At 47.3% G+C, this 103,663-nt stretch overlaps 2 protein-coding genes and 3 long non-coding RNA genes across 9 annotated transcripts; 2 read left to right on the forward strand and 3 right to left on the reverse strand.

Annotated features, from left to right (window-relative positions):
* Positions 1 to 1,459: 1,459 nt before the first annotated feature.
* LOC308556508 lies at positions 1,460 to 3,070 on the reverse strand. Its single transcript, XR_013998712.1, has 3 exons — positions 2,596 to 3,070; positions 2,359 to 2,493; positions 1,460 to 1,826 (listed from the first exon to the last, which is right to left on the reverse strand). It is a non-coding gene; the product is annotated as an uncharacterized lncRNA (long non-coding RNA).
* LOC308556509 lies at positions 2,397 to 4,459 on the forward strand. Its single transcript, XR_013998713.1, has 2 exons — positions 2,397 to 2,688; positions 3,798 to 4,459. It is a non-coding gene; the product is annotated as an uncharacterized lncRNA (long non-coding RNA).
* Positions 4,460 to 23,225: 18,766 nt separating this feature from the next.
* On the forward strand, positions 23,226 to 61,509 carry ZNF395 (zinc finger protein 395). The gene is made up of 10 exons (XM_081135674.1): positions 23,226 to 23,375; positions 47,717 to 47,963; positions 49,330 to 49,562; positions 50,396 to 50,505; positions 53,735 to 53,970; positions 54,412 to 54,512; positions 55,238 to 55,523; positions 56,849 to 56,941; positions 57,810 to 57,913; positions 58,211 to 61,509. Exons 2-10 carry the CDS (start codon positions 47,730 to 47,732, stop codon positions 58,320 to 58,322), a joined length of 1,509 nt encoding a protein of 502 aa, XP_080991800.1. The 5' UTR covers positions 23,226 to 23,375; positions 47,717 to 47,729; the 3' UTR covers positions 58,323 to 61,509.
* On the reverse strand, positions 53,407 to 55,666 carry LOC308556454. The gene is made up of 3 exons (XR_013998708.1): positions 55,452 to 55,666; positions 53,926 to 54,168; positions 53,407 to 53,754 (listed from the first exon to the last, which is right to left on the reverse strand). It is a non-coding gene; the product is annotated as an uncharacterized lncRNA (long non-coding RNA).
* A 1,550-nt stretch (positions 61,510 to 63,059) lies between the features above and the next one.
* PNOC (prepronociceptin) lies at positions 63,060 to 86,980 on the reverse strand. 5 transcript variants are annotated; one of them, XM_081135680.1, is made up of 4 exons: positions 84,899 to 85,035; positions 75,676 to 75,825; positions 66,790 to 67,238; positions 63,060 to 63,829 (listed from the first exon to the last, which is right to left on the reverse strand). In XM_081135680.1, exons 1-3 carry the CDS (start codon positions 84,959 to 84,961, stop codon positions 66,837 to 66,839), a joined length of 615 nt encoding a protein of 204 aa, XP_080991806.1. In that variant the 5' UTR covers positions 84,962 to 85,035; the 3' UTR covers positions 63,060 to 63,829; positions 66,790 to 66,836. The 5 variants fall into 5 exon arrangements, with proteins under 5 accessions (XP_080991806.1, XP_080991808.1, XP_080991807.1 ...); XM_081135682.1 differs by lacking the exon at positions 84,899 to 85,035 and adding an exon at positions 86,474 to 86,980 and having other exon boundaries at positions 63,412 to 63,829; XM_081135681.1 differs by lacking the exon at positions 84,899 to 85,035 and adding an exon at positions 86,474 to 86,639 and having other exon boundaries at positions 63,412 to 63,829; positions 66,848 to 67,238.
* Positions 86,981 to 103,663: the final 16,683 nt, after the last annotated feature.

Here is a 103,663-nt window from a genome sequence, read left to right on the forward strand (position 1 = left end):
ACAACTACCAGCACATGCGCCTGTGAGAAAACCAAGCTGTTGACGTGAATGTGATCTGCTGTCGCCAAGCCGTCGTTGTTATGTGTTTGCTGCTTGTTTGTTCAGTTTGTCATCTGCTAATGTTAGCAGATAAAAGTCTGGATCCTTACTACGGTGGAAAAACAAGTATGGTATGGGGGAAACCTTACAAGCTGAGGAAATTCTACCCATTAATTTTTCTTTTTTCTATGAATTGGGAAAAGGTGATGGCTATTTGATATGAGGACAGACCACCTTGGTTTAGCTCGCCGAACATCAGAGTTCCCAGGGAATACGGATTAAGCTCTGCTGTGGACCGTGGGAAGCTGGGAAGCCAGGCCCGAAGGGATAAATGTGTGCTCTTAGGCAGATTACTCTGGTAACTGTATACAGGATGGGTTGCTGAAGGCAGCAACCAAAAGACAGGAAGACCAATTAGTAGGTGACAGCAATCAACAGCAGTAATCCAGACTTCCGATGGAGTAATATAGGACTTTATAGGTTTAGGGGGATTTTATGTTATACAAATTCTTTTCACAGACACTCCTTAAAACGATTATGTGAGGTAGCAATTGTCATAAAAAACAAAACAAAAACATACAAGGTGGACGTTTAATTTAAAAGGTGGCTATGTGAGAGATATTTTTTAAAATAATAATTGACAGGACTTCGTGAGTAGTAGAGTGGTGGGGTAAGGGATAGGAGAGAGGAGAGAGGAATCAAAGATGATCCCAAAGTTTTGAACTTGGGTAACTATGAGGATGTTGCTGTTACTAACACAAGCCTAGAGGAAAAGCTAATTTGAAGGGGAGAGGGTGGGAAGGGTAACTTTTTGGGGGAAATAATTTCAAAAGTATAGAAAAGTTATACTGAAAGCAGCACAAAATAACTACCACATTCCCTTTGCCCAGAGACTTATTCATCCTACCCCTACCATCTCAATAACATCCTTTATAGGGAAAGGATCCAACAGGGGATCACACACTGTACTGGATCGTCATGTCTTTCAAATCTTCTTCAATCCAGAGACATTCCTCAATTTCCCTGTCCTTTCATGGCCTTGGCTTTTTTTTTTTTTTTTTAATACTCCAGGCTATTTTGTAGGCTGTTCCTCAATTTGGATTTGTCCAATGCCTCCTCATGATTAGACCCAGGTTATGCACCTTTAACTGGAATATCACAGAAGTGAGTATGTTCTCATTGTGTCGTCCATCAGATGGCATACATGTCAATTTATCTCATTACTTGGGTGTTAACTTCCATGATTTGATTAAAATAGTATCTGCCAGTTTTCTCCATGGTAGTTACCTGCCCCCCCCTCCCCCACCTAATTATTAAAATATTTTGTGAGTACATTGAAAGAGTGTTGGCAAGGCTGGCTTCACGACAATATCACCTGTGTAGCTGTACTGAGTCCTGCGCCTAGAAGGGACCCAGGTTTGGTTTACTTTTTGCTTAGTTCCCACAATGAAGGAAGGAAGAAAGGCAGGAAGGCAAGAAAGAAGGAAAGGACAAGTAGGCAGACATTCAATTTTTTTTTAAATCATTGATTTAAAAAAAAAAAAGTTTTTATTGATTTCAGAGAGAGGGAGGGAGAGGGAGAGAAAAACATCAACAATGAGAAAGAATCTTTGATCAGCTGCCTCCTGCACGCCTCCTGCTGGGGACTGAGCCCGCATCCTGGGCATGGGCCCTGACCAGAGTCGAACCACCACCTCCTAGTTCATGGATGGACCCTCAACCACTGAGCCACCCAGGCTGGGCCAGACATTCCATTTTGACTCGGTACATTTGAGTTGCCAAGACACCTAAGAGTTAGAAAAGCAAAACTAGGATTTGGGAGGAAAATCTGGGCTGGAGATAAAGGCTGGGGTGTAACATGCACAAAGGTGGTGACTAATCAGGAGGACAATTTCTCCAAGAAAATTAGAAAGAAAATGAGGAACTGAGGATCTAACCTTTGGGAAGACACAGAGACGGGGAGCAGAGAGAGAAAGGGAGGCCCAAGAACTTAAATAAATGCATCAGAGAGTAAGGGAAATCCAACGGTGCGATGAAACCAAAGGAAAGGGGGATTTTATAAGGAAAAGAGTAGTCAGCCATGTCAGAGCTGCAAAGAAGTTAAAGGAGATGGCTGACCAAGAAGAAGTCCCTGGTTCTAGTAACTAGCCACAATGAAGAGAGAGTTTGTTTGTTCTTTCAGGCATTCAACAAGCACTGGGGTTCGGTCACGGGCTTGAGGACAGAAAGGGTGCTGGCAGGGAGGGCTTCCTGTGTGTGCCGCCCACGCAGGCACACGGGGCCCCAGCTTAGAAGGGCCTCGTGCTGTGAGATTCTTACTGTTCGAGCACAGGTCCCGTCACTTTGCCCTGGACCCTGCCCACTGCGTAGCTGGTCCTGAGCTGCGCAGCGAGTGTAAACTAGTCTTTCCTTTGGGACTATCTGTTGGTGACAGTAAGAGGCCGGTGTCCTGTCCTGCAGGCAAAGTAGAGTTAAAATGTAACGTAGCCTCGGGCATGTGTGTTGGCAGCCGGCTGAGCGCGGTGGGAGGAGATTACCGAAACCCGCGGAGATTACCGAAGGGGCGGCCGGGTTCAAGGCCTCCGGTGAGTCAGATGTAGCCTCGGACTGGAGGAGAGTCGAGGCAGGAAGCCAGCCGAGGCAAAGAAGGTGGGGTGCAGGCCGAGGCCGAGCGAGCGCCAACAGAAACCCTGGTCTGGTGCCTGGAACTGAGCGTGTCTCCACGACCCCAAGGCCTTCCGGGGAGCCCCCGGACCGGCGGCGGGGCGCGCGCGGGCGGCGGGGCGCGCGCACGGAGCGGCCGCGCGGGTCGGGGCCCCCGGGCCCGCACGACTGTGGGACAAAGGGGCCGAACCGACCGCGGGGCGGGATCCCGGGCCCGACTTCTCGGTTCCGTCCCCTCCCCGGGGCAGGCGGCCGGGGAGAGAGGGCCTCCGCGACTCCCGCCAGCAGGCCGAGCCAGGGGCCGCCGTGGGCCCGCGCACGTCCGCGCCGCCCTCCCGGGCCCGCGCGCCCCGAGGCCGAGCCGGCGGGGCGGGGCCTCGCGCTGCCCGGGGCCGCGGCCGGGCCTTAGGTGCGGGGCCCGGGGAGGGGGGGCGGGGCGGGAGGCGCGCGAGGAGGGGCCCGGGGAGCCCGAGCGCGGCCGTTCCAGTTCCCCGCGCGCTGCAGGGGGCGTCCCGGGCCCAGCGGCGCGGGTCGGGCGAGTGGGAACTGCCCCGGCCCGCGCGGTGGGGGAGGAAGGCGCGGAACCCGGTCCGAGCCAGACGCCGCCCTCCCCGCCCGGCGCGCCGGGGCCTCTGCGACGGGCCCGCCGGCAGCTGCGCGCTCGGCTACGTGCCCGAAGGCCCTGTGCAGCCTTCGAAACTTTTAGGAGGGGCGCCTGGAGGAAATTAACTGGACTCAGAGCTTTGAGAAGGAAACTGAGGACGCGGGAGGTGGGTTTCAACCTCCGCCTGCCACCATGTAATCAAAGTGGTGGTGCTTACTGGCAGTTCCAGAAAAGTGTAAATATTTAGACAAAAAAAGCACCCATAATTCCACTACCCACAGGCAAACACTTCGCAACTGCAATAGTTCTGTTGCTATGTATATTTTTCTTTACATGAGTGACAATTCTGTGCATATCATCCAGTATCATGTTTTTTTGTGCTTAATGTCTTATAAACATTTCCCATTTCCTGGGATATATATAGTGTCCCCCTAAAATGTATACACACTCTTAACAGCTGATAACTCACTTAATTTTCACTCCTTTTCAGGTTTAACTGATTTGAAATAATGGGTGAAGCCAGACTAAGTTTTGAACGTAGAAAATGTATCCTAAAGTGCCACTAGACTTTTTATGGAGATGCATAGAAGATGAAGATTACAGTGCAAAACCGGCAACAGTCCACAAGTTGAGTGTGCACAAATACCCAATGAAATGATCCTCGATGTTTGCAGTTCCATTGCTCCAAGTTATCAGCAGTGCCTAGACCATTCTGGACACTTTTTCTTGTATTTTAAACTCTTGTGTACTGTGTCAAGACAATCATAGCACAGCCCTGATGGGATCAAAACACACAGCAGGAGCAACTACTTTTCCTTTGCTTACTTCTGTTTGGCTGCGCGTTTGTTATCTCCTGGTTTCACCACCTTCTATCCGTGATCTGGCCTTCGCCCCTACGCCTGTGAATTCACCTCGCTCCCGCTGCAGCACCTGGAATCTCCTGTTTTGCCCTCACCTTTGAAGTCAGTTACAGTACTCCCCCCTCACCTGCGGGGTGTATGTTCCAAGACATCCAGTGGGTGCCTGAAACCACGGATGGCACCAAACATTACATAGACTATGTTCCCCCCCATACATACCTAAAGTTTAACTTATAAATTAGGCATAGTAAGAGATTAACAGCAATGACTAATAAAGTAAAACGATTATGAATGGCTTTGGGGCTATTACTAAATAAGATAAGGATTACTTAAACACGAGCTTTTCGATGCTTCGACAGTCAATCTGATAACCGGGACAGCTACCAAGTTACTATGGGGAGGTTAGTATGTACAGGGTGGATGACACAAAGGGATGATTCATGTCCCAGGCGGGATGGCCCAGGACGGCACAAGATTTTATTATGCAACTCAGAACAGTGTGCAATTTAAAATTTATGAATTATTTCTGAAATTTTCCATGTAATATTTACAGACGTGGTCAGCTATGGGTAACTGAAACCACAGAAAGCAAAACAGCAGATAAGGGGGATTACTGTATGTTCGTTCATGTGTTTATCTTGCGTCTCCCATCTGGGCCCCAGACCTGGTGATGTTTTTGACGATCACTTTATTATTCTCAGAGTTGGCTTGTTGTTTATTTTTTCTTTCGTGTTTCCTTAAGACTATTACCCATCCTCTCAGTATCACTAAGTCACAAAATGATGGCATTTTCAAGCTGTAAAGAACTTATCCATTGTCTAGTTATTGTTTTACAAGGGAGGTACCCCGGTCACTCTGCTGGTTGAGTGGCCAAGGCTAGGGTGCAGGTGTCCAGTGCTTTTTCCTGCAGCACCTGATCACTGGCTGTTTCCCGGGCTCCAGGCCCTCCTGAGCTTGCATCCAGTAAGAGCAGGGAACCCACCAATGCCTGAGACTGAGCAGCAGCCTCTGTCTCTTTGCTGCTCAGGGTGGTTGCTTAGCCAATCCTGAATTCTTGGGCAATGAGGATTTTGCCTCCATTCACTCTGAAAAATATCCTGATAAACTTTTTTTCTGGGTCGGCTCTGGCTAACATCTGACTCTTGATAATATGACAGGGAGAAGAGCAGGTACAAAGGAGAACCGTTCAAAACTCCTACTATATCCCGCAGAAGAAACGAGCTTCCCTCTTCCTGGCCCAAGTCTTAAAGCTTCCTTAGAGCTGGCAAGAGCTTTCTTTTATTTTGTTTTTCAAATGATTTAAAATTTATTTTATGTTTTTATTTTTTAATCTTCACCCAAGTATATTTTTTCCATTGCTTTATAGAGAGCAGAAGGGAGGGGAGAGAGAGAGATCGATGTGAGAAAGACACATCAATTGGTTGCCGACAGCCTGCACTGAGATAGGTGTCCTTGGCTGGAATTGAACATGGGACCCTTCAGTCTTCGGACTGACGCTCTAACCACTGAGCCAAACCAGCAAGGGCTTAAAATTTATTTTAAAACATTACCACAAACACACACCATACTCACAGCTTTACAATTCATCGGGTTTTATACATAGTATTGTTTGTGTTATATTTTTATGTAATTTATATGTGGTTTTGATTCTGCAATTTGCTTTCCTCCCTTTAAAAAAGTATTATGTGTATAGAGAGAGATGCAGATATCAAAAGCATACAGTTTGATGAATTTCCCCAAACTGAACATACCCAGTTACTTGCATTCAAATCAAGAAACAACATTTCCATCACCCTAGAACCTCCTTGTATAGAGCTTTTTGTTATTTCTTCCCTCTTTTCAGAAATTTGCCTAATGTGAAAGGATTTTTATTTAAAGATGGCATATTCCCCAGCTTCCTAGAGTGCAGAATGTATATAACAGACGAAACATTTTCTTCCTCCCCACTCTTACGAGGCAGACTTAAAATCAAGTGCATTAAAAACTGGTTTCTTAGGAGGAAACTCGAGGTTGGATTCATAGTTACTTAAAGCTGGAAGAGACTTTGGGAAGAGGAGATTATGGCCACGGTGTTGTACCTCTCCAGTGGCAAATCTGGAACTGGAGCCCAAGCCTCCCAATCACCCACCATTATTCCTTGCTTTGTTCATGTTCTGTAAACATCCACAACAGAGAATGGAGAGGTACCGGGAAGATTTCCTGCAGAGACCTGAGCAATACAACTGTGAAATAGGGTACAAGTGGTTTCCCCTTTTCCATTCTACTGGGGAGAACTCTGCTGCCCTCTGGTTGCTTCCTGAATAGTCTCTGACAGGTTCCTTAACCCCATGGGTTCCCAAACTGTGTGCTGAGGCACCCAGGGGTGCTGCAGAAAGTCCACAGGGGCCCTTCAGGATATTTTAAAAATTCGAAGGAAACACAGCGATACTTGACATCTGTCACACACTGCATGTGCTATTAATTAGAGGACATCCACAATTTCAGCATTAGAACACATCACATTCCTTTTGATGATATCCTACCTTTAAGAAGTTGGGTTTTTGGTGGATGCTGTGTTAAAAGAAACTTGATGGGGAAAGGAAATGAGGGTGGTTGTGTGCAAGCTGATTCCAAGGTTTGAGAAGCTGTACCGTGCCCCACATGTGCACCAATTTCATTAGAAAGTGATTGTAGTTAAGAATAAAACAAAAATACCAGTCTTTTTCAATTTATGTGTATACTATTTTTGCTAACAACCATTATATTGTTAGGACATAAATACTAATTAAATTGTTTGGATCTAACTACTTGATAAGCGGGCTCATTAGGCCTAGGGTTTCTGTGAACCTTTGTCTTAGGCATAAGGTTAGGGGTGATCAGGTTCTTTGAGTTAATTCAGCATCTCTAGTACTGTTTGTCAACTGGAGATTGCTGGCAGGCCAGAGTTAAGAATGATTTTTATTTAGACAAGGAAACTAAACCTCAGAAAATAACTTGATGGAGGTTATCCAATCTGAGCAGATCCAGGTCGTATGGGGGCCTGAAGCTTACACAATTGTCGGAGCCCACTTTAAGAATAATAATGCACAATTAGAGATTCAAAACTGGGTAGAGGCTTGCCAGGGGCCTATGCACGTGAGGGGTTCTGAAGCCTAAGGTTCGTTAGCTTCGGGGCAAATCCTCATTGGCCACGTCCTCAGTGAACCAAATCCTCATCAGCAGTGGAAATGGAATTTGAGCCCAGCTTTGTCTGCCTCTAAGGACACAAAATGGGAATTTCCTTTCCTAACAACAGGAACAGAAAACCAGGGATGTGAAAGCACTCCTAGAAACCCGAGCCTCGCTGGGTCATGGGTCCGCCCCTAAGAAGGAACCTGAGTGGGAACACAATGCCTGTATCTTCTCGTTAGGGTTGTGACAGGTGACTGGAGGATAGGGCTTTGGTGGCAAAGCTCAGTTTGAATTCTAGCTCCACCACTTCTTAGCCCTGTGATCTAGGAAAGTTACTTACCATCTCTGAATGTTACTGGAGCAACAATGCCCACACTCCACAAGACAGGATTAAATGAGATATCACAGATGAAAGTGCTGGGTCTACAGCAGGCACACAGGCTCTGCTGATCTCTCTTTCTTTCCTCTGCTCCCACTCAGATATTATGGGTATTTGGAGACAAAATAAATATAGACAAACTGATTGGTAGAGGTTTCCTTCATGTGCGGGTAAGTAAATGCACATATATGGCAAGCAACTGTCTAAAAGAGATGCAAATCAGACCAAGTTGGCAGATACTTGCCTGGTATCTTGTCTTGGTTCAGTGACTAGCTCAGTGTCTATTTTCAGGGGTTCCCCATTGTCCACAGACTAAATTCAAAACTCCTTATCCTGGTATTTGAAATTTCCCCAAATCTGACCTTAAGTTAACCGTCTAACATTTTCTCCCACTATGATCCAACCAAACCCCTCTTCCTGCTGGACTGGTTTCCTCACTGACCCTTTAACATCCACCACAGCCTCAGCAGAAAGCCACTTCCCCTGCCAGGAATTCTTTCTCCTTTCCACAGTCCCGAGTCCTCCCCATCCTTCAGGACCAGTTCAAGTCCTCTCTTGGCAGTGAGCATGTTCTGAATGATCCCAGGCCCCGGGGGGGATTCCCATCTTCTCAACTCCTAGCACTAGTCCCATTTGTGTCATGCATTCGGGTCTTAACCACACACTGCCTTCTTTTGTTTTATAGCTCTTTGGGAGTTTGTTTTTCCTTTCAATTGCACTGTAAGTTCAGTGCGGTGTCATGAAAATAACATCAGACTGAAGGCAGGGACTTGGCTTCTGTTTCTAACTTTCTGTATAACACTAGGCAAATAGCTTCCTTTAATTCAGAAGTGAGGGGGGTGGGTGTGGAAACTCTAAGGTTCCTTTTCTTAAAATTAAGGCCCTCACCCGGCTGGGTGTGGCTCAGTGGTTGAGCATGGACCTGGGATCCAGGCGATCGGGGTTCGATTCCCGGTCAGGGCACATGTCCGGGTTGCAGGCTCTATCAATGCCTCTCATCATTGATGTTTCTGTCTCTCTCTCTCCCTCTCCTTTCCTCTCTCTCTCTGAAATCAATAAAGATATATTTAAAAAAAAAAAAAAATTAGGGCCCTCTTCACAAGTCCCAGCTCAGTGATATGCATACATAATTTCATTGGAAGAACATTCAAACATCTGTTGATTTACTTAGTCCCGAAGCACTGAGCTAGGTGCTAAAGGATAAATAAAGGTAAACAAAAACACAGGGCTTACTCTCAAGGAACCTACAAGGGAAGACCAGATGCACATAATCACTTGTGGGATTTATTGAGTGGGGTCAGGAGCTACAAGATCAGGAGCTGGTGGATTATGTCTGGCATTCTGTCTGGTGGATGCCTTTGCCACTCCACTGTTTGGCCCCCCCGGGGGGGGGGGGGCTGACTTCATCCTCTGCATCCCGGGGGGGGGGGCGGCTGACTTCATCCTCTGCACCCCACCACTGCACACCTCACAAGGGCAGCACTCGGAGGCTCCCCGCCTCTGTTCTCTCGGTGCCACATCCTGTTCCCCTTGGCTTAGACTCAGCTGTACTTGCTCTCCGCTTGGGGGTGCCCCTGTCAGCCCCTACCCTGCCCTCTGCCGGCCCATTTACTATCTGCTGGCACCTGAAGTCAGTCCTCCAAAGCCGGGCCTGGCCTGGTAGATCCATCCGGCCGCAACAGAGAGCGGGAGGCGTCAGGAAGGAGGAACGAACACTGAGAAACGCGGCGCAGCGGCTGAGCCCAGGGCGACTTCTTTGATGGCTTTATTGACACGTCCAGCGCTGTCCTGAGCACGCCCTAGACTGACTCGTTTAATCCTCGCAACGTCTCTAGGAGACAGTTACTATCGTCATCCTCGATTTACAAATAAGGAGCTGGAGGCAGAGAGAAGCTAATCACTCGCCCACGAGCGCCGGTCGGCGCGGGCAGGGCTGCCCCCCGGCCCGGCCCGGCCGGCCCCTCCCGCGGCCTGAGCGCCAGCTGCCCCTCTGCCGGACTCCGCAAAGGGTTCTCCCCGGGGGAGGCCCCGAAAGGCGCCAGCTGCATAACCGAGGCTGGGGCTCGGGTTTCGGGGTAGCCCGTCTGACCCCGAATTGCAGGAAAGGGCCTGTGGAGAGAAGGCCCTGGCAACGGGAGGTCCGAGTTCCGCTCTTGGCCCCGAGCTAGGAAATCTTTTCACCTTCCTGAACCCCCTTTAGAGTAAGAGAGAGGTGAAGGGGGCTGGGCTCGGTGAGCCCCGGGGAACCGCCGGCATTCCCGTGACGAGGGGCCGGCAGCGGCGCGGGCAGACCGCACAATACGGGTCTGTGTGCGCCGAGGACACGTCCGCGGGTGAGGCAGGAAGGGGTGTGTTCCCGCGGCGGGGGCTCGGGGCTGTGCAGGGCCGGGGAGCCGGGCAGGAAACTTAAGAGGCTCCGCCGAGCGGGACTTGGAGAGCAGCTGCGGGCGGGCCCCGCGGCCCCGCTGTGCGCGGAGGCTGCGCGAGGAGGAGCCGCGGCAACGGCGACGAGCTCATCCGGAGGCCTAGCGCGGCGCTCGCCGGGCGCGGGGCCAGAGCCGGGCCCCAGCGGGCAGAAGGCGGGGCCGGGCGCGCAGGCCGCGGCCCGGGCGCGCTCCCAGGGGCCCGGGAGGCTAGGTCCGGGCCCGCCCTCCCGCCGGCCGGGCCCGCGCAGGCTCCGCCCACAACACTAGTCACGTGTGCTCCACGAACCCTCCCTCGGCGCGGACTTGGGGCGCGCGGGCGGGTGGGGAGCGGTGTCCCGAGGGAGAAGACTCCGGGGGCGGGCTGGGGAGTGGGCTCCGGGCCCGGGCACGGTCCGAGCAGGCGGATGCCTCGAGGGCTCAGGCGGGTGGCCCGGGCGGCGCTGGGCGGGGCCTGTCGTGAGGGGCGGGGCCTGTTGCTGGGGCTGGCGCAGGAAACGGGGCGAAGGGGCGGGCCCTTCAAGCTGCCTGTTCTGGTTGCTTGTTTACTCCTGGAGGGGGAGCTTTAACCCGGAGGGCGGGAGGGAGAGAGGGAAAACGCGGACTGGATTCCGGAGCTGCTGGAGCAGGAGTGGAGCGGAGGAGGGGTGAAGGAGGGGACTGCAGCGGAGGTGCCAAGGCCGCTGCGTTCCTGGAAGGATCCAGCTAAAGACGCCCTGGATAGTTGTTTTTGTGGGCTTTTTTCATGTATGTGTGTGTGTGTGTGTGTGTGTTACAAATTTCCTAGCCTGTTCAGCGCCCCCCGCGCGCGCGCGCGCACACACTAGTTGGTGCAGGGTGTGCATGAACGCAATCCTTTCGGCCTTGAAATTCCTTAATCCGAGAGTGGGCTCCCCGGAGGAGAGGGCTCTGCGTACGTGCTCACAGGGATCCCTGCCTTGTGAGGTGGTTGTCTGTGTGCCTGATGTCCTTCAGTGGGGCTCTGCCACTTTTCTTAATCCAGGAAGTGATTCATTACAGTATCGTCATATATTTTGTGTGCCTGCGTGTGGCTACAGTTACACAAATAATTTTAGTCAAGAGGCATTCCAGCTTTTTGAGTTTCATTTTCTAACTTGTATGGTAGATGGCAAAGCTCTTCCTAAAATGTAAAGTTTCATAAGTGTATCAGCATAAAAATAGAGGGCGTGGGTACTGTTGCAATGCCTTCTTCAACTAAGGCAATTTTTCGTTATCTGAAAAATCATCTGGTATCTAAAGAGATATTGTAACATAATTTAATATTGTACTAGTAACTACCATGTAACCATTTTATACATGGGGAATTGAGTCTCAAAAAGACACAGTGGCTTGTCAGAAGTCACAAAGCTAGTCAAAGGGCACAGGATCACAAGTGCCCACAGTATAGTAGACATGTAATTTTCTCTGTCCATTCATTCCTCTGGGACACCAGTCCTCCATTCCCTGTGGTTTAATGTAGGTTCAGAACCATAGAATCCCATCCCTCTGACAGCAGTGATCCGAAAGGGTGGGCATTTTAACTAAAAAAATTCAATTAGAGTCTTTTCCTGGAACTAATATATGAATACAAGAGAGAAAAGTTTGTTTTCTGCTGGTGTTGCTAAATTGGGATATCCTTCCTAGTTGGTAGCTGCCAGCAATAGTCTTTCCAAGTATATGAAGCAAGCTCATTTTGGGGGATTGTGGGGCGCTCTTCTGAAGTAGGAAAGAATGGGACCAATAAGAAGGAGCAAACAGAAATGACAGATTTGGAGCACAAATGCTGACATCTTTGTTTAAACCTGGGGTCTGGCTGTGTCTGTGGCCAGGACAAACTCCTCGATTTCCCAGTTAAGTGAGCCAACAAATTTATTTTTTTGCTTAAGCCAGCATGAATTGAGTTCCTGTCACTTGTCTTCAAAGAGAGGCCTGACTAATAAGTTTGGCACCATGTTATTTATTTATCCCTCAGAAAATAATGGAAGTTGGGTGCTGGCCACAACTATCACTTCTTAAGTGTTCTAGTTCCCATGAGTCATACCAAGTGTGAGTCTCACGGATCTGGGTAGACAGAAGAAAATGTAATTCTTCCTCGATATTGTATGACACACAGGCCACAATTCAACAAACCCAAACTAGAAGTTGGATAGATAACATTTCACCTTGGGATATTGTGACAATCTGAATCATGAAGAGGCTAAGTGAGGTTTTTCAGATGAGATTATTAGTAGGTTTTTAGCGAAATGGTAAAGAAAGAGGGGCCGATAACAGTTCTCATCGTTGGTTAAAGCTGAAGAATGGAAAAGTGAATGGTCAGTTTTACAGAAGCAATTAGAAGGGCAGGACGTTGAACTGCAAGGAGCAGGGGTATTTGGAGTCACAGAGTTTTAGAGACAGAGAGCATCCCTGACAGATCATTCTTTCTCCTGAACAATTCTGGTGATGGACAGCTAGGTAGGTCATCAAACAAAAGGTGGTCAGTGGTCCAAGGAGAGCGGGGGAGGGGGGATACGATCCTTCACCTCCTTTGTCAGCTATCTAAGAATCTAGAGATAAAGTTGTAGAGGCCCTGTGTGTGTTCCTTGGGAAATCACCAGGGAGACTGGAACTGGTTTGATACTGTTGCCATGAGAAGAAGAAAAAAAAATGTAATGTATACAGTGCCAATCCTTTGCTACTCCGACTTCCAGGAGGAAGGTTCATGGCTGGCTCAGTCAGCTGCCAGGTCTTTGACAAAGTTAAGAGACATAGTCAGGAGCAGGGAGAACCAGGTAAAAGACAGTGGAAGAGAGGGGTAGGAGAAAGGGGAAAAACAGCTGCTGGTGGGAAATAAGATTTTGGGGGCAGAAACATAAAAAGAGGATTTGGGGGAGCTTTATTGTGTGTGGTGAGATGAAATTCCTCTTCGGTGTCCTTCTAAAGGGAATGTCAACAAAGACTTCCATTATTTTAAAGGCTCTTTTGAATTGAATTCGTTTTTCTCCTGGCTGTGTCACCCAGGTTTCACAGGTTGGCCCCTCAGCATTTTGTATCCCCTCCAGCAGCCTGACCGCAGCATCCCACCTCCTGCACCTTTTCCCAACACACAGAAGAAATCACAGTGACAACGATAACCTCCGTTTATCAAGTGGTGGGTGTGAGCGTGTTGGCCACCGGGCCGGCCAGTGCACGGTAGCAATGACTTTCCAGCCATTTTTGGCTCTTCGTATACCTGTCGAAGAAACCTGGCAGGTTACTGGCCAGTGAATTTTATTTTATTATTATTATTTAATATATCTTTATTTATTGCAGATAGAGGGAAGGAGAGGGAGAGAGAGAGACAGAAACATCAATGATGAGAGAGTCATTGATCGGCTGCAGCCCACAACCCGGGCATGTGCCCTAACCGGGAATCGAACCCCGATCGCCTGGATCCTAGGTCGATGCTCAACCGCTGAGCCAAGCCCGGCTAGGCCTGGCCAGTGAATTTTAAAGATTCTCTTCAGGGTGATTAGTTTGGCTTGGGAGGGAAGAAGAGGAATAGCAGAGGAATAGCAACCTAGAATGGTCGGGGAGTAGACAGAAATCTGGTTCCTGTAGCTGGCAGATCTCACTCCCACATTTGGGCGCTGAATTGACTGAAAACCCAGTTGCTAGCCATTTCTCTTGCTCTCAGGAGTCAATTAAAGCTTCTCAGAGGTGATCTGATAGGCGGTCAATTATACTGTCAGTTGCGAAAGTTTGGGTTTTGGTGATTCAGTAGTTTATAAGTGAGAAGATTGTGAGATTGGCTATGTCTAAAACAAGTACTGGAAAATCAGAGTGGTCTCAGGTGGAGAATACAAAAAGGTAATTGAACAGGATTTGATTAGTTCACGTGATTTCTACTTCAGTGTATTATAAGGATTATTAAGGCTGTATGTGGCCTAAAGGTGAATGAATTGTAAGTTAAGAGAATTGTATGGTGACTGGATATATTAACAAGGTAAAAGTATGGGTTTTGTGGGCAAGTGCTTGATTGGCTCTGTTTCAAAAATAAGTAAAGGCTCATTTTTCTCGTCTAAATTAATTTAGGCAGGTCTATGAAAAGAGGAGAAACTTTTTGTTAGTAAATGATTTAAACTTGAAAAAAATTAAATTTGAAGGAGAATCTAAAGTATCAGACTTAACTGAAATGCAAGAGGGAATTCAATAGTATATGTCAGCGATTTTCCACCTTTTTCATCTCATGGCACACATAAGCTAATTACTAAAATTTTGTGGCACACCAAAAAATATATTTTTTGCCGATCTGACAAAAAATAGGTGTACTTTTGATTCCTTCACAGTGGACAGCTACTGTGCTGGCTGTTGTCATTTTTTTTTTTAATTTGAGCATCTAAGAGAAAAGAGGTCAGTGCCCCTGACAGAACAGTCAGGTATTGCGTGTTTTAAAAATTCTTGCGGCACACCGGTTGAAAATCGCTGGTCTACTATTGATTGTCCCGCTGGGTAGTGATGGAGGCCAGCCTGTGATGGATGGAGGAAACTATGCTGACAGCAAAAACAATAAGATATCTGGCACAAAGAGGGAACAGGACCTGCTATTCGGTTCAGAAGAGCCAGAAATTGTCAAACAAAAACAAAAACGATTGGCGGCATTTAAAATGCTTTTAGAAACAGGCTTTTGTATTTGGGGTTTTGTTCGACTGGTTTACAGGTTTGTGGACTTTAAAAAAATCTTTTCATTTTGTGTGTCAAAAAGCCATTCAGTTGATCAACCCCAGTCCTGGGCAATGGTTAGTTGGCACATCACTGGTGTGGCCCCGTGGGCGTCGTGTTTCCCAGGGCTTTATGGTGCTGCGGTGCCCTGGGTACGGTACGTACAGTGGGTGCAGATCGACCTGTGCCCTTTGCTTCATTTGTCAAGAACAGTATCCCCACAGGATCGTTCCCTCTGCTCAGGAGCTCCCGTACAGGAGTTAGCCAGGGTGTGGGTCACCCTTGATGATCTGGGGGGGCGGGATTGTGGCAGGCACCCCTGCCTCGGGCAGGAGTTTGGCCCTGCAGGAGAATAAGGAGGAATGGCAGGATGCTTGTGTGGGCTAGCGAACAAAATGGAACACATAGAGGATGAAGCTGAACCGCTGGGCAAAAATGAAACTGCTAAGTTCACTGCAGAAAAGGCCAGCAGCCCCTTCCCTGGAGGGCTAGGGGATATCACTGCTATGGGAGGGAGAGCAAGAATGCAAGCTGTAAGAGCAAAGTCAAGTGACCAAAAACACAGCACAGAGAAGTAATAATTATGTGTTGATTGGAACCCAAGAAACTAAAATAGGGGTGTCATGGATGGGCATTCACAATGTACACTTTTCCACCAATTCTTTGCTTCTTACTGGTTGTTTTGCCTTCACTTGATTGCTCCCCCCCCTCTTTTTTTTTTTTAATTGATCTTTTAGAGAGAAACAGAGAGAGAGAAACATCGATGAGACTCAATCAGCTGCCTCCTGCATTGCCCCCTACTGGGGATGGAGCCTGCAACCCAGGCATGTGCCCTGAGCAGGAATCGAACCAGTGGCCTCTTGGTTCATGGGTCGATGCTCAACCACTGAACACCACCAGCTGGGTGCTATCTCTCTCTCTCTCTCTCTCTCTCTCTCTCGATAACCCCCAACCTGTTTTCTAATAACATTCATTATCTGGGAGGTGAAATAACTTCAGGCTCCCCATACCCCCGCCTGGGGGTACAACCCAGTCCTCTCTTCACTTTCACAGCCTAAGGATTCCTGCCCTGTTCCACATTACTCAACAATGCTTTTCTCTTAAACAGCTCTGTGTTCTCTCCCTTACGGGTGGGAAAAGCTGGCTGCTACAGCCCATTTTAAGGACTTTCTATGAGAAGACTATTATTTACAGAGATTATGATGTGGAAACCTAATGGAGAAGGGCTCCCAGCAAGACTGGGAGCAGCTCCCATCGTATTGGTTGAGTTGAGCTGAGCCGGTATTTTCCCCATGTGGTATTTTCTGTGCCTGGTATGCTTCAGAGTGAGAGTCAGGTCTAGATAGTCTTAAGCCTGTGCAGGAATTTTGTTCCCTGGCCTCCCACTCCTCTGGTCTCAGTTACTAGCCCCTCCCCTGGGGCACAATGTAGGGTGAAGCTGGAGTTGGTCCATCGTCAAAATGGTACTGTTCTGGATTTTGTCTCCCTGCCTTGAACGGTGAGATAAACATACTTTTAATCCCCATTTTTTATGCACTCACTAGAAAGCAGACAGGGTTGTTCCAGAGTGGATTTCCTGTGTCATAGAAATCACAGATGGATAAAAGGGAAAACCAGCTGTGCACAGAGAGCCTGCCTGGGCTTACACATTCTTTCATACCCAGAGTCATAGGGCTTTATGGTCTATGTTCCCAAAGCCAGCTCATGTTTTCCTCCTTTGAATATGTTCATATTCAGAGTTTCAGAGCTGGGAGGAAGTAGGCACGGACCTGGGTGTTTATGCACTGGGGTTATCTCTGGATATCTTCACACACGTGGGGGCTTGTTTGCTTGAAACTGTGGCTGTACAGATCGAAGCAAGCGACTCCAGGGATACCCTTAAGCTTTGAACAACCGACTTGCCACCTACCAGTCCTTTCTCGTCCATGAAATGCAAAGCCTTTCTCCAGGAAAGCCTTACAGGTTGAGTAGAGCTGTGAGAGATGCCATTTGCCCCAGGCAAATCTGCCAACGACTTTCTCTTAGAATTCCTGAACCTCGTGCCTTCTAGAGGGAAAGTGCTTAAAGTTGGTGCTGGGCCCGTTTTTGTCCACCAGGATACATTGTGATTTTTCTCAGTCAAAAGGAAAAGTATGCTACAAATGCAAACTTACGAGTCTCATCCTTTCCATTTGAAACGCGTAGCCTGTTTTGAGGTTGTACAGAAGCTGCGTTTAGAACTGTGTATCATGGAGGTTATGTGAGCCCCTAGTCTAAGCGGGTGAGACGCAGAGCAGCAAACAATTAGGCAGCTGGTATCTTTTTTTTTTTTAACCCTCATCAGAGGATTTTTCTCCCCCATTGATTTTTAGAGAGAATGGAAGGGAGGGAAAAAGGGGGGGGGGAGAGAGATCAATGTGAAAGAGACACAGCGATTGGTTGCCTCCCACATGCACCCTAATGGGCCAGGGATTGAACCTGCAACCCAGGTACGTGCCCGTGACTGGGAATTGAACCCATGACCCTCTGGTATACAGGCAAATACTCTAACCACTGAGCCATGCCAGCCAGGGCGGGGATAACTTTTTGGTAGTTTCACCAGGCCCTTGATTCGTGATTATTTCTTGAATGCTTACTATATGCTAGACTGCCTACTACTGTTCTAGAAAATATTGATACAGCAGTAAACAAAAATATAGATTCTCCTATCCTTGAACTTAATAGTCGAGTGGATGGAGACAGGTTGTCAGTGGTAATAAGTGCTAAGAAGAAAAATGAAGTAGGGGCAAGGGTGGTGCTATTTTAGATGAGTTAGTGAGGGAATGTCTTTCTTATAAGGATGCCTTCGAGCAGGGACCTGAGTCAAGCGATGGAGCTAATCATGTGGATATCTGGAAGAATATCATTCCAGTCCAAAGGAAGAGTTTGGAAAGGTTGAGTTGGAAGTTGGACCAAGGACTGGCAAGGGGGTCAATGTGGCGGGTGCTGGGTGAGCCAGGGAAGAGTGGTGGGCAGTGGGGCCAGAGAGTTGACCGGGGGCAAGACTGTAGGGCCTTGTAGTGAGGAAGGTGGGAAGTGACTGAAGATTTTGAGCAGAATAGTGATATGATGTGACTTAGGTTTTAAAAGGATCACTGGCTGCCATGGTGTTGAATAGAGTATCGGGGGCCAAGACAAAGCAGGGAGACCAGTTAGGAATCTGTTGTGGAAGTCCAGGTCAGAGATCGTGGTCCAACTAGGGAAGTGGTGCTGGGAAAGAAGCGACCTAACTGGATTCTGGATATATTTCATAGATAGAGCCAACAGGGTTTTCTGGTGGATTGGATGTAGAGTATAAGAAAAAGGAGCTAAGGACGACTCCAAGTTTTTGTTTGCCTGCCTGTGTGCTTGTTTTTTTAAGCAACTGGAAAACATGGAATTAGCATTTATCGAGGTAGGGAGAAGCATAGTTTGGAGGGAAATCAAAAGTCTGGTTTTGGACATGGTACATTTGAGATCTGATTAGACATTCAAGCAGAGATGTCAAGTAGGTAATTGGTGACAAGGCAGCCAGGTTGGGTATAAAGTCAGGCTCTGGTGGAACCTGAGGACTCAGTTCATTCCACAGGCCTCACTCTATTCTAAATAAATGCTTAAAAAGTCTTCACCAGCCCTAGAATCTGCTGAGCATACAAGGCATGCTATGAACCAGAGATTGCCTGAACCATGGATGGAATAGCCAGTCCCCTGGGTCCAACTAACAACTTATTATTAACTGATGTTTATCGAGTGCCAATTCCATGCCAGGCACTGTGCCAAATGTTGGGTATTTGATAGAAAATGAGACATGCTCCTTGTCTTCGTACAATGTTTAGTCTTGTAGGGGATTAGGACAGGAGAATGGCAATTTCAGTACAATACAGTGGAGGTGGGGTGCAGGGTGCTATTGGACGTAAAGGAGAGGCACCTAATCCAGTCCCAGAGGGCAGAGGAAGTGCCGTTGTAGTTGACTCCTGAAGAATGAGTCCAGGTGGCCAGGTAAAGAGGTGTGAGAGGGGGGTGGAGAGCATTCTAGGCAGAGAAAAGAGCATGTATCAAGCAAAGAAAGTCTGTGCAGGCATAAGACAAAAGTTCAGTTAGCATGTCTGGAGTGCAGAGTGAATTGGGTAGAGACAGAGAAGAGCAAGTAGTGGCTGGAGGAGTGATCAGGAGCCGCACCATGAAGGATCTTCATGAGCAATGCTGGGACTCTGTTATAAACGCTACCGGAAGCATTTGAGTCTTAAGCAGAGGAAAGGGGTTACTGTAAAGGGGATTGGCGAGAGTGGCAATCTCACACTCATACTGCACCTATAAATGTGTCTATATAATACGAGGTAGGGCCTGGGTTTGCTTTGCTTACCCTCAAGCTAATGGGAGATGATCTCCACGAAGCTAATTACTTTGATGGAAAAGAGACACAGGATGCCTACATTTTATTTTATTTTATTTTTTATTTTTAAAAAATATATCTTTATTGATTTCAGAGAGAGGAAAGGAGAGGGAGAGAGAGAGATAGAGACATCGATGATGAGAGAGTCATGGACCCGCTGCTTAGCCCGCAACCCGGGCATGTGCCCTGACCGGGAATCGAACCCTGATCGCCTGGATCCTAGGTCGAGGCTCAACTGCTGAGCCACGCCCGGCTGGGCAGATGCCTACATTTTAATAGGAGGTGGGGGTGGGGGGGGAAGCAAGGTGAAGCACAGATAGGACAGCTTCCAGGAAGGGTAACTTGTAGTTATGGGGGGTCGGGAGCCAAGAACGGAAACCAGCGTTATAGTCTTTCTAAGTCTCTCTTGCTTTGTGCAATGTGTGTGCTGTGCAGTGTGTGTTTACGACAGAGCCTGGATTCCGTGTGAAGGTGCCAAGTGCTGGGTGTGTGTTTGGGAATGGAAGTTTGTGGTGGGAAGTTCTCCCTGAGTCTGTTAATGTGCAGAACTCTGGAATGCACACTGTGCAAGTACATACCTGCAGCAAAAAGGGAGGTGCGTGCAATGTGTCCTGGGAGAGAGCATGTGCCTTTGACAGCCTGCATCACAAGACACAGTCTCAAACAGACAAGTTATGGGTTCTGTTCAAATCTAGAGGCTCTTTTGGTTCACTTTGCACACAGCAGGCACTCACATATTTGTTGAATGAATCATTGTCTCACTTTTATTAAGATTCAGTCTTTTCTGGAAATAGATAGGTTTGGTTATATGTTTGAACTAGACGTTTTAAGAAAAAATAAACTTACAGCCAGCCAGGCACCAACATCCATTTACGAAACCTAGCAGTTTAAATCCTGTAATGAGGTTTTTAGGCTAGCTCGAGTCCTAGCTCATGTAAAAAACTTTCACTATATAATTTTATTCCTCAAACATTTACTGAACACCTCAGTCACACAGGCAGTACTGGACTCTTGCTGGTGGAACTCATTGACCTCTCCTCTGAGCCACTTTAGCCCGGGTGCTGCAATTAAGCTTAATTATATGCTGTCTTGTATTGTTCCTTAATTGTTGCATGTGCATTAATCCATTTCCAACTAGGATGATTGTTCCTTGGGGGCAGAGACTGTATTATAAACCTCAGGACAGGCAAGGGACTTGGCAGAGAAGAGACAGAAGTGAGTAAACACCCACTACTTGAGGCAAAAGGAAAACAAGAACATAAAGCTATTTATGAACTGTAGTGATACATAATATAGAAGATACCTTAAGAAAAGGGGAGCATACATTGTTGTTGATTAACAAAAATATTCCTTTAATGATAAAATGTAAAATTCGAGTCTGCACTTTCATGTTAAGGGTAGGGTTTGTGTATTAACATAATTGCTATGAGCCTCAAAATGCCTTCATTCTTGATGTTCTTTTCAATGCAAAACAAGAATGTTTCCTTGAAGATGAGAGTTAAAAGGTAGAACCAGTCTTTAGTGAATTATTCGATAGCAGAATTATCCTATAGCTGGATTTCTCAAAAATGGCATGATTGATATCTTAGGTAATTCTTTGTTGTGTGTGTGTGTGTGTGGGGGGGGGCTGTCCTGTGCACTGCAGGACATTAAGCAGCATTGTGAGCCTATACTTATTAGATGCTAGTAGCACCCCCTCTTTTATAACATCAAAAATGTCTCCAGACAGGTTCCTCAAAACACTAAAAATTGAGCTACCTTATGACCCAACAATTCCACTTCTGGGTATATATCCGAAGAAATCCAAAACACTAATTTGAAAATAGACAAGTGGAGCCCGGCCGGGCGTGGCTCAGTGGTTAAGCATCGGCCTAGGATCCAGGGTTTGATTCCCGGTCAGGGCACATGCCCGGTTGCGGGCTTGATCAATGACTCTCTCCTCATTGATGTTTCTGTGTTTCTCTCTACCTCTCCTTTCCTCTCTCTGAAATCAATAAAGATATATTAAAAAGAAGAAAATAGACAAGTGGAGAAAGAAGATGTGGTGTACACACACACACACACACACACACACACACACACACACACACACACACGGGAATGTTACTCTGCCATGAAAAAGAATGACACCTTGCCACATGCAACAACGTGGATGGACCTAGAGGGTAATATGCTGAGTGAGATAAGTCAAACAGAGAAAGACAAATACCAATATGATTTCACTTATATGCGGAGTGTAGAGGACAAAATTAAATGAACAAACAAAACAGAAACAGACTCATAGACACAGATAATTGCCAGATGGGAGGGGGTTGCGGGGCGGGGTGAAGGGATAAAGAAGTGCAAATTGGTAGTTACAAACAGTCCAGGGGATGTAAAGTACAGTATAGGGAATATAGTCAATATTGTAATAATTAGATATGGTGCTAAGTGAGTACTAAAATTATGGGGAGGATCACTTAGTAAGTTATACAATTGTCTAATCACTATGCTGTACACTTGAAACTAATATAAAATAACATTGAATGTCAACTGTAATTGAAAAAATTTGGATATAAGAGGCAAATTGGATATATACAAGTTAAAATATTTCCAAAATAGTGAAAAAAATGTCTCCAGACATTGCCCTCAGCTGAGAGCCAATGTCCTATAGGAACTTTGGTTTTATTTAGATATTTTTCTTATTTAACCAATGGTTGGAAGTAGGAGAAGGGAAATAATGTTTATTGCTTCTTTTGTTCTGAGTTAGGAATTACACCTATGTGGTGGTGGTGTTTTAATTTTATCTTACAGATAAAGAAGTTGAGGTTCAGAGAGAGAAAAGAAACTGCTGAAGATCATAAAGCTTGCTCAGCAGTTAAATCAGGATTGCCCACCAGGCTTGTCTGACGGCAAAGCCTTTAGTCCTTACCAGCACACTCCCCACTGCCTCGGCAAGAAAAACAGCATACCTCCCAGTGAAGGCTAACTGCGCATTCAGGAAGTGCGCCCCAAGATATTTCAAAACCTTTTGGAGAAGGGACATTATTACCCTTCCAGTCATTACAGTTATTTAAATATGAATATACAGGCCCACACGTATAGATCCTTCATTACCGTTGTGCCTCTCTGGTCTTATCTCTGAAAAACATAGAGCAACACAATGGAAGAGCTTCAATTCTCCTTGTTACCAGTTATACAAAAGCCAGAGCCTAACGGTGCCAAAAGCAACCGGTCTTGTTTACATAAGGGCTGGAAGCTAATAGTTAACTTTACCCCAGTCCAGAAAAAGTAAATAACGCCTCACTTAACAACTACAAACGAGTACCGTCGCGTAAAATGTCACAAAATGGAGAAAACATTAAATAAAAAGAAAAATGGAAAGGTTGGCTCCAGCGCTCCCTCTCCCTCCCGCTTCGGATCGCGCTCCGGCGGGTCCGGGCTGCGCGGCCTGGGTCCCGCCGTCCCCGCCACCCCGCGGTCGCGGCGCCTGGGGCGCTCTGGCTCCTTTCCCGCCCCGGGGCAGGCGGCCCCTCTCGGAGAAGCCCGTCCCAGCGCCGGGCCTGGAAAAACAACAGCGAGAAACTTTGGCTCGGTTGGCGGTTCAGTGGAAAAAAAGGCACTCAAGTTTGGTTCGGGGCTGTAGCCGCCGGTTCCGATTTGGGGGTGGGGGTGGGGATGGGAGTGGGGGTGGGGGGTGGGTCACAGCTCGGTCAGGTTCAATGGCGCATGTGCGCGAGAAGTCGCTAGGTAACTTATTGAGCGCCCACTGTCTACGAGCGGCCCGGGGGGGTGCACCCGGGCGCGGGCGCGGGCGCGCGGGGCGCGGAGAGGCGCTCAGACCGCGTGCGCGCGCGGAGCCTGAGGCTGGGGGCGGGGAAAGGGGCGGGGGCGGGGGCAGGGCGGCGGGGGGTGTGTGTCCGGGACTCTCGCTCGTTCGCTCACTCGCTGGCGCGCTCCTCCACTCCCTTCCCGGGCGGGAATCCGGGCCGGGTTGCGGCGCGGCCGCGTACGTGAGCGCAGAGTCCCGGAGAGGGAGGGCAGGCGGGCCAGGTGGGCGCGAACGAAGCCTCGGCTGGCCGGCGACCGGAGCGGAGCGGCGGTGGGCCGCGCCGGGTGGGTGTGCGGGGCGGCGGCTGCGCCCGGAGGCGAGCGGAGCGGTGCCAGCGGAGCTCCCGGCCCGCGCGGCTGCTGGTGGCGGGGCGAGGTGAGCTGCGCGGGGACCGCGGGGCGCCGCAGCCCGGGGACGGGGGCGGCCTGGGAACTTCCCACGCTCCGCACGCCCTCGGGGGCCGGTCGGCGGCCTGAGGGCCCGGGAGGCCGGGGCGCGGGCAGTGGCGGGTCGGGGCGCGGGGACGCTGCGGCAGTGCGGGCGCTCGCTCGCTGGCTGGGTGGGTGGGGGTGGCCGCCCGCCTTCCCGTGTGCCGCCTTGTTTATCTCGCTCGCGAGGCACCCCCTCCCCAACTTTGAACGGCTGTCCAGAGTCGCCCCTCGGCCGGAGATCGACCTGCCCCTTCCCTGCCCCTTTCCGGCTGGGCCCGCAGCCCGGCCCTCCCGCGCCCCGCGCGTTCCTGCCCACTCCCCCGAGCGAGCGAGCGAGCGAGCGCTGGGCTCCGGGACGCGCGGCGCGACACACCCTCCGGCTCGGGGGCTGGCCCCCACCCTGCCTGTCCCCTTCTGTCCACCGCCACTTCCTTCCGCGCCGTTGAACTCTGCTCTCCTCCCGGGTGGCCCCTGCCCCTCCCAGGAGCTGGCACTGTGGGCATGGGGGGTGCCCGGTGGGGGCCTGCAAGGGGAGTTTGTCATGTGCAAACGATTTTCAAAGGCAGCATTTCCTTCCCCGCCTTGGAGTTCAGGGCGCAGCGCCGTCACGTTAGGATCGACTCAGAAACCTAAAGAAGCCCACCTGCCGGGCGGCGAGGGGGGGGGGGCGCCTCCGTGATTCCAGGCAGCCCTGGCCAATTCCTGTTGGCTCTGGAGCACTTCCACCAGGCGGGCATGGTGCCAGGCTGCCAGGTGAAAGGGCTGCCTATAGGCCACCACTACATTCTTTACAACCCCTCTTTCCAAAAAAAGTGTACGTGGTGTAGTTTGCCTGAGAGTGAGTGATCAACAGATACTGAAGGCCTCTTTGACACCTTCCTAAGGTGTTGTGTAAATAGAGGTTTGGGTCTCAAGGAACTTGAAACACAAGGAAACATAGCAATTAAGTTCAACTCCACAGGTACTTTTGAGAGGCTGCTGTGTTCTTAGCACCATGCCAGGCTCTCTGGGAGATAAGAGGCACACAAATCTGAGGCCTTGGAAAGCCTGTTGTCCAGGTGGAAGTGATTGCAGAGCTCAAGTTCAAATTAAACGTGTTATGGCTGCCTAAATTACTGTGAATGCTGGGGGTAGGGGGGATGTCAAAGGAAAGGTTCGAGTTAGGGAACGGATTTACAGTACTAAGTTCTGAAATAAGTTATGCACTGGAGAACTCACTGGCACAGGCCCAAAGGCAGGAGAGGAAGTAACAGGTGCGAGAGGTTGCAGAGGGACTACCAGCGGAGAAAGGGTCTCAGCGGTGATCGCAGTGAGGGAGGTTACAGAAGATGATGCCCTCCAGGGTTTATAATCCCACGGAAGGGACAGGAAGATCGGAGAACCCAAGGTAGGGCACTATTAAGTTAAAATGCAACATATAAAATAGGTGCTATTTGAGTTCAGAGAAGGGATCTGTGGGCAGGAATCACCAGGACTATATTCCTGGAGGACGAGACCCTTGAGATGGGCCATGAGGTGCGAATGAATATGGCTTTCCCAAGGCAAGGAGGTGGCCTTGGCCAGACCAGGGAACATTTCCTGAACAGCGGGAGATAGAGATGGAGAGGAACAATGGTTGAGATTGTGAAAGTCCTAGAAAGCCAGACTGAGGAATTGCACTTTACCCTGTGTGTACTGTGGACATATTAAAGTTTTTGAGCCAGGGAGTGACATAATGAAAGGGTATTTGGAAAGGTTTTTAAAAGCAATATTAGGAGACACATCAGCTAGGCAGTTACAGCTGTGGCGTGCCCAGGGTTTGGACTAGGCTAACTGGAAATGGAAAAAAAGGGTGAGTTTTAGAAACATTACTGTTGAAATAATTTTGTGACGGGCAGGGTGAAGGAAAGAGATGAATGGAAATTAATTCCTTGTGAAAATCGATTACACGCCAGGACCTTGGAGTTGCTATAGTTAGTAACTCGAGAAATGGAGAAATCGGAAATGTGTGTTTTGGAGAGAAGTAATTGACACTCAGGCTGCAGAGAAGTTTTGTGTTTGCCAAGACATCCAGGCATAGGTGTCCTGCAAGCAATCGTGACTCTGAGATTGGGGGTGGAACTAGGGTGTGTAGTGTGGGAAAGGCTGCCAAAGCTGGGAGAAGGAAGGCCCTCTGGAGATACATGTGGCATCTTCTTGGTCTTAGGGAGGCATTAGAGGATGCTAGTGAGAGTCTGAATTGGAAAACTGTTCTGTATTGCTATTCGAATGACATCACCTGGACCTAAACCTGCAGTTGGCAGAACAGCTCTGGGAAATTGAGGGTCCAAGGAGAATGGGCCGCTTATTCCTCTAACCATGAGGGTGATTGAAGGGGAGTAGAATGGAATTTGCTAAAGACATAAATTGTTGGGTTTTGAAACAAACTGAATTTGCTTCCCACTGAGAATTTCAGGCTAGTCCTGGTCTCCCATTCGTGGGTGGAGGTGGGGAGCAGCTATATGATCTAAAGGAGCAAGGAGGAAATTTTGGGCTTAGGGATATTGCCTTTCCCAGGGCCAGCCAGGCCAGTCCCAGCTGGAACCATTGCCAGTTCCCAGGAATCCAGCGACCTGCTGGCAAAGGTTTTTCCTGCGCTCTAAATTCTGCTTTCTTGTTGCAAGGGTGACTTAGGGTGATTTGCTGAACAAATTCCCCCAGCCTCAACTTGCAACATCTAAGGGCTGGTGAATTTGAAGGATGATTGCAGAAAGTTGCAGAATGAGTAGAGAATGTAATTGCAGTTCCTTAGCCCCTCTGTTTCTCTCAGATGCAGGATTGGTGAACTAGCAGGGGAAGGGGATTTGTATAGGAAGAGGTGTCCATCAGATATTTTTTTCTTTATAGGGAGTATATGACAGTTAAAAAAAGCAGAAAGGAGTAGTTGAGCTAATATACTCTTTATAGGGCAGTGTTTTCTGCACTGGTTTGACTGCGACCTGCATTAAGAAATAAGATTTACATCATGGCCTAGTCCATTCAGTCATGTATGTAAAAAGCTAATTCAAGTTCATAAAGTACTACTTTCCTCGGCTTGGTGCAGTCTCCTCTGATACTTTTATTTTCTATTCTGTTATTTTGCATTTAAAAATTCCTGTTGCCTCCCACTAAATTGGTTTAACCACGTTGTAATGGATCCTAACCCACAGTTTGAAAAATGCAGTTGCAGAGAATTTTCACATGTTGGAAGTATTTATTAAGCTGCTCATGTGCAGAGCTACCCTTACTAGTGCTGTAAGTGGAAGGAGGCGTGAGGAAGAGACAAAGTTGACAGGCTAGTTGGAGAGTTAAGGTATACCTATGATGAAGGAGCAGCGCAAAATGATTAAATGCCTCAATGAAAAAGAAGTACCCATGGAGTTCAGAGGAAGTGACTTGGAAAAACTGTTTGGAAGGAAGTCTGGGATGAAGCTTTTCAGGTGCCTCATGGTGCTGCACAGGTGGGAGGTATAGCTTGGGCAGTCTTGGAGTTGGGCATGTACATGGTGCTGTGTGTAAGAGTGTTGAACAAAGTAGGGGAGAAATCAGGTTGGCAAGGTGGGTTAGGATTAAAATGTAGTGTAGGGGTTATAAATAGGTGGCCCAAAGAACGTGTTCTGTCTTCAGACATGTTGTAATTTGGACTACCCAAAGGCTTTTAAAATGTGGGAGCAATCCAGGAAACCTCCGGATTCGGGATTGTCTTAAAGAATCAGACCAGGCAGGCTTCTGGAGCTGAGTGGTGGCTGCTCCCTGGATATGGGAGACAGGTCTCGTGGTCTCCAGTTGTCATAGTCCCAGTGCTCCCTGTTGCCTCAATTCAGTCTCTATATTCCCTGCTTAGTCCTGCAGGTCTTTGGGTTTTCGACCTGAGTCTTTAAGAGGATTCAGGTAGGGGCCTGACATTATGGAACCTCCTATATTTGTGTGCAAATGGTTTGTTTCACGGAAGTCCACAGCACTTTCTGGTTTGCTGTTGCCTGGGACTTTGCAATATTTTTTGATTGATTGGAATAGTACTAATTAGAGGGCTTTGTGGCATATTCTCTATAATGAAGCAAATTTCTAGTGACCCCAAGATCTCTCAAGCCTTCCCATTTTCCACTACTAGCTGCCATGGTTAGATCATGTCACGTACCCTCTAAGAACGACGTCGAGGTAATAACTTGGTGAGACGTGAGTCATGACTGCCAGATGCTGTATGACATTAGACTGTCAGGAGCTTTGGCTCTGTGAGTCAATAATAAAGAACTAGCAAGGAGAGGAGCTGTGTTACTTCTCTTATGTCCTTCTAGGATGGCGGCAGAGGGTCGGCCTCCAGGATCCTGAGATTCATAATAAATACAGAATAACTGGTCCAAGCCCAGGTGTTAATGCAAAAGACTCCTGGAAACCTAGGCTGCTTTTAGGACCAGCTGAAGTGAGTAAGTTCAGGTGTCTGTGGTCCTGAGACAGTGTGGTTTACCCTGGGAGTCCATAACCACTAGTTATGCTTCCCCAGGTGAGCTCCAGGTGAGAAGACTGAGCAAAAGCCACCCTGTTTTTCACAGGTTGCACAATCTGATTATTTTAAAACGTGGCTTTTGGAACATTAAAAAAAAGTTGAAACTGAAGTGCTCTTTGCTTAAAAATGTGTGGCCTGAGGATGCAAGGATGAACAGAAGTCTGCCGAATCAGATGACATGAAACCCATTTCCTGTTTTATGTGATGGGTCGGTTACTAGATCAGAGAAATGATGTAGCAGCTCTGGTACACTTTGGCTTTGTAGGAAAGTACTTAACAATTTCTTAAGATGTGATGGTCCATATTAAATAAGTGGTAGAATATGAGCTGGATAGTGTTAATTTATTTTGATGGTGTTATTAATAGGCAAAAACTGTTAATTAGTGGCAGTGAGTCAGCCTGGAAGGGGGTCTGAAAATGAGTGCCATAGGATTCTATTCTTGGCCTTGAGCTGTCCACCATTGTTGCAGTGTTGTGGATGAAGGTACAGAAGGTGTGTTTTGTCAGTCTGTTGGTGGCACAGAGGTGGGAAAGATTGCGTATTTAGTAGATAAATCAAGGTTCAGAATCATCCAGGATAAGGGCCGAAATTAAAAAAAGAAATTCAGTAAGAGATCCATGTAAAGTCTTGATTTAGTTTTTAAAATTTGAATTGTAACGTGTCAAGATGTTCATAGATCCTGGTCAGATAATCCCACTTCTAGAGATATAACTGAGACCGTATCCAAAATGTAGATGCTGTTTTATGCACACAGATTAGTCAGAGTTTTTTTCCTAAACGATCATGAAAAATTGGAAATAACTAAATAACCAATGGTATGAGTGAGCCGGAAGTAATCTATATGTGATTCATATGAATGTGTCTTTATAATAGACTATTATGGCCATTAAAATAATGGTTAGGAATAATTTTAAAATAACATGGACAAGTATTTCTGCTAAAAGTTAAGGAGCATCTGCAATATGTTTTCAAATCTTAAACAAAAGTACATAGAAAATGACTGGAAGGAAATGACTAACTTTAATACCGAAATATTTAATACCTGTTGCTTCTTGATGGATCAAGTTGAGTGACATTCTTTCTTTACATTTAAAATTTATTATTTGTATTTTTATAATGTGTGTGTATCACACTGGAAAAACACTGCCATTCTATCTCTCTATCTATCTATACACACATTTTCTTTTTTAGAGCAGTTTTAGATTCAAAACAAAATTGAGAGGAAGGTACAGATTTCCCATCAAACCTCCTGCCCCCACACATGCATAGATAGCCTCCCACATTATCATCATCCCTCACCAGAGTGGTACATTTGTTAACAACGGATGGACCAACATTGACACATCACTGTCACTCAAAGTTCATAGTTTACGTTAGGGTTCACTCTTGGTGTTGTATTTTCTGAATTTGGACAAATGAAATGTGTCCACCATTATAATATCATATAGAGTGTTTTCACTGCCCTAAAAACCTCTGTGCTCTGCCTGTTCATCCCTCCCTCACCCCAGCGCCCTGGCAGCCACTGATCTTTTTACTGTCTTGACAGTTTTGCCTTTTTCACAGTGTTATATAGTTGGGATTACAAAGTATGCAGCCTTTTCAGTTTGGCTTCTTTCACTTAGTAAAATGCATTTAAACTCCCTCCATTGCTTTTCATGGCTACATAGCTCTTTTCTTTTTTAGTGCTGAACAATATTCCATTGTCTGGATGTACCACAGTTTATTCTAAATTTACCTATTGAAGGACATCTTGGTTACTTCCAAGGTTTGTCAGTTGTTATGAATAAAGTTGCTGTAAACATCTGTGTGCAGGTTTTTGTGTGGACATAAGCTTTCAACTCCTTTGGGTAAATACCAGGGAGTGCTATTGCTGGACTATATGGTAAGAGTATGTTTTGTTTTGTAAGAAACCATCAAACTGTCTTCCAAAGTGGCTGCACCATTTTGCATTCCTACCAATAGTGAATGAGAGTTTCTGTTGCTCCACATCCACCCAGCATTTGGTGTTGTCAGTGCTCTGGATTTTGGTCATTCTAATGGGTGTATAGTGGTGTCTCGTTTTAATTTGCATTTCCCTAATGACATGTGATGACATCTTTTCATGTGCTTTTTTTTGTGTGTGTGCCGTTTATAGGTCTTCTTTGGTGAGGTGTCTGTTAAGGTCTTTGGCCAATTTTTTAATCAAATTGTTTTCTTGTTTTAAGAGTTCTTTGTATATTATGGATAGTAGCCCTCCATCAGCTGTATCTTTTGCACATATTTTCTCCTAGTCGGTGGTTTCTCTTTTCCCCCCTCTTAAACACTGCTATCTTAAAACATTTTATTGTTCAAGGACAGGGTGGGGAAAAGTGGATGGTTCATTCAGTGGCATATCTTGAGTACCTACCTGTTCTCTGTCACCTATGGGATGAGGCACTGGAGTCACAAAATAAGACGTAGTCCCTGATCTGAAATTGATAATCCAGTTGAAAAGGGCAGACACACAGGTGAACAGAAAAGCACAGTGTAACCCTGGTACTCCAGGCACGCTGAGGAGGGGCAGATCATGTGGGGGAAAAGTTTAGAGATTGTTCTATTGTTTGTGAGTTTAATGTGAGCCCTCAGTGGGAAAAGGCTTTAAAAATTGACTCCACTTCTCACCTGGATCAGGAATTCATCCATCCAATCACAGGACCTGGTTTTAATGACCTCTGCTGGTCCTGTGACATTTGGACCACTGTGGGCCATGATTTATAAGAGACATGAACCAGCAAGACTATCCACAGGAAGGCGACTAGGATGGTGTAGAATCTGGAATGACTGGAGTGTACTCCTTTGGTGGGGACACAATAGAGCTTTCAAATGTTTTCATGGTTATCAAGCGTAGGGAAGAGTAGACTTGTTCATATTTGCTCCTGGTGTTGGAATTTGACCAATGGATGGAACAATGGCTTTATCTTCTGTAGCTTCAGATTCCTCATCTGTAGAATGATTACACTGAAGTTGATGAGTTTTAAGCTTCCTTTTAACCCCAAAGACTAGGAGAACAGATTTCAGTTCAATATGAAACAGGATTTTCCAGCTGGCAGAGTTACCCAACAGTGGAAACGTTTGCCCGTGGGATAGTGAGCTTCCCATTGTTGGAGGTATTCAAGTTGGGTTGAATGCTGTTGAGTAAAAATACTGTAGAAGAGAAGGACGGGAATTGGGCTGACCTCCAAAGTCCTTCCCAACTCTTAGGGCCAGGACATTAGGTGACTTGCCACAGCTGAAAAATAATGTGGAATAGGGGCCCTACCTCTAGTTGCATAGTATCTGAGTCAATATCATCATGTCAGCTCTTTTAAAAATGTTTATAAGTGGGTCCCAACGTTTTCGAGAGACCCTTCTACGGTCACTTTAGAAAGGGTGAAGAAAACCATTCCTTGTTGGGTTAGGACTCAGTTAGTGACCACAGGGCTGCTGAACATTGAATTTGGTCTTTAGGAAAGCAAAACGATTGGGGCATGGGTGGAAATGGCAAATAATAATAAATAAAATAGATTGACGCATAAAAGACTAATGGGTGTATTGGCCAGTTCTAGTTGGTATAATAAATGAATCAACATGGGGCCCTTTAATTGAATGATGGGTCCTCTGCTTGGCTGTGGGGGACCTGGGAGTCCCCTTGACCATCTCCTTTCTGTTTCCAACACTGCAGATTTATATCACCATGTATAGCACTGTAAATACCATCCTGACGCCTGGGAAGAGACCCAGCCTTGTGATTGCTCTGTGACAAAGAGGACAGGGGATGGGTAAATTTAAAGAAACTTGAGTGGGATTTTCCCGGAATGCATATATATATATATATATATATATATATATATATATATATAGTTTATATCAGACAATAAGTTTGTGGTTTGAGTTAAACATTTTTCACTTTGCATTTTATTTATTTATAACTTACATGTAGAAAATTTGATTAGTTTAATTTTGCCTAAAGTTTACTTAAGTGTGTGGCCGATTTAGAAGCCACCCTAATTATTTAAAATTTTTAGATTTTCTTCCTGATATTTTTGGATTACTCTTTTTTACCATTGTGGGCACTGCCAGGACTAAATCACATAGCAAACCTTTCTTAGAGAGCTCGGCAAAGAGAATAGAGGTTTATCTCATCTTCTAAGAACATCACAAGATGATTTCTGTCCCCACGTGATCCAGACTCACATTTTGGCATTTGAAAAAAATCAGTATTTGGCAAGAAAAGTGCTCTCCACATCGAGTAAAGCAATTTTGGGGTGCACCACTTAGGGAATGGCAGTTTTAGGAGTATGTAAAACTATAGGCAGAACTTCATTATTTAGAACTAAAGTTGGAAACCTTTGTGCATTGGTGATAAGGGGTCCAGTTTTCCTTTATCTCAGTATCACTTGGGCCCCACACAGCGTTGGCACATCAGCTCTGCTTGTTGAATTGCTATGAATTGGTTCCCCGGGCCACTTAGAGTGGGTATGGGAAAAACTCAGGCTACCATATGCTTAAAAAATATTTTTAAAGCAAAATACAATGAGAAATAACAGTTCTCAGCCTTTTTTTGTCCTTTGAGTATTGGGAAGTCATAAAGCACTTTTAGTAAAAACAACCACATCCAGCGGCTGTTTTTCAAAGTGCAAGGGGAATGAGAAACTCCTGCTCCTCTATCTATTTTTCTTCTGTTGCCGAAAATGAATCGCTGTTGGTGTGCCGTTCTTAAATTCATGGGTCCTCTATCCATTTTAATCTTGTTATCTATTTTTATGGTGACTGTCACCATGGTACTCTCTGCTCTCTGCATAGCATAACAGAGATTTCGAATGTCTGATAGGGCAGCTCAAAGTTCTGCTGCAGCTGGCAGAGAAACAGTGTTTGAGTAGCTTTTTTTTTAAATTGAGGTATAATTTGCATACAGTGGAATGCTCAGATCTTCAGTGTGCTGGTTAATCAGTTTTGACAAATGCATTTCGAGACAGAACATTTCCATCACCCCAGAAATGTTCCTTGTGACTCTATCCAGATTATCCCCCCTCCCCTCAATCAGAAGGACTACACTTTTGATTTCTATCACCCTGGGTTAGTTTTGCCAGCTAGGTTCTTAATATTTGAATTTTATGTTTCTGAGGACTTTATACATAGCGCTTTGAAGAGGTGTGTGTGTGTGTTTAAAAATCAGTATCCTAGCCTGGCCAGGTGTGGCTCAGCATTTGAGTGTTGACCTAGGATCCAGGAGATCGTGGTTCTATTCCTGATTGGGCCACATGCGCGGGTTGTGGGCTCGATCCCCAGCGGGGGGCGTGCAGGAGGCAGCCGATCAGTGACTCTCTCGTCATTGATGTTTCTATCTCTCTCTCTCCCTTCCTCTCTCTGAAATCAGTAAAGACATATTTAAAAATAAATAAATACATAAATAAATAAAAATCAGTATCCTAGCCCTGGCCAGTGTGGCTCAGTGGTTAGAGAGTTGGCTCACTTGAGTTCGATTCCTGGTTAAGGATGCACCTGGGTTGCAGGTTCAATCCCCGGCCCTGGTTGGAGCTCGTGCAGGAGGCAGCCAATTGAAATGTGTCTCTCTTACATCAATGTTTCTGTCTCTCTTCCTCTCTTTCCACCCCCCTCTTCCTTCCACTCTCTGTAAAAATCAATGGAAAAAGTATCCTTGGGTGAGGATTGACAAACAAGCATACAAACGAACAAAATCAGTATCTATATGGTTAGGTAGTCCTGGTCAGTCAGGAATACTTGGGAGCCTGACTAATGGAGTAATCAGATTTTTCTCAGTGCCCACAGGATCCAGATTAATGTTAGGAATAAGTGTGATTGGGTGAGGGCTGCATTATTGGGGTGTGTGTGTGTGTGTGTGTGTTGTGTTGGAGAGCTGGAATCCTCAGCTAGAAGAACTGGAATGATTCCTAGGACATCCCCTTGGATTACCCAGAAGCCCCCTACACACTTTCTCTTTTTTTGCTGCCTCTTCCTTGAACTAGCATATAAATTTAACAATCCACAGAGTTACAGAGTTGGGCTTGTGATATTGAAACAAGATCTGTGTTGCAAAGCCCAGTGCTTTGCACTGCTGAGCTCTCAGCCTCTTGGGAAGCGTGTGCCCCCTCAGACATGTTACTGAAATGTATTGAACAGGGTCAGTTTCTTTCTTTCTTTTTTTAAATGAAGTGGTTAAATGAAATTTTATTACGCAAGGAGTAAATGAACACCTCCTTCAGAGGGGGGGAAAAAAAAGCAAACCTTCCAGAGCAAACAGAGTCTTCCTTGACAACCACTTCTAATCCAGTCCTTCCCCAGAGGTCAACCACTGTTACAGGTTTGTTGGTATTTTTCAAATGCTTTACATACTTGCATTTATACCTATAGAACTTTAAAAAAGTGAAGTGCATTGCACGGCACGTATTGTCCCTCCTGCCCCACCCCACAAGGGTACGTCTTGGTGATTGCTGCCTTTCCTTATGTAGGTCTTCTTGATTTTCTTTAACTCCTGAATGGCCTTTCTTAGAATCAGAGGGCTAAAACATTGTTCAGCCTTCCCCTAATTGTTGGACATTTAAAGTTATTTCTAAATCATCTACTGTTACAAATGTTAGAATAAACTTGGCTGCACTTGCCTCTTTGTAACTCAGGTGACACTCTAGGGTAGACACTGAGAAAGGGGAATTGCTGTGCAATAGGGCACTTTAATTTTAAATCCTAATGAAGGCACATGACAAGGTCAGTTCCTAGCTTAGACTTCATGTAGGCCAGGGCACACTTGAAGTGTGCTTAAACACGGAGTAATTGTTTTCTAAGGCTAGCACAGGATTTAGAGCTCTACTAGGTGTGTGCTCCCTGCACCCCATGAGTTGGGCCCTGTAGTTAATTCTGCCTGGTCCCCCCGAGGACTTTGGCCTGCATGTTGGTTGTGGTTGTGTACAGAGGAATTACAGGATGGATGAGCGACACATTGTGGACTGGATGGTAAATTCTAAACCTAGTTCATTCCCTAACTGGAAACCTTGAACACATCCGTGATTCTTCTCCGTGCCAGCTTTAGAATACAGAGTGCCATACCCTTAAACGCTCAAGCCCAGGGTGAGGCGTTTGGAAGCATTTTAGTGTTCTTAGAAAAAACATCTAGAACACTGTCATGTACTTGAACAGTTTCATTTTATGTGGAGAAGGATAGTGTGTGTCTCTGGATTTACACTTCTTGACATCGTCTCTAGATTTCTGAGAACTCATGGAAAACATGAACATTTGTCGTGTCGGGCCACACTCATGCCTTAGGACCCGGTGTAGCAAGGGAGGGCTTGGCTGTGTCCTTGAAGGGCACATGCTGCCGCCAGTGGGCACCCAGCTGGTGAGAGGCAGAACCCTTTTGCAGCCTTAATTATCTCCCATGCATTCGCCTTCAGATCCCTCACACAGATGTTAATGAAAATAGTTCTGGATCTGACCCCAGGGGAACCCCATTGTTGCATTCAAGCATTTGCCCCAACCCAGTAATGCACTTATATTGCCTTCTTTCGGGGTATAGAGGCATCTCCTCTTCTCGTCTCCTGCAAGTGTTACCAGGCGCTCCCTCTTCTGTCATTTCAGGATTTGGTGACAGAGTTAGCACCCCACCTTATCTCTCCCATTTGCTAGATTCTCACAGGGCTCTCCTGGCCTTGATCTTTCTGGCCCCCTTGGCATGCCCTCCCTCTCCCACAGCCCATTTAGGTGACTGTCTTCTGTTTTTACAACATCTTTATTGTTGGACAGCTACCAGTGTTCCCAGTGTGGATAATTCTCTGATTTTATAGGGGGTAGGTGGCGGTGTGTTTCTTTTTGTTTTTAGTACTTTTGCAGTGGTACTGGACAAAGTGATTTTCTGTTCGTTTGTTTGTTTGTTTTGGCCTTTGTGACCACGGTAGGATGACAGTCTGATCTACGGCGATGTAGATGTCCCTTTCCTGGATTGACTGTTGTCACAAAGCTCTTACATGATTTCCATTTTTTTTTTTCCCTTAAATGTACAGTTTGGCTCCTCATTACTCAGAGTTTGACACTGTTGTTTTTTTTTTGCTAACATTTATTGAGCACTCTGTGCCAGGCACAGTGCTTAGTACCCGAGGTGTACTTTTTCATTCTTTCCCAGGATCCTCTCTGAGGAATCAGCATCTCTAGGAAGAGGAGCTTGGTGACTTAAAAACCAAGGCACTATTAAAAAGGCTTGCATTGCCTCATCACACCCTCAAGTTATCCTGTGGTGGAGGAGCCACGGTCTTTCTCATTTTAGAGGTGAGGAAACTGAGGCACAGAGAGGTGAAATAATTTGCCCAAGGTCCCATGATTAGGAGGTTAGGGCTCATTTGCAGCCTGAGTGTTTCACCGTGCATTCTTTTTGGGATATTCGTAGAAGTGTTAAATAAGAATCATTATAGCCCTGATCCCAGGGCAGCCCCCAGCTTGATACCTTGCTTATTGCAATGCCCGTTTCATTTCCCTTCATGCCCAAACCACCAACACCACATTAACCTCTCAGTGACTCGAAGTTTTTACTAACAAGGAGCCTTTAAGAGGTCATCAGTCTAGCCTCTTACTCGATGCATAATTTTCCTGTAGAATATTGAAGAAAGAGCATAGCTTTTGGGATCAGACATATTTGAGTTCACACCTTAGTTCTGTTACTTTCTAGCTGTGTGGCCTTGGAAATATTACTCAACCTCTCTGAGTCTCAGTTTCCTCATCTGTAAAATGGAGAAGATGATGATGTTATTGTGAGGGATGACATGAGGTAAAAGCCTGTGAAGTGATTCCCCAGTGACCGGCACGTACGTTTTTAATTAGCGACAGGTGTTAGAACATTCCTGAAGGAACATCATTCTCTGGAAGGCTGCAGATTGCATCATCGGTTTCCTGGTTTTCTCTTGTCCACATACTTACTCTATTAACACTTCTAGTGAAGTACTATAGTTAGAGGTGATGTTGCTTGTCAGCATTCCTCTGCCTTTTTCCTTTGGAAGATTCTAGCCTTCTGCTGGCCCTGAGCTAAGTGCAGCCTTCCTGCTGGCCCGATGCGGGGGGAGGCCCCATGCGGAGCCAGCCTGCGCACCTGTCCTTGAGGCGGGCAGGGGCTCACCAGCACTGTGCAACATGGCCTGTGCGCCTTGGCCCACGGAGCACCCATTTCATCCCTTGCTTCTCTCAAAACACAGGAGCGGGGGCCATCTGGCCTCTGTGATTGAGCCGCATTTAATTTTGTCACTTTGGCTTAGAACAGCCTCGCCAGTGAGCATGCTGATCAGTGCTGCCACCCTGTCCATTTAAGCAGAAACATCCAAGAGCGGACACCCCAATATCTTGAGCTCAGTCTGGGGTAACCATTCATTCAGGCTATTTCCCTACCCCATGCTCCTCAGCCCCATAATTACTGGGGCTTGAAGATTCCTTAAATGGCCTCCTCCACAGAAAGGTACTTCCTTAGCGGGTTGTGCCTTGGGCAAGCCCCCATCCCCCACACGGCTCATTTTTCACTGTGTATTTAAAAGACCTTCCTTTATGGTGTCTATAGTCTCTTTACTTTGGCTGACTTTGTGTTTTCTCCGGAAAACGTGTCTGTCTCCCTCACCCTCCAGTCACTCAGCAGATTTTTAAAAAATTCATAACACATTTTATTTCGACTTCTTTAATACATGTAAAGCACTTCAAATTTTAACATGCACATTGATCTAACTTTATGAGCTCAATCCCGAAAACCCTCTTTCTATCAGGCTTCAGTGTCAGATTGCTGGATACTGTTGGCATTTTCCTGAAAGAAGCGAATTCTGATCCATTCATCTAATTATAAAGCACAAAAATCTGAATGTAGCTCTGGAGCATATTACGTGCTTTTGTAAACAAGTGCTGGATGTAGTATCCAGGTGGGGCTCAGTTAGGCCTAAAGTTCTTTAAGGGTCTGAAGCTTAGGCTCCTTAGTAGTTCTGTTCAGTTTACCGGCAAGAGCCTGGCACATGTGTTGAATAGCAGCAGATTTTAAAACACGCTGGTGTTTGTGTTCCGTGGTACCCCTTTCCTTGGGTTTCTGGTGAGTTGGTGCGAAATTGTTTCCTGTGTGGGTCTGCACTGGTGTGGCTGGGGCCGGATCCGGGACGCCTGGAACCAGGACCGGAACGTGTGCAGCGCTGGAGGTCAGTCCCAGAGGCTGGCCAGGCTCCGCCGCAGGGAGATTTGGCAACAGTCCTTGATCACCCTGGGCAGGGCACCAAGACAGATTTGGGCTCAGGGAAGACGAGCAGGATTGGGACTTGTCTGCTGAGAGTGAGATGAGGAGCCAGGTCATCTGGGAGATGGGCAGCAGCAGGTCCTGGCTCTGGGCTTGGTGTTGAGCAAGCTCAGCCCTGAGCCCTAGGGTTGGTTCCTTGTGGCCAGCGGGCCTCTAAGTGGAATGCGCTGGATTTCTCAGTTCCTTTATCTTGCTGCAGTTAGTTTTGTTGTGATTTCAATTGATCAGTGGCTCACCCATGGTCAGCATCTAGAGTCAGCAGTTGTACTACTCATTCTGGTCAAATGGCCTTTTACAATCTCAGTTCCCAGATGCCAGCTCGACAGTGGCTACTGAGCAGTCAGAGTGGCCTGTTGTGTTTAGTTCCCCAGCCCCCTCTAAAATTGGCAGGCCGGGGAAGGGAACACATCTTGCGTTCCTTCCAGATGCTGGGCACTGTTCTCATTTTTCACAGCTGAGGCAGGAGATTGAGGCTCTGAGCTGGTGGCTGTCGCAAGTCACACAGGTTGAGGTGACTGGCCGCCATGTGCACTTTCCTTGGAGAGGTGCCCTCTGCAGGGCCCGTGGCTTAGCTTCTGCACAGGCTGAGTGTCAGTACTTCAGTGGCATCCAGGCTTTCTTTCCTGTCAGCCGCAGTACTCCTGGGGGGTGGGAAGCATTCCCTCCCTTTGGTACTGGGGAGGATGCTCTGATTGTAGGAGAGCAGAAAGTTTCCCAGAAGGTGACGGGATGACAGAGTGAGGAGCTGCCCCCCCTCCTGAAACAGAAAACATGTACAGTTAATTAGGGAGTGAGAATAAAGGGGAAAGTTGGGTAAAAAGTTGATCTGCAGCCCTGGCTGGTGTGGCTAGTGTGGTTAGAGTGTCAGCCCACCACCAAAGGGTTTTAGGTTTGATCCCCAGCCCTGGTCGGGGTGCATGCAGGAGGCAACCAATCAGTGTCTCTCTCTCTCTCACATCCATGTTTCTGTCTCTTTCTCTCTCTCTCTTTCCCTCTTCCCCCCTCCTCCCCTTCTTCCCTTCTACTCTCTCTAAAAAAAATCAATGGAAAAAATATCCTTGGGTGAAGATTAACAACAGAAAAAAGTTGATCTGCAGAAGCCTGGTTACCTCCCTTCTGGCCAGACAGACCTATTCCCATTGGCCCATCCACCATCCTGGTCTGGAACAAATTCTGGTATGCAGCTCTTGTTTCAGGTTTTTAAATATTATCAGCCACTAGAATGTTCTGTCATCCCAACAGCACATGTTTCTTATCTTGTGCCTTATAATTTCCAAGATTACAGCTTATTTACTATCAGCTTACATCCTTGGATTCCTGACGGGTCTCTGGGCACCTCGAGCCCTTCCCCTACCTGTTTATCTTTCCTGGCTGGCTGTCTCTAGTTGAGCGTAGTTTCTCAGTTTTACTCTTGGATCTCACCCTCCTGGCCTGTCCCTCAGACCCGGTGACAGCTTTTTTAAGTACCTGCAGCTCTGAGTACTCTGATTGCCCACCACAGGAGAGGCTCGCTGTCTTTCTGTTACCTATTGATTCCAGCAGGCAAGTCACCAGGTGGTTCTCACGCTCCCTACAAGCCCTGCTGCCTGTTTGTTCAGTGCCATAGGGGAATGCCATTATTCATTCAAATGACTGTTGAGTTCCAAATACCTTTTCTATAGTAACCACTTAAATGAAAAAAGCATATAAAGTCGAGCGTGCATGTTTCTGCCTTCTCAGAGGAGTGAGAACATAGGAACCCTTTTCCTTGTGTCCTAGGATTGGCAAAATCTTCCCTTTTTGGCGGGCATACCACTCGGGGCCTTATGCTAATGGGTCCTGGGTTGTTAGGCTTTTAAAATGCTCATCTCCATGGTTTATATTTTTGGGGTAGTTCTTCTGTAGCCAGCTTTTGCTTTTCTTTCCTGTAACCTCCTCGAGATCCCTTCTTCCCAGTGAAACACACACTTCCTTCCTTACAGCGTTGTGAAGGTGAGATAAGGCAACGTAAAGGATTAGATGGTGTGAGCTCGAGTCCTCCGTCCTGAGCCCCGTCCTGAGCCCCATCCTGCTGCTGGGTGTCCACTTGTTGGGAAGAGAGAACTGGCCCAGGGAGCAGCCAGGAAAGCAGGACGCGCCACTGCTCGCTGGCTTTGGCAAATAAGGGACCCCGTGAGGAACGTCAGCTTTCTGAGCTGTAAAATGGAGATTATATTGTCAGTCCACGTTTCCTTGAGTTGCTGGGAGGTCAGGAAAAGAAAGGAAGCTCCCAAATGTGCATATGAAAGTGGATGTAAACCCAAGTGCCGTCAGGCGTTTATTCACGGGTGGTTTGAGTTAATGCGCGGGTCTTTCATACGCTCACTCTGAGATCTGCTGGAGCAAACTGTTCATTCCGAGGCTTGTTCTTGCAGAGATACTCGGCTCCTGGTTCCCTCCTTCCTGCAGGCTCTGGGTAAAATGCCGAGTCAGCAATCACCCGGCTCCCCTCCTCCTTCTGGAACGCTCGCATAGTTTTGCACAGCGCAGATCAGGTTTAGCCACAGCGCACGCACGTCCCCACACGTACACGTGCATGTGCACGCTCCCTCCCCCCGCGCGTGTACAGAGCAGCACCAGACAACCTCTCTGCCTCCCACGAACACATCTGTAAGCCTGGTTTTACTTACGCCTGCTCCCTGATATAGTGTTTTCAGCCTGTTTTTAAGACAACACTGCTGTCTTAGAACTTGGTTTGAGCACTAAAACTCTGCCCTTGCTTTCAATGCCTGTCTTCATTTTAGGGCCAGAAGCAGGTATTAATTCGTAGAACACATTATTTTTGAATCTGGGGCTCTCCTCACCCGTGGGGATATCATCTCCTTGAAATCATCCATCTGGTAAGATAAGCAAGATACAGCCTCCGCCCTCAACAGGCTTGCAGTCTAAGGAAGATACAGTCCCAGTAGCTCTAGCAGAAATGGTTACGGTTTCCTGAGCCCTAGCTGTGCACCGAGCGCTGTGCTCACTGTGCTCAGCATTGTCTCACGTAACGCGGAGCAGTGTGAGCTTGACCAGGTGAGGAACAACGGGCATGGCGGTTTTGAAGCAGATGGGGAGCTAGGTGTGAAGGAAGGGGAAGTGTGCTTGTTCCTGGGTAAAACTGTGAAAAACCCTTTCTTCCTGCCGGCAGTGCAAACAGGTCTCTCTCACTTGATTGAATGACTGTTGTGTAGTCGAACCACGACGAAAGTATTTGTTGATTAGGGTCATTTATTATTTGCTGGAGAAAATTCGGTGTAACCAATCGATGACCTATTTCTGTAGCCCATCTGCTGGATTATGAAAATAGCACTGCTATTTGGGGCCCTTATTTTTTCCTTCCATTATTCTGTTACATCTATTTCTCACAGTAGTGGGAAGGCTCGATGTTCTCTTATAGGGGATGCTGTGACCAGGATTCTAGCCCCTGAATGGGGGGATGGCAACCTTTAAGGTTCCGGTCAACCCTGATACTTTATGGGTAGTCTAAATTATTACACATTGATGCAGTGTAATCCATTTTCTCAAAACCTTCAGAAAAAGACAAGAATTTAAATGCTCTGAAAATCCAAATGGTCATTCCCTGAATTGCTGATTTAGAAATGTTGGTATTGAATCAATCACTAACATGTTCAGTGCTGTGTATCTTAAGCTTGTATTGTGCAAATATAAAATGCACACCACAGCTCTGGCCAGCGTGGCTCATTGGTTGAGCATCAACCTATGAACCGGGAGATCACAGTCTGATTCCTGGTCAGGGCACGTGCCCGGATTGCTGGCTTGATCCCTGGTAGGGGGCGTGCAGGAGGCAGCTGATCAGTGACTGTCATCATTGATGTTTCTATCTCTCCCTCTCCCTTCCTCTCTATGAAACCAATAAAAAACATATATAAAGAAATTTAAAAAGTAAATAAAATCCACACCACACATTTTAAAAATGGTATAACAGGGCCTGCTACATAACTTGAGTGATATAAAAGTTTTAGCTCAGGCCCCTGGCTACTCTTGGAGGGTTTTCTATCCAAAGCCAAACTGGGCAGAGTCCTCTGGGAAGAAAAGGTCAGTATATGCTCAGTGATGTGAATATATTTTTTACTTTTTCTGGAGAAGGCAGACCAGAAGGAGAAAAAAAAAGAGAACCACCAGGCAGCATTTGGGTCCAGGCAGCATTTGGGTGGTGATGCCAGGGTATGACACCTTGTTTCTGCCAAGTTCAAATGGTGACCTGCACTCTTAAGAGGCCCATAAACATATGTGCATATAATTGTAATTTTGCTTCACATGCTCTTTGCATCATCTCTCAACAGAGATGGCCCCTCGCTAGGAGGTGCAGGAAAATAATTGGGAATCCTGTTCTCCATTGAGTTGTTTAGTAAAAGAAGAGATGTTTGTTGCTACATTTTAACTTTTGAATGAGCTTAGAACATCACCCCAGAAAATAATTTAAAACTTTACAGATTTAAAAGAAAAAAACAACTTTCTGATAAAAGCTTAAGGATGATATGCAGAATATTAGCCAAAGAACTAAAAACTCAAACCGACATTCTGTGCAGTGGTTACCCAGTGGAGATCATGAAGTAGAAAGCTGAGGTTTAGTAGAGAACCTGAAACTGTCTGCAGAGGGTTGCCTCACCTTGATCCATAAATTGTTCATTAGAGAGCTTGTAGCAGGCACCCAAGATTTAGCAAATGGCAGTCTTGCTCCAAACTTAACTTTCCTTAACTAAAAAAAAAAAAAAAAAAGGAAAGAAACCCAACTTATTACTCACGTAATGAATCATTTTGACTTATGACTTATGTCCTAGACGTGCCACTAGGTGATGTCATGACTTGCTGTAGTGCCCATGGGTGGTAGGAGAGAACAACCATTGTGCGTGAGCGCGTGTGCACACACACGTTCGTGTGCTGAGACATGTGGTTGTCCGGCAACAGTCACATGTCAAATAGCAGTTTGCAACTCAGAACCACAGAGAAGGTTTGTTTTCCTCTTCTGTCTGTTCCAGTTATTTAACTGAGGGCAGATGTCCTCATTAAGGGCTATTAGCACATCAGAGTATGTTTGCTGAGCCTGGAAAGGGGCTAACCCCTTTTGGACATTGACCAAAATACATATTCTAGTATAGCCAACCCCTCCTATTGGTGACAATGGAAGGGGTGAGAAGCACAAGAGGGCCCAGGATCCCCTTAAAACTGTAGATCAGCAGGAAGTCCTTTTTAGCACCAGTTTGTTTCAATCAGGGAATTCCGTAAGTGAAGAATGTAACATTATAAAGTGGGATTTGGCTACATGTCAAAATATTGTTATTGTTACCCCAAAAAGGATGTTTCTTAATTTCTCTGCTGTACCAGAACCATATGGCAAATTAGGGGATGACTGGTTTATATGCAACTTTGATCGCTCCCAAGAAGGAAACTGGTGGAGAGATCAGGGAAGAGAGGCTCTGGTTAGATGGATAGAAGCTTGCTAGGAGGGAGGGTGGGACTCTTAATCCCAGGTGTAAAGTAGCAGGCGAGCCTGAAAAGTCACTCTGAGGTCCAGAGTTAACCTGGATCCTCCACCCCCCAGCACGGCTGACTTCCTTCCATAGGTGCTCTAATCCACTTCTGAGGCCCTGAAGGACACTTGTTATCTGTAGAGCCACGTCCATAATGTGATGAGTGTGCTGATAAATACCGGCGAGGCAGTGAATCCCACTTGGTGATGCCGCCCAGCCGACATTTAGTCTAGATTTGGCTTTTTCCCTTCCATTCTGTCAGTCACTAGTGTAAACCTGGCTCAAATCTTTTAACTTTTGAGGCTGATTGCATTATCTCTCTGCTCCCTCTCAGAGGGCAATATGTGTATAAAGGTCTTCCCAAACCACTAAATGATTAACAGTGACTTGGACTGTTTAACAAGGTCAGACGAAAGCATTGACCTCTATTTTGTAGGCAAGAGGCTAGGATGCCAGTGGAGGAGAGATTTTCAAGGAAAGACATTGTACAAGGAAACCGAAATAGAGACGTTCAGGGTCAGAGCTGGGGTTTTTTCTATCAAGGTTCACTGACAAAGGAAAAAACCCCAAAACACCATGTAGATAAAAAGCAACTTAATGGAGTGTTTTATTTTGAGAGATCCCATACCTCCTGGAATAATGGCAGGATTATGACCTTTGACCAGCCCCCGGGGCTATTGGTTCCTAGTTGTGGAGCCTCAGCAACCTAAACTCTCCATGGCTCAGTTTCCTCATCAGAAATAAAAGACCATATGTTTATCTCAGAGTGTTCTGAAGATTAAATTAGATACAGTTTGTGAAAGCTAGTGCCAAGTAGGCACTCAACAAAGGCAGTTTCCCTTCCTCCTTTCTCTTCTGCTTTTAAAAATTAAGTTTTTTTGCGAACTATAAATGAATAAAACAAAGCACATTTCAGTGTGGAATTTGGAGAGAGGCCAGAAAAGAGAGCAAACATACGCGGGAACAAACCCCAAGTGGGCAGGCTCACCAACTCTGCAAATCCAGCAGGCTTTGGAAGGTGTGGGTTCACAAACCGAAGAAAAAGTATTTTTTAAATCAAAAAGAAAAGAAAAAGCTTATAAAAACATTGTCAGAGTCTGTTAGCTGAATATTTCAGGCTCCATCTGGAGACTGGAAGCCCAGGAATTTTGGAAATACTACTTTTTCTTAATTTTCAGAGGTAGAAACCTCAAACTTCCTGCTGTGGAAGGTGGGGGGTGGCCACTGGTTTTTTTGGTCAGGAAAAGGGTGGTTTCTTTTCTCTGGATAAATGCTGCCATCTGATGTCTCTAAGTGGCACTGCGGCCTCACCTCCCGCTCTTGGTTGCTCAGTGGAATTAAACGGAGAGTCAGAGGTTCTTGTTCCTGGCTTGAAGCTTCAGGGATGACAGCAGGCAAATGGATGGTAAAAACCGAGTTAGTTGGATACACATTTTTTTTTTTTTGTAGTGGTCAAGAATTTACTTCTTACATTTGTCTTCCTATTTATTGTTAGAGTAAAGCTTTCCAAAATAGTGCTGTTACCGGATGTGAAGTCACCAGACACCTGAACGGCAGCTCTGTCGGGTGCTGTGACTCCCACCTTTTTCTTACCTTGTCTTTGCTTCCTAGGGAGTTCATGGTGGAGATACCATGTTCTCTGCTTCCAACCCTCGAAGCTCTGAGTAAAAGACTTGTAAAAACCCTTTTCTGTCACACTCTGCAGGTTGTGAAGAGCTTCTACAGCAGGGGTGGAGAACCTTTTTTCTGCGAAAGGCCATTTGGATATTTATAACAGCATTCGCAGGCTGAACAAAACTATCAGCTTAAAAATTAGCTATGAAAACAGCTCCTAGATTTATTGAATTTCGAGTCCCGCCTGCTGTTGCCTTGGCAGGGCCAGACCAAATGATTTCAGCCCTCGGGCTGGACGTTCCCCACCCCTGTCCTACAGGAATGTTCTCGTGTGCTCTCCCAAGGAAGGTGTTGGCGCCGGGGAGCATCAGTGTTGTGGTTTATTTATTTTTAAAATTTTTTATAAGAATTTATTTACGCTACAGTGATGACAATTGCTGGGGAGCAACATGTAAAATGTTCCCAGCTTTGTGATTCACAGAAGTGGAAAGAGGTGGAGTGGGGACTGACCCAGGGGCCTGAGGGCAGATCTGTGTTTCGCTTGACTCTCAGGAGGGAGGCTGTGGTTCAGGAGGGATTTCTCAAGAATAAGCTTGTTGACTGATTCAGATCACCGAGGGACCTGGAAGATTAGGGTTTTTGTTTTCTGGAATGGCATAGGAGCCTGAAGGTCACAGAGTGGCCCAGGGGACCCCTGCTGGCCCCACCCAGCCCTGGTGCTCAGTGGGTGCCATTGCTGTTGGAACCCCTCCTCTCTGGCAGGAGCACTTTGACTAGTGAAGCGTTAAACCAGGGTTTCTAGTTTTGATCTCCACCCTGGCTCTTCCCTTCCATACAACGTAGAAGGAGGTGTTACCCCTTCCCTGCTTTCTGGCGTGTGGGTGATGGTACAGTGACAACCTCAGAGCGTGCAGAAATGACACGCGCCGTTTTCGGAACAGCTGCTGGTCACCGTGGCATGAAGACCTTGGATGGTCGTCCTTGTTCGTGTCGGGGCCGGGGTCCTCGTTTCCATCACCCTGAATGCGTTAGCAGCCGACGGCGCTTGCGGTTGGAGGCAGCTTGTGGGCAACACCCAGGCAGGGAGGGTTCCTGGAGCTGGAGTCGGGACACCTGATCTTGTTCAGGCTCCGGCACCAACTTGATCCCAGTGAACAAGTCAGTTAAGCTCTACGCGTTCATTTTCTCAGGTGTAAAAGGAGGCGGGGAGAGTTAGCGTGGCTCGTTTCTGTGGCTTTTGGTAGCTTTGAAGCCAGCTAATCTTGGGCATCTGCGCGTACCTGACAAACGTCCTCACGCTTTGACTTAGCGGTAGTCACGTGCTGCGTAACAGCACTTAGGTCCTGACGGCCGCACGGATGACGGTGGCCCCGTAAGATTTTAATGGAGCTGAGCAGTCCCCGTCCCCTAGAGGCGGGGCAGCTGTCGTCGCGTCGCAGTGCAGTGTATTACTTGTGCGTGTGACGCTGGTGCGAACAAGCCCACTGCTCTTTCAGCCGTGTAAAAGTGTAGCAATACGTAACACTTGACAGTGATAATAAGTGATTGTTCCTGATTTATGTGTTTACTATACTCTTTACTCGTAAACAAAGTTGGCTGTAAAACCGCGTTGTGCTGGCAGAGCCTCGTGTTTACCACATCCCCGGACGGCATCGTCTTCTCGCGTGCTGTTTTCTACAATACACGTGCTGTTCGGGCCTTTGGCCTGGGAGCAACAGGCCATCCCGTGGAGCCGGGGTGTGCGGTAGGCCATCCCATCTGGGTTGGTGCAAGTGCACTCCGATGTTTTCACAATGACAGACTCACCTTACAGTGCATTTCTCAGGACGAATCTCATCGTTAAGTGGTGCACAACTGGACTGTATCGTATATCAGAACTTGACCTGGTGTGTGTGCTGAGGCTGAGCTCAGATGACACTACCTGTGGGCAGAGCAGTGCAAACAGCGGTATGGTACTGGTCACAGCCCCGGGTATAATAACAAAGGATTGGTTAAATTAGTAATGATGCATCGGCCTGAGAAAATACCGCGTGGCTTCTCCAAGGGTTTTTGTAGAATAACATTTACTGATACAGTAACATCTACACAAGATGCTAAGTGAACATTCACTTTATCAAACCACGATCCCATTTTTTGTAGAAATTAAAGCATGGAATGCTATTTGGGAAAAGCGGGTACCTCTGGGAGGCTGCTTGAGTGATTTGTGTTTTTGTGTGCTTATCGGAATTTTCTGAATGTCCTATGAGGAATGGGTGTTACTTTTATAAAAAGATAAATATTGTAAAAGTTACTATAAAGTGTTTCATCCATTTTAAATAGACACTGACATCTGCTGCTGCATGTAGGATACTTTACTAAAAGCTTCCTGATTCTTCCAGATAAAGGCTGAAGGATTCTGTGTCCCCCTTTGCCTCCCCAGGAAAGATAGCAGCATGGCTAGTGTGCTGTCCCGGCGCCTTGGGAAAAGGTCCCTTCTGGGAGCCCGGGTGTTGGGGCCTCCCGGGACTGCCCCACCTTCAGAGCCTCAGGCGGAGCTGCTGGAGGGGATGGCTCCCCAGCCCTTCTTCACCCCTAAGGACACTTCCTGTCAAGAGCAGCCCAAGGAAGTCCTCAAGGCTCCCAGCACCTCAGGCCTCCAGCAGGTGGCCTTTCAGCCGGGGCAGAAGGTAAGTTGATCCCTGAGTGGACAGGTGCCTGATCTTCCCAGGCTTGGGGCCAGCAGGCTTGTGGTGCCCCGAGTGACAGGCTGAAAACTCCCTGGGCATCAGTTTGTATGTGTACAGACCTTTAACTTGAACCCTGTGAGCCCTTGGGGAGCAAGCTTCCTGAGAGAATGAATTGCCAGCCGCAGACCCAGGGCTCCTTGATGACAGTGCTGTCTTGGAGAAAAGACTGGTGAGACCTGACATCTGACATACTGGGCATGAGCCTACTCAAAACCTCAGTTTCAAACATGGCCAGAGCTCAGTTTTGCTTAACCTGTCTCAGTTTGCAACTTTACAAAACAAAGGAAAGAACCTCAGGCTTATGAGAGACAGGGTAAGGTGGTTTTTAATTACTTTTAGAATTTTTCAAGAGAGGAAGATGTTTGTTTAGTCAGAATACCATTTGGATTTTCTTTCCAGTGTTTTCTTCCCTTGTGTCAGGGCCCACCTATGACGTGTACCTGATGTTATCTCTAGATCCAGATGCAAGAGCTTCTCTTTCATTGCCTTCTCCAGGGCCCATAAAGTAGACTTCCTTCTGCTTCCCTGCTGAGGCTTCTGTTTCCCACGCCTTGCTTCCCCAGCTGCTAGGCAGCCCTTGACAGAGGTCAGCCTACCTCTCCATCTCTACCATCTTGCCCCTAGGTAGACTCAGAAGTCCCTGAAGGGTAAAATGCAGGGTGAATAATTCAAGGGCAGTAGTTGTGAACTGCAGATAGATAGGACTTCAAAGGCAAGGCAGAGCAGGGAATTGGGAGGGTGGACACAGATTCCAAATTCATTTGATTGGAGAATTTGCCTGTTTACATTTAAGTAATTATTGATAGGTAAGGACTTACTATTGCTATTTTGTTAATTATTTTCTATTTTGTAGATCTTTTGCTCCTTCCTCTCTTGCTGTCTTCCTTTGTGGTTTGTTGATTTTTTTTAGTAGTCATGCTTTGATTCCTTTCTCTTTATCTTTTGTGTATCAACTAGAGGGTTTTTTGTGTGTGGTTCCCACAAGGATTACAGAAAATAGTCTATTTTAAGATGATAACAACTTAGCTTCAATTGCATACAGATTCCAAGTTCAGAAGAAAAAAAAAAATCTCAGAAACTGACATGTTCACTTTCTCCATCTAATTATAAGGATTGGTTTTGGGAAGAACCAATCCACTGGGTGCTCAGGGGGAAAGCAGGTACCTGCGAGCATCTTGCATGAATTAAAGATGAGTCAGAGAATTCAGTTTGTGTTAAATGGATCCTGGCTCCTAGAATTTGGGGTATGTGTGGTAAGAACTACCAAGTGCTGACCACTGGTTGCTTTTTTTCTGCCCCCCTCCAGGTTTATGTGTGGTATGGGGGTCAAGAGTGCACAGGACTGGTGGAGCAGCATAGTTGGGCAGAGGACAAGGTGACTGTCTGGCTGTTGGATCAGAAGTTACAAATCTGCTGCAAAGCGGAGGAGGTGTGGCTGGCCGAGCTGCAGGGCCCCATTCCCCAGGTGCCACTTCCAGAGCAGGGAACCCAGGCACAAGCCTACAGGCCTGTCTCCAGGAACATTGATGTCCCAAAAAGGTTTGTGTGGGAGAATCTGGGCTCTGAAAATCATGTGGGTGGTGAGGTGTGGGGTTGTGGCGTGTTTCGTGATGGGGGAGGAATGTGGAAGTCCTGGGTGTCTACCTGTCAAGATATTAGACAAGTGGGACACAAAGAGAGGAGAGGGCATCCTTGAGAAAAACCCAGAATGGTATCTTTTCTGTTATATTTTGGTTTGGCTAAGGGCTGTTTTTCCTCTCTTCATGCTTAAACTAAAATTAGTTCTTAGTTTTTTATGATAAGAGACAGAAAAAATGGCTTAGATCAGGAACAGTAAACTTGTTCTGAATGGGCCAGATGGTAAGTAACGTAGGCTTCGTGGGCCAAGCAGCCCCTCTCCCAGGGACTCAGCTCTGCTGCGCAGTGTGAGAGCAGCCACGGACAGTAAGGAAACAAACGGGCAAGGCTGCGCTCCAATAAGACTTACGGACACTCAGATTTCAATTTTGTATAATTTTCATGTGTCCTATGTCAAGAAATAATATTCTTTGGATTTTTAAAACCACTTAAAAATTATAAAACCATTCTTTGCTTGGGAGCCATAGAAAGCAGGCCGCAGGCCACGTTTGGTCCACAGCCCCCAGCTTGCCGACCCTGGCTTACCTATTTGAAACCATTAGGGGTTGATGGAAATTATAAATGTAATCCAGAATGAGTATTTTTCGTGAATGAAGAGAGACCTTCACGCTCGACTTAATGTACACACTGGCTGATGGGAGTGGGGATGCGGAGGGGGTGGTCCAGAGTGTGACATGACCGTGTGGCCAGCAGTCTCAGGAAGTAACCTTTGTCACTCACCCTCTTGAATCCAGAAAGTCCGACGCGGTGGAAATGGACGAGATGATGGCGGCCATGGTGCTGACGTCCCTGTCCTGCAGCCCGGTCGTGCAGAGTCCTCCTGGGGCCGAAGCCAGCTTCTCTGGTGAGGAAGGGGTTCCGTGTGGGTTCTGGGTGCGGCAGAGGCTCATCACTGATGTCCTCTGCTTTGAGCAGCTAATTGCCGACGCACTGGCCTGGCGGCAGGATTTGGAGTGCCTCCTGGCTCGCATCCCAGACTGGCTGAGCGGCGTTGAGTTAGATGCTTCCATTCTTTTTTCTCAGTTTCCTCCTCTGGGAAGCAGTTTCCTGGTGCATTGTGAAGATGATTGAGCACGGGGCTGAGCCACACTGGCCACTTGAGTAAGTTCTTCTATGGGAGTAAGTGAGTGAGGCACTTTGGTGGGGCCTGAAGCGGGCCAGTAGAGGAATATTTGGTTCACAGAGGTAGAAACGGACTGAATGGTCCCCTAGTGGCCGCAGAAGATTCATGCCCCTGTTCCAAGTGCCTAATTCAGCCTTGCAAATTAGTGTGCGCCTACAGGCCAAGTACCTGGAATAAACAAGCTGAAATCTAAAATAAATTCAATTGCTTAATACAACCTGATAGTATAACTTCACAGCAAATTGACAAATTAAAGGGAAATTCTTCTAGCGCAACCCCCAAAATACATGATCAGTAATATGGGAGGAAGAAGGGTTGCTGGATATGAGTAGTTTGACAAGACTGGTGGTGAAATTGAAGCGTTTCTTTTTGAAATTCGCTATAGGGCTGGCCTGACTTACTCCCAGGGAATAACTTTTTTGTTGATGAGATCTAACTGAATTGCAGGTTACTTAAAGCTTAAAGGAAAATATGGAGTCAGAAGGAAAGTGGCCTTTACATGTATCCCTTATAAGTAATCTTTCTAGATGGAAAGTAAATTTAAAGGAGTGATGATGCACATTTACTTACTTCACCCAAAGCCCGTCATCAATGACGAGTCTGCTAGTCACGTGTCTGATTGCACCTTGCGGGGAAGCCTGGCATTGCGCACATGCTCTGTCATCACTTGGGAGCTACACAAGCAAAATGGGGAAGTAAGGAGTCAATTTTAAGTCCTCAGGAAATTCTACAAATGTAGGAGATCCAGGAGGTTGGTCAATAGGAGGGAGATCCAGAAAGGGAAAGGAAATCATTGACTTCAATTCCCATCAGGTTTTGTGTGTATATGTGTGTGTAGATACATATGTACATGTTTACACACACACCAACGCCAACACATACACATCTAACTGGTAATATACCATGATCCTGATACCTGAAGTCCCTTTTGGACAAAAAATTTTAATAGCTTATTAAAGATTTTTTCCCATGATATTTCTGATCTTATGGTTGCAATCAGTGGAAAAATAAGGCTTCCTTGGCAGCTAAGGATGTTGAAGTGTTTTGCCAGGTCAGGTGTATGTAATAACCAAGACCTTGCTCTAGTCATGGATACTATTTGTACAGAACCACCGTTCCCTTTGATGTCTGCATTGTTAGAATGGTTCTGCACGTGCTTGTGTGTGTGGAGACCAGAGGGGATTATAAATATTTCTTAGGAGGTTCACTGTATGCTCTCTCATTGCTCCGTATTTGCTGAGGAGCACTCTGTTTTCATGGTATAGAATACCTAGTACCTGCCCTAGAACGTCGTATGATCTAAGGTAGAGTAATTTATGTTTGTCTTATAATTTATAGATTAACTTATGGAATTAACTTTTTGCTCTTAAAAATTTCTTCCTCCGTGTGCCTACCTGCCAGTTCCAGCGTTTGAGCCATTTGAATGGAAGGTTGCTGTGTTGTGGGGTTTCCCTGAGTTTGACCTCCCTCCTCTCCGGAGTCCTGATCGTGTTAAATGTAACATTCGGCTTCCTTACCCTTCTCTCCCTGAGTGGGTGTGTGCGAGCTCTTGACCTGTTGGGCTGCTGGGGCTCCTGAGCTGTTCCCTGAAGGGCTACCCTATTTTGTAAGCCTCATGCGTAGACGTCGTCGTAAGCTCCTGGTTTCCAGGAAGTCATAGCTTTGAGACTTGACAGTGATCCTTAGGGAGGGAAGAGTTCCTCTGCCCCGCGCTGTGTGGGTGGGCTTCTCCCAGCAGGTGAGGTTTCATTAAGGAGAGCCCCCGGTGGCAGTGTGGAGCGCGGCGAGTCTGCCGCAGGCGTCGACAGTAACTGAGAAGCAGTTTGGAACATGCAGCAGGGTGAGGGAAAAGCAGTGGGATTTGTATCCTGGCCACAAAGGATGTGCTAGTCGATCTCAGATCTCAGAACCCAGGTGACTAAGGAGGCTCCGTGGAACCCCCACCCATGCTGAGAGTTGGGGTGGTTGGGGACATGGCCACCACACCTGCACATGGCACCCGCCCCCCCTTCTCTTGCTGTTTCCGGGTGTAAGAATTTCAGATTCTCCTGTACTGTAAAGGAATCGGGACTTATGGCCTAGGCATGGAAGAGTCTGGCTGGGTGGCCCTAAGGCAGCTTAAAGACAGGCGATTTAAAACTGAACACTTCACGTCTCGCTGTGATCTTCCTCCTGTTCAGACCCTGCGGGGAGCAGGCGGCACCCAGGGCCATGTCGGGCGCCTGTGCCCCAGGCGTCTGGTAGCAGCCTGAGTTGCTCGCAGAGCTTATCTTTCCTTCTCTAAGTGGGTTACTGGTGGGTAGAAGCCGAGCCGCCTGGGCGGCCGCTGCCTCTGGCCAACGTCACCTGCCCCAGTAGCTGGCTGCATGGCTGCTTCTTACAGGCGTGTTTTCACGGACTTGCTCGGGTTTTTTAAATGACCAGTGGGCGTTTTTCAAGAACGCCTGGAGAGCAAGCTCTTACCTCGGCCTTTCCGCCCTGCTCCGCTGTGAGGAGGACGCCCTCGTGTTCCCGGGCGCTCGTGCCGTCCACCGCCTCGCCCACCCTTTTAGGATGAGAGGCAGAGCGGCGAACCCTCCCCCTCCCCCTCCCCAGTCTCCCCTGCTTTGTTTTAAAAACCTGTAAAGTGAGAAACACGTTTCAATTAGGTTCTCTTTCTGTTAATAATACACGGAACGAATTAGTGAGCGTGGGCCAGGGCTGACCAGCGTGGCCGTGGCCGGCGCGGTCCGGCTGGGCTCCCCGGAGGAGTCGCTGCGGGAGCCGACCCGCTCTCGTTTCGTCAAAGCTCAGAAAGGGGAGGTCTGGGGCTTTCCCGCTGACGAGCAGCCAGGCGGGGCCGGGGCCGGGGCGCGGGCTCTGAACGGGAACGCGTGGTCCCCGACCTGGGCTGGCCGCGCCACGAGCTCTGGCCGGGCGGCCCTGAGCATCCCGTCTTCCCTCCGGCCAGCTCCCCGCGCGGCCTGCGACCTGTGGAAGGAGAGCGGCGACGTGTCCGACAGCGGCAGCAGCACCACCAGCGGGCACTGGAGCGCGGGCAGTGGGGTCTCCACCCCCTCGCCCCCCCACCCCCAGGCCAGCCCCAGGTACCTGGGGGACGCCTGCGGCTCGCCCCAGGCCGACCACGGGTTTGAAACTGACCCGGACGCCTTCCTGTTGGACGAACCAGCTCCCCGTAAGAGAAAGGTAACGTGGGGGTGGAGCGTGGGCCCGCCCGCGGGGCTGATGTCCACGTGGGGCCCCCGGGTCCGGCTGTTCTCAGCTCCGTCCCGTCTCGGTTTCCTTTGCTGCTCTGCTCCCTCGTGACGTTCCCGGGAACGCTCCTCAGTGCCCATTTCTTCCATCTCTGCTCCAGTTCCCGCTTCCTCTGTTGCACTCCTGAGGCTTGTGCACACAAGGCATGTGGAGGGTCTGACCCACGGTGCCAAGCGGCTGCTGGCTGCCGGGCGCTGCCAGCCACCAGGCCCGTCTCCTGGGTCCAGGCTCTCCGGCCCTGCCTGCCCGTTTCTTTGGCCCGAGAGAGCCTCTCGTTGGGTTTTGTTGGAAGGAGGAGGTCCCCGCAAGGTGAGGGTGAGAGGGGGTGAGGGAGAGAAGTGTGTGCCAATGGTCTTGTCTTCCTTCCCCTAGAACTCCGTGAAGGTGATGTACAAGTGCCTGTGGCCAAACTGTGGCAAAGTCCTGCGCTCAATCGTGGGCATCAAACGACACGTGAAAGCCCTCCACCTGGGGTAGGTATGAAGCCCAGGGCCTCTCTGCCTAGGGTACCGTTCAGGTCTCCCCCCTGGGGATCCCCCAAGACCTCCAGCCCAGAATGCTTCCGAGGAAATGACTTGCCGAGAGCGCCACCTGGTGCCTGTCCCTGGCCCCTTGTGCCCAGCAGAATAGCTTATTGGAGAGAGAGCTTTGTTGGGAAGGAAGGATGCTTCTATCTTGGTGAATGTTGATCTTTTCATGGGAAGGGAGCACCATCTGTCTTACGGGTGCGTCATCTTGCCTCACTGTAAGATGCGAGATGTTTTAGTTCTGGATAGAAATAGAGTGATTTGGTGGGACCCCATTGCGAGGCCTGCACCTGCTTTCCCTCAGGGACCTGGGGCTCTGATAACACTGCCACCCGAGGGTCGGGGCTGCTCTTGGCAGAGGGACTGTTTCACAGCCCTTTCCCTGGAGGAGAGAACAGGACCAAAAGTAGGTGGAGCCCAGGCAGGGCTCTGAGTCAGATGACTCATGCAGGAGGAGAGGTTCGTACACACTGTGTGAGAGGAGCAGCCTTAGGGGCCAGGAGAAATAGTCCCATTGATGTGCAAGCACGTCCTGCCCGTGACGCTGCATTGAGTGTCCTCTTGGGCTCCTTCCCTGACATGCTGGGTGGCCCTCCTTGCACCTCTTTTTCCCCTGTGTTTGAGCTGAGGCAGCTCGTCCCTGACCACCACCGTGTCTCCCTCCCACACAGGGACACTGTGGACTCTGACCAGTTCAAGCGGGAGGAGGATTTCTACTACACAGAAGTGCAGATGAAGGAGGAAGCTGCTGCTGCTGCTGCTGGCACCCCTGCCACCGACTCAGCCCCCACCCCCAGTGTGACCAGCCCACCCCTTGCCATTCTTCCACCACCTCCTCCCAAAGGCCAGACCTCAGGCCCAGAACACCCTGGTCTGGAGTCTTACCTGCCCTCTGGTGCTCTCAGCAAGTCAGCTCCCGGCTCCTTCTGGCACATTCAGGCCGACCATGCATACCAGGTATGGGCTGGGGCACGCTGGGAGCTCAGCCTTGTGTCCGTGAGGACGTTCAGTGTCTGACCTGTCACCGGCAGCCTGATCACAGGCCACTGACCATTCTGATTAAGGCTGAGCCCTTTAGCTTAATGGGCCATCTCTAACTTCTACAAAGAAGAAAAGGAAAATAAATCACACTCGATAAATGTGGGAATTCCCCGAGGTCTTCATCGGTGGCTGTCATGAGTGATTACTAGAAATCTGGTTGAATCCCTGAGCAACCAGGTTGATGGATTTGGACTGGAGAATTGTTATACTGATGGCTATCAGAGGGGATGGAGTCATGTAGTTGGGCTTCCCAGATCACATCCCTGGTCCCTAGAATTGTATTACATTAACAAACAATCCAGCACCCATTTTTAAAAATCCTATTATGTGTCAAGCAGTGGGCTAAGCTTTTCAGATAAAATGAGACATTGTCCCTGACCTTGTGAAATGCACTGTTTAGCTGGAGAGAGAAATGCATATGTAACTGCTATTGATTATAATTGTCAGTGTACCTTACCAGAGGCACAAGACATTGTGGGTACAGGAAGGACCAAGCTATTAAGCCCGTGTGGTTGGGAAAGTTGTCGGGGGGGGGGGAACATTTAGGATGGTCTTCACTGCACGTAGTAGATATTCAGTAAATGCACAGCTTACCATGTGCCAGTTTTTCTTAAAATGCTTTTTGCCCATAGCTTGGTTTTATCAGACTCCAGGCTGATTTGCAAGTTAGTAATTAAAAAGCAGTGCTTTCAGTCAGAAAACCTTTACAAAATGAGCCAATTCTCCTCATTAGAATGAGTGGTCACTTAGTTATTTCATGTTTGGGCAACTTCAGGTGGCCCTTCAGTCAGCTGGCTGCCCCTGGAGACTGTGGCTGGTGTTTTTTATAAATAAAACTAAATCTGGACATCCAGGAGAGTGTTGCTAATTCCAAGTGGTTGCTGGGGACCCCATATTCTTAGTGCAGTGATCCCACCATGCTCAGGAGGCTTTTGGACATCTTTGGGGAAATGGCTGTAGCTTGTTCTTGGTAGGTGATCCAGTCAGGAAGTTAATCCACTGTGATGAAGTCATGAGACTAGCATGTATACTAGCTCTGAGAGGGGATCCTAAAAAAGATTGGCATCTGGGACTAAGGAGAACTCCCAAGAGTTGGGTACTCTGCTATTTCTCTTGTGAGGAGCATTCTGGTGTATCCCAGTGTTTCCAGCCAGTGACCTCCTGCACATCGTGAAATCCTAGGGAGGATGGGTAGACTCTGAAAGCCAGGACCTCGGCTGATGCTGTCTTGTCTCTGGCAGGCCCTGCCATCCTTTCAGATACCCGTCTCACCACACATCTACACCAGTATTAGCTGGGCCGCCGCCCCCTCCACGGCCTCCTCCCTCTCTCCGGTGAGTGTGCCCATGTTCGAGCCTGTCAGCACTTCGGGGCCCTGGAACAAGCTAAGGGCCCTTCCACACATACCCGGTGCTGGAGGCTATCTCCCTGCGCTTGTCTTCAGCGCCCAAACTTCTTGAAGACCGCCCCCTCACCTGGCACTCTCCAGCTGGCCACACAGCCCCTCTTAGGAGGTGGAAGGAGCGTGCTTGCAGAGGAGCACCCAGATCATGCAAAATTTATTGCCAAGAAAGTCATGAGGCGAGGCAAGGGTCAGTGCCCTATTTAGCTCTGAGTGTCTGTGGATGCTTGTTAAGAAGGGGGAGAATGTGGGAAACCTGGAGAGGAAGAAGGTGGGCAAGAAAGAAGGTAGGAGCTTGTGGGAGGTTGTGCAGGGTGGGTCAGAAATCTCGAGGCCACTGTGGACCGCTGCTTAGGTTGCTTGCCTCTGAACTAAAATGCATTGAAAGTTACTTGAACTACACATACTGGGTGCTAGTCCTAAATGTCTCCTATAGGAAGGTATCACACATTGGGAAGGCTGAGTGCCCTGCCCGAAGGTGGTGTTGAGGCGATGCAAGCCCTTCTTTTGTGTCACACATGGTGACTGCATCTCAGTCTGCAGGGAGCAGTCCCTGAAGTGGCCAGGTCAAGTGACTTCCCTGCCTGTGGCCCCTGCGCTCTCATGAGCGTGACTTAAAGGCTTGCTCCTTACTCTCTAGCCTCCCCTCTCTACCTGGCCCCTGTTCACCTCTACCTGGACTATCCTTCCAGAAAAGTCCCCCTGGCCTCCTGGCATAAGGAGGGGCTCCGCAGGTGTGGCTGCCTGCCCCTTAGGATGGTTCTCTCACCTGTCCTTACGGCCCTTCTCCCTGTGCCCAGGTCCGGAGCAGGTCGCTAAGCTTCAGCGAGCCGCAGCAGCCACCACCTGCCATGAAATCTCACCTGATTGTCACTTCTCCACCCCGGTCCCAGAGCAGCGCCAGGTGAGACTGAGTCTGTTCCCGTTGCCTCCCTCTGGCTTCTGTCCCCATTATCTCCACTTCTAGTATGGACTCCGAGTCCACCTGACCCTGGTCTCCAGGGTTAGTCCTGGGAACCGGGCAGGGGCGGGGGTGAGCCCAGCTGGAGGACACACTGGGTGCTGGGGAGACTCTCTGTCCTCTGGCCCTATTGGCTCCCACCCCTTCTAACCTCTGCTTGTTTGCTCAGCCTCACACTTGGCCACTCTCCAGGTCTAACCACCAGTTCGTGACTGTACTCTCATTACTCTCTTTTGGCAGGAAGGCCCGCGGGGAGGCCAAGAAGTGCCGCAAAGTGTATGGCATTGAGCACCGGGACCAGTGGTGCACCGCCTGCCGCTGGAAGAAGGCCTGCCAGCGCTTCCTGGACTGAACCCGTCCAACCGGCTCCTCCTCTTTGCTCCTGGCCCTGATGGCAGCCAGATGACAAAAGGCAGGCCTGTGAGCCCTCACAGACACCTACAGATAAAGAGTGGACACTGGGAGTTTGGGCTCTATTGGCTAAGGTTTAATACTTAAAACCTTTTTCCCTCCCTTGTGGGAACATTTTATTTTTTTTAAAAAAAGAAATGAACATATTTTTTCCCCTCAAATAGGAGAGAGCCAAAACTGACCAAGGGTATTCTGCAGCGAACTAGAGACCAAAGAATTAATTAGCCTCCCTTTCCCACATCCCCTCTCTCCAGGGGATTAGTTTGTTAGCATCAAGAAGGAACAGCTCATTCTGTTTCCTGCTGAGTTGGTGAATTCTTTGCTTTCTCAACTCGGCCAGAAGGGACTGTGAGCAAGATGAATTTACTTTTCTTTTTAAAAAGTTTCTGGCTGATGACTCAGAGAGCAGGACCTGCTGGATGGGGTGGGAAGAGTGAGGGGTACCTGGGCGCTTTTTTAATTTTTATTTTCGCAGCTAGCCCTTCTCCGCCTGAATCTGGGAGCGTGGAAAGCTTGTTCTCACCAGGCAGCTTCCATGGAAGTAAAAGGAAAACCTTTGCCTGGTGACAGCTCTTTGAATCTGAGTCCCCTCAACGTTGGGTGGCATCCCAACACATTGTATGGCTTCTTCTCAAAGCCCAGACTAATAGTTTTTTAAAGACTGTCCCCAGATAGCTGAGCCAAAAGGCTACTATGAATTCACTTTTTGAAATGTGGAGGTAAAACACTACCTTGATAATGCTTTCCTCTTTCCTTGAGGAAAAGTGAGAGGGTTTGAGTACCCGTGAAAGCTCTCTGCTGTGGTCAGAGTGATGGCAATGACAACTCTAAAACACTTTGTTTTCTTTTATGCTGTATTCAGAAGTCTTTATCTGATTAAAGTTCCCTTTTATTTGGGTGGTAGGTTCCTCTTTGTCTCTGGCTTCACCAGGGATTTCCCCATTTCCCTCCCCAGGCTGCAGCAGGGCTGGCAGGGAGGGAGAGAGAAGAGCGTAGATAGATAGGCAAGTGGCACCTTGCCCCCGCCCATGGAGGAGGAGTTGACAGGTGTCCCATTATAGGACGGGCTCACCTGCTCCTTTGGGAGCAATCTGATCTTTTTCCTGAGGTGACAAGTAGGACAGGGACAGGACTCTCTGATCAAGGCAGGAGGCTTCTGGAACTTTTACCAGTGTTGGTCCAGTCCGATGAGGAGGAGGGTCACTTTGTTATGGTGTGACCTTCCCAGATGCCTGCTGAGCACCTTCTCGCCTGAAGGCAGAATGGGGAAGTTTAGAGAGAGTGTGAGGAAGCAGAGTGAGGAGGACCTGGGGTTGGATTCGCAGCTCCTGGTGGTTCAGCCCCTGGTGTCTCTGGAGGCCTCAGGAATTGAGGGGAGCCTGGGCTGCATCGCTTAGGAGGTGGAGGAGATAGACGTGGGGAGTTCAGCACCGTGCCAGCCAGTGGTTGATTAAGACGGGGCGAGCTGAGCCCTGAGGGAAGGCACGTGTTTGCTTCGGAGTCTCACCTTTCTTCCCAGTGATTAATTGTGGGGGTTCCTTGGGGCCTGCTCGACTGGGACCACTGATGCCCAGCCGTCTTGGACCTATGTCCTCGATGTCAGGGGCTCAGGGAACCCCACCAAGCCACCCCTCTGGGGACAGAACAGCAGCATCCACCCCTTGGCTCTCATTGAGGGCGTCCTCTTGGCCCCAGGTGGAAATACCTGGCTATTTGAAGCTCCTCTGGCCACGTCAGGTGGGAAATGTGCATATGCCTTTGAATCCGAGACAGGTGGAGTGTTAGAAAACCTGCCGACCTGAGAATAGGGATGTGATTTTGTGAAGGGTGATGGGGACCTGAGTTTGGTGACAGAAGGAAAGACAGTTATGCACAGGTGTCTTTGGTGGTGATGGGGTATATTTTTATAACTTAGTGAAAAAAGGTATGTGGAATCTGTCCCTTGGTTAAAGCTCGAAACCAGGCCAGCGAGAGGTGGCCAGGGTTCTTCTTCTTGTCCATTCAGCCTCCCTGAGAATTAAAAGCCAATAGCAGGTTGTTGCTTGTCCTGACTACTCACTTCCCATGCTGTCCATTTTCAGGTCTGTCTTCTCGGGGAGGGGAGGGCGTGTTTGAGACGCGGGGACTCTGCCCAGCAGTATCTTCCCTTCACTCCTTAATCAGAGCTCTTGCTGAGTCTTGTCTTTAGAAAAGCTGTTCTCATTTCCCCCCTCAGTTTGGATCGTGTAGATATAACTGCATATAGATATTTTCTGTAAAGGAGGTAGCCTTTTCATGTCATTGGTACACAGGGCAGAGAAGGAAGAGAGAAAGAAGAAATGGATGAAATAATTGAAAAACTGAGGTGGTTTTTTATTTTATTTTATTTTATTCATGTTTTGTTTTGGTGCAGCTTTCCCTGTCTGCATTTGCTCCTGTCTTATTTTTGGCGGTGGTTGGCCTCCTCTGGCTTCCCTCTTCCCACATTTCCATCTCGTGGCTGTTGTGTTGGTTCTTGACATGTGGTCTGTCCTTGGGGTTACCCCATTTGTTTCCTCTTGGAGGGTGGGGGTGGTTTGTGAACTGATGCAGCGATCATGCCTGTTTTTTCATCTCTGTATCTCTCTCGCTACTTCCCAGCCCACCTGGGCAGCAGAATCTGAGAGAAGGTAAGATGCCATAGGTGCGCATTCAAAGCTAACAGGACCGATTGTCAAACGCAGTTATCTTGGGAAACTTTATTCCACTGACGTTGCCCTTATTCAAAATATTTCTTGGAATTACCTTGGGAGTCTGGGGCCTGCTCTGACCAGTCTTATTGATACTATATCTGCCCTCAGGCTTACTCAGTGCAGAGAGAGCCTGTGAATGTCTGTGGTCAAGTGAGGTCACAAGTGCAAAGCACAGGGACTGACTGGCGAGTAAAGTAACTTGGATTCAATTATGTGATGTTTGAGCTGGATGGGGAAGCCATCCTGCAGTTCCAGAGAGCGTTTTGAGCAATGTCCGTGTTGTGATGGGAAGCTTATAGCTTGACTCCTTGGAGGACATTATTAATTTGGATGTGGAAACTGATTTGTTTGAAGAAATCTGTCCTGTTACTTTCTGCTCCTTCCAGGTTCTGACTACCAGGGGCAAAAAAACAAAAAGAGAGAGAGAGAGATAAATCCCATTTGTGAATTTGTCTTACTGGCGCCTTTTCCCCCAGCTGTCTTCCAAGTATTACTTTTACTGTTAAAATTTTTTTTGTTTTTTTTTTAAAATGTGAAATGTAATGTTTTTACAGCAACAATATGAAATATATTTTATAAGGAATAAAATGGTACATTGTCTGATTTAATGTGTGCCTGTCCCTGTGCCCCCTCCCCTGCAAAGGATAAGACTATCATTGTCCTCGGTGTCAAACCAATGATAGCATTCATGCTGCAGGCAGAGCCTACACATTCATTTGCTTAGAATAACTGTAGGTAATGTGATCAGGGACCATGTGCTTCCATGGATTACCTCAATAACCCTATGAAGGAGTTCCTGTTATTATCCCCATTTTACAGATGAAGAGAGAAGTATAGAGGTTAAATAACCCTCCCAAGGTCATACACTGGGAAATCATGGTACTAGGATTGTAATCCAGGCAATATAACTATTTTCTATATTGCTTATATTGACATTGGGAAGCATGTTCTTGGCCATGTTCCTGAGTCTGTTTAGGAGAAAATAAGTCACACTCTTTATGGGACCAGTTCTGACCTAGGGAGCAACATGGGCCACCTCCTGAATGCATCCGTTTCATGTACTGTGATGGCCCAAATGGCCAGTTAAAGCTGGTCTAGGCGGGGAGGGTGTTGGGAGCAGAAAGCAACATTCCACCTTTGCAGCAGGAGACCACAAGGAACCAGTTCTAAGGACCCTGAACAGGGCCTGAGGGTGAGGGTGATGCCACTCTGAGAAGGCCTGGGAACTCGTCATGGTTGGTCAAGCCCAGAAGCCCCTGAAGCTGATGTGGGAGGTTGTCCTTTGGCCTTTTTTCTCACCTTGGGATAGAACGGAGGTAAGGTGCGTTTGCTCCTGTGTACCCCATCTCTAAGAAAGCCCAGATAGAATCTGCTGCTTTAATGCTGTTCGCCCAAGCCTCCCGAATCTGTACTCTGCCTTTGAGTTGGGCATTCTTCACTCGCGGCCCTGGTCCCTCCCAGGCTTACCTTGATGGCTGCACCTGCAGACCCCCTAACTTTCTGCTTCTGGGTGTCTGACCAACAGGAGACACCGGCTGGAGTTTGAGGGGCTGAAGGAGAGAGGAGTTGGGGTATTGCCGCTCCTGGCCCTTACTGTGCTGTGTGTGAATGGCGGCACGTCCCCGCTGAGAGCTCGGCTCAGTGGGTTTCAGTGACTTCCCCCTTACCCTGGCTCTCCACCTCAACAGAGCGCCTAACCCCCCCTTACACTGCAGAAATCGACTCTCCTCAGTTACTCTGGGTGCAAGACGTTTTTTGGCTAGACTCTGATCGTTATACACCTTAACATGTTTCATGTTAAATTGGAGAAAAAAATGACACCAGCAGGTTTGTTGAGGCTCTGCCCCTTGGTTAGAGCATGGTCCTGATGTGCCAAGGTTCCCGGTTTGACCCCTGGTCAGGGCACATACAAGAAATAACCAATGAATGCATAAATAAGTGGAACAACAAATTGATGTTTTTTTCTTGATCTCTCTCAAATTTAAAAATAAAAAAATAAAAATTTTAATGCAAATTTCTACTGAGTCAGAAACAACAGGGGTGGAGGTCAGGACCCAACAACTTGCCCTTTGGTGACGTTGCCATGCACAGGGAGTTTCTGAGAACCTCAGCCCCTCTGCCCCACCCGTCCATCCACCCAGTGGCATCTAGGACACAGCACAGGCCCGTGTTTATGCTCACGTATCTTGCTTGTCACACTTTACATAAAGCAGAGCCATGTACTTTCTGTCTCTGCCTCCCGAGAGAGGCAGCTCTGATGGTGTGTTTGGAGTCTGCGCTTCTCAGTGACTTCGCTTAAAAACAGCCAACCAACCTATTAACCGTTTGCTCAGAAGTTTAATGGAGAAATACCTGTTTAAAACAGTCGAAAAGAACAGCTCTTTTACAAACAAGTTATGGCAGTGACAAGTCAAAACCCCAGGCTTGCTGCCCTGTTCCTTTAACCCACCCATAGAAGAGAGAAGGGGTGGGTGAGGAGAGACGGGGCCATTTACATGTTAGCTGGAGGAATTACAAAAATACACTCTGATGTAGCAACTGGGTTGTCACGAAACATGCCATGGTAGGGGAGAGATGGAGGGGGCGGGAGGGAAGACAACCAGACGGAGGTTCTGCGCCCTGGGGGTGGAGACCTGGAGGCAAAGCCTGGCTCAGCGCTGTGGGAAGGAAGGAATCCGGATGCCCAGCCGGCAGGTCTGGGGATGGAGACATGCTGTTTTGGGGATCACCCGGACACCTGGGGAGACAGAAATGATAATAATGACAAACCAGACAGTGTTGCTGACTCTTCCATCCTGTTTGCCCTAGTGACCAAGAGATAGAAAGGAGGCAAAGAAAAGCTACCAGTCCAATAAACAGCCCCTAAAGCAGCAAGAGGGGTTCCCGAACTCTACACCTGTTTTTGCTGGCCCTCATATATATAATATATATAGATCTACTATATAGTAGACTATTATACCCCTGTATAGTCTATTGGCATGACTAACAGAATAAAGGGGAGGCCTGCGGGCTGGCACAGGATAGGTGCCCTGCCCGGAAACCGCTCTCTTATCCCTGGTATATGGAATCTATGTGTAGTAGTTTATTTCTTGAGGCTAAGTTATATGCTCACCTGTGGTTCTCTTACACTGCAAGTGCTCTTTAAGCCTGATTTCACTAATTCCTCACCACGAATGAATATGCTCACTTTCCACTGTCTATCAAGGCCTGGGCCAACAGAGAGGAGACAGTATAGGGACAGGGAAGGGGACGGTAGACACCCAGGCCAGTGGTGTCCTCATCAATGTTTGGGCCTAGTCCTGCACCATGATGTCCTTTCTTCCTAACGCATCATTACACTTTCTGAGTAGGGTTCTTCAGCCCATTCCAGCATCAGCCCCGTTTCCTCCAGCTCAGCAGTATAGATTGGCACTGGATATCCAAGGATTATGGATTGGTATTGGCAACTGGAGTCCCCCAAGCTGGAGAAGCCTCAAGTGTGGGTAGGACTGGTTGGGGTGTGTGCAAGTGAATAAAAACAAGGTTTAAGCTGCCTGTTATGGACTCGTAAATACACATCCATCTTGGAACTTGGTGACCATGAATGTGTGGAAAAAGAAAGAGATGATTGCAGGAGGAGGAGAGCAATCGGTAAAACCCAAATGAGCTGGTTGATGTTTCTCGCATTTCCATCAGGAAGTTTACATCTGAGCAGAGCAGCAGACAGAAGCTAGCTAGTTACCAGTTTTGTCTCAGTGCCTCTCGGTTGCAAACTTAATAGAAAGTGAGAAAAACCAATTGCCCAAGTAGGGGCTTGAATAGTTTTTTGTGTTTTTTTTTTAAATAAATTGATTCCTGCAAACGTGACTGATTTTAAACTGTCTTTAGGGAAAAAAAATGGTTGTAATTCAGAATTAGACATGAGCTTCAGTTCCCTTAAGAGCCACTTTATAGAAGAATGTCTTTGGGAGAATTCAACCCATGCTACTTCTGAAAGATTTATTGTTGAGTATGGTGCAGATGCGGCCTAGGAGGAAACAGAATGCTCGTTAATGACCCAGGAGCATGACTTCAAAAACATTCAGGTTAATTCAGGGCCTTTGCAGATGAGTCATTCTGCTAAAATAAACACAGCAGCCTTCTCACCACCTGATACATATGTCCATATTTGGCAGCGGACCTTTTGCAAACAAGCTGGCCTACCTGCAAAGAGCTACGTGGGCTGCCTCCCTGCTGAAGTGAGTGCCAAAGATGAACACATGTGTTAATATACTTTGAAGGAAGATTATTAACAATCTGGCTGCCTTTGCCAAATGGGATGCAAAATAAAACAGCACGTGCAGGCTTTTCCTTTTATGCCTCTGAGTCAGGGAAAAGCCCCACTTGGGTAATGTTTTGGAAATGCTTTGGGCCAACCGATTAGTTCCATTGGGGCAAATTTTTAGACTGTTTCAGAAGAAGTCTGAGACGCTACAGATGATCTGATGCCCGTCTGTAAATTAGGGCACATAGGCTTGATGGATTTTCGTAGATTTCCAGGAAATTGCACTGTGCTAGTTCTCTGTGCCACTCACCGTTACATGTAGGTTGGTGGGCTGAGGAAAGTGGAATTTGCAATGACTGGGCAATAAATCAGGGTCGTTGATGTTTATTATCTGATACGCCTTATAGGTACATGTATAAGCATAGCTGTGGGGGTAAGAACAGACCAGAAGGAAGAAAACAATAAGGGCAAGCGTGAAACCAACAAAAATAAACCAAACATGTCCCCGGAAAGAAGCGAGAAGTGAGGAAAGATGATCCCTTAGTCCCTGTTCTAAAAGCTACTGGGTGCGTTGGGCCAGATTCTCAAAGCTCTGGGGCGATGCCAGCAACAGCAAGGAGTTAGTCCATTCGGCCAGGTGGTAGGATGGACACCTGACGAGTGGAAGAAAAAGAGCAGAAAGTGTAGCTCCTGGTCCTAACAACAACTTCTTGACTGGGGAGAGTGGGAAAGTTTCCTGGTTTCCATGGAATCCAGTAACCTTGAGATATAGGCGGGGAGAGATGGAGACAGCTAAGCTGTTTTTGGAGGTGAAAGAGCAATATCACAGTCACAGAAATCAGACTCTTTGCCAGCTTCTAAGGGTCGGTGTAGCTACCGGTCTTAGAGAGAAAGTTTCTGAGGAAAGATGAGCTGAATGGTTGCCATGGCAACTGAATAGGTCCACTTAACTGTCCCCATAGTAACTAAGCTCCTGGAGAGTTATAGAGGAATTAGTTATCTTAACCTACTCCTGTTATCCCCATGGTAACCAGTCTCTAAATGGCAGTGGTCAGCCTTAAGAAGCAATCTTAAAAAAAAAAAAATCTTTGCTGCCTGGCTGGCATAGCTCAGTGGTTGAGCGTCAACCCATGAACCAGGTCATGGTTCAGTTCCCAGCCAGGGCACATGCCAGGGTTTCGGGCTTGATCCCCAATAGGAGACGTGCAGGAAGCAGCCGATCAACGACTCTTATCATTGATGTTTCTCTCTCTCTCCTCTCCTCTCTCTGAAATCAATAAAAACCTATTTAGAAAAATAAATCTTTGCTCCCTAGAGAAAGGGTGGGCAGGAGGCTGGGGGGCTGAATTTACCACCCAGGCCCCAGGGTGTGGGGGGGTGGGAGGGCTAAGGTGCTAAGACAGTTAGGTGTATGAGGTTTCTTCCTGTCCCCAGCTCATTCCTGCCCAACTCACTCATGGGTTGCAGTGGACGGTGCAGCTGGGAGGGGCTCTCCCTCCGGCTACACATTACCATTCCGGTTCAGGGTGCGCCGGCGCTGGCTGGACTGCATGCTCAGGACCAGGTACTGCCTCATAAACTCACTGAACCGCTTCTGGTTGGCCAGCTTCCGGGCCGACTTCCGGGCCCCGGTGAAGCCCCCAAACCTCTTCTGCAGCTGCTTCTGCTCCTTCTCTCCAGCCTCATCCGTGCCGGGCTCGGCCTCTTTCTGCTCTTGGAACAGGCTCCTGACACGGGGCATTCGTTTCAGATGCATCTCGGAGGCTCTTGGTTGGTAAAGAGCAGCTGCCAAGTGCTCTGGGTGAGCAGGGCCGAGCTGCCAGGAGCCCCTGGCCATGATCTTGGTGCATGGAGTCCAGAGGGGGCTGGACAAGACCTTCCCTTCACACTCCAGGATGCACACCTGCAAAGACAGATGGGGGAAAGGGAGACATCTATTAATCCAAGGCAATGAGGAGACAGAGTCCCTCTATCTTCTATATCTGTACCCATGCAAGTACTTCTAAAGCATCTACATGTAATTATTTAGGTTCATGGAGTTTCAAAGTTGGAAAGAGACAGTAAGCTACCTGGCCCAGCTCCATCATTTCACAGATGAAGAAACTTGGGGCTCAGAGATGTGAGGTTAACTTATCCCAGTGACACAGCAAGTCAACGCAGAATGCATGCCCTAAAACTGTATCCTGTTATAGCCTTAGTTGGGCTTTTGGAGCCAAACACAGCTCATGAGGGAAGAATTTTATTGTGTTCTTTTATCAGGCTTGGGAGAGATCAGATTGGCTTAAGAAATTAGAGATGCCAAAGCACGTTGTTAAATCTGCATGGTTATTTTAAGGTCAGTAGGAAAAGATCAATCCTGGCATTAATTTTTCACACCCCACACACTAGTCATCACTATCTGTGCATGATTTATAGAAAAGGAAGGTCAAAGCCCTTTGGGATGCAGGAGGCTAGGCAATCGGTTCCAGGTGGGGAAGAGGGGCCATCAGATATAATCCGGCAGACCTGTCTGTGCCCTGTAGTCTCTATCTGGGGAGCAAAAACAGTCACCCAGCTGTTCAGAGTGGCACAGATGCCTCTGTGGGTAAGGTTTCCAACCTGACCCCTACCCAAGGAATGAGATGTGTAGGCAGCTTAGATCACACACCTCTAAGGCTATTCCACCAAACCCTAAAAGCTTCTTCAATCCTACTTCTCCTGCATGTTTTTGCCATTCCTGACCCTCACCTCTTTCTGTCACCGCTTGATCTCTCAGTCTCTTCGTGTCTCTCTGAATAGCACCTTGTTCCCTAGTTGGCTCAGGTCTAGAACCCTGGGCATACCTTCAGTGTCTCTCTTCTCAGAAACCCCATCCCCCATCCAATCAGTGTATGTTTGCCCTCCTTCCCACCCCTCCTTCCTAAGGACCTCTTAGGGCGAGGTGGCGCCTAAGTGAGCTCTCCATCTCTGATCTTACTGCTCTGAACCATTTTCTAGCCCTTGCAGAATAATCTTCCTGAACAACAGGTCAAATCACATCATTACCTGCCCCATAACTGTCCAATATTTTGTCTTTGTCCATAAGTATAACTTCAAACTCCTGAGCCGAGCATTCGAGCCCCTTCCCCAGCCAGTCCTAGCCCAACTTTCAGTCTTATTTCTGATTCCTCCTCAACTCTCCTTCCCCCTTCAGGCATATGGGCCTATTCCTAGAGCCTCAAACATACTAAGGCTCCCCCAACCCCCACCATGCCTTTTCTCAATCTGTTCCCTCTGATGGAATGATCTCCTGCCACCTCCCTTTGGGGCCAGCCAGGCTCCAGTGCCACTCCTCTGAGATGCCTTCTTCTGGCTCCCTGGCCGGAAAGGCCCTTTCCTACCTCTGTGCTCCCACAGGACTTTGTGTTACTCTTGAGGAAATTTGAATGCCTAATATTATTGTGATGTCTTACAAGGCAGAATATGACAAGTTAGGGACCATCTCTTACTCATGTTTGAGTCCTTTACAGGAATCTTCTCCATCCAGTAAATAGTAGGGTTTCCCTAAAGGTTTGTTGCCCTGAGCTGAATTAATCAGGAAGCCACTTTATGTTTAGCTAAGTGTGGAAAGGGGAAAATTTTTTTTAAGAAAAGAACAGAACCCTGGCTGGTGTGCTCAGTGGTTAGTGTCAGCCCATGCACCAAAGGGTCGCGGGTTCGATTCCCAGTCAAGGACACGTACCTGGGTTGCAGGTTTGATCCCTGGCCCTGGTTGGGAGGCAGTCAATCAATGTGTTCTCTCAAGTTTATGTCTCTCTCTCTCTCTCTGTCCTTCCTTCCCTCCCACTCTATCTAAAATCAATGGAAAGATATCCTCGGGTGAGCATTAACAAAAAACAAAACAAAAACAAAGGAAAGGAAAGAAAAAAGAAAAGAAAAGAGAGAAAAGAAAAGAAGAGTCACTAGAAGGCCAGGAGTTGCAGGCTAGGGACCTCTTCACCTGGCTGTAAGCTGTGCTGTGGGGAGTCTGTGCGCATTCAGGTATCTAATGCCAGGAATACAAAGGGGAGCCCCTAGTGAGGATAAGTGGAGGGAATCGATAGGACAAAGGAGGGGATCTGCAGCTGAAGTCACCTAGTGGCCACACTGGGAAGTGGCCCCAAGTCTTGTACAGCAGCAAAGCATTGCTTAGAATGCTATCGCCAGGAGGGATCTTCAGCTGTACCTGGTCCAAAGGGTCCCACATCTGGGTGTGAATCCAAATCATTTACAGAATTTTTAAAAACACAGAATTTCAAAACCCAGTTAAATCCCTGAAGAACAGAACAAGGGCTTGCATTGATTTCTACAAAGCTCAGGTAATTCTGAAATTTGCCCAGGTTTGGAAACCACGGATGTAGTCCATGTTCACATGTTACAATAAGATTCAGTAATGCATCCAAAACTACACTGTTAGGTAAGAGTATAACCTGGGCGAGAACACAAATGTCTCGAGTCCCACCTCAGGACATTTCCCCCTCAACGATTCGTGTGTGCTTGCAATAGTCCGAGCCGATGGAAATGAATGGGGGGATAGGATCCTATGAGACCCAAAGGTAAAGTCCTGATGGGAAAATTGCTGGACCAGGGAGGAGAAAGAGACAGAATCCAGTGGGGGTGCCACCCTCCTTCACTGGTAAGGTGTCCAAGGAGCACCCTTTGCCAAGCCTGCGTGCTAGCCAGAGGTGGTGATGTTGGCACCTACTGATAGTCAAGCCGTGGTTTTTCGAGCAGGTCTTTTCCATTAGCTTTTCTTCAGAGAAGCTGGCAGAAGTAATGCGTGGTCAGTGCCAACTCCGCTGAGATACCTAGAGAAACCTCTTTTTCACACCAGTGTCACTGAGTATGAAAGAAGGGTAGGCGACTCCCATAGATGGGGAGGGTGGACTTTAGAACAACCGTAGCTGCAAACTTGATTGCTCTGGAAGGGTCGCTACTGGAGTTTGCTAGGATGCGAATCCTTAGCCTATACCCCTGGAGATTCTGCTTCAGGAAGCCAAGGGTGGGGCCCAGGAATTTGCATTTTTTGCAAGCACTCAGGTGATTCTGAGGCTGGACTATGAGAAATCCTTCCTTGGAACTTGCTCTGGGGAGGAAGAAGCCATCAGGGAACACGGTGCTCAGAGATTCCATCAGAGACAGGCTCACGTGGCTCTGTACGTAGCCTGCTCCCGAAACACTTTGAAGAAAACCGGGCAGAACCAATTTGTAACATGTGCTTTCAGATTATAATCCTCTTGGGTTATTAGTCTACGGCAGTGAGTCTCAACTAGGGGAGATTTTCCCCTTTCCCCCCACCCCAGGAACATTTGGCAATGTCTGGAGATATTTTTGGTGGTCACACAGGGGATGGGTAGGGGGGATACTATTGCTATCTGTGGGTGGAGTCCAGGGATGCTGCTAAACATCCTACAATGCACAGGACAGTCCTCCCCCCACAACAAATAATTACCCAGTCTAAACTGTCCTCAGTGGTGAGCCTGAGAAACTGTACTCTACAGAGTCAAAGGGAAGGCAGGAAAACATGCATAGCAGCACTTGGAAAGCCAGGAGGAGTGTAGAATTTTAGCATTGAAATGGACCTTGGGGCACACCCGGTCCAATCCTCGCAGAATAGTACCCCCGAAGTGCTTGCTGAATTGTCCTATACGTTCAATTTACAGGAACAGGTGGAAGTTGTTAAACCTAAAGGCTATTAGATCTTCTGCAAGTCCCTGGGGTTTCTAGGCCCAGATGGTAAGGAGATTGTGTGTCAATCAGAGGAAATGAAATTCTATGATCAAACCAGATGCATAGCCCCATACCAAGACTCATCATACTGTTAGATGAATTAGTTACTAGCAAAATCATCTCAACTCGTGATTTAGGAGGTTTTAGGCAAATGTGAGGAATCCAAATTCACAACAGCATTTGTAGCACCAGATGGGCATCGGAGCTTAATGCCGAACCGTCTGGTCTGAGGGACCCACCAGCCTCTTTCCAGAGATGGGTTAATAGCCTATTAAGTGAGCTGGCCGCATTTTCACAGCCCACACTGATGACATTGCTATATTAAGCCAGAGTGTGGGAGAGCATCTGGAAAGTCTCAGATTGATGCCAAATTGATCTGTAAAGCTGGGCTTGTGGGGAAACTGAGCAAAGGGCCACTTGGGTGTCTGGGATCACAGACTAGGGAACAGGTACACAAGGCCATTGGAAGGAAGGGAAGCAGCTCATTCAGGTTGTCAGGTCTCTGCCACTAAAAGAACCAAACCACTTCTGACCAAGAGACACCCAGGGGCTGTTTGCTTTAGGAGGTTCTGCTAGGATACCTGAGGGCCGGCTCTAGTGGCCAGCAGATGAGAAGTGCAGAAGAAAAACATGTAAGAATCTCCTACTACAAATCAACAACGAAGGGTTGTCATGTGATGAAGATAGAAAGCACTAACAGATGGCAGTTTCTTTTGCTCCTAGAGATTTAGGAAGTTTTAAACTTCCCCAGACCTCTCTTGAGGGTTACCTTGTTCTTTGTCTCTAAAACATGTAGTTTTTTTCTCTCCTTGAGCTGATATGGTAAAGCGCCGTTTGCAATTAGGTGAAAGTCCAGGACATTGCAGTGGGCTTTGTATGTGAGTCATTTACTGACCAAAATTATAGTCTGAGCAAAAGCCAGCCATACTTGGCCCATGGACTTGGGGTGAGAAATAAAGGCATTCTTGATGAAGTAAGGGGTCCAAAAGGCCCCAGGAATTGCTCAGGATTATGTAATTTGGTGGAGGGGTTGGGAAAGTGACTCTTGCTGAACCAGCTGAGACCCCCTCACCCCCCCCCCCATTATTCACAGAGAGGACATACCCAAGAGTTGCAAGATTTGAAAATGAGATGTGGTTGCCTACATTCTAGACATTTCATAAAATAAAATAAAAAATAGGTTAAAAGTAAATATAAACTAGAAACCAAACAGCCAGGCCTCCAGTTCCTCTGGGGGTCAGCAGGCACTGCAAAGGGTTTATCCCTCACTGTAAGGCTATAACTGGCCATTTTTGAACTTATTTCAAAGAAGTAACTCTGTGTCACGCACTGGGCCACGTGTGGGTTGCCCAGACCATCAGCAAAGGAAGCTCATACCTGATGGTGAGAGAGAGACTAGCAGATACAAGTAACTATCAGAGCACAAAGGAGGGAGGGGCCGGCTCTACTAGGGGCAGGTGCAGAATCAGCACAGTGCTCTCATAAGAGGCGAAACTTAATCAGGGTTTTAAAGTACAAGTAAAGAGCGGGGAGAGGCATGTGCAAGATGGGAGGGCAAGTTCCTGGAGTCGTGGGAAGGCCAGGAAAGGAAGGTGGGATTTCCGGGAAGTGCGGACTGTGATTGGAGCCCAGTAGAGACCAGATGAGGGGTGTCCCTTTGGGTGTTACCTGCGGCCTGGGGAGAGCTGAAGGCCTGGATATGGGGATGGCATCTCAGAGGCAGAGAGTCCATGGAGGTAAGAAGCAAGGGATCTCTGGGGTCACTATGTTTAGAGTGTGGGGAGAGGAACAGAAGCCCAACAGGAGGCAGAAAACAAGAGTCAGAACAGGGAAGAGCACCAGGTAAGTTCACCAAGAGGGGAGCCTGCCATTCGGCCTGGGGATTCGGTGCTTAGGAGCTGGTGACCCTGAGAGCAGCTGAGAGCCACTCAGTGGCAAGGGGGTCAAAGTCGTAATCTTTCAGAAAAGTGACAACAAAGAGGAGAAAAGAGCAGGTGGGGGGGGAGGGGGGAGGAGAACACCCAGTAGGGAAATCAGTGGTACCACAGAAGGAGGGAGAGACGGGCCGGAGTGCAGATGGGAGGCAGGTGGAAGGATGGAGGCAGGTCCTGAGACGGCCATGAGGGGACTGGAGAGAATTTGTACTTGCTGGCCGCCTTCTTCTTCTTCTACGGGGCAACCCCAGGTCATGGTGCCCAAGTGGGCGGGAAGGCACACTAGCATTTCACCGTCAGGTGTGACATTTGTTATAAGGAGATCACATAATCTGTCAGTGATTTTCCTTGTAAAAAATACCTTAGAGCAGACTCAGGGTTATCCTTATCGTTAAGTTCCTAATGCTTTCTTTTATTGTAAAATACACATAACACTAAATTTACTATTTAACCTTTTTTTTTTTTAAATCCACACCCAAGGATATTTTTTCTATTGCTTTTCAGAGAGAGTGGAAGGGAGGAAGGGAGAGAGAGGGAGATCGAGAGACACATTGATTGGTTGCCTCCCGCACCAGGGATGGAGCCTGCAACTGAGGTACGTGCCCTTGGCCGGAATCGAACCGGGGTCCCGTCAGTCCTCCCGCTGATGCTCTAACCACTGAGCCAAACCGGCTAGGGCCATTTTAAACATTTTTAAGTGTAGTTTCGCAGGGTTCGCAAGTACACTCTCAATGTTGTGTCACTGTCACCACCATCAAACTCCAGGACTTTTCTATTTTCCCAACCTGGAACTCTGTACCCATCAAACCCCTTCTCTCCATATTCCCCAACCCCTGCACCCACCATTCAACTTTACATCTCAATGAATTTGACCACTGACCACTATCAGTAGAATCCTACAGTATTTGTCCTTTTGTGTCTGGCTCTTTTCACTTAGCATAATATCTTCAAGGTTCATCCATGTTGTTATATATGCCAGAATGCCCTTCCTTTTTAAGGCTGAGTAATATTCCATTGTACATATGCATTATGTTGATTCATTCGTTGTTGATGGACACTTGGGTTGTTTCCACATTTTAGATATTGTGAATAATACTGCTATGGACATGGGTGTACAAATATCTTGAGTCCTAATGCTTTCTTTTTTTTTTTTTTTCCCTAATGCTTTCTTGAGTGGAAGGTAAAGGGTTGCAGTTAAAGCTAGTGACTCAGGAATTGTGCATAAGCTTAAGTCTGATCTAGGCTGCAACCTGAGAGCCTCAACAGTGTGGCAGTTATGAGATTATTGCTTATCAACTCCTTCACTGGTTTACAAGCAAACTAGTCGTCTACTCTGTTTACTGAGACCAAGGGAAAGTGTTGTTTTGGATGAACTTTTAAACATCTCTGGGCTGCACAGAGAAGACATGAGGGCTTTCTGTGCTCTAGCTAAATTTAGCTTTTCTCAGTTCCTTAAATGCTACTCCCCTCCCTCCTATTGGCATTTGCATACGCCCCCTCCCTTTGCACTCACGCCTCCTTTTACAACCTGGGGCCCATTCCCTGCCTCTTCACCCCCGCTCATCTTTAGGTCCCCTTAGATTCTTCAGTTCCTCCAAAAGCCCCCTTTGCCCCCCTAGACTAGGTTGGGGTCCACTGCTCTGTTACCCCAGCACCTAGTAATTACTCTCTTGTGGAGGGATTGTGGATTCTTTTCTCCCACTGCTTGCAAAGTCCATCCATCTGCTCCCCTTTGGGTCCCTGTCCCAGTCAGATGGATGAATGAGAGGGACGGGTAAACTTTGAGTGGGTTATCTGGGACTGCTTCTTGTGGTGCAGTAGTTACTACCGCTCAGAAAACAGGCTTGAAAACCACTGGGTGGGAAGCGCTGGGCGTCTGGGCCTTTTGGGCTGTGTCTGCTCATCACTGGTGCCTTAGCCCAGCTTGAATATTTGGTTCTATATTTGTACACTCGTCTTAAGGAACAATAGTTACTTTTGGTTGTTTTTAAAGGTTGAGGAGTTTGAAACATGGCATCTTTTGAAAGGAGTTCATTTAACTACAAAGAAAAAGATAATTGAATTATATTGGATTTGATAGGATGGGAATAACTAATTAGATCAAAACAAAAGCAATGGAGAAAGCAGCTTATTTAATAAAAGGAAATTTAATGTCAGATGTGCACTTCAAATTAAAAAAATTAAATATAAGAGAGCATTTTAGGTGTTTCTTTGTAGAATTATCTGTATTATTAACAATGGAGGGCAGCATACATGTTCAATGGAGGGAGGATTCTTAAACAAATTATACTGTGTTCACAGAGAGAAATAGCTTAATGTTAATAACACGGGAAAATTATCCTGGTATAATATAGCAAGTGAAAACACTAGGATTCTTTCTCTGACCGGTGGGATTAAATTCGATGTCAGTGCTCTTTTTGGAAACTTCTCTAATTTGCAAAATTCTCGAGACTGAGTATGCGCTATTTTAACGATGGAATAAAATGGCAGCCTGGGCAGGCCTTTATGTGAACGTGGCAAAGTGGAAAGGCGACAGGGTTTGCCTTCAGAAGATGCTCAAGTCCGTTCCTGTTCCCTGCTGACCACGCAGCACAGGGCAGGTCACAGACCTCTGCGCGAGGCCTCAGTTTCTCACGCTGGGTCTGCTCCGGGGGAGCCAGGGAGGAGAAGACAGCCTACCTCGAGGTTGAAGCTGTCCAGAGCTGGGCGGAGCTTCTCCCTGCAGGTCAGACAGTCCTTCTGACAGCTGCTGGACACGCTGGAGAAGAGGCTGAGCAGCAGGAGGTCACACAGCAGGATTTTCATGGTGCAGGAGCGGCAGGCAAGGTACTGAAACGCAGGGGAGGGAGAAGGGCAGTTAGAACAGCCGTTCGGTGGGGCCGGTAGCAGCTGGAGACCCTCACGCGGGGACTCAGGAAAGACACTCCTCAGAGGGGACAGTGCTGGGGCCTGAGGTTCACCTTCCAGGAGGGAGGGGATTGTCCAGGGCACAGGTGGCCGGTTCCTGTCAGCCAGGCCGGATGCTCATGCAGGGCTATTGTCAGGGCTCCTGGGAGAGCCGCCCTGGGATTCCTGCCCCTGGCTGACCTCAACATGCATGAGCACTTCCAGGGAGCTGAAGGCCTCACTCTGCAACTTCGCAGTGTGTGTGTGGCCCTAAGACCACCTCTCCAAGCCTCTGTGTTCATAGCTATCAAAGGGGAATATGGTCATGTGCCACATTAATGACAGTTTGGTCCACAATGGACCACATGGAGGACAGTGGTCCTATAAGATTATAATGGAGCTGAAAATTTTCTATCACCTAGCGACGTGGTCGTCACGATCATGTCACAATTCAGCACGTTACTCCTGCGTTTGTGATGCTGGTGTAAACAAACCTACTGCACAGTCGTATAAAAATAGAGCACATACAATTATGTACAGTGCATAATACGTGACAATGATAATAAAGTACTATGCTACTGATTTATGTATTTACTATACTATACTTTTTATCAGGGGTGGGGAACACCTGGCCCTCAGGCCATATAGGTCTGGCCCTGCCAAGGCAACAGCAGATGGGACTCGAAATTCAATAAACCGAGGAGCTTTTCTCATGGCTGATTTTTAAGTTGATAATTTTGTATGGCCCATGAATGATATTATAAATATCCAAATGGCCCTTGGCAGGAAAAAGGTTCCCCGCCCCTGTTTTAGCGTGGACGCTTTCTACTTATAAAAAAATGTTTGCTGTAAAACCGGATGCTGTGCTATCCCAGCAGCAGCCTCACGCGCCTCGTGTTCACCACATCGCTCGACTGCATCGTTTTCTCTTGTGCTGTTTTGTACAGTAACATACCGAATAGGCTCGTAAGCTCGGAGTACAGGCTATCCCGTAGAGCCTAAGTTTGCAGTAGGCTATGCCATCTGGGTTTGTGTAAGTGCACTCTGATGTCCACACAACCACGGAATCGCCCAACAATGCATTTCTCAGAGTATCTGTCATTCAGTGGTGACAAGATGAGAACTGTAAGGGAAGTTTTGCAAAGTGTGCGAGAGTGAGATGTGTAAAATAGGAGATTTACAAGTGACTCGTGTACTTCTCACCCTCTCCAGCCTTCCTGCCCGGCCAGGAATGCCCCACATCCCCAAATTCACTCTTTCCGGAGGCTTTCGCCAGGGGCCTTGTTGGTTTCTCCTGCAAACTGTGAGCCATCTCCCTGAGCACAGGGCCAACATAGTCATTCACCTTGGAGTAACACGTGGAGTTATTTATTAAAAAAAAGGATCACAGAAACTATTCTAAGATAATAGCTCCAATGATTGTTAGTTAGATCAGAAGTTTCTATTCTTTAGGTAGGATTGCCTGAAAGATGTTCAGTTTTCCCTTTTCCTCTTTAAATTTATCCTGCGATGAAGCCTCCTGAATCAAAAAGCTATTTCCTCGGACTGAACCACATTGGGCCCCTATAGAACCATCTTTACTTGGAGACTTAAATGGAAAGGGGAACGAGGGGACTTTCTGGAAATGTCGCAAATGTTCTTGAATGGAGTGTAGGTCACAGGGGTGTGCATTTGCCAAAACTCATTGAATTTAAATTTAATTCTGTGCATTTCACTGTACACTAATTTTACCTTAATAAAGAGTTCAGTGTAGAAAAACAAAAATAATTGCCTTTATTGCTTTTTCACCAAACTATGCTGAGAAAATGAACTAGACTTGCTACTCAAATGCAGTCTGCAGACCAGCAGGACCAGCAGCACCTGGGATCCTGTTAGAAACACAACATTTCAGGCCCCACCCCAGAACCACCGAATCTGGACCTGCATTTTTAGCAAGATTCTCAGGTGCTTCATACACACCCTAAAGTCTGAGAAGCACTGGAAGGACATGGATGTGAAATGGAGCAAGTCAACAGGAGGAGGGATCCTGCAGTTGAAGCCACCCAATTTCCACGTTGGGGGACCACCCCAGCTCTTCTTGTGCATCACGCAAGCATCTCATACCAAGAGGATATCGACTGAAAGATGCTCAGTCAATGGTTAAGTCAAAGAGTTGACACCTGCGATGGGTTTTGAATGACGAGTCAGTTTGCCAAGAGGACAAAGAACAGAGCATTTGAGAGACACAGGAAACAGTCTTTTCACAGGCACAGAGCAGTCAGGACGCAGCCTGTGAGGGGCTGGTGAGCAGGCTGGGGCACAGGGCCACCTGCCCCCGGGGAAGCACCTGCTCAGAGAAGCTCTGTCCGATGGAGCAGGGCCTTGTTTGCTATCCTAAAGGGTTTGAGCTTTACCCTGTAGATGATGGGATATCCTGGGCTAATGAATGCTGAGCACACACATCTGTACAAAGGAATATATCTCAAATGCAGTTTTTCTTCTCTGTCCCGAGGGTGAGTGCCTTAGTTGAGATTCATTGCCTTCGTTGTTGTGATAGCCTCCTAATTTGTGTGCCTAATGATCTGGCTCCTACCAAACCATCTTCAAATCTGATGACATTACTTGACACTTCAGATAATTCTCTAACTCCTGTTGGGGTTGGCACCACTCCTGTTACTCACCCTGTCTTCTCTAGTCCCAGTGAGTCACGTAGAGTTCCCGACTCTATCGGGTACTTAATGGCTTTGTGTCTTGGCGTTTTCTCTTCCTTCTACCCGGAATACATGTCTCCAACTCATACTTCATACGCACCTCCAGAGTCATCCCCTCCGGGAAGCCATCTCCACCCCCTGGTCTGTTGCTGCAGATCACGAAGCAGCACATCACAGTGGGAAGCAAGTGAGCCTCAGGGGCCTGTCAGACAGGCACGGCGGCCCTATGTGGCCGAGTTGTTGTGACTGACATTCTCCCATCAGCTTATCACTACAGACTATCTGGGTTCAGATCCCAAGTCTGCAACTCAACCTCTCATCTGTAAAAATGGGACAATAATAGTATCTATCTCCTATGACAACTAACGGGTTAATGTTTGTAAGCAGTTAAAATAGCACCTGGCATGTAACAAGTACGATATAAAAGCTTAGAAAATAAAGAGCCCAGCACACAGCCTTCTCTCTAGAATGCTCTCATCGTCTCTTGCAGGGCACTTACCACACTCTACTGTTAGCTTGGACATATTTCTCTCACTGACCTGGGACTTCCTGAAGGGCAAGGATCATGTTCCGTGGTTCTCTATTCCCAGCATTCAGACAGGGCCAGGGACTTAGGAGGTGCTCAAAAAAGTTTGATAAATGACAGTAAGTACCTCAGGAGCCCTCTTCCTTCTTCTTAGCAAAGGTAGAGTTGGGGAGTGTCTAGGAATCTGCCTCACTGGGGGCCCAGGGTGCTGATGGCCCAAGGGTCACCTCAGCATCTGTGTCACTGACAAAGTGTCTACTAGCATCTGCGTCACTGACAAAGTGTCTACTAGCTATTTGTTCAATCTGAAGGGTAGGAACTAGTTTAGCTCCAGAGCAATGCAACATGCCACCCTAAGCTGGAAGCCCATGCACGTTTTGGTAGAAGACTGGTCACAAATGGGCATGAGGCGTGGTTGGAATAGTGTTATATGCTGTTTGTAGGGGTCACAAGCTATGGAAGCCCATCACCACATCCCGGTTCTTTCAAAGAGAAAGTGTATCTTGAGTTCTAAACAGCCACCATATAAGCCAGTGTCTTAAACTGAGGACTGCTTGAATATGTCTTTGTACCTTGGCTCAGGGGTTAGAGCATTGGCCTGCGCACCGAAGGGCTGTGGATTTGATTTCTGGTCAAGGGCATGTACCTGGGTTGCAGGTTCGATTCCTGGCCTTGGTCGGGGTGGGTGTGGGAGGCAAACAATCAATGTGTCTCTTTCACATCGATGTTTCTCTCTCTCTCTCTCCCTCTCCCTTCCTTCCTCCCTTAGGCTCTCTCTAAAAATCAATGGAAAAAATATCCTTGGGTGAAGATTAACAACAACAAAAATGTGTGTTTGTTTAATTTGAGAATTGCCTTTACATTTTTTTATTCTACTAAATTTCGGTCTTTCTAGTCTGGAGATATTTTTGTGGAATGTGTCCAGAATGTTATGGCCGTGCTCTCTGTGACCACACGATGGCAGCACCCGTACGCCACAGAAGAAACAGGCTCGGAGAAAAGGGCCTGCTTCCTTTCTTAATACCGAGTTACAGTACCTGTCTGCATAGGCTGAGCTGATCAACTGTGACAGGTGTTAATGGAATGCTCTCCAGCTGAGGTTTCTCATGAACTGCGCCAGCTTGCCCATCCAGGAAATGTTTGGTGGGTTGACTGGTCTTTGTTACCTTAAATTCTGGGTCAGTGGGTTTTTAAGGGTGAGGTGCAGAAAGAAGATGAGCTCCGGGGACAGACATGTAGCATGCGTTCCACTTGGTAGCCTTCCTGCATGGAAAAGGCGGGCCTTCTGTGGCCTGGCGCTTGGGTAACCTTATGAAACCTACTTGGCCCTCCCTGCTCGTCCACCTCTCTCAGTCTCCAACCTCCCTAACCCCCTTCTGTGTCCCACCCTCACTTTTAACAAGTGACTCCAACTATTATTAAAAAGTCATCCATACTCAGTGCTATTCATTCTCTTCTAAAATTTAAAGAATTTTTAGCCCGGCTGGGCGTGGCTCAGCGGTTGAGCGTCGACCTAGGATCCAGGCGATCGGGGTTCGATTCCGGGTCAGGGCACATGCCCGGGTTGTGGGCTCGATCAATGACTGTCTCATCATTGATGTTTCTATCTCTCTCTCTCCCTCTCCTTTCCTCTCTCTGAAATCAATAAAGATATATTAAAAAAAAAAAGAATTTTTAAAATGGAGATGACCACACAGTCCTATCTCACAGGTGGTTTGTGATATCAAAATAAGATTGATATCAGTGAAAGCTCAAAATACATATAATTATCCTGAGAAAGGGGGCAACGTTTTGTACTTTTTGGTACTTCTCACAACACCTAGTACAAGTGTGTCCTAGGTTAAGTTAGATTTTGAACTTTATTGAAAATTCAACAGATATTTTTCACTTTTAAGAAGGCCTGACAACAGCTATGTGCTTTATTTTGGTAGCTTCCTATATATGTTAATGCCAATTAAATGAAGGTGAGTTAATTCATGAGTTATATTTATGTTTAATCTTTGCACTTTGTAACTGTGACTTTGGGCAAGTTATTTCTCCACTGAGAACTTCAGTCTTCTCAACTGCAAAGTGGGGGTAACGACAGGTTTTCATTTTTGTTGTTTTATTGTACAACAGTAACTATCAGTAAAAAAGTTTACCTAAGTATGTTTCAATTCTACATGGTATTTCACGTGGTAAACCAAGCTCAGCCTACACTTCTATGTGGTGATACTATTATATTTAGAGATCTGGACCTCTCATATTGAATAAAGAAATGTTTAATTACCTTGTAGTTCAGTAATGACACCTCATAAATTTAATTGTGCTTCACTGTTTATAAAGATAAAATACCACTGTGTTTTAGACTTAATCTATTTGCATGTAACCTTGCTTCCAAGGACAATATAATTAGTTGCTTATCTGTTTTGAGAATTATGTATGAAGCTTTAGCCAAAGATAAAAGTTAATTATGTTTTATGTTATGACCTATGGGAAAGGCTGTAATTTTGGTACTTTCAGAGGAAACGAAAAGACGGGCAGTCTCCCTGCCAGGGACATGTACGGCCCCATCCTCCTCATCAACCACATGGGTAGATATTGTTTTTTACAGGTTACAGAAGATTTTAATATTCATATACAGCCCTATAATCTAGGGCTAACATTGCCCTCTTTTTTGAGATGAACGTAAGTTTATAGAGGTTAAATAGCTTACTTAAGAGCATCTAGCTTATAAATAGCAGATCCAGGGCTTAAACTCAGGTTTTTTGACACTAAACAGTGTGTTCTGGGAAACCACGGGCCCCACACACTGGCTCTGCTTTGGAAAGGTTGGCAGATTCTGGTGGACTCTTGTTGGGATGGCCTCTGTTTACATTTGATAGTAGTCACATTACTGTCCCATTCAGAATACTATGGTCCAGATGTTGTGCTAATAGTTTCGTAGGCATCCATCCCATGGGTAAAGGGTATTGTCCCCATTGTACAGTTGAGAAGACTGAGGCTTGAGGAGGAGGAACAACAGCGCAGAGCTGACACTCAGACCACCTGACTCCCAGGCTCATGCTCTCACCAGACCTCTCACTGATCTCTGTAGCAATCTATCTGCCTTCGTGTGGCTGGATTCATTCTGAGGGCCTCCTTTTGTCCTGAACTCTGGGCTCCCCCTCTTTGTTGCTGCCTCCGCCCAGCTCACAGGGGAAGTTTTCATTGTCTCCCGCGCGCCCCGTCGCTTGGACCCATTGCAGACAGGACGCCTACACTTGGCTTGTTCACCGGCTATTGCCGAGGGAGGCCTCCTTAGTTTCCTTTCCTCTTCTAATACGTTTATGCTCAAAAAGGTCCCTCTTTTGCTCTGAAATCCCACTCGGGAAGAGGGGGTGGCAGAGAGAAGGTGGAGGGCAAAGCGAGTCCCCCACACTGCACAGGCCGAGCGTGCCCGGTGCTGGTGAGCAATGCGGAGCAGGAGCCCCGCGTGTGGGAACCAGCGTCCCGGGCCTGAGCCCCGGCTCCGTGGTAACAGTGACGACAGTGGGATCCTGAGCGAGGCCTTTTCTCTGGGCCTCATTTCCCCTTCTCCAAAAAGAGGCAGTTGGATTAGATGGTTAATATTTTTGATTCTCTAAGTGGCCGGGTATTTGTGCTCTCCTGGTGAGGGGAAGCAAGAAGGAAGGAGGGGAGAGGGAGAGAAGATGAGGGCTTCATGGGGAACAGCTCAGGGCTGGGGCCATAATGACAGCCCTGCCGGGGCTCAGGAGAGGGTCTGGAGGGGTCAACAACACATTTTCTACCAGGGGTGCTGCAATGTTGAAAAGTTATCACTCTTAACTTTGATCTTCGTAATTCTGGCCACAGTTCCACACATACTGTCAAAATAGTTAAAAATTTTAAAGCGTTTATTTACTTTAATACTGAAACCACTCAATGTTCTTTTCAAATAGATTAGAAAATACAGATACGCAAAAGAGCAATGGATCTAACCAATAATCTTCAAACTTCTTTAACTTTATACCACCAGCCATTAGTTTTTGAGCATGCATTCCCAATTTGTTTATTTATATACATTATAAAACCCATTAAAGTGCAAATTAAGAAAGATAACAACATAAAAAAATAAAGCCTCAGTGTCCTGAAGCCCAGTGGAGTGTCGGGCACCCTGCCCCTCCGGAGACCACTGGTTAACATCTAGCAACATTGACTGTGAGCTCTGAGAAGACTGAGGACGGTCTGACAGGTCTGTTTTCCAGAAGGCTCCCATCAGAAACACCACACACATTTTTCAGCTGGACGAGTGGGGAGTGGGGGTGGGGAAAGAGCACAGGACCCTGTGAGAAGAGAGGAGGTTGGCTCTGAGCCCTGGCTGTGTGGTGACTCACTGACATTTTCACTGAGACACAGGACTCTTGGGAGGCAAGCTCTACACTTCACCTGCCAAGCCAGGCCCTTCAGAGCTGGCAATACTGTGTTTCTGCGACACTGAGGCAGCTGCTGGTATTGGAAAAACCACAGGATCATGGAAAGTCAAGACTGATCCTGATCGCAGCCTATCTAGGGAGAGCCCAGAAAATTGGCTTGACCCCCAAATTGGTGTGCCCCAAATCTTGCAGCTAGTTTGTGGTTCGAAGGAAGCCTTCATGTTAGATTGTGGCAGCACCTATGGGCATTTAAATACGTGTTTAGAAAATCTAGTTTGCTTAATGAGTTAGTTCCCAGCAATTCAAGCTACTGCAACTGTTGTGCTGATGATTCCTGTTTTGGGGGAGGGGCCCATCCCCTCCCCAGACCTAGAGCTGGTAGATTTCAAAGGTTCCTTCTCCGGCTTTGGAAGCTATTGGGTTCTGGGGTGACATTTGCTAAACCACGCTGATGAAAGTGTGGAACACTCACCCTAAACCTCACAGCCCTACCGTGTGTGTGTGTGTGTGTGTCCTTGGGTGTCTTAGCATGAAATAAACATGTTTCGATCACCGCCTGGTGCATAGTAGGTTTCCATAAATGCTACTTCCTTGCCTGCCTTTTGTGCCTTTGTCCCGGCTGCTGCCTTTCTCTCCAAATCCCAGCCCCACTCACATCCTTCCCTGACTCACTTGAATCCCCGCAGTCACTGGGGCAAACGCTCCTTCCTGGGAATCCCTCCAGCACTTGCTGTCTGGATCATGCAATTTAGGACTTAATTACAGCCGGCCTGGCATTGTCCGCTAATTGTTCCACTGTCGTTGCCCCACCCCAACCCCGTTAGTCTGCAGGTGCCCCTGGCCTGAAGCGGGAGATGCGCTGGACTCACTCCTCCGTCTGCCGCGTCCTGAACAAATTATTTAACCTCTCAGCTTCAGTTTTCAACTGCACCATGGAGATAATGACACCACCTCGCAGGGCTGTTGCCGGGGATAATGGGTGTGAAAGTGTTGTCTAAGATGTAAATCACTGTACAGAGGTAAAAGGCTGTTATTATCACCTCTGCTGAATCCAGCCGAGCCCCCGTGCACCTCCCCTGCCTGGTGGAGTGGAGAAGATAAATACCTGATTGATTGGATACAGAATAGCTTTGTGACAGCTGCTGTTACAGGCTCGAGAGAGCACGGGTTTGAGCCTAATCTTGCAATTACTCCCTTCACCGACAATGCAAAATCTCCTGCTTTCCCTGGAGACTGGAGTACCTTCGCCTTGGGCTGATGAAGCCGGGGCTGCTGCCCTGTGAACAGAACTGCACCCCCAAACGACCCCGGGCTGCACCACAGCGCCCTCGACGGGCAACACGCGGGACGGCGGGAGCTGCTTTTGCTAAGGTGGTGGCTGGGGACAGGCGTTCCGGGGGCCTTACCCGCAGAAGGCTCGGCAAGCACACGGGATCACTAATCCTGTCCTGTGAAAGGTCTCGCAGCATCCGTGGAAGCGTACGGACTATTTCCCTGCACACTTTATAAACATGAGAAAGGAGCGTGCACGCAGCAGCCACCCACCGGCAGTGAGAAAGAGCAGCGGCTTCTTCGGGAGGTTTTGCTGAGAAGCCAGGCGTTTACTTTTCCCCGCTACGTTGAGAACTCTGGTGTAGGCTGGGTGGGAAACGCCATGCAGAGCTCCTCTTTTGTTAGCCTCACGAACAATGTTATTGGTTATAATTGGGCAATTATGGGCTGCTCGAGGAAGCGAAGCACAGATGTTTAAGCCCGGGATCGGGGTGTTCAAGTCCAAAGCAGCTTGCTTTAAATAGTCCGTTTCCCGAATCATCCTGCCTGACTTGAAATTCCCCCAGAACTTGCCCATGTTTAGAGTGAGATGGGGGAGGAGAGGATGGGTGATGGAGGGAGGGGAGAGTCACGCAGGGAGAGAGGCGCACAAAGAGGGGAGAAGGAAGGGGAGACGGAGAAAGAACGGGAGAGTTTGGGTGACTTCGGCACGTCCTGTCCCACGGGACCCCGGCAGAGACCTTTAGTGGGAGATGGGCAGGAGGAGAAAGATACAAAGAAGGAGAGGAGACCTCGAAATGACTCAGGGTCTGGGAGACCAAGGTCATCCCTGCAGCAATGGATGTGAAATTCACACGCGGCGACGGCCACCGGCCATGTGCAGGTCCCACACAAAGCCCCAGGTCCGACTTGCCCCACAGCATCCCTAACAACTCCCGTTCAGTGCACATGGGAGAAGGGGTCCCTCAGGACCGAAAGCCCAAATCCAAATCCACCAGCCCGAACACACCACGAGGGAAGGAAAGAAAGGATTTCTCAGCCGCACAGAGAAACCACTCACAAGGGTGCCGGGGGCTTCCCCGGGCTGCCCTGAAAGGCAACCCCCCCCCAAGCTACCCCTTCTGTCACCTCACTTCTACAGGCACCTTTTCTCGACAGATGGAAACGACAAAGTAGGGGCCACATCTGCGAAATCAAACTTTTCCTCATCTCTAAGTTCGGCTTTCTTCTTCTGCATCTGTCTTCAGGATAAACCCCCCAAGGCTCCCCCCTCCCCCCTCCATCCGAGCATTGAAAATAAAACAAATGAAGAAATCATCTCACGGGAGGACAGCCGCATCGGCCCTGGACAAAGGAGAGAGGCTGAGGGGGGGCCCTGCTGCCTTGCGTTCCCCCCCCGGGCTCCGGCAGCTCGCCTCGGGCTGGGCTTCGCGTGCATCGCCTACCTGAGAGCTGTCGGTACCGGCTCCCTCGGATGCGAGGCTCGGATCCGCCGTCTCAGCCACGCCAGCATATATATCCTTCCCCCACAGGCACAGCCCTCCCCTTCCCTGCCCACCTCGATGACACATACACGCGCTGACCCCCCTAAGCAAGTGAACAGCAGAACCTACAATCCCTCCTGGCTGCTCTCCGCCCCCTGGCTCTGTGCTCAGACCTGTGACATCCCGAACTCCCCATCGGTCCATTCATCCTCCAGCCCGCTTTACCTGGACCCTGTTCCGCCAGGACCCCACAGCCGCCTTCCCTCTGGCTTCCAGAGGCACTGTGAGGACTGACAGCCTTTTCTGGTAAGTCAGTCAGAAAAAAAGACTCCTGGTGACAGTGATGAGGCAGACCCCAGTCCTCCAGTCTCCTTGAGCAACCTTTTTGCCTGAGGAGTAAAGAATAGGAAGCGGGCAGGAGGGGAGGCGCACGCCAAGCTCTCACTGGCTAGGGGGAGCCCGGAGCTGAGCCGAGCCCCCTCCTCCTGTCACTGTCCCACTCTGGGGAGTGGCTCTACCTGCCATGGTCTGGGTCAGGAGGCAGTTCGCAGGTGCCCACAGTGTGGCACGATGTAAAACGCTGAGACGTTAGAGTTAGACCGAAGGGTCTGAAATTCTGCCCTGGCTATCAGAGCAAGTGACTTCTCTTTGCAAGCCTCAGGCCCTCCTCCTGTAAAATGGGCGTAACACCTTCGGGGATGGCTGTGAGTAGCAAAACAAGATTCTGTTTGTGTTCGGAACACAGAAGACCTTTAAAAAATGTGAGTTCTGCACCCGCTCCGCCCTCTCCGCATTAGATAATGCCAACGGGACCTAAAAAGCCCCTGTCAACATCTAGTGTCACAGCAGAATGCTTTTAAAGCTGCTGTGGACTTCAGGGTGTCACCCCAAGTGCCTCGGAGGATCGGAAGCTATCGAAGATGCTCCCACCACTCAGTGTGGAGCCTCCTTCCACACTTCCCTGTAGGAAGGCAGCTCCCAGGCAGCCCAGGCAGGGAGTGTCTAGATTCTGCAGTGTCCTTACGGAGCCCTCCTTTCCTGGCCCTAGGCGAATCGCACCGTGACCTCCTCCTTGGCTTTTCCAAGAAGATCTGAAAACATTCCAGAATCCCTATGTTGGAGCCTATGTTGTCCAAGGAGCTCAGGCACCTTCTCATGTGACAAGTCAGGCTCTCCCATCAACCCAAGAGAAGAGTTAAAGAAAGCACACGCTCTGACTGCTAATAGGTACGGGGTTTCTTTCTGGGAGGGTGGAAATATTCTGGAATTAGGTAGTGCTGGTTGTTGCACAACACAGGGAATATATTAAAAACCATTTAGTTGTATGTTTAAGAATGGTGAATTTTATGTTACGTGAATTATATCTCAGTGAAAGTTAGATAGGAATGCCTTGGCTGGTTTGCTCAGTGGTTAGAGCATCAGCCCTTGGAGTGAGGGGTTCCAGGTTTGATTCCAGCCAAGGGCACACACCTCAGCCTCAGTTGCAGGCTTGCCCCAGTTGGGAGGCAACCAGTCGATGTGTCTCTCTCACATCGATGTTTCTCTCTCTCTCTCCCACTCTCTCTGAAAAAGCAATGGAAAAAATATTCTCAGGTGAGGATTGAAAAAAAAAATGAAAGAAAGAAAGAAAGAAAGAAAGAAAGAAAGAAAGAAAGAAAGAAAGAAAGAAAGAAAGAAAGGGGCTGCCCTAGGAAAAGAGCAACAAATTCTAACAAGCAAATTTCCCTCCATCAATATTCATAGCAAAAGAGCTCAGAAGACTAGCACACTCATGATTTCCCACTTAGATCTCTTTTGCTGGAAACTTACACTTTGTCACTGTACCACATGACATATGGTCAGATATATGTATATTGGGGTCTCAGGTCTGAAGCTTGATTGAACACATGCCTTGGCAGATATTGCTGGTTGTCTACCCAATACCCATACCCCTGCTCTTCCTTACTAAACAATACCCTTTATTTTATGCTAGGCGGCAATCTGTTCTGCTAAAAGACTATATTTCCCAGCCTTCCTTGCAGCTATGGGTAGCCAATGAAAATCAAGCTGCTAATCATTGTGTGGGGCTTCCAGGAACATTGTTAAAAGGGGGCCAATTTAGCTAGAAGAGGCCTCTTCTTTGCCCTTTTTCCTGCCTGCCTGGAACAAATGTGATGGCTGGAGCTCTTGCAGCCATCTTGGATCATGAGACAACTTTGAGGATGAAAACCATGGACTAAAGATGATGGAGCAATAAAGACAGAAGGACTCTGGGTCTCCGATAACTATGAAGCTGCCACACTAATCATGGGTTTCCAACTTCCAACTTTTTTAAAAAACAGATAACACTCAAATATTTATTTCAAATATAAGTCAGGGTTCAGTTAGCTGTTTCTGCATAACAAGCCACACCAAAGTCTGAGGTTTTAACAACAACCCATTTATTTGGCTGGTGATACTGCAAATTAGCGATTTAAGCTGGGGTCAGCAGGGTGGTTCTTCTGCAGTCAGCTTCAGGTTGACTTCAAGAGGTTGGCGGGCTGTCAGCTGGGGGCACTTTGGTATGCTTATCCTTCAAGTGTCTCCCATATCCTTTCAGCAGGCTGGTCTCATAGGAAGGCTGAGGTGCAAGCACAAGCAAGTACAGCCAAGCAAAGGAAAAAGCAGAAGCATGTAGAATCCTTTGGGGCCTAAGCTCGGAGCTGGCACTCCATTGCTTCTGCTGCACTTACTAGCTAAAGGCAGTCATAAAGCCACCCAGAGCCAGGTTGAGTGGAGACTACAGTTACAGGACAAAGGGTGTGGCTAGACAGAGGCTGTTCCTTGGAGCCGTTGATTGATAACTTTAATCTACCATGTTCTCTTACACGCACATGATATACTTTTCTTTGAGTACCTGGTCGTTTCCAGGGCATTCGGTACCCAAGGGCTTTTCTTCCCTTGCAGTTGAGGGGAAAGAAAATGCAAAACTGAAAACCACTTAACTTGTCTGAACTTTCCCCCCTCACTTAGCCCATCAAAGAGTTGGACCCAATGGCCTGGAAGTTCTCTTTGTGGTAGGCCGTCTCCTACGATGCATGACGGGAAGGACGGGAGGGAATCAGGGAGGGAGTCTGCAACTTGTTGTGTAGTGGCATAAAAATCTTGCCTCTGAGAAAAGCAAGAGAGGACTAGAAAACGTACAAATTGTGTGGTGCTTACGATCACTCAAAAGCTTTTCCCTTGGGTTTTGCCACTGAATCATGGCGCCTTGAGGTCCATGGGGTAACTTGTCACTGAGCAGCAAGCGGCCCTGTTCTTCTGACTGACAGCATACATTTTAAAAAATCAATGGAGAGGAAAGGGCACACAGCCTTATTTCTAGTGATAATGAGGCAGTGGAAATTCACTTCTGCCCATGCCAGCTTGCCATCCTCTTGCAGTAGAGAGGCCCAAGCCAGAGTGGTGGCAAGAGTTAGACTCCATTCACTTCTGACAGGTAAGTTTTAGAAGCTCGTAAAACAACCCCTGGAAAAATGTGAATAGAGAGGGTACAGGGAGAAGAAGGCAGCTGTAGCTGGGCTCCCATGTTGGACTCCTGGAACCTCCACCTACCCGGCAATTTTCCCCTCTCAGAGGAGAAAGGGTATTTGGCTGTTCAGAATTTTCTGATTAATTACGGTACCTACAGCCAATTGGTCTCCTTAGTAACCACACTAGCACGGTCCCAGCTGGAAAAGCTTCTTCTTATTTTCAAAGAGGGCAAACCCTCTTCACATTTTAAAACACCTTTAATCAGAACACAGATGGATTTTTAAAACAGAGAGACACCCAAGTTTCTCCACAACTTTGCTTATAAAATTCATACGGGCTTTTGGGTTATTGAAGGAAAGTTGAATTTATTAATCAGTAAGAGCTAGGTTTCTTGAAATTGATTTTAGAGAGAGGAAGGGAGAGAGAGATATACTGATTAGTTGTTCCACTTATTTATGCATTCATTGGTTGATTCTTGTGTGTGTCCTGACCGGGGATTGAACCCGCAACCTTGGCATATCAGGACAACGCTCTAACCAACTGAGCTGCCCAGCCAGAGTAAGAGCTAGGCTTTAAAGAGAGAGAGTTAGGCAAGTACAATTTCAAGGCAAAGAGCCAGTGATAGCCCTTACAAGTGCGGGTTTCATTACCCAGAGTTTCCAGCCAAGTGATGTGCTAGATGAGGGGAGAATAAGAGAGTCCTGGATTTAAGTGTCCTTGCCCCTAAGAAGGAGCCTGGGGGACAAGACATACTACTGAGTGATGGCCAGAACAGTACAGACTAGGGTGACTCAGACAATTAGAAAATTAGAAAGCACATAATAAGGTGCTAATTGAAGATAAGACTGGAAGTGAAAGAGAAGTTTGAATCAAAGGGAGAGATGATGTTTATCTTACTTGTTGAACAATATGTTAAGATGCTGAGGAATAATTGCAGATTCTGAGTGGGCGGAGAAGCGACAGCCTCAATATGGGCAAGTGTAAGGGTTGGGGGGTATACTTGTCTGCTAGGGACTGCCGCAGGAAACTGCCACAGACTGGGGGGCTTCAACAACGGGCATTTATTTTCTCACCATCTGGAGGCTGGAAGTCTGAGATCAAGGTGTCAGCAGGTTCTCCTGAGGCCTCTCTTCTTGGCTTGCAGGCGGCCGTCTTCTCCCTGTGTCCTCACAAGGTCTTCCCTCTGATCGTGTCTGTGTCCTAATCTTCTCTACTTACTAGGACACCGGTTATATTGGATTAAGGCCCACCCTAGTGACCCTATTTAACCTTAATCACCCCTGTAAAGACCCTGTCTCCAAATACACTCGCATTTTGAGGTATTGGGGGTCAGGACTTCAACATACAAAATGTTTTTTTGGGGGGGTAGGAATAATTCTGCCTATAAGAGAAGGAAAATGATACTGTGCCCATCCGATAAAGGGGATAAAACCTCAGAAAGGGAACTAAAGGTCACTAGGAAAATATGCACAGTGGGTGCACAGTGGGTTCCTTCCACCCTCTTGCTCCCAGGCCCAGGTATTGGTTTCCTCAGACACCAAGCTGACAATGTATGTCCTGCTTTGTCACATCAGTGTCCCTGCAATACCCATATGAGAACACAGCAGTCCTCCTAGCTGTGTCTTAAGAGCCCCATCACCACTGTGGGGTGTATCCTGAGACTTGGAATGTGAAGAGCACGGACACCTCAGAAAGGCCATGCCCAGAATAAGAAGGCGTCCAGCCACTTCAGACACTTGGAGCATGGCACTCGGAGAAGTTTTGTAGGATGGGGCAGTTTTTCTCTGCGGGATCAATATCTCAATGCCAGGGGTTGGTGCCAATATCCTTATGCTCTACAACTTCTCATACTAAATGTATGTTCCATATTCTGGAGGCAAACCCTTGTCCAGCTTGTCCCTCTGTTAGATCTGGCACCAGTTCGTATCTGAGCTCATTTCTGTTCACAACTCCACATCTGGGGGGAGGCCTAGGTCCCTCTCCAGCGCAAATCTCCGCTTGGACTTCTGGTGCCTTATTTCCAGTGCTTTCAGGATGTTCTCACTCAGATGTCACCTTGATGCCCACAGGATGTTGTCATAGCCCCTTTAACTAACCCCTGTCCAAATTCCCAAGGTCATCAATAGCATTCTCACAGCCACCCAGTTGTATAACCCGTCACCTCCTTCTCACCCTTTCTCTAGCCTTCGTATGCAGGACGTTGTCACGTATAATCACTTCATCCTTACTGCCATTTGTCAGGATTCCCAGATGGCCCCCTCTCTTTCTCATCAATCTACTTGATATACAGCAGCTTGCCTAGTATTTTTTTTAATGGCCTTTCCATTTTGCTTCAATACATCGCTCCAAAATCCAAATTTAAAGGCAAAGAATGATAGAGTTGGAAGGCACTTGGGGTGCACTACGTAGCCCACTGGACTTGAGCTCTAAAGGTCTGGGTTTGAGTCCCAGACCTGCCATGAGACTTTGGCCAAATCAGTCCTGCTTCCAAAACCTGCACTCTTGTTCTTTAAGGTAGGCATAGCGATGCCAAACAATGGTGGTGGGACATTTATTCAGTTAATGAAGGGACTTTGAAAACTTTGAGGTACCACACGGGTACAAAATGTGATGATTATCCCTCTACATCATCTCAAGTACAAACTACCTCTTATAACTAATTTTAAATGGGCCTTTTCTTTTCCTGAACTTGCATAGAACTTTCCTGGACAATTGCCAGTATTCAGATTTGCCGTTTGCATTGCATAGAGTGCTCCCTGCTGGTCTCTGCTGGTTTCACATGTTGCCTGCCCGGGAGGACTGTCAACCACCTGTGGGAAGCAACTTGCACTCCCTTCTATTTCTTTCCAGCTGAGCACAGCGCCCAGCACTGACACTAAAGTCAGCCAATCCCATGTGCATTGATTGAGCACCAAATATATGTTGATATGCACGAGGCACGTATTAATAGGCAAGAGATTCAATGAAATATAATAATCTCTGCACTCCAAGAGCTCACAGTCCGGCTTGGAAGATGAGCTGCAAGAAGTAAGGTGTATGGGGCAGTTACTGTGTTAGCAAAAGATACATGGGAATTGAAAGATGATGGACCCCCTCGGGGATGGAATGGTGGGCAAGGATTGGCAGACAGGGAAGATGTGAGCTAGGTCGTGAAGCATGGGTGAGACCTGAACAGGTGGAGATGGGGGAAGGAGAAAGACAGTGAACAAGCCAGGTGAGCTGGAGTGCAGGAGGCTCTGGCGAAGGGAGCGGTGAGAGAAGGGACGGGGTATGCTGGCTGGGCGACACAGCAGAAAGCCTTGAATGGTGACCTCAATAATCTGTACTCTACCTTGGCAACTGGATGACATTGAAAGTTTTTGCAGAGTGTGTGAGATGCTCAAGGCAGTCTTTTGGGAGTGTTAAACTGGGACTGACACTAAATACTTATTGATTGGCGAAAGCAGGGAAGTGACTACACGCGTAGGTGTTCATCTGCTTCTATGTGGCTGGTTCTGTGTGGATGACGGCAGCCGCTAAATCCTGCCAGAAATAGACATACAAATAGTCAGGCGACCGCACTGAAAGCTTTCTATCTTTTTTCCCAGCAAATAGTGTCACATGAAAATCTCCTAATCTCTTGACATTTCCTGTTTCTACATCAACTCACATTTCTCCTTCCCCACCACTATCAGAGGCTGACAGGTAGACACAGGCCGAGCCTGCCCAGCGGCGAAGGGGACCTCTCTCCTCCCTCTCCCCAAACAGCTGCTGGCTTAAGGCTCCTAGAATGCCCGTTCACACAATTGTGTTGCTGTTGACGCAAGATGGCTGCCTTCCCAAAGTGATTTCGTGGTTCTGGGAGAGAAAACTACAAAACAGATTATTATTATTATTGTTATTTTGAGAAAAAATTTGTTTTTGTTCTTTGCAAAAAAAAAGAGATCTCCAAGTTCAATTTTTCTGCATCAATTAAAAGAGATTGTCTAAGAACCTTCCCCTCCTGCACACCCGCTCTCCACCCTGGGCCTCTGCGGGCCACACGCACCGCGGGCACTTGCCGCTCGGTCCCCCGTCCTTACAATCAAGGCCCTTTCACCGCACACCCACGGGAGTGGTGCCATCCTTAGAATTACTTGCGAAATGTATCTTGTTGAATCACAGGAGCGCAGTGACTAAAAAAATCCTAAGCCACATGGTCGGCTCAGATAATGGAATTGTTTCTCTGAGGGCAAGGTAGGCGATTAACCTCTTGGGCCATAGATAACAACACTGCGTGCAGGCCGCCAAGAGAGGAGCTTTTTCTGAGACAACTGGTACGTGCCACAACTTTGTTCCTCCTTTTCTGTAGCTTTGCCCCCCTCTGGCTGGGGAAGAGATCCCCAGGCCTGGCCCCAGGCGCTCAGGCTCCCAGCCTAATGATCAGACAAAATGGGAACGGGGCTCCCTCCCGAGGCCACACATCTGTACTCCAGGCTGCCACGTGGCCTCCAGGGGGCTGCAGTTAGGACCTGAATGCTTTTATTGAACCAGTAATAGAGAATTTTCTGCTTGGATTCCCTGCTGCTTGGAGACAAAAGGCACCAGAGGGCTCTGAGTCAGGACTCGGGGTTGGGGTGGAAGCATTGTGATTTGCATTTCATAGCTCCCTGCGCTTGCAGGGTCTGCACACGCAGGGACCATCCCCTCCCTACCAACACACAAGTGTGCATACTCTTGTTCATTCACTCAGCAAACACAGACTGAAGGCATCCTGGGTGCCAGGTACTGTGCTAGGAGCTGGGCACACAGACAAGAATGGGGACAGATCCCATCTGCAGCAGACAGTGGTCCTTGAAGCTTGAAAAATGCATTTAGAATGAACACAAAATAGTACATGTCCCAGATATGAATGGATTCTAGAGGGTTTAAAAGTAATGAACAATAGATTCAGAAGAGAGAAGTAAAAGAAGGCCAGTTGATTACAAGTAGGGTAAATAATATGGACACCAATGGGTGGGAAACAAGAAAAAAAAATCATTGACGTGCTGATTGTTTCTTCTTCTCAAAATTTTATTTCATGTTGTTACAATAATGTTTATATGGTAAAATAGGGGAAAAAATCTTTAGATAAGAGGATCTTCAAGATATATCTAGAGTCTTTGCAAGCAATATAAAATTCTCTCATATGGAAATATTTGCTAAATGAATAAATGTTTTATTACACAAGCAATTATCCCAATAATTTCCAGGGATGCAAAGACCAGTTATGGAATAGGAAATGGTATTTCCCCCAAAATGAATTTTTTTTTTTTTTACTGAACAAGCAGTATGTGCTCATTGTAACAAAAAATTATTTAGACTATACAAAAAAAAGTGTAAAAATTCATCTGGAGACCCACATAGACACATAGCCACTGACCTTTGACAAAGGAGCAAAGGCAACACAGTGGAGCAAAGACAATCTTTTCCACAAATGGTGCTGGAACAACTGACTGACCATCCCCATGCAAAAAATGAATTTAGACACAGACCTTTTGCCCTTCACAAAAATCAACTCAGAATCCATCATAGACCTAAATGTAAGACACAAAACTATAACACTCCAAGGAGATAAGAGAAAACTTTGATGTCCTTGAGTATGGAGATGACGTTTTAGATATCACACCAAAGGAGTGAGTCATGAAAGAAAGTATTGATAAGCTGGGTTTCATTAACATTAAAAACTTTTCTGCAAAAGGCAATGTCAAGAGAATGAGGGAAAAAGCCACAAACTGGAAGAAAATATGTCCAAAAGACACACCGGATAAAGGACAATTATCCATAATATACAAAGAACTCTTTAAACTCAACAATAAGAAAACCAACAACCTGATTAAAAAATGGGCCAAAGACTTCAATAGACATCTCACCAAAGAAGATATACAGATGGCAAAAATTATATTAAAAGATACTTTACTTTATATATCATCAAGGAAATGCAAATTAAAACAACAGTGTAATACTACTATACACCTATTAGAATGCCCCAAATTTGAAACACTTATAACACCAAATGCCGCTAGGATGTGGAGCATCAGGAATTCCCATTCCTTGCTGGTGGGAACACATAACGGTACAGCCACTCTGGAAGACAGTTTGTTGGTTTCTTAAAAAAAACGAAACGTACTCTTACCATATGACCCAGCAATCAGGCTTCTTAGTATTTACCCAAAGAAACTGAAAACTTATGTCTACACAGAAATCTGCATTCAGATCTCTACAGCAGCCTTTATTCATAGTTGCCCAAACCTGGAGCAGCCAAGGTGTCCTTCAGGAGATGACTGGGTACAGGAGCAGAGGCACATGCAGACAATGGACTATTATTCAGCAATAAAAAGAAATGAGTTATCAAGCCATGAAAACACACAGAGAAAAGGTAACTGCCTATGACTAAGTGAAAGAAGCCATCTGAAAAGGCTACGTACTGTCTGAGTCCAACTAGATGACATTCTGGAAAAGGCAAAACGCTGGAGACAGTAAGAAGCTCAGTGGTTGTCAGGGGTTGGAGAGGAGGCGGGATGAACAGGCAGAGCACAGAGTTTCGAACAGTGGAAGTGCTCTGTGTGATACTATAGTGATGGACACATGTCATCACGCATTTGTCCAAGCCCACAGGATGCGCACCACCGAGAGGGAACCTGAATGTAGACCATGGACTTCGGGAGATTATGAGGCGTCAGCGTGAGTTCCTCAGTTGTGACGAGTGCACCGCCCTCGGGGATGTTGATAATGTTGGAGGCTGTGCATGTATGGGGGGGGGGTAAGGGGTGTACAGGAAATCTCTCTGCCTTCCTTTCAATTTTGCAGTGAATCTAAAACTGCTCCAAGATAACATCCTTACAAAAATGTATCTCTAATTCTATCTTGGAGATAAATCCTATTAGTATTTATTGGTTGTATAGCCCACCAAGCTTTTCTTGACGCATGTATCTTTAAAGCTCTGCCGCCGTGTTCATAGTAGCATTATTCACAATAGTCAAAAGTTGGAACCAGCCCAGGTTTACACCAACAATGGGTAAACAAATGTGTATATACCTACAGTGACATGTTATTAGCCTGAGAAAGGAAGGAAATTCTGACACGTTACAACACGGCTGAGACTCGAAGGCATTATTCCAAGCGAAATAAGTCAGTCACAGGAGGACAGATGCCAGAGGACTGCATTTGCCTGGGATGGCTAGAGGCTCAAATTCTAGAAACAGAAAGTAGAGTGGGGGTTGCGGGGGCTGGGGGAGGGGAAGGGAGGGCGTGGAGCTGTTTAATGTATCGGGCAGAGCTTCTGTTGGGAAAGATGAACAAGTTCTGGAGATGGATGGGGGGGGGCGGCTGCACAAGGTGAATGTGCTTAATGCCACTGAACTGTGCACTTAACAATGGTTAAAATGGTCAAATTTATGTTATATGTATTTCACCATCGTATCAGGCATGCTCAAGGAGACACCACTTATTAAGCACTGACTGTGTGCAGTGTTGAACTCACTGATGTAGCAAATTAATGGAAGACTTGATTCCCATTGTTCGGGACATTATGTTCTCACTTAGGAATGAAGGGAAACACATCCATCAACATACACGCATACACATACACGCATACACATACACGCATACACATACGTACAAAAAATAGTTGTGGGTTAGCTTGAATATGAAAAAAAGTATCATAAAAATGTTTAATGAATAGTTTCTTTAACAATCATAATATACTACTTCAACTTGTTTGAAGAACTTTGTGAAAAAAGTACTGACCCAGGAGACAAGACATTTATAATAATTAGGTACTTTAAAATTAAGCATCTACCATATACCAGGTATATTATATATAGTGTATGCTCTAATTTTCATAACGCCCTATTCTGGGCTGAGTTGTGTCCTTAATACATTGAAGCCCCACCTCCAATGTGACTATATTTGAAGATGGAGGCCTTTAAAGAGGTAGTTAAGGTTAAATGAAGTCCTAAGGGTGGCATCCTAATCCAAAATGACTGGTGCCCTTATAAGAAGAGGAAGAGACACCAGGGATGTGTGCCCACAGAGGAAAGGCCACGTGAGGACACATGGCCATCTGCAAGGCAAAGAGAAAGGCCTCAGGAAAATCCTACCCTGCCGCCCCCCTAGATCTTGGACTTCCAGCTCCCAGAACTTGGAGAAAATGAATTTCTGTTGATAAGCCCCCCAGTCTGTGGTATTTTGTTATGGCAGCTCCAGCACACTCACACACAGCTGTTCTGGAAGAATATAAGACCTCCACTTCTCAGTAAAGAGAACAAGGTTCAGAGAAGGAAAGAAAGCTTTCCCAAGTCCCTGCAGATATGAAGTGGCGATGCCAGAATTCAAACGCAGGTCAGTCTCACACTGAAGCCAGGACTTTCGTCACTGCACTCTCCTTTGACCAAGTTCTGGCACCGCCACAGCTGAAATAAGTGACATAAAGTCAAGGGTGATGTCTGATTCACCCACTGTTGTGTCTGTATGGCCTGCTACAGTACTAGTCACAGCACCCAGCTGTTTGCTGACTGAATATCATTGCCCTAAAGAGCTTTGTGATTTTGGTTTAGGTAAGAAATTAAATATATAAACCACATCAAACGATTGTTGTGGTGGAACAGTGATTCTGGGAAGAAAAAGTTCAGGGTGGGCTGGAACAGAAGGGAAGGTTTCAGAAGGCAGACAGAACTCCAGCTGGACCTGAACTCTCAGGCACTAGAAAATATTGTCACCATCAGTGTCAAGTGGCTTATTTAATTATTGTTTTATATTTGAAGTCATTCTATGAATGCTTTACAAATGTGAAATTAGAGGGATAGTGAATAACAACTTTATTAGAAGTTTTAATAAGAATCCAAACACAGCAAACCTCTTGACATCATCAAATAAAAATGTAGGCACAACATCACGAAAAATGAAACAATGCTATCCCATGTCCTCTTAACAAGATGGGATGGTTCACGCTCTTGTCACAAAATATTGCCTGAGGAGGTATTTCCTTTGCCTGATTAACTGGGTGAAAATACTATACTCTCTTTTTGTCCTTAAAAATACATTGTTCACAAAATGATTCTTAAATATGAGAAAAATAATTTGAATACTGTCACCTGAAGACTTGTAGTCTTACATTCAACTTACAGGATAAATTTTACCACCATTATTAGCGTCTCGAGTGCTGCTATCTGCCTCATTTCATTTCATTTTCTAGTTTGTCTAATAATTTGAAATATCTTCCTTGGTCTATTTTCTTTTCTTTGCCTTTAACGGTGGAAAATAAAAAAAATATGAATTGTCATTTGTACTCAATGAATGCTAAAGGCAGGCTAGAAAGATGGTGTTTATTGCCTTCTTTTATACCTTCTTGAAAGATGATGCATTTATTTGGCAATAAGAAAACAGAAGGACAATAATTTCTTCACGACTGCATCACCTTTCTAGACAGTTCTGTCATTCTTCCATCTTAAAATTGTTTTTGTCTTTTTTAGCATAGTTGGGAACAATTGATGAGTAATGATAAAAAACGATGAACAATAATTCCCAGGTAATGAAACAGCAACACGTTTCAAGCATTAGGGCACATAAGCTCATTAAGATCCCACATTGTATCTGAGACACGTCCCCCTTAGATAAAAGGGTCCACAGGCGGATTGCAAGGTAGAATAAGTTTTATATAATTAAACATACATAAATTCTCTTTTTGTTCTTCGGAAGACCTCTAAGAAAGAAGAAAGTAAAAAAAAAAAAAAAAAAAAAGAGGGACAGGTACTGCAGCTGTGTGGGGCCGGGCTGGCAAACGCAGCCCTGTGCCCGGGGGCAGCGAGGGGTCGGCGCCGGCACAGCTGGCGTGGTGCTGGGAGCGGGCCTGACGGTGGCCACACCCATTTCAGATGGGGACTGTGTGCTGCCAGGCAAGGCACAGTTACTCTGAAAGGTTATGAGTAGGGGTCCATGACGCGTCCAAACATTTTCTGGCTGTTTTCTGTTATGACTGTGAAACTTGATTCCCAAGGGAAAAAATTTAGCTTTTAACATAATAAAAATCCTTCTTGCCCGGCCAGGCGTGGCTCAGCAGTTGAGTGTCGGCCTAGGATCCAGGTGATCGGGGTTCGATTCCCGGGTTGTGGGCTAAGCAGCTGATCAATGACTCTCTCATCATTGATGTTACTATCTCTCTCACCCTCTCCTTTTCTCTCTCTGAAATCAATAAAGATATATTAAAAAAAAAAATCCTTCTTAAAAATCTTAACAGTTCAGAGCATTATGCATTTATTTTGAAGTACTTTAGTATGTATTACATTCTTTAACACAAATTAAAAACCCACACGCTGTCTTCAAAGTCAATTAAAACCGTGCACATAATAAACTACTTAGTTAAACCCCATTTCACTGGGAATTCGCACTGACTCCACAGGCCTTGGGTGTTTCAGGCGCCGCGCTGGTTTGCCTGGGGGGATATGATGAGAAACACTGGATGCACTTCTCTGTCTGGAAAGGTGGGCGAAGTTTAGGAGTGGACGCGATTGTAAGTTCTGAAACGATAAATGCAGTAGATAAATTGAACATTCATTTGTTTTTCAAATAACCATTATCCCAAGAGGTGGTAGTGGCTGAAAAAGTAATTTCAAAGATTAAGATAGACGTGGAGATGACAGTCGTAATTGGCTATTAAAGAAAACCAAGTGCTATGGGCGGCCTTCCCCCAGAGGCTGTTATGAGGACCATACATTTCCAGCTGCTTAGGCAGTTACACCTATGTTGGCCCTTCTAATATCCTCAGGAGGCAGTCTGCACCAAAAAGAGCGTTTGTTTTCAGAGCATATGCCCATCGGCTTTCTTTAATTGAGGTATACTGATATATAACAGTACGTTAGCTTCAGGTGTACAATGTAATGATTCCATATTTGTATACACTGTGAAATGATCACAATATTGATTTCTTTTTCAAAAAATAAAACAATCATTTATTGTTGACTGGGTGTAGGAGGTGGCTCTCAGCTTGGGGCCTCATGAGATTGCCATCAGATAGTCACTGGAGCTGGAGTCATCTCAAAGGCTGTCTGTCAGTGCTGTCTGTTAAGACCCTGATTGGGGCTGTGGGCTGGAAACCCTCCCCTTGGCCTCTCCATTGTCTCCTGGGCTTCCTCATATCATGGCAGCTGGGACTGAAGAGCAAGCAGCCCAAGAGAGGAAGAGCCAGGCTAGAGCACCTCTTATGACCTAGCCTTGGAAGTCCCACAGTGTCACTTTTGCTGTATTCAACCAATCAATCAAACAGCACATATTTATTGTGTTGGGCATTTTTTCACACTTAGGGCTTTATAGTTCCAAAGCAACTTCATATCCATGATTTTACTTGATATTCTCAACCATTATGTATAAAAGGCTGAGTATATTTTATTACTTCCAGTTTTTCAGATAAAGCAAGAAGAGACTAAGGAACTTATCCAAAGTCCCTGAGCTGGTGCCTGGTCTAGAGGTCATTCAAACCCCAATCTGTCCTGGGGTTCTCTCCCTTCCCTACTCAGAGGATCACCATCCCTCTTTCAGCATGTCCAAGATTGGGGAGAGGGAGAGCCAGCCAGCCAGACTTTCTCTGAAGTCACATGGCCTGGACACCAGATGGCCACTTTATCACCAAATCAGGACACGTAAGGGTGAAAGGCAGTAGTGCTAATAATTATATTGTGACAACAGGCATAAACCACAACTGTTTCAGGTCACCCTACCCACAAATAGTCAAACTTCACTGGAACCCAAGTGTCCTGTATTTTTCCACCAAAATCTTGCTTTAATTTTTAAACTTCCCATCTCTTAAAGCAAAACCAGCAAGCGCTAAGAGAGCCATCAGTATATGAATGATCCACCACTTCCCAGGATAAGGCACAAGGGCATCTATGCACTTATATGCAACTGCTGGACCAGCTCCCGGAACCTGGCTCATCCCATGTGGGCTGAGGCCCCATTATGGGTTTGGGTTGATGGACAGAGGCCTTGAGGAGATGGTCCAGCTGTCCTGGGCTTCTCTCTTGCTGTGCTTCATCATTGGTTGGGAAGGCAGGAACATGCCGTTCCTCTAGGGAGCAGCAGTTGAGGGTAAAAGGGGAACAAAAGAGAGGCTGCCCTTAGTTATCGGTGGCCTCCTGCTCAAGCCTAGAATTAGGATGTTGGGCAAGCCAGGGATGAACAAAATAGAAGACAAGGTGCCAATCGAGTGTAAGTGTGGTATAGCCTGGGTTGGGCTGTGTGGCAGGTAGGGTTCTTTGGAAGCAGATGCTGAAGAGGAGTCTCAGGTGTGAGATGTTTATTAAGGACTAGCATCTGTGAAAGTACAGGGAAGGAAACAAAACTGCGCAGAGAAAAAAGTCACAGTGTGATACAGGTCTGATGAAACTCTGGCAAGCCCAATGGGGAGTTCTGGAGCTAACATTGCCCATTAGCATTGCCCCTTTGGGGCAGAAATGGCTGGGTCTTGGCACTCTGCCTCCCTTAGTCAATGGATGCAGGCTGCCCTGGAAAAGATGTGACCTTGGGTGGCATAGACTTCTATAGTTGAGGCAGAATCTGAGGGAGCTGAGAGCTGGTGGCTGTGTGCTGACCATGGTTCCCAGAGCTGGGCCATAGTCCCTCCTGGAAGGGGGTCTGGGCAGTGTATCTCCATGTCTGCCCAGCGCTTTTATAGTTCTATTTTAAATTAGGTGTGGTCTAGATTAAAGGGACCCAAACCTGGTGCAGATTCTGATATTCATCACTTGTGTGACCCCTGGCATGCCTTTTCCCCTGCTTTCGACTCACCACTCTCTCCTGCAAAAGTAAGAGAGAGGAATTAAGGAGTTGGAGCCAGCCTCCAAGGCACGTCCTGGCTCACAGAGTTACCTGGGTGGGGCAGACTTTTCATCTCTTAGAGTGGGTTGAATTCAGCGTTTTTGCTCTTGGTTGGGGATATTTGTCACAGGCTGTTCAAAGTAAACTAGAATACCCCCTGGAGAATAATGTTTTAAATGGAACGACAGAAGAATTTATTGTGACTGTTAAGTGGCTAAAGAACAGAGAATCCCTAGGGAGTGATCAGATGCCACTTGTCAGACTTGGAAAAGATTTAGCCTTTCCTTTAATGGGAAAGTGCGCGCAGTTGTGGTTAATAAGTACTTGGCCTTTATGGAGAACCTTTTCGTGTCTTTCCCGTTCTTTGGATTTTACTTCCTTCCTGAAAACCCTTCACTGGCCTCTTTTGTGTCTTGTAAGCATCAACTTAAAATTGCACATTTGACGTGGAAGGTTGTCTGAAGTGAATGGATTATCTGTAGCTTTCCATTATTCCTATCTCCTGTTCCAAAGGTAATTAAAAAACGGCTCTGCCGTTGAGTGATTTCACACGCCGCATCCAGTTATCTACAGTATTTATCTTTCTCTGTGCGGCTGAATATCCTTTTTTCTCTAGTTGAAGAAATCTTGGCACCTTCGCTGTTTCGGGCAGATTGCTGGGAGGTCGGATGGCAGGTCACCCTGGGACATGTGAGCCCTCGGGGAGCCAGGTTAAAATGAGGCTGAGGCGGGAGCCCTGCTAGACATCCGAGAACAGGTAGGAGGTACAAGGGAAGCCAGGGATTGGGGAGGAGCAAGTCGCCGCAGCAGGCAGTTACGCCTTTGGGGCGCCACGCTGCGGCCAACTTACAAACTCGGCCACTGGGGGGGAAACAAGATGGCGGCGGAGGCGACAGGTGCACCCCCGCCTCCCGCAGCCACATCAAAATTACAGCTAAAATCCAGAACTACCATCGCTCAGAGCCTCCTGAAATCTGGCTGCACAGAAGCCCCACAACCAGGGAAATGAAGGAGCACCGAGACGGTAGGAGGGGCGGAGACGCGGGCGGGTCGGGGCTGAATCGCGGAGACGCGGCCGAGGCCCACACCCGGTGCCGCAGTTGAAACCCAGGAGGG

Source organism: Miniopterus schreibersii, assembly GCF_964146895.1.
Source record: "Miniopterus schreibersii genome assembly, chromosome: 4".
Lineage (NCBI taxonomy): Eukaryota > Metazoa > Chordata > Mammalia > Chiroptera > Miniopteridae > Miniopterus > Miniopterus schreibersii.

Bases quoted from the DNA above. Each gene is read 5' to 3' on its own strand.
- ZNF395 (XM_081135674.1), top strand. From the start codon at position 47,730: ATGGCTAGTGTGCTGTCCCGGCGCCTTGGGAAAAGGTCCCTTCTGGGA. The intron at 55,524-56,848 runs GTATGGGCTGGG...TGTCTCTGGCAG, and splicing joins AGGCCGACCATGCATACCAG to GCCCTGCCATCCTTTCAGAT. The intron at 56,942-57,809 runs GTGAGTGTGCCC...CCCTGTGCCCAG, and splicing joins CGGCCTCCTCCCTCTCTCCG to GTCCGGAGCAGGTCGCTAAG.
- PNOC (XM_081135678.1), bottom strand. From the start codon at position 86,335: ATGTGTCATCGAGGTGGGCAGGGAAGGGGAGGGCTGTGCCTGTGGGGG. The intron at 67,239-75,675 runs GTAGGCTGTCTT...CTGTCTTTGCAG, and splicing joins TGGACAGCTTCAACCTCGAG to GTGTGCATCCTGGAGTGTGA. The intron at 63,830-66,847 runs GTAATGTGTAGC...CTGTCTCCCCAG, and splicing joins GCGCACCCTGAACCGGAATG to GTGTCCGGGTGATCCCCAAA.